Here is a 144179-nt window from a genome sequence, read left to right on the forward strand (position 1 = left end):
ATTGGAGAGAGTAGAAGCAGTCCTTGTCACAGATTCATATAATATTTGTTTGTTTTTTTTGTTGTTTGTTTGTTTGTTTTTGTGGGTCTATTGTAAGATTTTTGGAAACTCCAGCCATTGTTTTGCCAAGTCTTTCTTGCTGAAGTGATTTTATTTTCAATGAGATGTATAGAAACCTGTAGCCTGTGGACTGATAAGAAAGACTAAACTGGGAACACAGTCAGCCTGTGACCACACCAATGTCTGGAAAGGCCCTTAAACAAATTGATCTTAAAAAACCTGTTTTGAGTACAGTTTTTACAGAGAATCTAATCTGTGCAAGGTTGAATAGGTTACTTAACACCTAAGGCATGTTTTTACCAACCAAACTGTTTGAGGGAATTAAAGTTGACATAAACATGCACTATCTGGTACATGTCACTTTTCTGTGGAAAAATGGCCCACTAACAAGTGGAAAATGCAGTTTTGACCCAAAGTCTAGGTGAGGTAAGGTAACTGTGTGTGAGTGTGAACAATTGCTTTAATGACTCAATTAAGTGCACAGAAAGAAGGAGAACCAGTAGAATCTATGGCCCAGAGCCACAGTTGGTCAGTTTCAGTTTTGTGTTCCAGGGTAAACCGAAACATTTGTGTGAACAATTACATCTGTTCTGCTGGATCAATGAGTTTAGCTCCTTTGTGAGCCAGATATTTGTATTGCTCTTGGGGTGTTATACCCCATTGGGGTGATACCCTCGCCCAGAACAGTGATGGAAAACAGATGTGAAAAGTGCCCTAAGGCAGGGACATGACAAGGATTCAATTGACAGGAGCCCAGATCCAGGCTCTGACAACTACAGGCCTGGACATTGAGAATTTGAATAGATTTTGAATGTGAAATTCAAAGTTTAGTTCCCTGCCTTCAAAATGGCCAATACTGGTCTTATCTCTTAGTTTTTGTTTGTGCCTTAAAAGCAGTTTTGACTCAAATAGGTGAGGTTAGGTACCTGTGTGTGAACAACTGCTTTAATGAATCAAATAAGTGCTCAGAAGAAAAGGAGAATCAGTAGAATCTGTGGTCCAGAGCCACAGTTGGTCAGTTTTGGGTTCCAGGGTAAACCAAAACACAAGAATCTCATTGGATTATTGCTTATTCAGTTCTTTCCCAGCCAGGGTTCCACAGAAAATATTTTAAACACAAAATGAAAAATGCACAGCATCCGTTTTCACACGGTACCAGGGATGTGGACTCTCAGGTGGTTCATTGGTTTGATAACAGCCAGATTTTTTCTGTGGAGCAGCCTTTTCCAGAATGTGCATCTCTTTCTTTGTCTTTTTGCAGAATACATATCCTGATACTGTATGTAGCAGAGGGCCTTTTTGGTGAAATATTTAAATCTTTATGACCCATGATGGCTCCATTGTATGCTCCATAAGTACAGACCTTCACAGTCTGGTTATATAGGATTTTTGATACTGCACCTGATAAAATTTACAAGTACACTATTTTCACCACAATATTGTAGAATATATAAGTAAATTCTGGTCGCTCTAGATAAGAGTGTCTGCTAAATTACTGTAATGTAATGTAATGCTCTCTGCCCACACAGAGGGGTTGACATTGATAGCTGTAGAATTCACATTGTGTGAAACCAATGCACCTAATTTTTCCGTGACAACAATCTACAGCTATTCTGATACGAAATATAAGGAACAGCAAAAAAGCCAGTTTTTCTATTCAGCTACCAACACTTCATTGTTATTTCATCATATAGGGGTCACCATGGGTTCCACCAGTTTATCTCCATTTGTTTTCTTCCATGTATTCCAGTCCTCTGCCAAATAGAGGTCTATAGTTTTTTTCATGTCATATAATTATCCAAATGGCAAGGCCATCACAATTATTTGATTAAGAAGCAATCAGTTGTAGTAGTCTATTATTGTGATTAGTTATTTAATTTAGGTGTTATGCAAAACAAAGTCTGTGGTGCATACTTCTGTCAAAACTGTCTATATTGGCCAAAAAAAATTAAATACAAAAGACAACAATATGAATCTTGCATTTGGACTGAATTTTTATTTTTATATATATATATATTTTTACTTTGTTTTGCCAAATAAGACAAAAGATTGCCAATGAGATGGGACAGTTTAACTCATTTCAAGATTTTCCAATGGGCAAATTCACTTTCATTGTCAAGCAAAAAGTAACCCAAAACAAACTAATATTTTATATTTGAAAGAAGAAAATAGTATTTTAGCAGTGTAGCTAATGCAATTGCTCCACCGATTATTACATGCTTGTTTAAGAATGCATATAATTTGGGATTTTCCACTTTTACAGTGGAACATTTATACTTATGAATGTATATGTGAAATATAACTGACATCTAGCCTTTTCCTCACTAACAGACAAGTCTCTCTTGGCATTGATGCAACCTTTATTTATGTTTGCTACTTTACTTGTATGTATATAATTGTCAGTCTTACATTTATCTGTGTGCAGTGTATTATGTGGATACGGTTACACAAGTTCACTCAAAGATATGGTTTTCCCTAGACAGGGAAAGCAACATTCCATCACTTTCCCTTTCCTTCCATTCAGTCTCCCATATTAGGTAAACTAATTGCTTTTATAAATGTCACAATTTGCATTTGTTTAAATAATCCATTGACAGTGCCATCCAAGTGTCTACAGGGACCCCTAGAGAACAACAATTTAAGTACAAGTTTAAATCCCTGCCAATCACATGATAGGGACAAACTGCTGGCCCAAGTTACTAAGCGTTTGCTGTACAGAAGAGCAAGTTAATGGATGATAGTTGTGGATGCCCTTAGAAAGGAAATTTCAATCTCAATGGGGTTTTTTCATGGTTAAATAATGTTTCAATACATATATATATATTTTAAATTCAATATTTGCCCTTGACTTTGAACAGTCAATTAATAGCCGGATTTGTTTCAACAAGTTGCACAGTCACCAAACCAAACTCACCAAACTCTGAAGAAGAAAAAACAAGAATACTGGTTTTAATTGTGAGTCATAATTAAGGATGTGGACTGAATCCACAGATCTTTTGTGACTGAGCAAAAGCATCCCTGCTAGACAGAGTCCATGTTCAGAACTGACTGGGGCAAAATTGGCCAGTAGCAGAAGCAGCCTGGTTTTGGCTTGACAAAAAAGAAAAGAAAAAGAAAGAAAGCATTTTTTCTTGCTCAGCTGAAGCTGTTTCAGTGCTTCTGTCGGGGATCTGGTATTTTTTGCAGAGTGAGGGAGGGGGAGGGGGTGAGCTGAATCTTCCATACTGCACTTCCGGTACGACCAACACTCTATCAAAGCCTCCATTCACGCAGAAAGGGGGATAGGAAGTAAGAGGGAGAGAATGATGGCGAACCTCATTGCTAAATCGCCTGGGAGTCTACCAAATAAGGTTCCATTTGTCTTGTGGGGTTTTCTTTTTTCTTTTACAACTTCGGTGACACACGGGACAGTAAATCATGAGAAAACAAGAGGGTTCTCTTACATTAGGCCGAGCTCCCCCCAGTGACACAAAGGTGTCTTTGTTCCAGTAAACAGGTATGTGGAAACACTCTCATGACACAGCAGATCCCCAGCTTGGGAAGCCAGCAACACAGCTGCCTGACACTCCCCCTTAACTACTCCCCCAAAGTTTTACATATGAATGTGCCATGCTGGGTGTGTACATTGACAGTGATTGCGAAAAAATACAGTTGCTTGAGCCAACATGAAGCACGTTTCTAAAGACAAAAACAGCGCAAGCTAGGTTTTTAAAAAACTGGTAGCTGGTTGACGAGTTAGACCAGCTCCATACTCAACATGGTTTGGCCAGCTCCAGCTATGTTTTGAAACAGCCGGTAGCTGGTATTTCAAGCTGGTCATAGTTGGATTTTACACCAGGGAGGTGTGTTGGATGATTTGGTGTTAAATATTGAGCCACATTTACAAAGTCAGTTTGAATGTGCATGACCCCTCCCTTCAATTTTACAATACTTGATATTATTTCAAATGGAAATGTGTTTATTTATTTCAAACACAGTCTCTGAGTTCTCCCTGGGGTTGCATGCATGTTGATTGATCATGACAAAATAAACCACTGTTAGGAGAAGAAACAGATGCCCTCAATGAAGGACAAGTCTGGAAGGGCAGTGGGTGCTGCATCATAAGGGCTGCAATGCTGTAATAGAATCAGGGCATTGCATTGATTATAAAAGCATACACACACAGCCATATTATGAATATTCTCTATTGATAGTATTCAGATTTGACATGACATTATCTATGACCCGATTTTATCTCAGCTTCTGCTGTGTTTTTTTCTTCTTTTTTCACCAGAAAATTACATGGTAGTGATTTAATTGGGCATTTATTACTTTATCATACCTCACATTTACAATAGCATTCACAATAGATCAACTAGTGCCACCTAGTGGCTCAGTAGTATCACTTACTTTGCCTGTCACACAGAGCCCAGTCTTCATTCCGATCCAGTGTTCAAGACTTTTAGGCTCTTACAGTGCACTACCCAAATAGGTTAGTGCACTTAATATCCCCGGATGATATACATATTTCCAGGGTTTCACTGAATTTGGCCATGCCTGAAACTAATGTGCCCTCAAAATATGTACTGTCTACTAAACACTGAGCTCATTCCAAACACTTCATTTTCTCCTCTTTTATCTTTTACTTGCTCCTGACCCAAAATTGGATGAGGTGCATCACATTTAAGGACATTCTAACCTGTTAAATCTTCCTCTAAACGGGTAGAAGTTAAAACTCCCGAACGTTTTTTTCTTGTGAGGAAACAGGAGCACATCCTTTGTGGAGGTATTTTTTCCTAAAGCATGACGTATAAATGATCGGCTAATGTCATGGACTAACTACAAGCCAGTTTTATTATAATCTTGTTATCATTGGCAAAATGCAATATTTAATCCACATTTGTGTCTTAAATACTGTTGGTACACATGACTAGACTTATCATGGTCAATTACCACCTGTTTCTTCTGAATTGGCAGTTGTTTGGCTTTTCCCATGCTGATGGATGACAAAGGGATTTTGCATGCTTGTTACCTCATTTTTATACTCTTGTGAAACCAGAAGTGATAGAATTACTTCCTTTAGACTGAAATTAACTAAATTAAGTAACAATGTATTGACAATTTAACTTTGATTTTATTTACAATAATTGTTAGGGATGCCAATGGTTTGACATATATGGTTTTTAGAAAAATAAATAAATTACTTCATAAAAAAACAGTGAAATATGATTGTAAATGTGTTGAAATAAAAGTATATAATTTTCTCATTATATAAAGTATATAATGTCTGAACATAACATCTAGATTATTATCTGTGTTGTATATTATATGCAGCCTTTTTTCTTTATTTTCATGAAGGGTGCCAATAATTCTGGAGCCCACTGTATGTATACTATCATTCAGCATACCCGAGGCAGCTTTAGCAAAAAGTATAATGGTTTCTCGGATATACTACGTTGTCATAGTGTTTGAAAGCATAGTGAAATGTAATAATAATTTTCCAACTCAGTCACTGCTTTGGCTTTAACCTCCATTATTCTTTGCAGACAGGTTGCTTGGGTCCTGAACTATTGCACTATAACGTAGTGTCCAGTGTTTGCATACTGCAATATTTCACCGAATATGGCATCTGGGTATTTTTGCATACTATTTGATGCATACTATGGTTTTGGACATACTAAACTTTTACATACTATTTTGGCAAACTAACTAGTATGTTAGTATATGATTTTCGACACAGCCTATGGTATACTTTCTGAAAAGTGTTCTCCAGAATACACTCAGCAAAACTCTGGGATTATGTATATAATCTGGGAATTTAAGTACACTACATTGAGACAAAACTTATCCAGTGCATTCACGGTCTGCATTTGGGTGTTCATCACATACTAATATAAGTAGGCAGTATGTTTAGTAGACAGTACATATTGAGGACACAGCAGTTAGCAGCCTGATACCAGAATATTGTATCCGTCATCTCAAACCTGCTCCATGATAATTTACTTTAAATTAACTGTCTGTGAGCCTGTATAAAATTAATCATGCCTAATAAAATCACAGTTGACACACTCCAAAATGGCTGCACCCTTCCTGGCTGATCACACAGATCAAGGATCAGTAGAACAGTAAGACAAGCTTTTTGTCCAGGACGTTTTGAAAGATCATTAAGATCCTCAGAATCATTCCAACAATTATTTAACAATTATCACAGGTTTGGTTGGAAAGGTATGATTTACCAAGTAAACTAGTTAGAGCCATACATGAACAATGGTTTAGAGTGCTATACAGCTCATTATTTTTCTTAGTTAACAAGTCAGCAATTTATATTCTCATTTTATAATTTCCTCCTTATTTACACTATGGAAATCTCTTTGTTAAAAATATCAGGACATTTACATCAAGAAATAATTGATTCAGTGATTAGCCCGCAAATAGAAAGAAAACTGCACTAATACGCAGCTAGACTGGGTGACCTCTAAATTGTACACTTATAGCCAGCTGATTATCTCATGACTGTTAATCACTTCTACTGGTTGCATACCTGTAGAGTGATTGAACATTCGTCTTAAGTAACTTAAATAGCAGTGGAATTTATCAGTAGATTAGCTTTGATTTGGTATTGCTTGTGAGCAATTGTAGGCCATTTAAATAGGCGTCAGAGCGACGCTAGCGTCACTCCGTCCCCGTTTGTGATGTTATGTTTCACCCCATCCCAGTCTGCTCTCTCCCTCGAAGACCCCCCCTGCGACGTGGGCCTCCACGGCGTCAGAACCCCTCAAACCTCAGCTATCCCCCGCTGACCCCCTGTGAGGACTTTGCTGTCACAGGGGGACTATGGAACTGCCAGTCTGCCACTCGGAAGGCTGACTTCATCCCTGCGTATGCCTCCCTCCAGTCCCTACAATTCCTTGCCCTAACTGAGACCTGGATCACACCTGACAACACCGCCACTCCCGCTGCCCTCTCATCCTCCTTCTCCTTCTCGCACACTCCCCGGCCTTCCGGCCGTGGCGGTGGTACTGGTCTTTTCATTTCCCCCTCGTGGAAATTTTCTGTTCTCCCCCTCTCTGACCTGTCCATATCCACTTTGAATTCCATTCTGTTGCAGTATCCTACCCTACTAACCTTTTCATTGCAGTTATCTACCGTGCTCCAGGGCCCCTGGGAAACTTCCTTGATGAGCTAGACACCCTTCTCAGCTCCTTCCCTGAGGATGGCACCCCACTGATTCTCCTTGGAGACTTCAACATCCACCTAGAAGCCTCCCAGTCTGCTGCCTTCCTACCGCTAATCCACTCCTTCGGCCTCTCCCTGCAACACTCTCCTCCAACCCACAAGGCGGGCAATGTCCTAGACCTTGTCTTTGTAAGGAACTGCTCATGCTCCGATTTCACGGTTACCCCTCTGCATACATCTGATCACCACTTCATCTCATTCTCCCTCCCTCTTCCTCCCCATCCTCCTCCCCCTCCTCCCACCCACACTTCCTCAGCCCGCCGTAACCTCCGCTCCCTCTCACCCTCTTCCTTTGCCAGCACCGTCACCGCCTCACTCCCCCCTCTCGAATCCTTCTCCAAACTCCCCGCTGACTCTGCATCTGCCACCCTCCTTTCATCTCTCTCCTCCGCCTTTGACTCTCTCTGTCCCCCTGTCTCAAAACCACCTCGCACATCCCCTCCCAGTCCTTGGATATCTGACACCCTCCGTACCTCCAGGGCCAGCCTCCGCGCAGCGGAGAGGAAGTGGGGGAAATCCAGAGACGCTTCCGACCTCATGACTTACCAGTCTCTCCTGGCGGCATTCTCTTCCGATGTCACTGCCGCCAAAGCAAAATACTATCAAAAGCAAATTCAGAACTCTGCTTCTAACCCCCGGAAACTTTTCTCCATTTTCTCCTCTCTCCTCAACGCACCGCCTCCTCCTCCTCAGTCCTCCTTCGCTGCTGATGACTTTGCTGATTTCTTCGATGAGAAGGTCACAGTCATCCGCAGATCCTTTACAACCACCGCCCCCCTCACTGTGCCCTTCCCCCCCTCTAGGCCCATCCCTTCCTTTTCCACTTTCTCCCCCCTTACGGACTCTGATGTTTCTCAACTCCTGCTCTGCCACCGCCCTACAACCTGTGCCCTTGACCCTATCCCCTCTTCTCTTCTCCAAACTATCACACCCGACATTCTCCCATTTGTCACCTCCCTTGTCAACTCCTCCCTGTCTTCCGGCTGTTTTCCGGCATCCTCCAAGAGGGCCCACATCACTCCGCTGCTAAAAAAGCCTACCCTGGATCCCTCCATCATCCAGAACTACCGCCCGGTATCTCTTCTTCCTTTCCTTTCTAAAACTATAGAACAAGCCGCTTCTACTCAACTTTCTTCCTTCTTTTCTAACAACAACCTGCTAGACCCCCATCAGTCTGGCTTCAGATCGGGCCACTCGACAGAGACTGCGCTCCTCTCCGTCAGTGAGTCACTTCATGCCGCACGAGCAGCCTCCCTCTCCTCTATCCTCATTCTTCTAGATCTCTCTGCTGCCTTCGACACTGTGGATCACTCCATCCTCCTGTCTGCCCTGTCAGCAACGGGCATCTGTGGCACAGCCCTGGACTGGATTGAGTCCTACCTCTCTGGTCGCTCCTTCCAGGTTGCCTGGGCTGGTTCGGTATCGACACCTCGGCCCCTCGCCACAGGAGTTCCCCAGGGCTCAGTCCTTGGCCCACTTCTTTTTTCTCTCTACACTCGCTCCCTTGGCCCTGTGATCACTGCACATGGGCTATCCTACCACTGCTATGCGGACGATACCCAACTCTTCGTCTCGTTCCCGCCGTCTGATACGCAGGTTTCAGCCCGTATCTCTGCTTGCCTGAGGGACATCCAGAGCTGGATGGACAACCACCATCTAAAGCTCAACCCAGGTAAAACTGAAATGATATTCATCCCTGCTAATACCTCTCCCCATCTGGATCTCTCCATTTCTCTCGGGGATACCACACTAACGCCGTCACCCAGTGCAAGGAACCTCGGCGTGGTGATGGACAGCAGACTGTCCCTTTCCGAGAACATTGCGGCGGTGACCCGGTCTTGCAGGTTCTTCCTCTACAACATACGGAGAATCCGCCCCTTTCTCACCCCCTACTCGACCCAGCTCCTGGTCCAAGCGATGGTTCTGTCCCGCCTGGACTACTGCAATTCCCTCTTGGCTGGCCTCCCAGCGTCCGCCATCAGACCCCTCCAACTTATCCAGAATGCAGCAGCTCGTCTGGTCTTCAACCTTCCCAAATACTCACACGTCACCCCCCTGCTTACTTCCCTCCACTGGCTGCCTGTCATGGCTCGCATCAAATTCAAAACATTGGTGCTAGCCTTCCAAGCAGTTAAAGGGTCTTCCCCAGCTTATCTGCAAAAAATCATCAGACCCTACACCCCTGCCAGACCTCTTCGTTCAGCCTCCACAGGCCGCTTGGCACCTCCCCCTCTCAGAACCTCCACCTCACGCTCACGACTACTGTCTGTTCTGGCTCCACGGTGGTGGAACGAACTCCCTGTTGAGGTCAGAACTATAGAATCTCTCCCCACCTTCAAGCGCAAGCTGAAGACGCACCTCTTCAAGCAGCACCTCTCCCCATCCCTACCTCCCTGTGAACCTTAATTGTTGTCTCTGTGACTTGCTTTGTGTATCGGTATTTTTAGTTGGCTAGGTAAGCAGTGTTTGGATAGTTAACTTTGGTGACTTTTGCTCTGTTTGTTCAAAAATAAAAAAATAAAAATAAAAATAAAAAATAAAAAATGGCCCTTGTCCTTATCTTTGTTGTACAGGTAGCAGTTGAAATTGTACTTACCTCTAGGGTCTTTCAGCGAACTTATCCCTGGTTATGGGTATGCACTTTGTTGTACGTCGCTCTGGATAAGAGCGTCTGCCAAATGCCAATAATGTAATGTAATGTAATGACTGAATCTCCTTTTCTGGTTTTTACTTTTCATGTCCAGTCCATAGGCCATCTCACACTGACTGTTCTACATGTCATGGTGAAGGTACTATGAAGGTCATTATATCTTCCTCTATTCTTTTATGAAAGAGAGCATTCATATACATTGTCATCATCAGTTCAGTCTTAATCCTCCTTACTACAGTGCAGTACTTGTTTGGATGATTACCTTTCCACCCCTTGCTCCAAAGTTTTTGTGGGCAAAAATATAAGAATTTCAGCATTATGCATAATTCAAGGAGGAAATAATAATGGTTTTTCCTTCACAAGCAGCATTTAACTATTCCTGCTGCGAGCACACTGAAATAGTGTATTTGACAACAGCCTAAAGGGACATTACGATTAACTGGATTAATTGGGGCAAAGTAAAAGTTAACAGTAACAGGCACATAGTGTACAAAGAATCACTTCATTATGGAGATAAACTCACAGCAGAGGACTCCTTAATGGTGTGGTTTGTGGCAGCAGTGAGTGAAAATCACAAATGACTGTACCTTCTCTACCAATATTTTTCAGGCCTTAAAGAATGCACCTTCCACTGATGAAGTGAAAGTACCCCCTCCCCCCTCTAGTCTTCCTGATCTCTGCCTTCTTCCATCCATTGCAATGGACTAGGCCAGTGGTTCCCAAACTCGATATGAATATGAACTTGGGAATGTTATACTTCATGGCATGCATAGCTATTCTTGACATAATGTGTCTTACACAATCCCTCGAATGAAGCACCTAATTAAGCCAAATTAACTGCTTGTTCAAATTCTGAGATTGCAATTATGGTTGGATCAAAAACCAGCATACTTAGGGGCCCGCAGGACCGAGTTTGGGAACCACTAGACTAGGTTACTTACCACTTTGAAGGATGTCTTTGTGCTTCGCTTCCTGCTGAAAGGTGAAGTGCCATCTAATGAGTTTTGAGGCATTTGGTTGAGTCAGAGATTAATCAAATGTGTTTCACAGATTCCAGCATGTTTCACAGTTCACTGATCATAAGCAATTCCTTCTTCAGACTTCCTATCGCTTTGGTACAGATAAGAAATCTGGCCCGCCATTCTGCTCTTGAGGCTTACCAGTGGTTTACATATTGTGGCAAACTATGAGGTTATGCTGGTGGCCATGTCTTTATACATCTGCACATAGTGAGCACCATCATTCATTGGACATTTATTATTTTGGTTCTGTACTTAGAGTTTGAAAGGATGCAATGACCATCATGCTGAATTGCAGACTGTCCACTTTAATTTGAGGATATTTTCATCCATATTGGATTAAATGTTTAGAAATTCCGTTGCATGCAATGGCTGCTTAAATCTGGACGCATAGACACCACCAGATGCTGGGCATCTTCCCAGGTGATGGTCTGCCAGGCCTGTACTGCAGCCATCTTTAGTTCCTACTTGTTTCGGGGACTTTTTGCCTTCAGCCTTCAGTAAGCATGCAAAATGCATGTTTACTTGGATTCAGATTTGGTGATTGACTCGGCCAGTCAAGGATTTTCCACTTTTTGGCTGTCAAAAAAGTCGTTGTTCTTGCAGTATGTTTCAGGCTATTGTCTTGTTGCATGATGAAGTGCCGTCCAATAAGTTTAGAGACATTTGGTTTTATCTGAGCAAATAACTATTTTTTTGATAGACTTCGGAATTAATTGTTCTACTTCTGTCTGCTGTCACATCATTGACAGTTGAGCCCATTCGACTGGCAGCCATATAAGCCCAAGCAAGTACTTTAGTGTGCTTTGGATCATGGACATTTCCTTTTTTCTCCACTTTCCTCTTTCCCTCACTCTGGTACATGTTAATCTTTATCTCTGACCACAAGACTTTGTTTCAGAACTCTTTTAGGTGCTTATTACCAAACTGTAATTTCACCTTTCTGTTTTTCAGGCTTATCATTGGCACATCCAATGCTTTCCCGTCACTGATCAGCCTCATGTTGCTGAGATTTAATGGCATTGACACTTCTTTGGTTCTCATGTTGAGACCACAACAGACTCCTGGGGCTTATTCTAATCCTTTTTTTAAATCCTCCTTTTCCTTTTCTGGCCCCAAGCTTCACTCATCTGGAGAGGCTAGGAAAAGATGGGAAATTCATTAAAAAAAAAAAAAAAAAGAATTTGACAAATGGAATGCCCTTACACCTTCAAACGTCAGTTTGAAGCCACGTCAGTTATAGACAAATGGGGAGAGGTGGATCCACAGGCTGATCATTTATACGTCAGGCTTTTCAGCAAAAAATAAAAATAAAATGCACTTGCATTTTCTTGCTCAAAGGAAAGATTGAGAGTACCCAACTTCTAGCTCCTAGAAATAACATTTAATGGGTTAGAACATCCGTAAAGATGGCGGACCTCAAATAATTTCCAGGCCAAGAGCAAGGAGAAAAATTTTGAAATGAACCCCAAATGCAAATACCACACCTAGAATCAACTCTTGACCTTTTTGCTTTATTGTATGCAAAACAATGATGCAGACACACAGCTGACCAGGCAATTGTCCAATAACATAGTCCTCTAGAATGGGGGGGAACTATGTACAAGGTCTGCAATTCCTATATACCTGTAGTTCACCCGATTCAGAAGTAAATGCCCTCAAATTAGTCTGCACATTGTTTTTCCAAATTCATAATTTGTGCCACTGTCCAAAGACTGCTTGCATGCACTCTCACTCAGTTATAAAATCCAACAAGACATGCAGTATATCGCTTTGCACCATATATTTCAAAGTATTAAAATGCCAATTTCCCCTGAATTCTCAACAATGGGATACTTGGACAGTTTCGAAGACGTTCCAGGATTAAAACCGTTCCAAAGACCACAGAAAGCCTTGCATTTCCATATTGGAAAATCAGATGAAGGTAGATAGTTGCCCAGTCAGTTACAAGTTTAGGGCAGAACTCTTGGCTCGTCAAATGACAACCTGTACTTCATAAGCCGCCTTCAACTCTACTCGAAATGAACCACAGGCCTGTTAACATGCATTACTGGATTCAACGTTGGTCAAATGAAGTCCTACACAAATCCACTGCCGTTTGGTGGACATGCATGGTGCAATACAACTACTAATCAGTTTGAGGCATTGTAAACACTACATGCAAAAGCCCCTGAAAAGCCATTTTGAAGAAACCTGGTACTACCTATGGTGTTACAACATTGCCATACAAACTTATGGTATCACTCAATTTAGAGATGCAGTCTCCATATCAAAAACCAAAAAGAAACACTACCATTAATGGCAAAAAACATACTTTAATGATTCAAAAAAAAATAAAAATAATAATAATACAGCAAAACAATATCAAGAGCAGCTTGCGCCAGATAGGAAGGTTAAATCCAGAGTCAAGAGAATTTTATATATTATACCTAGAGAAATGGATGGAACAACAGCGCATAGAATTCATGGTAATCTAATGATTTGGTCAGCGAAGCACTATATATTAATCAAACAAGTCACAGCAGCAGGGGAAGATGGGTTTGCTGGGGAGGAAAAGCTGAAATGTAGACCCAGCCCAATATGAAGACTCAGATGGCATCAATGTCAATGTCGTCCTCGTCCTTGTGGTCAGACTTTTCCGGTTTCACAGTCTCCACGGTCAGCTCGCGGGCGGAGGGAGAGTACACCACCTGCGCAAGAGAGATGTCAGGAGAATGGTGACACTATACAGCCCTCTTACTGGTCTATGGACAACAAAAAGCTAGCAATTTTATCAATGGGCATCTCCTTATGGTAGGACAAGGCGAGCATTGCTGGGCTGAAAGGCTTGCTCTTGCCCTTATGTCATGTTATTGAAATTGTACCACTTCGAACATCTCATACCCATCTCAATACACTCATGAATAAATTGAGAATTTTCCCTAGCCTCGATGGGAAAGTTAATGGGCCCCAATTCACACCTCAACATTTTCATCATCTTCTTCCTCTTCCTCGCTGCCTTCGCTCTCCTCCTCTGCCTCTTTCAGCCACTTAACAAAGGGAGCGGCCTTGGCGTGCATTTCTTTGGCAAGCTCCTTGGAAACGTACTTCTTGGACACCTACAACATTTCAATTTCAATGAGTTAACATGAATTTAAAGCCATACATATATACATACACATACATTTAGTTCTTGTATCATAAAGGGAGAAAACTGAATACCCATTAGGCTTTCCAGAAAGGGCTTCAGAACCCCCAAAAAATAATTTAATGTTTTAATTCCCTCACGTATGACCCAATACTTCAGATGCTGCATTTAAATGTCCATTACATTTTATTTGATTTTATTAAAATGGAGAAAAGAAAAAAGACACCATTGTTAGCAAACAAGGGGACAGTGTTCATTTCCCACCCCTACACTTTTGAGACCTAGTTTGAGACACAATTCCAATCCAAAAGACTTGCTCTACAACATGGGTTATGTTTGATTCAATTATCTGCATTAAGAATTAAAATGAATCCAATTCTCAAAACCTATAAAATTTTGCTCGATTATTATTATTAGGCGGCACGGATGGTGCAGTGGGTAGCACTGCCGCCTCACAGCAAGGAGGTCCTGGGCTCGAATCCCCATCGGCCGGGGCCTCTCTGTGCAGAGTTTGCATGTTCTCCCCGTGTCTGCGTGGGTTTCCTCCGGGAACTCCGGTTTCCTCCCACAGTCCAAAGACATGCAGGTTAGGCTGATTGGAGAGTCTAAATTGCCCATAGGTGTGAGTGTGTGAGTGAATGGTGTGTGTGCCCTGCGATGGACTGGCGACCTGTCCAGGGTGTATTCCTGCCTTTCGCCCAATGTATGCTGGGATAGGCTCCAGCCCCCCTGCGACCCTGTTCAGGATAAGCAGGTTAAGATAATGGCTGGATGGATTATTATTATTTTTTTTTTTTATTTGTCCTACACAGACCTACAGTCCAGAAAGATCAGAGGCCAAGGGTCCATTTTTCCCCGGAACGACCCGAGAGCAAGGGGATTGGACAGGTTAACAGTGTAGAGAATTCTAAGGTGGCTACCTTGCTCAAATATGCGCCACGTCCACAAAATTCTGACCGGTGTCAGCATGAAAAGAACATTACACTTCACGTTGTGCAAGGTGGATTTCGATCTTTTGTAAGAGCAGTGGCAGAATTAGACCAGTACAACATTGCACTGCACCAGGAAAGGAGCTAGCAAAGAATACAAAGCTACAGCAGCTGTAAGCATGGAGTGCATGATCAGGTTCTCTTCTGCACCTAAGCATGTCCAATATTTCCAAAAAGGTTTCCAAAATTACAGCCCATCAGTTAAACATTTTCAGATACAGCCCATAGAATAACCAATGATTTTTAGGAACTGAGTGTGCAAGGAGGTGACCAGACAATACAGAAATCTGATCATTACTGGCAATTAAAGTATGACTTTTAGAAGTATAAAAGTATGTGTGCCCTGTGGGAGTGAGCTCACCTTCTCAGCCCAGGACAAGATGACATCCTCCTCCAGCAGGTCGGCGTCGTACAGGTCCTTCAGCACGACTGCCACACGGGGGAGGAGCTGGGCCTGGTGCAGCTTCACCAGGCACTCAAACCCACCCAGCAGGTACTTCTGTGCCTTCTTGTTGTTGTGGCAAAACTACAAAAATAAAATGAATAAATTACCACGGCAGCAGGAAAACGAGTCAAGTAAGAACGCGAATAAACCGTGTACGCATTTCAAAAGGAGCAGCCATGGACGTGTGTGGAGGAGGCGGTGGCTTTGCAACTCACACGCAGGAAGTGGCGCTTGTACTTCTTGATCTGGTCCCGGATGTTCTCGTCGAACAGCAGCTCGCTCAGGATCAGGGGCCCCATCGCCTTCACGTCCAGCCGCTCAGCCTCAGCCAGGATCTCTTTGTCCGCCGCATCGATGGCCCCTTCCTCCTTTTTATCCTGTCAACACGGACATGTCTGCATTTCAGCTTTCCATTTGGAGACCACTTTAAACCGACCATTTAATTGGTTCACTTACTGCCGATTATGTAAAGACCATTTGCAGTCAGAATCATCTTTTTGGATATACATTTTTAAAACACAAAGATGGCTATTTTATTCACTGGAGACTAAATTTCTCTTTTCCTTAAAGTAAAAGTTATTTCTAAACTGGAGTAGTCGTATGACACCAAGAAATGATTACTTTCCATTTTATGAACTTGTAAAAAATTTATAAATCCTTACGTACTGGCTTAATGAATGCTAAAGGCAAGTATAAGTAACTGCCAACTAAACATTACAATATCCTCCTTATTTACCCTGTCAGAAATCTGGTAATAGCCCAAACACGATGACTGAGTATTATACAATTTCTGGCAATTCGTTTTTCCCTAGCAGCTTACTGCCCCACACTCACATGCACTAGTAAGTTACAGCCTTCAGTAGTACAAGCCAGTAAGCCAGTTAAGACAGAACAACCTGTTCTTGCAGGGGAAGGGGAGTGCTGCGTAATGGAGGAAAAGGGTGCAGGCTGACTGAAGCTCACCTTGACAAAATTGTAGAACAAGTTGACCCTCTCCTCCAGGGTTTTCTCCAGGTCTTCGCTGAGGGTCAGGTTCTTGGCGTGCTCGCTGATCTCCCCCATCCTGCGCCTCTGGGCCTCCTCGGTGGTCTCCACCGACCAGTCCTCATCCTCGTCATCGCGGTCCTGGACACGACACGGGGCTGAGCGTCAGCCGGCCCATTCCCAACAGATGTGAGGAGGAGTGGGACCCCACGGCCGGCTAAGTACTCACCACGGCGTCCGGCGCATCAAATTCTCCGTGGCTCCCTGCGTCGCTGCCATTGGAGCCGTTCTCCTTGTCCTTCTTGCGGTTTTTCTTCTCCTTCTCCTTCTTAACTGATCCACTCTCATTCTCTTTGGTTCAAAAAGACAAAAAAGAAAAAAACTCATTTAGACTGGATTTTGCCCGTCCAAAGGAAGAAGAAATGGCAGTTTCATGAAAACCCAGCAAATAAAGATTCAGGGATTAAACGAGCAAAACGTGCAGCTTCAGCTGCTGCTTTTCAGATATTGCAGGATCACCAGCCAACTAACTGCTGGAGGCTGGCCATGACACGCCATCGTAAACCATTCCATTGATCCGGTGGCATTTTTATCCTCAGAGACAGGTGAGGAGGACCCTGCTCACCTGGCGGGTTTTTAAGGATGAAAGTACAGAGCTTGTGCCGTGTGTCCAGCATGCCGCGGTACCCGCAGGCCTTGCAGGAGTTGCCTATGGTTTGCTTCTTGGGGTTGATGTGCTGTAAGGGGAGAGGAGGAAACATAATTGAAAGAAAAGAACATGCATGACACACAAAGCACCGCAGCGCTAGACCAGCTCGTTTTTCTTCAAGCCGGGGGAATGACGACCACATTGGGTTTCATGCACCCTGCTGACAGAAACGTCAGCCTCCACTGTTAGAACAGGGAAGTGAGTCAATTAGTTAAGAGGGTAAGTGAGAACCTAGAGTTACAGCAACGCTCTAGGCCACGAACGGGAACTCGTTCTGAATTGGTGGAAATCCAGACACCCGTATAGTCTTCAGAAGGCTGGGGAATGTCTGGCTAATATGCCTAGATGCATTTCACCCAATCAGCAGGAAAGCATCCACTACAACACTTTGCTGTCCGCACTGAAAGACTCAATGGTAGAGCCGCATCTGCAGACCGCCCCCCCCAGAAAAAAAAAAGAAAGAAAATAAAAGAGGGACGTGCTCACCAGGTCGGTTTCTGGATTATCGCATTCAGGACACAGCACAAATTTCCGGATGAATCCATCCAGCATGTCCTGCAGCTTGTTGGCCTCGTGCGATCCGTTGACGATGTAGCGGTCATTCTTGGAATCAAACTGAGTTTGGGCACCCAGCTCACAGCCAAAGAACTTGGTGGGATCTGCAGAAAGAATCCCAGTTGTAACTGACAAGGGATAGAAACTGCAAACCTGTTTGAGTCATTCTTCAAAATGGAGGATTATCCCCAAGGTTAGCCACTCCATATGCTAGCCTGCATGTGCTAAGATTTGGAACGGCTTGCATTGCAATGCTACAGGAGTGCTGTTGGTGCAGACAAATCAAGGCCATGTCCAGTTCCTTAGATCACGATCCCCATTAGAGAATGAAAATGAAAACATTTAATGGAAAACTTACATGTAGGAGGCCTATTCAGAGCCTTTGCAACGTCGACCATGTTGACAATAACGGTCTTGATTCCATTTCCCTTGCCTTCCACCTGGTAAAGCGACACAGACATTGGAAACGATTACGTTGGGAACATGGACATCAAGGATAAGTATCATCCATTTATAATATTTTATCAATGCCAGGCTCAATCCAGGCTGAACTACAAGATTTTCCTAAAGAAAAGTTCAGACAGGTTAACAACGCAGACAAGCACAAACACCTGTAAGGCCTGCCACCGCTTCTTATCCCAATTTGGACTAGCACAGACATTAGTCAGACCAAGACTGCTTATAAGCAGCTCAGCAGGTGAGCTTGCTAGCAACCAACAGAACAGCAGAGGTTGCGGGTGTAATCATTCCTTCCAACTAAAACCCTCATAGTGCACAACAGATAAGTAGCTACTCGATGACCGATCAAGCAGGAAATTCAGTGACCTCCACCCACCTTGGCGACCAGACGGGGCATCTTGTAGCGATAGAACTGGTCTGACACGCTGCGATTGACGTTGACAGACATTTTGGCCCACTGTACGCTTTATCAGTAAGACAAAAAGATTTTGGATTGCAGTTTTTTGTTATCTTCTGCGTGGAGAAGAGTGGATGACATAAACGACTGCAGAGGTATTCGGTCTCTGACATGAAAAAGATTGTGCCGCAGAGGCTGTGTGCTACTTGCTTGTAGGCTAAGTGTCCCCCACGCAGGTTCCAACAGCTGCACAACAGCTCTGCAACAGACAAGCATTTTAACATTAAATGTACGCATAGTTATTCAGCAAATTTAGTTGCACTCCACCCACAAATACAGTACTCTTATCTCAAGGAAACACCATCATTTTAGACTGCCTTACCCAATATTTAGCAAAAGGACATAAAATGTGGCTTTTGTGATCAGCATGGTTCAACTTATTCAGCATGATTGTTATAAATAGCTATGAATGCCATGAAGAATAAAAGCCCAATATTCACATTGTGCTACATTTCAAAATATTAGAAAAATTAGGTACATTTACACTGATCAAATTAGACCGAGGTGAACCAAACAAATGTCAGTTATCAACATTCAGTCTTCAATTTGATCAGTTAACATTTTGTGTTGCCACTTTTTTCTCCAATGTAGCACAATGTGAACTTGGGATGGCATGTAGACATTTGTGACAATTACAGTTTAAGAGGATAAATAATCCCTCTAAACATTAAAAGTAACCGTTTGTTAACATTGCGATTGTGGTTGGAAGAAAATAATCACTGTACCAAGTGAACGACCAACATTATGACAGTAAAGAAGGAGGTTTCCCAGTTGTTACACCCGTTACTACAATATAGTCAAGTGGAGTCAATGTAAGAACCACGTTCTTGGTTATTCCAGTATGGGACTGGCTGTGTTCAACCAGGTTTTCGATTTTGTGTTCCGACATGCGACAGAACAAATTGCCAAATTACTATACAAATAGTATAACTAACTACCCGTAGACCAATACTAAAACTTGTAAACATTGCTATACCTAAAAATACGCAATTTGCTATGCACATTAGCGTTATCTACTGGTTGACTACTTGCCGCTACGTTATGATTCCAATGGCTGACATACCGTAACGTTGGTTAAAAATAAACCGACTTAAAGTGAAACATTCCAGCTAAAACGGTGTTAAACGGGCCATCCAACAGGAACATATCGGTCCGAGCTGAGAAACTGGTAAAGCTAGCTAGTTGTAACGTATTAATACTAGCTAGCCACCAATCATCTTAAGATACACGCAAGGTCAAAGACCAATGCAAGCTATCCATCCATAATTAACGACTAATTTTGTCCAAATAGTCAATGGATTAGTCATCGTTGAACAGAAGAAAAAAAAACAACGGCAACGTGAACTAACCCAGGAAAGCAACGCATTTCTAAGAAAAATCAACTTAACATGACCTAACTCAAGTTATAATCAGTTAATTACCTTTCTTTTTTAAAACATGTTTTAAAAAATGTGGCAAAGAAGAATGGTTATGCATGAAGTAGTTACGAACTATAGCCACATATAAAAACGCGTGTCTTGACGCGATTCCTGTAGTGACTTGAGGTGTAGTCAGAGACCACCAGGCCCAGGTTGTGCAATGTGGTGCAGAGTGCGTCATTAATGTAGCTTCAGCACGGAGTCCGCGCGAGGAGAGACGCCATTTTGACTCACACTTCACCATGACATACGGGGTTCAATTGGCACATCTGGGCAACCACTTAGGTACACATGCTGTGAAATGACAAAAGACACTTAAAATAAAAGGATAAAGGTGTCCAAATACCTTTCCCATCCGTCGCTCCTGTCGTCCTGGTACTCACCGTGTTCGTAAAACAAAGACATAAACACACCGCTCGTCGCCCCTAGACGCTAGTGTGCAACTTTACTTTTATTATTATTATTATTATTATTATTATTGGTTACCTAGCTAGCTAATAAGCTAGTTTAGCCAAAAGCAAGTTTTATTGTGAAGTTGGACGGCACACGGCTGTGGACCGAATGTGTTGACAGGATTCAACGTGCTGAAAAAGCAGTGAGCAGATACAATCACCCTGAAACACGAGACTCCCTCTGAAATTATGGATCTGAAAGAAGCGTGGAAAAAAAACAAATCAGCAACTTATTCTAAATTTAAAATGTAAAATTACATATTGACAACATATTACCAGCTAGCAAGTGTTATGTTCGTGAACGATGTAGCAAACCAACAGTATTTAGCCAAGTTCGTATCGTTACGTTGTTCCAGGTCAATTAACATTAGCAAGCTATAGCCAATACCGTTGCCTATATATGGACCATTTATCCTCAACTTTTGTGGTGTGATATTATAAATTTATGTATTAACCATTCAACCATAAATCACTTGCAAACCTGCGTTTACGGTCAACTTACCTCTGTCAAGCACTCATTCAGTCGATACAAAGCTGTAATGAATACGTGCTAACGTTGCCAATATGGATGTCTTTACGGACTTCGCTAACTTACTGCTTCCGCCCCGTACCGTTACCCATTGGCTATATCAACTCCCCCGTGAGAAGACCAACCTTCTATTTGCTCATTTCGGTGGCAATCATTAGCTTAAGGATGATTCATGTGAAGCCTGTTCCATAGTATGCTTGCGTCAGTGTGATAGCTGAGATCACGAGTGAGGCGTTCCATTTAAGTAAACACACTGTATATTTATGAGTTTTTAAACTTCACAATTGTACCTTGAAACAGCAATATTAGCTAAACAAACATACTACACTGTTAATATTATCATTAGTATTATACTATTACTATTAAGAGGTTGTTTGCAACACCGTCACACAGGAATGAAATAATCATAACTATATATATGTTATATATACTATATATACTATATATGTATATATAGTAAAATAGATTAAAAACGTATTCATGTTTTGTAGTCCACCACTGTCATTCTGAAAATGCAAGGTCTTTTTTTATTAATGTATTTTATAAGCAATAATACAACAATGTTATGTCAAGAAAAGTAATCAAGGCTAGGGTGGGGGTAAACAAGCACGTGCACTTCTCAGTGGACACAGAACTTTGCCTTGCTAATTTTCACTACCGATAGGTTCTGTTAAACTAGTTCTAAAATGTGCGTATTTCTTAATCCACGATAAAGAAACTTGTGATACAATCATATGCCATAAAATCTTTCATCTAATTCATATAGTGTGTTAAGGAATCTATAAGCACCATATCCCTGTTCAGTATTGTGTTCACTGCACTTAAAAGCTCATTTATGGGACTTGGTAGCTGGGGAAAATGCTTCTGTCCCCAGTAATACAAGAGGGCAATCTCAATGACTGTTAGACTTTCAGTTTGTCTCTGATGATCCCCACATTTAAATCATACCCCCTGCTATGCCACAGAATCTGTGTTCAACAGAAGAAGCTATTATGTTGTTTGAAAGCTCTAGGCTAGCTTTCAGCTCCCATAGAACAATGGCAATCGAGAACATAGCAGTGTGAGATGCATTTGTAGGGTGGGAGGCTCCCAGCTAACACAAAGCATTCTCACAATGTTGCAGCAATGTAGTGGCAAAACATTCCAGTAACACTGTGAGAATGTTTTGTGTTAGCTGGGCTGATAGGCCATTCTGCTACATTATGCATGGCGTAGAGGGATGATTGTGTGGAGGGTGTGCCACAAGCAAACTCCTCCCCCCATCCATCATCAATAACTCTGGGAAATACATTCCCAAAAAACAGCACATTGCTTCTCATTGCTTTGTCAGTTAGGAGAGAAAACTGGAAATGGAAAAGTAAAATGATTAATATATGAATATTTTGCTTGTCTTTTTGCAGTCTTTTTTTTTTTCATTTTACATCAACTCACATTTTACATCAATTGACAAACTGTTTGTGGTGAATCGTATTGAAACAAATAAATGAAAATATTAACCTCCTAAGGTATTCTGTAAATAAGTAAAAGAGTGGGATGGACTGAGATCCTGCGTTGCTGAAATAGATGGTAGACCTACTTCCAGTTGTTATAAATACATATAACATGAAGGGGATTGAAACTGTTAAAAATGATGAAAACTTAATGTGTTTGGGGATACAGCCCAATGGTGTAAAATTTTAGCCCATTTTGTGGTGTTATGGTGTAAAATCTATGCTGCTTTAATTTTAACCAAGAAAACTTTAATGTGGGGAAAACGTCTGATATGAACAAATAAACTAATAATATTGAATAATAATATTGAACATAAATGAACTGATAAATATTCTACAATTTTGGAGACAAAACTTAATTTACAAATTAGTCAATTACAATCACAGATTTATCATAGCAGCTGAGCCTCTCACACATAAATTTGAGTAAAAAACAAGAAGTAACTTTTCCACCAGCAAGTTTAAGTGATGACAAACTACAAACCAGTAATGCAATGAACGTAATCATTTGTGATTGAATATAGCAATATTCAGCAGGGGGCAGCAGAGCATTATGTGTTTGATCAATCTGACTTACACTCAGTGAGCTCTTTATTAGGTATTTATTTCACTTATTTTTTTAAATTATTGGTGCATTCTGCTGCTGTAGCCTATGCACTTAGAGGTTTGACGTGTTGTGTGTTCAGAGACAGAGACTCCAGAGATGAGCAGTTCAGCAGTTTCTGAGATACTCAAACCACCGTCTGGCACAAACAATCAATCCAAAGTCAAAGTCACTTAGATCACATTTCTTCCCTATTCTGACATTTGGTCTGAAAAACAGCTGAACCTCTTGACCATGTCTGCATGCTTTTATGCATTTAATTGCTGTCACATGATTGACTGATTAAATATTTGCATTAACAAGCTGGTGCTTATTCGGGGCCAAAAAAATCCCCTCAAGTAACAGGCTTTATTACCTACTCCTTCCCACCATCTGTCAGCCTACAATTCTGCTTGCCTGAGAGACATCCAGAGCTGGATGCACAACCACCATCTAAAGCTCGACCCAGGTAAGACTGAAATAATCTTCCTTCCTGCTCTATCATCTCCCCTTCTTGATTTCTCCATTTCCCTAGGAAACACCCCGTTGATGCCAACGCCCTGTGCAAGGAACCTGGCAGTTGTGATGGACAACAGACTGCCTCTCTCCGAGAACATTGCGGCAGTGACCCGGACATGTAGATTCTTCCTATACAACATCCAGAGAATCTGCCCATTTCTCACCCCCTACTTGACCCATAAATAATATGATTTTTCTAAAAGAGATGATCCAACCTCCTGATTTCAGTAATATCTGAACTGGCACTTCATAAAATGTTACAAGTGTGGTGAAATTTGTGGAGCTCGTTCAATCACTGTTGTAAGAAACCCCCCAAATACACCAAAAGGCGGAAGTATCCGAGAGGTGAAGGAAACGCGTGTAGTCTTACCAATGCTACTGGAACAGGATTAATTTTATTTTGTTCTCGTTCAACTGCTCCTCTGTTCTACCAGTTCAACAAAAGGAACTGCAAATGTCCGCCAATAGTGTGGCTCTACATGATCACTATCTGTTTGAATAGACGCGGACGTGTCTGTGGCCTGTACAGCCTACAATGATACACTTAGTATGTATCTTGTGATGGCACTGTTGTATAGGCGAATGACTACGGGGTGCAAGTATCCTAGGTTGTCTATGTCTAGTAGGACTCTAAACTGCTAAGTGTGCAGTGGTGCGAGTCAAGAGGATGTAGGTTCAAATTAATACAATTTATTCAACAATGTGCATTGTTACAAGAATTACAAGGTATAATATGAATGGCTTTACGCAAATAGTGTGCAGGAGATTGTATTAGCGAGTCTCCTCGAACCATTCCACTGTATACCCAGGGTTTTCAGGAAAAGCAACAAATTATCAAATAAAGATGGCGGTAACAACAATGGTCCTGCTGATGTTATCTCTTCATTCAATGTTCAACAAACCTGGTTAACCTTTGTATCACAGCTGGATGCTGATTCACAGGTAACTTGCATTACCTGTGGTTTATTCCGACAAGATGACACCAATGACACCAAACTATTTCCCACAACAGGAGTTATCTAAAGACACCAAACACTGTATGTGGAAAGCCCATGATCTATGCAGTACTATTTCACCTCAACAGTTCTGGGAGCGTTCCACTGAGGTAGCAGAATTGTGCAGAGGCAGCATAATGATGGGAGCAATAGTCCTGTATTGACGAGCACTGTCTTTTCATCAAAGCTTGCTGACCCTGTGACATGGTCAACACAGTCTGTTTCATTTTAGGGGTCTGCAGAGAGGCACACTTATGTAAAATGCCCTACACTGTCAAACTGGCATCAGGATCAAAATACAAGGCATTATCTCTTTCTTGCCAATGTCACAAATGTACTATTTATCAAGTTCTGTTTTCTGTTTTTGTCTAAGTTGTCAGCTTTTTCATTCATTTTTGCCCTCTGTGACCACCTAGTGTTTCCTGCTCCATCCACCCTCATGCATTTGTTTCAGCTGTGTCCCATTTTGTGTTTCCGCCTCCCCACTCCTTATATGTACTTCCTTCCTGTCTCCTGACATTGATTCCACCTGTTTCTCATTTTGTGCTTGTTTAGTGGTGTATTTAAACCCCTTTGTTTTCTGTCTTTTGTGGTCAGATTGTTATGTGTCCTGGCCATATGGGCCAGTGGTGTTTTCCGAGTGATGTCTGGTTTTACCCTTTTGTTCTGATTTGACCCATTGTGTTTGGACTGTTTGGCTATTTGGTTTTTTATTTTGGATTCTGCTTTTGTTTAGACTGCCTGTGTGTTATCAACCCTTTGCTTGTGACATTGACCACACTGGTTTATCCCTGCTGAACCTGTTTGCTTGTGTATCGACCCTTTGCCTGGACTTGTTTTCGAACTGCCTGATCCGTCACAAACGATTGCCACAAGATTGTGTTTGCGTCCAGTAAACATGGAAATAAAGAGAATGTCTGGTTCCTAGTATCATATGACAGGGACACTTAAAAGCTATTCAGTAAAGCAGGAAATTTCCCATAATCTTATATTAGCCTATATCTATTGAATTTTAGCCCACTCTCCTGTCAACCTCTGTCAGTAGTTAAAACAACTGAGAGTAGAGACCTCAGCCAACAGTGACATTCATTTCAAAATATTAAGACTTTCATTGAATTAAGATTCATATTATGGGACAGAATTGTTGGACAAAATGATAGGTAAAACCAAATTTAGGTGCTCTTTGTCTTACGAAACGTTCTTCAATGAGCTCTAGTAAGTACAAAAAATGATATTTCCATCTTTATTAGACTTAATAATTCCCCCAGGATTCTAGGGCTCTGGTATCAATCCCTTTCTGCCATCATATAATCAATGCATCTGCATTATATGTCAAGCAAACACTGTAGTATGCCTATGGCTTCATAGCAATATGCCAGCTTGACTGAAGATAACAATTGAGCAAGGGTTGAACAAGGAATTTGGATTCAAATGCGGACAGACATTGATGCCACTGGGAAGTGAAGTCCATAATTAGAAGTAGTAGAATAGCCTACTTTACACCAGAGAACATCTGTGCAACATTCAAGTTTCCATATTGAACTTGCCAAAAGATGAAATGCTCTCCAACTGTCCTGTGGGGGGAGCTATAAATATGTTTCTCCCTCTGCCTTCTCTGATAGAGAGCTGGCCTCTCTTTGACATTCTCCTTCACACATGCACTTACACATCAGGTACTCATTATAAACATTTGCTTCAAAGTAAGGAATGAGTATGATATGAGGCTTTCAGCATTCTTGTTCAGACACACTCCCACAGAGGCCAATGGTGGTAAGTCATAAAGATAACCTTTCAACAGTGAATAACAATTCAGCTGCACTGGGCTCGAAGGCTAAAAGGCTTGAAAAACTACACCATACCAAAAAAAGGTTATATAAGTTTGAATGGTCGGTTATTTACTCAGTATGGCCATGCTATTATACTCACCTCACCTACTTCTTCTCATAATATCCTTTGGCAAGGGCTATATTTTCAAAGCCCACTGATTCTGGTGTTATTGTTCCACAACATTGTGTTTGCGTCCAGTAAACATAGAAATAAAGAGAATGTCTGGCTCCTAGTACACATGACAAGGGCAATTAAAAGCCTAAGTTGGGCTTCCTCTGTATTCATCAAGGCCAAGAGGACAAAATGGTGCTTGATAATCAGGGAAAGATGCAAGGAGACTGGTTTCATTCGTTTTAATGCACAGCATGCTGAGGGTGACAATTGTCAGTTGTATAGCTCTATTATAAGAGGCAGTTTTAATGAACAATTGAGTGTATGCACCTTTACACAACTTTGAACTTTTAGTATCAATTTGGGTTTCACAGAATACATGTTCAACTTCAAAAACTGCTTGACAGAATAATTGTAAGCAAACATATGATATTGTATGATACGGTTAGGTCCTGTTTGTAGCAGTTTAGGAAGATCACTTTAAAATCCTGCTTATGAATGTATGGTTCATGTGAAGAAAACAAGCATTGTGACTGTGAGTCTTGTCTCCTTTTCATCTTTTCTTTGGTGACTAGGCCTAATCTCAGTGTTACCTTCACATACAATAACCCTTTTATCAAAATGAATTTATTCTCTCTTTTCCCTAAACATGAAACATATTTGCAAACTCGTCTCATTACTGCAACATCTTTGGTAAATTTGAGGGATCACTGCACGCAAGCACACATCCTCTTCTATATTGCAAGCTGAAAACTGCTACTCTTCCACCCACTGCATACAGGCATGTGTATTGTTTAGATTTTGTTGATACTGATGCGAAGACAATACTTTTAAAACAGTAATGGTGCCTAAACAGTGCTGGAACTGATCGCCTCTTTTAAAATAATGAGCAAATAGAAGATCTTTTTCTTTGCAAAGACAAAGAAATTGAACAATTTGATTGTTTAAATTATACTAAATTAGTTTGTCTCCCCTTGTTTTCTCACATTGTACTTTAGAGGTTATGATAGCTCATTTGTCAATCCCCTTAATTTAAGTTGATAAAGTAATTTCATGACGTTACATGGCATTTAGCAGACGCTCTTATCCAGAGCGACGTACAACAAAGAGCAGATCAAACACAAGTACCAAGAGGACCTGAGAGGACAGTACAGTTCCGAATCCTAGTGTAATACACTGCTTTTGAAATGAAACAATGTTTAAAATGTTAAAGTTCAGACTGTTCCCTGCATATTGAGTGATATGTGTAGGAATCACATCCCTTTTTATACATAGCCCCCCCCCCCGCCCCCAATTCTATAGAACCAAAATGAATTGGACAGTTGGCTTGTCAGCTGTTTCTGAGTAGTCAGGTCTATTCAATTGCTTCCTTAGTGCAAGTATGAGAAAGCTTTCAGGATCTAGACTTGATTCTAGGTATTTGATTCCCTTTGGAGTCTGTTCTTGGCGAAGAGTTCTGCCAATGACAGTCAAGGAAGCCATTATGAGGGTGAGAAATGAGAAAAGACATAGACATGGGCTAAACAACAGACTTTCTAAAATAAACCGCTTGGAACAACATTAAGAAGAAAGTGCACAGGTGTATTTTTGGGATCATTGTCTTGCTGTGGGATGTAGCAGTGTCCAAGTCTAATGACTTTGGAGACATTTGATTGAACTGAGCAAATAAGATGCTTCTGTAGACTTCATTCTGTTGCTATCAGTGTTCACTTCCCTTCCTGACTGTCCCCATTTTAGATAAACTAATTGGTTTTATGTCTCAATTAGAAACTCAATTGTACATTTAGTAGCTTGACTGAGTCACATAGTGGATACAAACAGGTGGCCCGATTTATACCTATTATTTATAACATTTCTCTTTTGGCAGAGATTAAAGTTATTTAGTTTGCTAATGGTACCTGCTGTCACTAACTGAGTAGACAAAGTGAGTGCAACATTTTCTAGCGATGCATTGTGGCAGCGAAATGAGGCACTGAAATCTGTGTTGCGATTCAGACCGGCAGGTAGCAGTCATACGGGAACTGGTGCCATATTGGTACCGGGTTTCCATATCCCAACTCTCCTCTCTGCACCACGCGCCACTCACTGTCCCCACTGGCATGGTCAGGATCCAGCACCAGACCAGACCATGGGACGGGTCGGTTCACTGAACCAGTGCTCTGGCAGGACATGGCACCTGGCAGCCCATTTCAACCTGGTCCTAACCTCAACAATGATGTGAAAAAAAAAAAGCAGATCCCTCAGGTGGAGGTTAGAGGTTACTAGATCTTGGTGGGCCACTTGGGAAGTTTCACCCTAGAGAAGAAAGAGTGGGTGTTTCCGGGTGTGCCCGAGGACCGGTTCACTGCCAGGCTCTCTTTGATCCTTTTTATGTCGACGTTGGGGAGGCTTTTGAGGCGCAACAGGGTGGAGATATGCTTGTCACTGCAAAAGGGGCAAGTGGGGGGGGGGGGAGAGGGGAGAACAACAGGGTCTTGTCACATCACATACCCAATGAACCTGTAAGGTGACAGTAATCAGGACAATGTTGGGAAACGGCATCCGAATGATCCTTATATTTATCTATGAAACACCTCTTTTCAGTGATATGCTTACACTGCAAAAAGTCTTCACAAGCATTTTAGTCTTGTAATAAGACTTGTAAAAAGACTAAAATGCCAAGACTATACTCGCGGAGACGAGTATGTACGTTTTTACCGAATGTGTTTTTTTTCAGTCACGGACGAGTAAACACGTCTAAAACATAACCTTCAAAAAACAGCTACAGACGAGTTTATCTGTCGATTCTGGGCGTTGTCGAGCCTTTCTAAGCATGAATCGAGTCTACTCGTCGACTCATATGACTGGCAGAGGTGTTAGCTATCGCTCAGGCATTTCAAGGGGTGCCTGTTTTGTAGTTTTCCTACAGTAGTCAATGCTCTCAGCGGCATTTCTTTTGATTTGCGCCATTCAGTCGTCGTTTATTATTTTTTTCAACAAATTACACCCCAAATGTTTAGTTCAGGGGAAGATGGTGAATATGAACCTTCGCTAAGAAGCTTGGATACGTCTGATGACAGATAATACCTTTCATAAATTTGCTGACTGAATATTTGCAAATAAAGGTAATTTGTGCTATAAAATAATTCCAAATAATTTCATTCATAAGTCATTTCATTCATTTATATTTGCAAATCATTTTAATTTCTGCTAGATTTTTTGCTAGTATATGTAATAAAAAACAAAAAAATAATATGAAAAAACTATGGCCAAAAAATACGGTTTATGGGAAGACAAGTTAACACGTTTTTGCCGAAAAGGTTATTTTCAGAATAAAATTTCAACCACAAAAATGGGGAAAAAATGAAATACAAGTTATTTTTATAATCAGCATAAAAAATACTATATTAAATATAACTTAAAAAATTTGGCTGAAAATGACAGGTTCCTTCCAAAATAATTGGGGTCAAGATCTTTTTTTCTTTCAAGTAGAAAATAATGTTAATGTTTGCTTGACAAGTAAAATTTTCAATTAAGTAAAATGTTGTTATTACATTGGCAAACTGTCTTACCTCATTGGTAATATTTGTCTTTTTGAGCAAAAGTAAAAAAATAAGATTTTATCCCTATCCACTTTGCCCCCTTGTGGCTGAGTCATCGACATCTCAAATATTTGTGGGAAACTGGGGCTTCAGTAATTCCATAATGGGTGGACAATTTCCTCACAATCATTGACTGATAAAATCCGCACAGCCCTTGAGCAAGGCCCTTAACCCTGCATTGCTCCAGGGGAAGATTGTCTCCCGTTTAGTCTAATCAACTGTACGTCGCTCTGGATAAGAGCGTCTGCCAAATGCCAATAATGTAATATGTCTCATCGACATCTCAAATAAACGGATATGCGTTAGTTTTTATATCATAACTAAAATTATGATGTCATAAAACTGCATTTTTATTGTGATACAGGTTAGTTAAAAAGCATTAGGGTGAGTAATCCTTTTTGGAGAGCTTTTTGGACACTTTTTATTTGGACATGCTTTATCAAACATACTCTCATATATAATAAAACACACGTGAAGGTTAATTTTCTTTTAATTTTCTATCCAAAAATCTGCGTTAATAGAAAAATAAGCTTTTCTGATCATTCATGTGTCTGGACAAAAAGATATTCAGATGTTTTGTATTTGGAAAGATTTGGGGACACTTGAGGACATCCGTTTTGGGAAAGCTGATGTGGAATTTGAATGCCTGTCAATATCTTTACCATAAACACAGGTTGACATTTTGTGCACAAATAGAAAGTAGATCTGGGTTGGTCCTTGACTTAGACATTGAGATATTCAATGCTAAACTATAAAAACACAGTATTTACATGCTCTAACATGAATTTCTTCTTTAATTTAAGTCTCCAGCCATGTGGGTGCAGTAAACAGTTTGAGATATTGACACATTTATAGGACCAGTACAAAATAGGTGGAAATTTCCCTCTAGAGGGGCAAAGTGGAAAGGGTTAAGTCTCAATATAAGACAAAAAAGCTTGTTAGGGCCGAAGCACCGTAGGGTGCGAAGGACCCTATTGTTATTGGAAGGATTATTATTATTATTATTATTATTATTATTATTATTAGGGCCCAAGCACCGTAGGGTGCGAAGGACCCTATTGTTATTGGAAGGATTATTATTATTATTATTATTATTATTATTATTAGGGCCCAAGCACCGTAGGGTGCGAAGGACCCTATTGTTATTGGAAGGATTATTATTATTATTATTATTATTATTATTAGGGCCCAAGCACCGTAGGGTGCGAAGGACCCTATTGTTATTGTAAAGATTATTATTAGGGCCCAAGCACCGTAGGGTGCGAAGGACCCTATTGTTATTGTAAGGATTATTATTATTATTATTATTATTAGGGCCCAAGCACCGTAGGGTGCGAAGGACCCTATTGTTATTGGAAGGATTATTATTATTATTATTATTAGGGCCCAAGCACCGTAGGGTGCGAAGGACCCTATTGTTATTGGAAGGATTATTATTATTATTATTATTATTATTATTAGGGCCCAAGCACCGTAGGGTGCGAAGGACCCTATTGTTATTGTAAAGATTATTATTAGGGCCCAAGCACCGTAGGGTGCGAAGGACCCTATTGTTATTGGAAGGATTATTAGGGCCCAAGCACCGTAGGGTGCGAAGGACCCTATTGTTATTGTAAAGATTATTATTATTATTATTATTATGGCCCAAGCACCGTAGGGTGCGAAGGACCCTATTGTTATTGGAAGGATTATTATTATTAGGGCCCAAGCACCGTAGGGTGCGAAGGACCCTATTGTTATTGTAAAGATTATTATTATTATTATTATTAGGGCCCAAGCACCGTAGGGTGCAAAGGACCCTATTGTTATTGTAAAGATTATTATTATTATTATTAGGGCCCAAGCACCGTAGGGTGCGAAGGACCCTATTGTTATTGTAAAGATTATTATTATTATTATTAGGGCCCAAGCACCGTAGGGTGCCAAGGACCCTATTGTTATTGGAAGGATTATTATTATTATTATTAGGGCCCAAGCACCGTAGGGTGCCAAGGACCCTATTGTTATTGGAAGGATTATTATTATTATTATTATTATTATTATTATTATTAGGGCCCAAGCACCGTAGGGTGCGAAGGACCCTATTGTTATTGGAAGGATTATTATTATTATTATTATTATTATTATTATTATTAGGGCCCAAGCACCGTAGGGTGCGAAGGACCCTATTGTTATTGGAAGGATTATTATTATTATTAGGGCCCAAGCACCGTAGGGTGCCAAGGACCCTATTGTTATTGGAAGGATTATTATTATTATTATTATTATTATTAGGGCCCAAGCACCGTAGGGTGCGAAGGACCCTATTGTTATTGTAAAGATTATTATTATTATTATTATTATTATTATTATTAGAGCCCAAGCACCGTAGGGTGCGAAGGACCCTATTGTTATTGGAAGGATTATTATTATTATTATTATTATTAGGGCCCAAGCACCGTAGGGTGCGAAGGACCCTATTGTTATTGTAAGGATTATTATTATTATTATTATTATTAGGGCCCAAGCACCGTAGGGTGCGAAGGACCCTATTGTTATTGGAAGGATTATTATTATTATTATTATTAGGGCCCAAGCACCGTAGGGTGCGAAGGACCCTATTGTTATTGTAAAGATTATTATTATTATTATTATTATTATTATTATTAGAGCCCAAGCACCGTAGGGTGCGAAGGACCCTATTGTTATTGGAAGGATTATTATTATTATTATTATTATTATTATTATTATTAGGGCCCAAGCACCGTAGGGTGCCAAGGACCCTATTGTTATTGGAAGGATTATTATTATTATTATTATTATTATTAGGGCCCAAGCACCGTAGGGTGCGAAGGACCCTATTGTTATTGTAAAGATTATTATTATTATTATTATTATTATTATTATTAGAGCCCAAGCACCGTAGGGTGCGAAGGACCCTATTGTTATTGGAAGGATTATTATTATTATTATTATTATTAGGGCCCAAGCACCGTAGGGTGCGAAGGACCCTATTGTTATTGTAAGGATTATTATTATTATTATTATTATTAGGGCCCAAGCACCGTAGGGTGCGAAGGACCCTATTGTTATTGGAAGGATTATTATTATTATTATTATTAGGGCCCAAGCACCGTAGGGTGCGAAGGACCCTATTGTTATTGGAAGGATTATTATTATTATTATTATTATTAGGGCCCAAGCACCGTATGGTGTGCGAAGGACCCTATTGTTATTGTAAAGATTATTATTATTATTAGGGCCCAAGCACCGTAGGGTGCGAAGGACCCTATTGTTATTGTAAAGATTATTATTAGGGCCCAAGCACCGTAGGGTGCGAAGGACCCTATTGTTATTGGAAGGATTATTATTATTATTATTATTAGTATTATTATTATTATTATTATTATTATTCTTTCTCTTCCGTCAAATGGGCATTTTTGAGGGCCTTGCCCTCGCTAAAAAGTTTTGCAGACACATCAGAAGTGGTGGCCGTCAGGATGTATCAGATGCTCAGACCTGGGTTTGGCCGAGGGACTCCACAGCGCCCCCTATTGCACTGCCCCCCCCCCCCCCCGCATTGTTGTCTATTGTGGGCAGGCACTTTGAGCTACATGAACCTAATTTGGTATGCATGTGTGGCTCCTCAATTGAAACACATTTCTCATTCGCATTGATGCAAATATGCGAACAAGAAGTCAGCCATTTTGAATTTTGTGCGTTTTCACATGTACTACACTTTTAAGTACTCCTCCCAGGCGGTTCATCGCATTCACACCAAATGGGGTAAGAATGCTCTCAAGATAATCATGATTCTAAATTGCCAGGATATTTTTGATATCTCAAACGGTATGGTCATGGCGAGGTGTACAATTTTTATGTCACGCCGCGCCAAAAGGAAGTGTCCATAATTTTGTGATTTACATCGTCTGATCTGGCTGATATTTTACAAATATGTTCATTGTGTGAGTATACTCACATCCATGTCCCAAGAAGAAGTCAATGTTATAGCGCCACCATCTGGCAACAGGAAGTGAGGTTTTTGCTAGGGTATTCATCACATTCACACCAAATGAAGTCAGCATGATCTTAGGATAGTCCTGACCCTAAAAGCCAAACGGATTTTTAATATCTCAAATGGTTTGGCAATGGCGAGGCGTACAATACACACGTTACGAGCGAAAACAGGAAGTGGGCTTAATTCCGTTCTCCATCGTCTGATTGGGCTGAAATTTTACAGATATATTCACTGTTGGAGTGCAATCACATCCATATCCACATACATCTGGGCGTGGCTACACAGCGCCCCCTATGGTTCTTTTCTAATATTGTGGACATATACTTTCACGTAAATTCACCGAATATGGTATGCATATGGGTCTCCTCAAGACACACACATTTCTCATTTGCATCCCTTAACTTTTCCAAACAGGAAGTGAGCTATTCTGGATTTTGTGTGTTTTTAAATGTTTTTACACATACCAAACTCTGAAATCCTCCTCCTAGGGAGTTCATCACATTCACACCAAATGTGGTGAGAATGGTCTCAGGATAATCCTGATGCTAAATTGAAAGGATATTTCTGATATGTGAAACGGTACGGCTATGGCGAGGCGTACAATTTGAGGTCTCGCCACGGCAACAGGAAGTGGTCGTAATTTCATTCTAGATGGTCTGATCTGGTTGATATTACACAGATATGTTTGTTGTGGGAGTGTAATCACATCCATATCCCAAAAACGACTCAATGTTATAGCGCCACCATCTGGCAACAGGAAGTGGCTTTAATTTTACTCGACATTTTCCGATGTGGCCGAAAATTTAGAAATATGTATATTGTTGGAGTGTAATTAAATCCATATTCCAAAAACGACTCAATGTTATAGCGCCACCATCTGGCAACAGGAAGTGGCTTTAATTTTACTCGACATCTTCCAATTTGGCTGAAAATGTACAAATATGTTAATTTTTGGAGTGAAATCAAATACATAAACCATACCCGGCTCAATATTATAGCGCCACCATCTGGAAATAGGAAGTGAGGCTTATATCATTGATGCATTCCAATAGCAAAACCAACATCTTCATTGATCAAAGGGGAATTCCTGTGCACACTATACGTTGTCCAGGAAGGTGATTATTTCCAAAGTGTGTTCATATTGTGAAACATGTCATTGGCACAACTATGCCACCAAGGCGGTTGCGCCCATGGTGCTTGGGCCCGTTCATTGCTGCTTGCAGCTATATTTAGGGCCCAAGCACCGTAGGGTGCGAAGGACCCTATTGTTATTGGAAGGATTATTATTATTATTATTATTAGGGCCCAAGCACCGTAGGGTGCGAAGGACCCTATTGTTATTGGAAGGATTATTATTATTATTATTATTATTATTATTATTATTCTTTCTCTTCCGTCAAATGGGCATTTTTGAGGGCCTTGCCATGGCTAAAAAGTCTTGAAATTTTGCACACACATCAGAAGTGGTGGCCGTCAGGATCTATCAGATGCTCAGACCTGGGTGTGGCCGAGGGACTCCACAGCGCCCCCGATTGCGCTGCCCCCCCCCCCCCCCCCCTGCATTGTTGTCTATTGTGGGCAGGCACTTTGAGCTACATGAACCTAATTTGGTATGCATGTGTGGCTCCTCAATTGAAACACATTTCTCATTCGCATTGATGCAAATATGCGAACAGGAAGTCAGCCATTTTGAATTTTGTGCGTTTTCACATGTACTACACTTTTAAGTACTCCTCCTAGGCGGTTCATCGCATTCACACCAAATGGGGTAAGAATGGTCTCAAGATAGTCATGATTCTAAATTGCCAGGATATTTTTGATATCTCAAACGGTATGGTCATGGCGAGGCGTACAATTTTTATGTCACGCCGCGCCAAAAGGAAGTGGCCATAATTTTGTGGTTTACATCGTCTGATCTGGCTGATATTTTACAAATTTGTTCATTATGTGAGTATACTCACATCCATATCCCAAAAACAAGTCAATGTTATAGCGCCACCATCTGGCAACAGGAAGTGAGGTTTTTATCATATTTGTATGCGTTCCTGCTAGGGTATTCATCACATTCACACCAAATGTAGTCAGCATGATCTTAGCATAGTCCTGACTCTAACCGCCAAAGGGATTTTTGATATCTCAAACGGTTTGGCAATGGCGAGGCGTACAATACACACGTTACGAGCGAAAACAGGAAGTGGGCTTAATTCCGTTCTACATCGTCTGATTGGGCTGATATTTTACAGATACATTCAATGTTAGAGTGTAATCACATCCATATCCACATACATCTGGGCGTGGCTACGCAGCGCCCCCTATGGTTCTTTTCTAATATTGTGGACATATACTTTCACGTAAATTCACCGAATATGGTATGCATATGGGTCTCCTCAAGACACACACATTTCTCATTTGCATCCCTTAACTTTTCCAAACAGGAAGTGAGCTATTCTGGATTTTGTGTGTTTTTAAGTGTTTTTACACGTACCAAACTCTGAAATACTCCTCCTAGGGGGTTCATCACATTCACACCAAATGTGGTGAGAATGGTCTCAGGATAATCCTGATGCTAAATTGAAAGGATATTTCTGATATGTCAAACGGTACGGCTATAGCGAGGCGTACAATTTGAGGTCTCGCTGCGGGAACAGGAAGTGGTCTTAATTTCATTCCAGATGGTCTGATCTGGTTGATATTACACAGATATGTTCGTTGTGGGAGTGTAATCACATCCATATCCCAAAAATGACTCAATGTTATAGCGCCACCATCTGGCAACAGGAAGTGGCCTTAATTTTACTCGACATCTTCCGATGTTGCCGAAAATGTAGAAATATGTATATTGTTGGAGTGTAATTAAATCCATATTCCAAAAACGACTCAATGTTATAGCGCCACCATCTGGAAACTAGAACATTGAATTGACCTTAATTTCACTCAACATCTTCCGATGTGGCTGAAAATTTAGAAATAGGTTTATTATTGGAGTGTAATCAAATTCAAAAACCATACATGGCTCAATAATATAGCGCCACCATCTGGCAACAGGAAGTGAGTCTCATATCATTGATGTATTCCAATAGCAACACCAACATCTTCATTGATCAAAGGGGAATTCCTGTGCACACTATACGTTGCCAAGGAAGGTGATTATTTCCAAAGTGTGTACATATTGTTAAACATGTCATTGGCACAACTGTGCCACCAAGGCGGTTGCGCCCATGGTGCTTGGGCCCGTTCATTGCTGCTTGCAGCTATATTTATTATTATTATTCTTTCTCTTCCGTCAAATGGGCATTTTTGAGGGCCTTGCCCTGGCTAAAAAGTCTTGATATTTTGCAGACACATCAGAAGTGGTGGCCGTCAGGATGTATCAGATGCTCAGACCTGGGTTTGGCCGAGGGACTCCACAGCGCCCCCTATTGCGCTGACCCCCCCCCCCCCCCCCCCCGCATTGTTGTCTATTGTGGGCAGGCACTTTGAGCTACCTTCACCAAATTTAGTACGCATATAGCACTCCTCGGACCAAACACATTTCTAATTCGCATTGATGCAAATATGCGAACAGGAAGTCAGCCATTTTGAATTTCGTGCGTTTTCACATGTACTACACTTTTAAGTACTCCTCCTAGGCGGTTCATCGCATTCACACCAAATGGGGTAAGAATAGTCTCAACATAGTCATGATTCTAAATTGCCAGGATATTTTTGATATCTCAAACGGTATGGTCATGGCGAGGCGTACAATTTTTATGTCACGCCGCGCCAAAAGGAAGTGGCCATAATTTTGTGGTTTACATCGTCTGATCTGGCTGATATTTTACAAATATGTTCATTGTGTGAGTATACTCACATCCATGTCCCAAGAAGAAGTCAATGTTATAGCGCCACCATCTGGCAACAGGAAGTGAGGTTTTTATCATATTTGTATGTGTTCCTGCTAGGGTATTCATCACATTCACACCAAATGAAGTCAGCATGATCTTAGGATAGTCCTGACCCTAAAAGCCAAACGGATTTTTGATATCTCAAATGGTTTGGCAATGGCGAGGCGTACAATACACACGTTACGAGCGAAAACAGGAAGTGGGCTTAATTCCGTTCTACATTGTCTGATTGGGCTGAAATTTTACAGATATATTCACTGTTGGAGTGCAATCACATCCATATCCACATACATCTGGGCGTGGCTACGCAGCGCCCCCTATGGTTCTTTTCTAATATTGTGGACATATACTTTCACGTAAATTCACCGAATATGGTATGCATATGGGTCTCCTCAAGACACACACATTTCTCATTTGCATCCCTTAACGTTTCTAAACAGGAAGTGAGCTATTCTGGATTTTGTGTGTTTTTAAGTGTTTTTACACGTACCAAACTCTGAAATACTCCTCCTAGGGAGTTCATCACATTCACACCAAATGTGGTGAGAATGGTCTCAGGATAATCCTGATGCTAAATTGAAAGGATATTTCTGATATGTCAAACGGTACGGCTATGGCGAGGCGTACAATTTGAGGTCTCGCCGCGGCAACAGGAAGTGTTCGTAATTTCATTCTAGATGGTCTGATCTGGTTGATATTACACAGATATGTTCGTTGTGGGAGTATAATCTAATCCATATCCCAAAAATGACTCAATGTTATAGCGCCACCATCTGGCAACAGGAAGTGGCTTTAATTTCACTCGACATCTTCCGATGTGGCCGAAAATTTAGAAATATGTATATTGTTGGAGTGTAATTAAATCCATATTCCAAAAATGACTCAATGTTATAGCGCCACCATCTGGAAACTAGAACATTGAATTGACCTTAATTTCACTCAACATCTTCCGATGTGGCTGAAGATTTTGAAATAGATTTATTATTGGAGTGTAATCAAATTCAAAAACCATACACGGCTCAATATTATAGCGCCACCATCTGGCAACAGGAAGTGAGTCTTATGTCATTGATGCATTCCAATAGCAACACCAACATCTTCATTGATAAAAGGGGAATTCCTGTGCACACTATACATTGCCAAGGAAGGTGATTATTTCCAAAGTGTGTACATATTGTTAAACATGTCATTGGCACAACTATGCCACCAAGGCGGTTGCGCCCATGGTGCTTGGGCCCGTTCATTGCTGCTTGCAGCTATATTTAATATTTATTATTATTCTTTCTCTTCCTTCAAATGGGCATTTTTGAGGGCCTTGCCATGGCTAAAAAGTCTTGAAATTTTGCACACACATCAGAAGTGGTGGCCGTCAGGATCTATCAGATGCTCAGACCTGGGTGTGGCCGAGGGACTCCACAGCGCCCCCTATTGCGCTGCCCTCCCCCCCCCCATTGCATTGTTGTCTATTGTGGGCAGGCACTTTGAGCTACATGAACCTAATTTGGTAACCATGTGTGGCTCCTCAATTCAAACACATTTCTCATTCGCATTGATGCAAATATGCAAACAGGAAGTCAGCCATTTTTAATTTTGTGCATTTCCACATGTACTACACTTTTAAGTACTCCTCCTAGGCGGTTCATCGGATTCACACCAAATGTGGTAAGAATGGTCTCAAGATAGTCATGATTCTAAATTGCCAGGATATTTTTGATATCTCAAACGGTATGGTCATGGCGAGGCGTACAATTTTTATGTCACGCCGCGCCAACAGGAAGTAGCCATAAATTCATGGTCTACATTGTCTGATCTGGCTGATATTTTACAAATATGTTCAATGTTAGAGTGTAATCACATGCATATACCAAGAAGAAGTCAATGTTATAGCGCCACCATCTGGAAACAGGAATTGACCTTAATCTCGCTGAACATTTTCCGATGTGACTGAATATGTACAAATATGTTTATTTTTGGAGTTTAATCAAATTCAAAAACCATACACGGCTCAATATTATAGCGCAACCATCTGGCAATAGGAAGTGAGGCTTCTATCATTGATGCATTCCAATAGCAGCACCAACGTCTTCATTGATCAAAGGGGAATTCCTGTGCACAGTATACGTTGCCCAGGAATTAATGCAATATTATCCGACACTTCAGAGAGAAATTATTTAACCAAGATAAAAGGAAACATACAACTTTTGGCCAATAGATAGCGTACGTGTATAAGAGGGCAGTATAGCTTAATGGTTCAGGCAGTGGATTAAGACATGCAAGGTCCACGGTTCCATCCCCGGTGCGGCCACAATAAAGTTGAAGAGTTTCTTTAAGCCAATGGTTTTATTTTGAGTGCATATTTATAACCGAATGACTTCTCAAGCATAAATTGTGCCTCCCGCTGTAAAATCTATGGAAATTAATTCATCTCTGCTCTCCATACAGGACTGGAGCATGTTATCACAATGTGCAAGCAAGAAGTTATTTTTGTTTCATTCTACATTGTCTGATGTGGCTGAAACTTCACACATGTTCATTTTTGGAGTGTAATCTCATCCATATACCAATAAAGGCTCAATGGCATAGCGCCACCATCTGGCAACAGGAAGTGGCCTTAATTTCACTCGACATCTTCCGATGTGGCTGAAAATGTAGAAATATTTTTATTATTGGAGTGTAATTAAATCCATATTCCAAAAATGGCTCAATGTTATAGCGCCACCATCTGGCAACAGGAAGTGACTTTAATTTTACTCGACATCTTCCAATTTGGCTGAAAATGTACAAATATGTTAATTATTGGAGTGTAATCAAATCCATAAACCATACATGGCTCAATATTATAGCGCCACCATCTGGCAATAGGAAGTGAGGCTTATATCATTGATGCATTCCAATAGCAGCAGCAACATCTTCATTGATCAAAGGGGAATTCCTGTGCACCCTATACGTTGTCCAGGAAGGTGATTATTTCCAAAGTGTGTACATATTGTGAAACATGTCATTGGCACAACTATGCCACCAAGGCGGTTGCGCCCATGGTGCTTGGGCCCGTTCATTGCTGCTTGCAGCTATATTTTTCTTTGTTTTTGCAGTGTACACTTGTGCTGATATGTTTGGAAAGTGAGGCTTGATCAACCCCGAAATGGTGAAGAAGTTACCACAAATAATTATAAAACAATATTACAATTGAATACTATGACTTTATATAGCATATGAAACAAAATTAGATGCTTTGCCAAGGAAAGCAAATGCTTCTCATTAGTTTCATATGAGTCAATGATTGTCAGGAAGTTGTCCTCCCATTATGGAATTAATGAAGCCCCAGTTTCCCCACAACAAGCCATGTGTTGACTCACTGTACACGTAAGGATTCAGTCTGGAGTTAATCTGCAAGTTAAATATAGATGCTCTCTTGCACAAGAAGATTCCTGGCTACACCATTGTTCCAGGTTCAATGCTAAATATACACTCCTTACAGTAGGATTGTGAATGTAAACCCTTGTCCTCTGCCAACTATAGACAAAGCTACTTGTTGGTATTTATGATTTATCACGTATAGGTGTACATACAACAGCAGAAAAGTAAAACTGGATTCTGTATTTTTCCACAGAAGCTGAGGGGAGAAGGTGTCCTATTACAATGGAGGAGCAAGAGTTTGTGTAATAAGAGACACCAGATAGGATAAATGGCAGATCTCTCCCCCAGGCCTCCTCTGAGACCAACCTCACCTCATCTGTGAAAGAACACCCTATTTGCAGCATCTGCAGTCCAAAAGGAGGAAAGCTTTAACAAAGCCTGGCCCAATTTTGAAGCATTCCATTTGGGTAATGCATTCTTGTGGTGGGATTCATACACTGTAGTGAGAGTATGGATAAAAAACAAAAACAAAGATGGTTTACTGAATACATGAGCTGACCATCTAGTTATGACAGAGAATCTGTATCAGGGTGCTGTATTGTGAGGCTGTGTCTTAAGGTAAAGTGATCAGGGACACACACACACTTTGTGTGTGCGTGTGAGGGTATGTGTTTATGTGTGAGGGCGTTGATCTCACCTGAGGTCAGGGTAGTGCTGGGTCAGTGTGATGACCTCCAGCTGGATGGATCCAGGGTCCTGTAGCCTGAGCACTTCTGCAATGTTAGGGAGGATATCCTGCAGCCACGTCTCTTTAGACCCCTGCGTGCACACAGACGGCGTATACTGTAAAACCTCACAGCTTTCTGTGAGTGCACACTGAAAGTTCTCTATTCCCTCTTGCAGGCCGCTGAAAAGAGAAAGCAGTATGAAAGACAGTATTCATTGCACTGCTCTTCAATGACATCAGAAATGGCCCATTATCTGTCTGTTTTATATAACGCATGCCATGGCAAGTCAAAAAGAGCCACAAAAAACGGAAACTGAAAGCAAGAATCAAATACTTTTTATCTGCCTTATGGTCCACACATTTCCAGAATAAATTTGTTGGAAAAGTTTCCCACATGGGAGAAACAGAGACAGTTGCATTCCTTTTCCCCTGCGTACAAAACACACCCCCTCACTGAATCTGCCGTACTACAATTCGTCAAAGATAGTGAACACATAATTTTTTTTCCATCTTTTTGTACTGGAGGGATATTAAGGGGCTTATCTAAATATCTATATACAGTGGGCTCCAGAATTATTTGCATCCTTAATAAAAAAGGCTGCATGTAATAAAAAAACATTGATAATGACCTATATGTGAAAATCTATATTATTTTATTTCAATATTTTTTTACTCGAATAAATTGAATAATTTACTCTCATGTTTCAATGTTTCTTATTTAGTAATCTATTTTTTTTTCAGAAAACCACAGCTGCCAAAATGATTCGCACCCCTATCAAGTATTGTAAATAAAATCAAGCAAAGTGACATTGGCATTATAATTTTACACACAGATGGGGATTAACCATCACAAGTTGGATAATGGGTACAAAAAAATACGGTTAATGGATGGTTAAACGTACCACTAGGCACTATAAGGGCAATTATAAAAAGACGTAAGACATATGAAATGGTTGCAAACTTGCCAGGAATGCAAGTGCATATTATACCCACATATGGTTAGGAAGATGGTTTGGGAGGCCATAAGTAACCAAAGATTGCAGAGTGCAGTTGTGTCTTGGGGTCACCAAGTCTAGAAAAACATTAAATGGCACCTCAATACCAACAAACTCTTTGGAATGGTGGCACAAAGGCTGCCCTTACTGAGCATACTCATGGCTGCCATCTTTGCCAGAGGTGTTTGCACAAAGTATTCAACCAGGGGTGCCAATAATTGTGGAACCTGTTTATTTTTATTTATTTATTTGGCATATAAAAATACACATCATACAATTTGGAGAAGGCTACACATTTCTGTGACTTACATATAAAGAGGCATAATAAAAAATAAAAACAAAAATTTAATTTAAAAAGGGGGGAAAAAAACCCAACAACAACAGGTGTAATTTAAATGAAGTTAACTTATTTTCAATGTATAAAGAAGTGCTTAGAGATCTGATATCATCTGCATTATTGTTAACCATCTTTTAGCAAACAAATTTGTTTTCAACTGTAATTTAGCTGTGATTTTCTCCATTATAAAACACTTCTTACCCTGCCTCTCCATTGCATTATGTTGGGGGGTTGCGGCTTCAACCAGGAAACAGTTTACATCGTTTTTCACTATTAAAAGCAGGGTTCTCAGGAGATAAATTAAATCCTTATCAGTCACGCTACCAGGAGGTATGCCCAATATGAAAAGTGCCGGATCGAGTGTGAAGTCAATACCCAGAACCTGTTTGATCTCCTCTTGAACACAGTTCAGATGTATTGCTATATTTTCAGATTACAAAAGGAGTGTTAAAGTATCGCATTTTCACCTTCCAATCAAATTCCCTCCAAGTTGGGCTACTGGTTAATTTATGTCCTGCTTTCAATGTTTCCTCCCATTTTTCTTTGACATCCATATTGTTATCATTAGATTCCTGTTTTGATATAATCCCCTTTTTGTCTTTTCCCCGGCAAATGATATTAACAGTTCCTCTAGTTTTGTTGGTGTTTTACAAATATACACCCATTCCTGATGTCTCTGGAGGTAATGCCTGAGTTGGAGGTATTTATAAAAATCATGAGTTGGTAGATTGAACTCCTGTGAAAGTTGTTTGAATGTCTTCATAGTTTGTCCCTTCAATACTTGTGCTATATATCAATCAAAATCAATATATACCCCTTATTGGCCCATTTGCTATATGCCTCCGCTATCTCTGTTTGCTTTACCAAAATTTGTTTGGGCCTTATGAAGTTGGAAGGCTAATAAACAGCTTGCCCTATTACCCATCTCATAGTATCTTTGACCTGTGAAACGCAGTGCTCCTTCTGCTTTATACAGTGGTGTGAAAAAGTGTTTGCCCCCTTCCTGATTTCTTATTTTTTTTGCATGTTGGTCACACTTAAATGTTTCAGATCATCAAACAAATTTAAATATTAGTCAAAGACAACACAAGTAAACACAAAATGCAGTTTTTAAATGAAGGTTTTTATTATTAAGGGAGAAAAAAATCCAAACCTACATGGCCCTGTGTGAAAAGGTGATTGCCCCCTAAACCTAATAACTGGTTGGGCCACCCTTAGCAGCAACAACTGCAATCAAGCATTTGCGATAACTTGCAATGAGTCTCTTACAGCGCTGTGGAGGAATTTTGGCCCACTCATCTTTGCAGAATTGTTGTAATTCAGCCACATTGGAGGGTTTTTGAGCATGAACCGCCTTTTTAAGGTCATGCCACAGCATCTCAATAGGATTCAGGTCAGGACTTTGACTAGGCCACTCCAAAGTCTTCATTTTGTTTTTCTTCAGCCATTCAGAGGTGGACTTGCTGGTGTGTTTTCAATCATTGTCCTGCTGCAGAACCGGCCGGACATTCTCCTTCAGGATTTTTTGGTAGACAGCAGAATTCATGGTTCCATTTATCACAGCAAGTCTTCCAGGTCCTGAAGCAGCAAAACAGCCCCAGACCATCACACTACCACCACCATATTTTACTGTTGGTATGATGTTCTTTTTCTGAAATGCGGTGTTACTTTTACGCCAGATGTAATGGGACACGCACCTTCCAAAAAGTTCAACTTTTGTCTCGTCAGACCTCGTCAGTATTTTCCCAAAAGTCTTGGGGATCATCAAGATGTTTTCTGGCAAAATTGAGACGAGCCTTAATGTTCTTTTTGCTCAACAGTGGTTTTCGTCTTGGAACTCTGCCATGCAGGCCATTTTTGGCCAGTCTCTTTCTTATGGTGGAGTCATGAACACTGACCTTAACTGAGGCAAGTGAGGCCTGCAGTTCTTTGGATGTTGTTGTGTGGTCTTTTGTGACCTCTTGGATGAGTCGTCACTGCGCTCTTGGGGTAATTTTGGTCGGCCGGCCACTCCTGGGAAGGTTCACCACTGTTTTTGTGGATAATGGCTCTCACTGTGGTTCGCTGGAGTCCCAAAGCTTTAGAAATGGCTTCATAACCTTTTCCAGACTGATAGATCTCAATTACTTTCTTTCTCATTTGTTCCTGAATTTCTTTAGATCTCGATATGATGTCTAGCTTTTGAGGATCATTTGGTCTACTTCACTCAGGCAGGTCCTATTTAAGTGATTACTTGATTGAGAACAGGTATGGCAGTAATCAGGCCTGGGTGTGGCTAGAGAAATTGAACTCAGGTTTGATAAACCACAGTTATGTTTTAACAGGGGGGGCAATCACTTTTTCACACAGGGCCATGTAGGTTTGGATTTTTTTTCTACCTTAACAATAAAAACCTTCATTTAAAAACTGCATTTTGTGTTTACTTGTGTTGTCTTTGACTAATATTTAAATTGGTTTGATCTGAAACATTTAAGTGTGACAAACATGCAAAAAAAATAAAAATAAAAATAAAAAAAAAGAAATCAGGAAGGGGGCAAACACTTTTTCACACCACTGTATGTTAAAAGTTCATTTAACCTATGCCTGATTTTTTCCAGTTCACAGAGTGTGAAGCTGTCTGCCCTTCTTTTATGTTCCAGCTGTAGTTCTTTGATTTTATTCTCTAACACTCTTTGCTGTTCTAGGCGTGCTTTTCTTAACCTGGATGTTATTTCTATTATTTTCCCTCTTATAACTGCTTTTCCCCCCTCCCATAAAATCGATGGTGACACCTCGCCATTGTCATTCATTTGAAAGTATTCCTTTAAATTTTGTTTTATTTCTTTTACCACCCTCTCATCTGATAGGATTGACACATTAAGTCTCCAGTACTTAAAGGAAGATTCATTACCTATATCTATAGTTGTGTAATAGAGTGTAATAGGGGCATGATCACTTATAGTTATACATAAAATCCGGAACTGTAAAATTGAGAGTATATGTTGTTGTGATAAGTAAAATAAATCTATCCTTGAAAAACTGCCATGTGGATTGGAATAAAAAGTTAAATCCTTCCCTCTAGGATTATTATTTATCCATGGATCAGCAAGACCTAATTCCTTAATAATATTACTTAATACTCTGGTTTTTATTGTAATTGGTCCCTGTTCCAGTGGCAATCTGTCTAATTTACCATTCTGTACTGTATTAAAATCCTCAGCCATTAATATCATCCCCTTTCCATTACTGGTTATCACATCAGCTATGTTTAAAAAAAATGTCTCATTCTCCTCATTTGGTGCAAATATATTTAGTATAGATAATCACCTCTCCGACAATCATTACATATCTTCCCTTGTTATCTTTTATCACTTTCTCTGCAGAGAATGGTAGATTTATTCATTAATATGGCTACCCCCCTTTTCTTGCCATATGAGGCATAGAATACTTGGTTTACCCATTCCCTTTTCAGTTTTGAGTTTCTTGTAATAAAGCAATTGAACATTGTAATTTCTTCAGTTGACTCAGTATTTTTTTTCTTTTGATGGGGTGATTTAGACCGTGGACATTATAAGAAATAAGATTTAACCGAGTCATATTAGTTTAGGTTGAAAACCCTTCTCTCTGCACCTCATATAAACCAAAACTATTTTACTCCTTGTAGAAACCAAAACAACATTGCAGCACATCACAGAGTAAGAAAAGAAAATAAACATCTCTTTCAGAACTATAATACAATAACAAAACAAAGACAAACTCAAAAGTATGACTTCCATAAGTAATCAAGAGAGATGTGGCAAATTCTCTCTGGGGAAATAGCACTGCGTGCAACTACTGTCTACTGTTATTTACATGTATTTATTCAAGTCCTTTCTCTGGTCCTTACCGTAGTTATCATGTTATCAGCTCACGACAGGGGCTCACATAATGAAGGCTTATGTGTCTTCTTCTGTGATGTGTGGCTGATTCTTCTTTTCCTTCCGTGCAGTCACTTTAGTCCAGCTGCCAAGTTGCTTCATTTCCTCTGCAATTTATCAGTCTCATCTTCGTCCACGTGAATCTTCAACATTGGCGCCGCTTCCATTAGTGTCGTGAAAGTCTTTGACACTTTCAGTTGCGCAGGATAAGGGGATTGTGCCTTCACGTTCTTCTCCTTTAGTTCTTATCACATCTTGCACCAATTTTAGCTTTTTTGTGTGTCAGCGGTGTATGAATGAATTGTTCGCCCCTCGTATCCAGTCTTGCATTTCCAAGCTTGCTGTATTACATGGTCTTTTACACGGGAGTATAAGAAACGGACAATGATCGCTCTCGGGGGTGCGTTCTTTTCTTTTGGTTTAGCTACCAGCGAATGGTGGGCTCTTTCAATGCGAAAGTCGATGTTGTCTGGAATTTGCAATGTTGCTCAAATAAAATTAGTCACAAAACCTATGGTGCCGTCTTTTTCAGAGCACTCCGCGATACCATGAATCCGTATATTATTGCGTCTCGACCTAGATTCTAAGTCGTCACACTTCGCCACCAACCTTGCTTCTTGCTGAAGTAGAAATGTGACCGATCTTTCCAATCGTGTTGTTCTGTCTTCCGTGCCCCCCATCCTATCCTCCATGTTTACAGTCCGTTGCTCTAACGAGGCTGTTCTTTGCACAAGTTCTTTCACATTAGCCTCTAGTCTTGTCATCGCTGTTTTATTGCCATCGACTGCTTCTGTGTACTGCTGTGTCAGTTTACGAATCTCCGTCAGTATCAATGAGTTCTGTTCCTCACCATCAGGTATGGTCCCCGGCGTTATTCCCTTTGCCGTGTCGCTGCATTCAGCATTTGCATTTCCCTTTTTGTTGTCTCGCTTTTTTCTTCATCTCGTTTTGATAACTTTCTTTATCGAGTTTTTGTAAGTCTGACTCACTTTCTGCCATGGCGCTGGACAGAAGCAGATCAAAAATATTCTTCAGGAATCAGGTGTGGATTTGTCAATGACCACAGCACACCGATAACTTTCTTTATCGAGTTTTTGTAAGTCTGATTCACTTTCTGCCATTAATATCGTTTTAAAGAGCTAGTTTTCGCGCTGCATCCTACCACATGGCGCCACCGGAAATCCGTGGAACCTGTTTTTTGGATAAATATTTTTCTAAATAATGAATAATAATAGACTCGTTCTAATGATGATAGATTTTGACCAATCATAGCAGGGTAGATTCAGCTAGCGGCATTTTGGACAGAAGCAGGAGAATAAGTCACACATTACCTTAGTCCTTAGGGTAACAGGGGTTTCAAACTATGTACTGTTTTTTATTTGAGCCTCAGATTTTGATTATAGAATTCGGGCTGTAAGTTTGCATATAGTGCATATAAAGTGAAATGTGTGATTTGTGTTGTCTAATAACAAATGTTGCTTATATTCTGTGCTTTAATGCAGTTAAATGAATTTGGCTGATTGAGTAATTGGAATCAATTAAGGCAGCAATAATTGGTTAAAAAGACAACCTGCATACACACGGCCTTCCCTGGCAACAAATTTTAGAGCACTGCCTGATATAGACATTCAAAAGAATAAAACCCATTCATATTTAAAAGTGTGTGGTTCAATAGGGGCGGCACGGATGGTGCAGTGGGTAGCACTGCCGCCTCACAGCAAGGAGGTCCTGGGTTCGAATCCCCGTCGGCCGGGGCCTCTCTGTGCGGAGTTTGCATGTTCTCCCCGTGTCTGCGTGGGTTTCCTCCGGGTACTCCGGTTTCCTCCCACAGTCCAAAGACATGCACGTTAGGCTGATTGGAGAGTCTAAATTGCCCGTAGGTATGAGTGTGTGAGTGAATGGTGTGTGTGCCCTGCGATAGACTGGCGACCTGTCCAGGGTGTTTTCCTGCCTTTCGCCCAATGTATGCTGGGATAGGCTCCAGCCCCCCTGCGACCCTGATCAGGATAAGCGGGTTCAGATAATGGATGGTTCAATAGGTGGGAATTCCAATGTTGTAATACAATGTGTTTTGTTAAAGGAAAGTACTCACTGCTTCAATAAAGACTATATTGATTTTCTTGCTGTCTTCACACAGCAGTGATGCAGCCACATCCTGTTGCTCCTTGTCCTTCAACTTCACCTTCCCCTTCATCATCCGCGTTACGTACTCCACTATCACCTGCACATGCAGCCGGCTGGCCAGCTCCTGCACACACACACACACACACACACACACACACACATACACACAGATCTTAATCTATCTTATAGTGCAGTGCCAGCTTACACTCTAAGTGTTAGGTTCCACCAAGCAACCCTATCTTGTTCAAGGGTTGTTTGTTGCTTCCATTTTTCACACCATAAAGTTCCATAATTAACTAAAAAAGGTTCCTCTATGAAGACAAGCCAAACAATCCTTTTTTTCTGAGATTGTAGAACTGAACCCCAGCGCCCCCCGCCCCTTTTAGCACTAATATTACCTCACCCTATTGCTCTTCCTAACCAATTATATGAATGCAACAATGACTAAGCACTATTGTAAAATAATAATTTATAATAATTATTTCTTAATTGTTTTCTCTGATGCTGTCGGCCCCATGCATCATCAGCAGTTGAGTGTTAGGGTTCCTTACTTGGCGGCAGGTGGGCTTCAGGTCACCGTAGTCCCAAATGTGGCTCTCAAGCAGTTCCACCAGCTGCCAGCTACCCTCCTCAAGCCAGGCCTGTGTCCACAGTTGCTTGTATTGTACCTGTAGATGAGTGTAGATGAGTGTCAATTAAGCCCTGAACCCAGAAGCCAGACTTCTACCACTTGCCCTCTAAACGAGAAGAAAACAAGCAAGACAAGCTAATTTTGCTCATATATGTTCACAGTAGGGGTGTGAACAGTTAAATGTATAACGGTGTTGTAAACATTAACAAACCTTTACAAACCGATACAAAATGCACAAATGGGTCGGACAATTGAAAAAAATATTCTGGCTGCGTAATAACTTCCAGTCCATTAGTTTACATTCTAGCACTCGACAAGTGCATCCTAGCAAGTAATCTAGCAATTTCAGGGGGGTAAGAATGTAAACACCACAGGGAATTGAATGCTGCAGTATTATAGTTAATAAATAATTTATGTGTTTTAAATCTGTAGGCATGGATCACTTATGGCTTATTGTATGGCGTTTCTTAAGGTTCAGAGGACATAGACTTTCCACTATGCTGTATACAGTCCCCTCCAAAAATATTGGAACAGCAAGGCCAATTCCTTTGTTTTTGCAATACACTGAATATATTTGGGGTTGAGATAAAAAGATGAACACGAGACCCTGAGTTCAGAATTTCAGCTTTCATTTCCTGGTATTCACACATAGATATGTTAAACTACTTAGGACCTTTGGTATCAGACCACCCAATTTTTAGGTGAGCAAAAGTACGGGAACAGAGAGTATTTAAGTCGATGAACATAAAAAAACAACTTAATATTTGGTAGTATATCCCTTGCTTGCAATAATTGCATTAAGCCTGAGACCCACTGACGTCACCAAACTGTTGCATTCTTCTTTTATGATGCTTTTCCAGGCTTTTACTGCAGCCTCTTTCATTTGCTGATCGTTCCCTTCAATCTCTTCAGGAGGTGAAATGCATGCTCAATCTTGGCCAGTCTAAACCCTCCATTTTTCTCCCAAATGAAGTCCTTTGTTGTTTTGACAGTGTGTTTTGAGTCATTGTCTTGCTGCATGATGAAGTTTCTCCCAAGTAGTTTTTTCGTAATTTGGCACAGATTGTTTTTGTAGACGTCTGAATTCATCCTGTTGCTACCATCATGAGTTACATCAATACATCAATAAAGATTAGTGAGCCCATTCCAGAAGCAGCCATGCAAGCCCAAGCCATGACACTTCCTCCACCGTGCTTCCCAGGTAAGCTCATATGTTTTGGATCATGAGCAGATCCCTTCTTTCTCCACACATTGGCCTATCCATTACTTTGGTAAAGGTTAATCTTGGTCTCATCAGTCCATAAAAATGCTTTCCAGAACTTTTTTGCCTCATCTCCATACTTTGATAATTGTAATTTCACCTTCGGATTCTTACTACTGATGCGTGGTTTGCATCTTGGGACATAGCCCCTATATTGCAGATCTCTAAGTCTTCTTCGAACGGTTGATTGAGATACCTTTTCCCCTGCCCTGTGGAGATTGTTTATGATATCACTGACTGATGTTTTGGGCTTTTTCTTCACAGCTCTCACAATGTTCAACGACTGTCGTTTTCCTTGGATGACCAGTTTGACGTCTGTTGCTCAGTAACCCAGTGGTTTCTTTCTTTTTCAGGACATTCCAAGTTACCAGCATGAGGACCAAAGTTGTGCCAGTGAAAGTCAAATAAGCCATTATGAGACTGAGAAAGAAGAATAAAATGGCAAGAGACATCAGCAAAGCCTTAGGCTTACCAAAATCTAATTATGTTTGGAACATAATTAAGAAGAAAAAGAACACTTCCTAATCGCAAAGAGACTGACAGACCAAGGAAGACCTCCACAGCTGATGACAGATGAATTATCTCCATAACACCAAAAAAAAACCCAAACAACTGTCAGACAGATCAAAAATATTCTTCAGGAATCAGATGTGGATTTGACAATGACCGCAGTCCACAGAAATACAGAGGCTACGCTGCAAGATGCAAACCAGTGATTAGCTGCAAAAACAGGATGGCCAGGTTAGTTTGCTGTAAGAAGTAAGAAGTACTTAAAAGAGCAACCACGGTCTTGTGGACAGATGAGATGAACATCAGAGTTATTGGAAAGAGCAAAGTATGGAAGAGAGAAAGAACTGCCTAAGATCAAAAGCATACCACCTCTTCGGTGAAACACGGTGGTGGGGATGTTATGGCCTGGGAATGTATGGCTGTAAGGTACTGGCTCGCTTATCTTCATTGATTATATAACTACTGATGGTACTAGCAAAATTAATTCTGAAGTGTATAGACACATTATATCTGCTCAAGTTCAAGTGAATGCCTCAAAACTCATTGGCCAGTGATTCATCCTACAGCAAGACAATGATCCTAAACATACTGATAAAGCAACAAAGGAGTTCTTCAAAGCTAAGGAATTGTCAATTCTTGAGTGGTCAAGTCAATCACTCGATCTGAACAGCTTTCATATGCTGAAGAGAAAACTTAAGGGGACTACCCCCCGAAACAATGATGAGCTAAAGATGGCTGCAATATAGGCCTGGCAGGGCATCACCAGAGAAGGCATCCAGCAATAGGTGATGAATCGATGAATTGCAGACTTCAAGCAGTCATTACATGCAAAACATATGCAACAAAATACTAAACATGACTACATTCAATTACATAACATTGCTGTGTCCCAAACATTACCGTGCCTTGAAATGGGGGAGGTATAAACACTGCTGTAATTTCTAAATGGTGAAACCAAAATGTATAGAAATGCCTTTTATTAAAATCTGACAATGTGTACTTTACCCATATGTGATTTTTTTAAATTGTGGAGTACAGAGGTAAATTATGATGTAAATTAGTATGGGGGCACTGTATATATTGTTATATTATTTTGTATATTACAATTTTCTTTTTATTTTGATACCCTGTATTACTTACTGCTATCTTTTGTTCTCAGAGCGAACATGTAAAAGAGAACATGGCTTCATTGTCAAACGCTGTTTAAATAAAGATATTGCATTGAACTGTTACACACCATTGGTTCACCATTGTGTTTCCACCTCTTTTTTTTCCACTATCTGTGCTTTGTCTGGTGCTCTGTCCCCTGGATTGTGCCAGACTTGATGTTTTCCAACATACAAATAATTAACCAAAGTCAAGGTAGACATAAACACAACCTTTATTGGACATGGTTCCAGAACGCAGGATACAGTTTATAATTGATAATTCTGCTTTTGGGGAATTCACCTTTTGGACCAGAAAGGGTAAATTATTAACATCCATGCACAAAATAATACCAGTAAGGAAATGAACAGGAAAATAAATTCCACTCCTCTGATTATCCCCTTCTTTCTCCAGCGACACACCAATAAATATTTGTATTTGTATTTGTAAGTGTCTCATGAAAGCTTCCAAGAGACACTTTTTCTATGTAAACGATGCAAATTTGTTGTCTTTTTTGTACATTTTTTTTTTGTGTGTATATTTTCTCGGATGGCACAGAACAGAATCATGCACAAGAATGTCAAAGATTGCACTAGAATTTTCACTGGTATTGACTGAAAAGGGACAAAGCCATACTATGTATTGTGAGAAAGCCCTGCATTCACTTTCATTATGCAACATCATGAATCACCCTGACATTGTCGTAATGATACACACATGAAAATGTGCAAACAGCATGTAGGCCAAAAAAATACTCTGCATCCTGTGTCTACATGCCAGTAGTAAACTAGAACCTTACCAAACAAGGGTTTCCATGTACTGACCCTATACCAACACATTCCTCCATCCCGAAACGGCGAGCAATCGTGCTAGGACTGCATCCTTCTGGCATCAGGAGTTGACTATACAACTATGTGGATTACATTGATCTCGGCACTTGTCTATCTTTTGACAAGCTTCCACATCCACAAGGATTTATTCCTCCATTCTCCAGCTACTACTGTGAACCTGATGGTAGCCACTCTGTGCCCCAAACCTGCCGTGATCATGGTTCTCAGGTACTCTGCTTCTGATCTCTGAGTTTAAGATCTACAGGCACTACACTGAGCTGAATTCCGTAACTGCTGCTGGAATCAACTTCCCGGGGCCCTGCTCCACAATTTACTGTAGACTGTCAAGGAGGACCTCCTATTGGTAGCAAAAGGATCCAACCTGCTTGCGGCATGAATTGGACAACATTGCAAACAACTTCATTAATCTGTTGGATTGTTTTAATTCGAAAGGACATGTTGATGTCCCGACAGACAACCATGACCACACTCTTGACCTTGTGATTACTGCCGATGTTACGGTCTCAGATCTGGATGCAGTGGAAGTTTGTGTGTGATCATAGAGCAGTGATAATGAAATTCGTTTGCTCTGACTTTCCATTTACTGCCATTCACAGAACATTAGTCTACCTACATCTCTGCAGTTAAATCCGCCAAGGCCGCCTATTTTTGCTGATAGCTAGCAACCCTGGAAACCCATAATTCCCTTTCAGAACCATAAATCACAATTGAAACACTATTAGCTGAGAAATGCAGCCAGTTCAAAGCCATCTTTAACTCCAAGATAATCACCATCAGGGAGCATATTCAGTCCTCTAGTGCCAATCAGTCCACTCTTCCATCCAAGTATATTCAGGTGCTCACTGGATGTTTTTTGTTTTTTGCACCATTCTCTGCAGACTGCAACCCTAGAGACTGTTATGCATAAAAATCCATGGAGATCAGCAGTTTCTGAGATACTCAAACCACCCTGTCTGGTACTAACGATCATTCTGCGGTTAAAGATCACATTTTCCCCCCATTCTGATGGTTGATGTGAACATTAACTGAAACTCCTGACCCATATCTGCATGATTGTATGCTTTGCACAGGTGGCACACAATTGGCTGAATAGATAATTGCATGAATAAATGGAGTACTAATAAAGTGCCCAGAGAGGTTACCTGAAGAACTATGCATCAAAAGGAAAGTCACAGTGATCCAATCTCCAGAAATGACATCCTAATAGCGACTTTGACCCATTATGACCGTTTAGTAAACCATTTAGTAGACATTGCGAACTTGTAGCGACTGCTTTTACGCAGCAAAATCAGTTGCAATCCTTCCGTAAATCTGGCCCTGAATGAAGTAAATTAAGCAGAAAAGAGGTTGGGTATTTCACCAATATAATGATCCACAACATACCTCAAAATGGATGTGAAATATGTGGTTGGTTTTGAGGTATGTTTGAATCGTTGCATTATCCAAACTCTCTTCAGCTTCAATTTCGTCAATGACTGGGACTTAGCTTTTAGGATTTGTAGATATTAAGTTGAATCCATTCTTCCTCCCACCTGCACATAATTCACTGTGCCACTGGCTGCCACACAAAGGAACAATTAAGACGAATTGTTTGGAATGGCTAGATTCCAAACGATTTAAATATAATTGAACATGTATGGGGAGATCTCAAACATGCTGTACAGGCAGGAAGACCTAAATTATCTCTGAACTAGAAGAGTTTGGCAAAAAAGAGTAGGAAAAAGTTCCTAAAGCGAGGACAGAAAGACAGTCAGTGGACTGGAAGTAACATTTCAAAGCTGTGATTTCTGCCAAAGGAGTTGTTACTAAGTCCTGACAGACAGGGTGCCCAAACATTTGCACATGCCACATTTACTTAATAATTTTTTCAACTGTTAAATTCAGCAAATAAATATCACATTACCCTTGTGCAGGGAGGATTTGTTGAGAAAACCACATACCTTAAGTTTGGCGTGTATAATATGTAAGAAGTGTCCGTAGGCACCGTTCTCCATGTCTTCTAGAATTGTTAGGCATGTTTTGTATGTCTCCACTGGTAGTAGATCCTTGCTTTTTTCTAAATATTCCCTGGGGGAAAAGAAGTCATTGCCTATTCACCTTACTAAAAGTACAGTGCTGCGAAAAAGTATTTGCTTCCTTCCTTGATTTTCTCTATGAATGTTTATTTGTCATAACTGTAAACATCATGGCATAGAAGTGGCATGGCATGTGGCAAACTCATTTGTTCATGAGTTGCATGAGTTTTTTTTTTGCCTCACGTATAATGTAAACTGTTTTTCCTAGTCGAAATGTGGTAATTTTTTAAACTAAAAAAACAGAAGGCGTTTTGTAATTATTTTATATACAAGCCTCTTCTTTAATGTGAGTCTTCAATTATGTGCGCAGTAAATCGGTTTTTACTTTTATAGGACTAGTAAAAAATAGGCTGAAATTGCCTTCTTGGGGGCCAAAGTGGAAAGGCTGAAGTAAAGGAACTAAACCGTGTAAAAATTGTGTGAAATGATTATGCATTTAGAGTATTATTTGAGTAAACATGACTGTTTCAGTCGCAAATTATATATGAATTACACTTACTGTAATGCATCACAATGTACACTGTAAATGCCAACAAATGTCCTTACTTAAATTAAATGGTAAATTTAACTGAATTACATTAACCTTTTGATTGTACTTGCTTAGATTCATTGTCAGTTTCAAGAAACTTTAACATTGTTGAAAATACAATGATAAATTAATCAATGTCTATATAAAGTTAATGTGACTGTAGTTATGTAGTTTAAATAGTTGCCTTCACCTGTTCCACATTAAGGCATGGTATTATATGTTTTTACCATCGGCATGCAAATGCTGCATAATTCGTTAATTCATTCATTATCCTAACGTGCTTATCCTGAACAGGGTCACAAGGGGGCTGGAGCCTATCCCAGCATACATTGGGCGAAAGGCAGGAATACACCCTGGACAGGTAAAATCCACACAGAGAGGCTCCAGCCGACCGGGATTTGAACCCAGGACCTCCTTGCTGTGAAGCAGCAGTGCACCATCTGCGCCGCCCCGAATGCTGCAGAAGTCATACTAAAATGGAAACATTGCCTTTATTCCACCATTGCTGTATTTTCAACAATGTAAAAGAATCTTGAAACTCACCTAAAATTATGTTAAGATCAACAAGCCAAATATTCTTTGTCAGAGATGTTTTCTTGGGGCACTAGTGCATGTGCACAACTCCCTTGTTTTATTCCCTTGTTTAAAACTCTGAAGATTCAAGTACAGGTTACTGATTGAAATACGTGTACATGCAAAAATGACAGAAACTTAAATATAAGCAAGGAAAATCAACTGGTTAATATGAATTATCTATTAATTCACTATTTAATTCAAGTAAGGACTTGTGTTGGCATTTCTTTAATTCTGACAAATTGGTATATTTTTTAGGTAATTCGGGCAAATCTAGATTCAACCAAAATAACAGTCCAACATTTTAGCCTGCTTACATGTAATTTCACACATGCAAACATATGCAGTGTATGAAATGTACGAATGAATGAAAACTTACTTGAATTGTTCAATGCTAGGTAAATTAGCCTTTATTACTGCATTGGTGTTCACATGCTTTACTTCCAAGAATTCTTCTAATGATTTCTTGTATCTGTGGGTCCATGGCCAATAAAACAAAACACTGTCAATCACATAGTCTTATAAATGCATCTCATAGTGAAAAGCCAAAAAATAAAATAATAATAATAATAATAATAATTCTGCACATTGCTTTCTTAACAGACACAAATTAATTTATTTCCATCACTGCTACCTTGCCTATGTTAAAACTGTAGGTTAGAACTGAGGATAAATAGATAAAACATTTAACAGTTCTGCGCTCCTATCCAAATGTGCATATTGCCCAGGTGCCCTGTTACCTGATCAAGAAGATCTCCAACTGACACATGATCCTCTGGGCCCTGCTCAAATCACCAAAAATAGTTTTGGTTTCCTTCACAGCCGCATCCACCACCTGCCAAACAGGAAATAAACATAAGTAACACCATGAGCTCAGCTCATCCAGAAAGCCTTCATCACAGTACAGGTAACCTGAGCTAGAACACAGGTAACCTGACCGAAGGGTTCACTTGCCACTGATGTTACCTCAGCTTGAAAGAGCTGGTCGCATGAGACCCATTGAGGCTACTGGGATTTTATCTGCACTCCGGTACATAATGGCTCAACAAGCAAATAGCCCTTTGTTTCATACAGGTTAACCACACTGTTCACTGCATGGTAATAGAATCAAAGTACTAAATCCCAAGTAATACAATCTACAAGATTATATGTGTGCCATAAGTACTGGCAATTTGTGGCAGATTGGCAATTGTCTTTTACAATAATTGGTACTGCAGTATTTTTGGTGAAGCAAAATATTTAGACAAAGTCTGAGAAATGAGTCACCTGTATGACATCGATGGCAATGGGGGAGAAGTAATATGAGTCTAATATGAGTTCGGTTAATAAGCTGCTGCGCCAGCTGTCCTCCTCCTTCTTCAGGGCACTGGACACCCACATCCCCACCTGACTCTGAAACACCCCCAAAAAATACACTCATTTATGAGCAAGTGTACAATATGCAGCAAATGGGAAGTCTGAAAGGTCTGGAAGCTTTAATTGTGGGACATTTTTTAACTCTGCTGAAACAAACAGTTCAAGCTCGGTTTTGAAACAGCTGGTAGTTGGTAAACAAGTTCAGACCAGCTCCCAGCTTGACATGGTTTAGCTGGTTGACCAGTTCAGACCAGCTCCCAGCTTCACATGGTTTGACCAGCTCAAGCTTTGTTTTGAAACAGCTGGTAGCGAGCTGACCAACACTAGCAGGTTGACCAGCTCATACCCAGCTCAATTTTCAGGCTGGTCAAGCTGGCATAGTTGGATTTTACAGCAGGGAACAGTGTTCACATGCTCACATGCACAAAGTCACATGCTCCAAAATCAGTCAGGACACAACTTTCACAGAACTTCTTTGCAATTTCTGGAGAATTTAACGCCTGATATTAAAGAGGCAGTTCACCTAAAAATAACTATCTGTCCATTCAGATAGTTCAGCTGAGATTTGAGATTTCTAGCTCACACGATACAATGGACCTAAATGGGATGCAAAGCTTTGTTAATGGCTAAGGCTTTGTAAAAACGATTTAAAACAACATTGATACTACACCCTAGAACACTGCTGTGCTTTGGTTGAGATTTTGCACGGATATCCACACTATGGTAGAAAGCAGTTTTCGAGGAAAGCTTACACAGCAAGGTCTGTGGATGTACCTGAACCGTAGCATTATATTTGGAACAAGACATTGCAGTTTTTTTTTGTTTTTTGATCAAAAACTTGATCTGGTTGCGGCCCTTATTGGCGTGAGCTGCAGTGGATATCTAGAAAACTTCACTGAGCTATCTGGATGGATAGATAGCACTCCGGGTAAGTGGAAACAGAGCTTGATTTTATTTTAGGGTGAAATGCCCCTTTAATTTACAGTCCAGCATGGTCTCCTATACTTGCCACCTTGTGTTGTCAAAGTGTATTGGCTTTATCCGATCTGCTTCTTTTGGTGTTGACCAATTTTGTGGAAGAAGAATGTACCTCTTTTTTGGAGAGATATTTATCCTCCAGTGGTCTGGCCACTGCTTCAGGGAGCAGGGGCCCAAGTGCTTCACAGTCAATGTCCTTTTCCAGCTCTTTGTGCTTCAAAACATCACTGAAACAAATGCAAGGAGGAATCATGATTGCAGTAATGACACTTTGATGAAGCATTAAACCATTAGATATGCAGTACCTTGTTTATGCACTAACTTTACACTGATAATTGTTCATATCACTAGAGGTGACATGCTGATCCATGTTTTAGTGATAAGAAAAGGTTAATTTTTGTCTCAATGAAGTTCTCTCAAATTAAGTCATTTATTTGAGCCAGGCAGTCAGTGGAAATGAAAGAGCTTCATATTGATATTCATATCCTGAAATGCAAAGCAATGAATTTGACCAATATTGTTTAGAAATTTGAATATTAAGTTCCTATCCTGGGGCTCGTTTAACAAAATTTGCTACATGTGAGCAGAGATCTGTGAGATGCGATAGAGATGAGATGCACTTTTTGGAGTGCTTCACGTACAAAAAACGCAATTGCAAGCCAAGAACGCACATCCATGTTGGCAAACAGTAAATGGGCTATCATTCTCAGCCGCCTGCCTCATTTTGGCTTTGTATCATACTTCTGTGCTTAGCAGCTCTCTCTACTCTCAACTAAGCTCTATGTAGGCTGTCCATGCATGTCATTCATCTTGCAGTTAAATTCAAATTGTAATGTAATGTAAATTTAATTATAGATTTTATTTGAACTATTATGTTTCCCTGGTACACCTAATTAGCCTACACTAATTTGCAACATTCAAATTAAACCTAACCGCCACCTAGAAGCCATCCATCAGTAATGTCACCTTTGACAAAGCGGTGACACAAATCACAGTACTCCAAATGTAGCCTGCTCCCTGATTAACCACAGATAATAGCCTAGCCTACTCTGTAACTGCCATCACATAGAACTTGTTGGGTGATGTTAGTGTGGAAGCCTACCCATTTCTACAGAAAGGACTTTTGGGAGACGAAGTAGTATGTACGCATAGGCTACACATATGTATTCCATTACATTTTTTTCCATGAAACTTTAATGTAAGTAGCCAATACAGAAAATGGGCTGAATTAGTTTTGTGAATTAGCCTAACTAAACATTAGAAATGTCCTACTTTAAAAATAAACTTGACATATAGCATATACTTCAAAAAAATTTTTTAGGGGAAGGGGACATGAGATATGGTCATGCACCTGTTAGTGACAGACCAAGGATTTCTGTCAAGAAGGCTGCATAAACATAATATTTCAGGCCGTTGCCTTGTGTCAACAGTCCTGGTGGTGGTGGTGTAATGGTGTGGGGAATGGTACACTTTGGGCCTCTTAATACCAATCAATTATTGCTTGAATGCCACAGCCTATTTGAGCATGTGCATCCCTTCATGGCTACAATGTTCCCATCTCCGAATGGCTACGTCTAGCATGACAATGCTCCATGTCACAAAGTAAAAGTCATCTCATGAAAATGACAATGAGTTCAATGTTCTTTACTGGCCTTCCCAGTCACTGGAGTCCAATGGGATGTGGTAGAATGGGAGATTCGCAGCATGAATGTGCAGCTGACAAATCTGCAGAAATGTGATGCAATCATGTCGACATAGAATAGAATCTCAAAGGAATGTTTTCAACATCTTGTGGAATCCATGACACAAAGAATTGAGGCTGTTTTGAGAGCAAAGGGAGGCTCTCAAAATAATAATAAAATTCTCAGTGAGAGTATATACAGACTACATAGACTCCGCATATACTGTCCACAAATACTTGTGCTTATTCCCTGCAAAGATGGACTACAAGGAAGAGGGCTGGCACTTTCTTGTACCATTGACACCTCTACACTATCCAGTCTACCCTGTGACATCCTGTCTAGAGACAATTATAGACAGGATTATAGACTATAGACAGGATAGAGAGAGAGAGTAGCAGCAGCAGCAAAATGAGCTCCTAATCTAAATATTTGTTTTTAGTGAAGTACAATGAAAATAAAGCTATTATATTGAATGGGGAAAAAAGTGGAGAACAAGAGCCCTGCCCAGTGCCTTCTACAGCTGTCCCCACCAGTGGAGCATCACATGGTGGAGCTGAATTCATGCCTCTCACACAGCACCAGCTCACCTATGCAGAAATGGTGCACTGCAAAAACTATTCAAAAACTATCCCAGACTATTCAGACATGGGAGCAGCCATGAATGGTCATTGAAGACATCATTGTGCTGACCGAAACATGGTGTCATGCAGAAGTGGATACCTACTGTCCCTCCGGATATGGGGAAATTTTACTTCATTTTACTTTCATTTTAGAGACTTGGGTCGAGTTATTATTTGGTACAGAGAAGGCTTAGCATCCCAACTAACCCAAATTAAAAAGGACCAACACACATTTGGTTCAAGCTAAAAAAAAAGAGGCAATATTCATTGTGAGAACGACCTGTACGTTTGTACAGCATACACGCCCTGCTTAGAGTCAATATATTATGACCATCAATTCCTTAGCAATCTTGACACAGAGACCAGCCATTTCCAGGCTCAGGGGAATGTGCTGCTGTGTGGACATTTCAATGCCAGGAAAGGTTGAGAGCCAGACTGCATTGAGACGCAGGGAAATAACCACATATTCAGGAAACCCTCTCTGTACCTTATCCCCACCACTGTTTTTCGGGAATAAGTTAGTGCACCTCTGTCGAGCCACAGGCCTGTACATACTTAATGGTAGGATTAGAAAGGACTGTTTGGGGCCGGTTCACTTATTACTCAGCTCTTGGGACTAATATAGTCGACTGTGCCATCAGTGATATGGACTTCATCAGTCATTCACAGACCACAGACCCCATTATCAGAAAACTGCCAGATAAATGTGTTCTTAAAAAGAATTGGACAACCAAGGACTGTCAATGCCTTGAGAACTCATTCATTCATTAATTTATTCATTATCCTGAACAGGGTCGCAGGGGGGCTGGAGCCTATCCCAGCATACATTGGGCGAAAGGCAGGAATACACCCTGGACACGTCGCCAGTCCATTGCAGGGCACACACACCATTCACTCACACACTCATACCCACGGGCAATTTAGACACTCCAATCAGCCTAACATGCATGTCTTTGGACTGTGGGAGGAAACTGGAGTACCCAGAGGAAACCCACGCGCACAAGGGGAGAACAGGCAAACTCCACACAGAGAGGCCCCAGCCGACGGGGATTCGAACCCAGGACCTCCTTGCTGTGAGGCGGCCTTGAGAACTGGGGCGGCCTGTAGCGTAGTGGTTAAGGTAAATGACTGGGACACGCAAGGTTGGTGGTTTTAATCCCGGTGTAGCCACAATAAGATCCGCACAGCCGTTGGGCCCTTGAGCAAGGCCCTTAACCCTGCATTGCTCCAGGGGAGGATTGTCTCCTGCGTAGTCTAATCCATCGTTTTTCAATCTATGGGCCGCGGACCGGTGCCGGTCCGTGGAGAGGTCGCTGCAGGTTCCCTGAATCCTGCCCTTCCTCCACTCAAAATTCAATTTCTTTTACTGTCTATGATCGCAACTCTGCTCGGCATCCGACATTCTCTAACGTGAAGCTTTCCCGCCCGCGAGAGGTTACGTGCTCTGTTCTATCTCTGTCACTGTCACTCTGAACGTTCAATCGCAGGCATACACACACTACGTCTACGAGCTCAATATGGCATGCTCAAAGCAAGTTAGCATCAAGGCAATCAGACACCTACTAATGCCACACCTGATGTACCCAATGAACCACCGGCAAAAAAACATCACCCATTTACTCGAAAGTATGACCTAAATTACATCAAATTCGGCTTTGTGTCCAACAATTCTTCTCCCCCCCAACCCATCTGTGTTATTTGCCAGACAATGCTAAGCAACGAGGCAAGGAAGCCATCGAAATTGCGCCGGCATTTAGAAACTCAACATCCCCACTTAAAAGACAAACCAGAAGATTTTTTTAAAAGAAAGAGAGATGAAGTGGCCAACCAAGCAACTGTGCTTAAAACAAATTTCACTGCAAATGAAAAGTTAGCAAAAGCGTCTTACTTACTTTCACACCACATCTCAAAATGTCAGGCACCGTTTACGATGGGGGAGAAGCTAGTTATGCCATCCTTAGTCAGTGCTTGTGCTGAGGTCTTAGGTCCAGCTGCTGCAGTCAAAGTCAAAGTGATCCCCCTCTCAAATGACACTGTCTCGCGGAGAATTGGTGACATGGCAGAGGACCTTGAAGCCCAGATTGTCGAGAGGGTTAGATTGTCGGACCGGTTCGCTCTGCAGCTAGACGAGAGCACCGACATCTCCAATCTGGCTATGCTTCTGGTGTACATCAGATATGCTCATGGGGGGCGCTTCCACAAAGATTTTCTGTGTTGTAAAGAGTTACCATTAAATACAACTGCTGGGGAAATCTTCCGTGTGTTGGATGAGTATATCAGAGGCCATAGGTTGCTGTGGGATCATTGTGTCGGGGTATGCACTGACGGGGCTGCAGCTATGACAGGGAGGCACAACGGCGTTGTTACTCGGGTGAAAGCAGTAGCACCTTCGGTCCAGGCAATGCACTGCATAATACACCGAGAGGTGCTTGCCTCAAAGCGTCTATCCCCAGAGCTGCATGAGGTCTTGGATCAAGTGGTCCGATGCGTGAACTACATTAGAGCCCATGCATCTAACTCCAGGATGTTCACATCTTTATGTGAAGAGATGGGCACCGAACACACGCACCTCCTCCTGCACGCCGAGGTCCGCTGGCTGTCTTGGGGTAAGGTGGTAAGCCGAGTGTTCGAGTTGAGGCATGAGATCGGGGCATTCTTGGATAGTAAAAAATCTAGTCTGGCTGAGCATCTGCGTAATGAGTCCTGGGTAGTTAAGTTAGCTTACCTCTCTGACATTTTGCAGCATTTAAATGCCCTCAACTTGTCTATCCAAGGGAAATCATGCAATGCCTTCCAGGCCAATGATAAAATCATGGCCTTTAAAAAAAACTGTCAGTCTGGAGCGACAGGGTCAACCGGGGTGTTTACGACATGTTCGACTGCCTATCATCCCTAGCTGATGTTGAAGGTGTCTGTCTGGGGCCGGTGACAGCTATCATCGTTCAACACCTTACCAAAACTCTGCGTGATTTCGAGAAGTACTTTCCTTCAAAATCGCATCTCTCAGAGAAACAATGGGTCCGAGGTCCAATCCCGAGAATAGTGATCTGCCACCTGTGATGCAGGATAAACTTTTGGAACTGTCTTGTGATTCTGGTCTACAGTCGCGTTTCGGCCGATTTTCATTATTGAATTCTGGCTGTCATGTGCTGCTGAATACCCGCAGCTCAGCGAAGTGGCAGTGAAGGTATTGTTGCCTTTCCACTCCACGTATCTGTGCGAGACTGCCTTTTCTCACATGACTGCCACCAAGACAAAGTATAGAAATAGGCTTCAGTCAGAAAACACTCTTTGGGTGGCTTTGTCATCTTGTCTTCCTCAATTTGATCAATTAGTGGCGAGAAAGCAGGCACACCCGTCGCATAAGTGCCTTCAAATCAATTCAAAGCCTTCAATTAAGGTTAAGCATCTGTGTTTACCCAAACATTTAACCAAAATAAAGCATTAAAAAGACAAAAAAAATACAAAAAGAAATTCCATCTATCCATCCATTATCTTAACCTGCTTATCCTGAACAAGGTCGCAGGGGGACCGGAGCCTATCCCAGCATACATTGGGCGAAAGGCAGGAATACAACCTGGACAGGTCGCCAGTCCATCGAAGGGCACACACACCATTCACTCACACACTCATACCTATGGGCAATTTAGACTCTCCGGAGTACCCGGAGGAAACCCACACAGACACAGGGAGAACATGCACACTCCACACAGAGAGGCCCCGGCCGACGGGGATTCGAACCCAGGACCTCCTTGCTGTGAGGCGGCAGTGCTACCCACTGCACCGTGCCACACAAAAAGAAATTAAATAATAATAATAAAAATATTGTTTGGGGTTTTATGCTCATTCAAAATACTGGACTGGGCCCCAGCACAAAAAAGTTTGAGAAAGGCTGGTCTAATCAACTGTACGTCACTCTGGATAAGAGCGTCTGCCAAATGCCAATAATGTAATGTAATGTAACTGTTCAAATTAAACCCAATGTACAAATGGACTCCAAACAACGTGGCTGAACTTGATAATGCAATTAGTTCTACTGAGATCACTAACCTCATTAACACATTTCTTCTAACACCATTTTTACCAAACTCAGATGATGTAAACCTGGCAGTTAAACAAATGAATGAAATATTTCATAAATTAGCTATCAAAGCTAACCCGTTAGGCTGTTTCCCATTGATAATAAATATCCAAAAAGATCACTTAAATTCTGGATGCACGTTAAATCAAGTACCCATGACACATTGCAATTTAAAGCATTCCAAGCCCAAAAAGAGTTCCCACGGTCAGCTGGTTCTGAAACTAACTAACCGCGTAACCACTAATATAGATGAGTTTCAGACTAGCAATGCTAACCAACCACAGAATAGAGTGAATCCAAATGATCAAACAATGAAAAAACTCATATTTGGAACATTGGGACATAGAAACCAAATGACAGCACAAATTAGAATGTTATCGGGCTCTAAAATGAGAATACAAATTGTTTTATTATTAATATATTTTATTGTTTTTTATTGTTCTTGTTAAATACCTTAATATTAAGTTAATTAAGTTCACTGCTGTGGCAATATTGTGATGATTAGAATCATGCCAATAAAGCATTCTTGAATTTAATTGAATTTAATTGACAAACCACACAATCTTTCCTGTTTTGAGTGACTGTTCCCTTTTGTGGACAGCTAAGAAGTCACATAATTGTAAATAAAAGTGCCATATGGCTGACCGCTCTCTTGGTTGTGTTGCTGCATCTGTGCCTATCTCTGTTATCAATAATATGACAGCTTTACTATATATTCTGATTCAGAATGTTTACTCACTTTGGGTAGTAATTATGAACCCAGCACAGGAGATAAATAAGGTCTTCAACGTCAAGGTCAAACTCTGCCATCTTGACCAGCCGACTGGAGAAAGCTTGGTGGTAAAGCCGGGCATAAGTGTTGCACACATTGAATTCGGTAGGGTAGCAGACCTTCACATCCTGCGCCACCTTCAATAGGTCAGCATGCAGCTGTTTTCCCATCTTGCAGATCTCTTTCTTTAGGGAACTGGACAGCCTCTCTGCAATGGCCATGTCCTCCATGCAATCCATCCGCTTCTCTGTCATCACCTTCAGTATGGTATCGTGAGTGTGCCGGCACTGCCGGGGCCTCCACTCGGGGGCTTCCACCCCGGCCTCCTCCTGCCACCTCTGGTCCTGCTTCTCCTCCTGCATGATTGCACTCACTGCTGATCTCAGAGCCTCCAGCTCGCCAGGCTTGGCACTAAATGATTTATGGATGGCCAACCACACCTCGACCAGGAGGCTCTCGTAGTCCTTCTGTAGTTCATCCTCCTCTTTCTCCCTGCCCTCCACTGCCTCCTGCCATGCACCCGGCTGGAACAGAGACTCCTCTCGTGTGATCAGTTGGTGGCCAGCCTCCTTGAGACATCCCTCCTTTATGTTCTCCTCGAAAGAGAGCTCTAAACAGAAACACATTTTTGTGTTAAAAAGGCAAATGAATTCAGGTAATTTACCTGAATTCACCCTAATGTCATTTTTTTCTGAAAACCAAAGCTGTCAAAATCAGCAATACAATTTAGCTTAATTTAGTAAATCTCAGTCTAAAGGAACTTTATTGTGTTAGTCCATCACTTCCTGTTTCACTCCGGAGCCGCATGTGGCCCTTTTGCTCATTACTTTTACATTTTAATTTTCATGTATCACTGTTGTACGTGATTCATACATTCTCCAAAAATGTGTAGCCTGTCCAAAATAATAAAACACATTTTTTTTAATTAATAAAATAAATATATATATTTAGTCAACTAAAAAGTTTGTCATAGCCTACGTCTACCACCCGGCGTGTTTTCCTCTTAAATTTGCCGTACCTCAATAGCGGTGGTTAGCATGGACGTATACACATAAATGGCTAGTCTTGAGTCCCCCTAGCTATGGATTCCAAATCCCCCCCAAAAAAGTTGGAAAATAGAGAATTTAATAGTGTGTGGACAGATTTGTTTGCTTTGACCGGCAACACTGCTGGATTACCAGTATGCTTGATCTGTGGCAAGAAATTAGCAAACAAAAAAGGTAATATTGAAGAACAAGCACACTGTATTTGCAGAAAAGTATCCAGCTGAGGATGAGAGAAAGAGCGATTTCAGAACTGCTGCGGAAAGCAGAGAAGAGCAAATTTACTTTACATCACTTAAGAATTTGATCCAATTTCCAAACTCCACTACTGCTGCTAGTTTAGTGGCAGCTCAGGAAATAGTAAGGCACGGAAAGCCATTCACCGATGGTGAATACATGAAAGTGTCGTTCATTAAAATATCAGAGCATATTTTCTCAGACTTCAAAAACAAAAGATAGATAGATTAAAGATATGCCTCTCGATATGCCATGAAATTGGCAACAAACATCGGCAATCAACAAATTAAGAACATCAATTCAGCTCCAGCATACTGAATTGCCTGCGATGAGTGAAGCGATGTGAACAATATTGAGCAGACAGCGCTGCTATGCAGGTATGTGAACTCTGATGGGGCGCAGGAAGAAATAATTGAGTTAATACCACTGGAAGGCAAAATAAAACATGGTATTATTGTAATGGAAACACAAAGTTAAGGAACCAAATAATCATAAATACCCCACTGCATGTAGTAGTCACATGTGGGAAAACATTTTAATGAATGCTCATTTCCACCTATTAGTAATGTTGATAGGCTAATTTAGACTAGGCTGTATTACCTTTATTATAAGGCTCAAATATGTTTTGTGGCTCCAGACAGATTTTTTTGGCCAAAAATGGCTCTTTTGATAGTAAAAGTTGTCGACCCCTGCACTAGAGTAGAAGAATGAGGTAATAAATGAGGTAACAAGCTTGCAAAATCCCTTTTGTCATCCATCAGTATGGGAAAAGCCAAAGAACTGTCAATTGATGAAGAGAAATATGGTAATTGACGCTCACAAGTAATGGTTACAAAAAAAAAAGAATGGTTAAACATAGCACTGTAAGGGCACTATAAATGTGTCCACAAATTATCGGAAAAGACTCATGGCTGTCACCTTTGCACAAAGCATTATACCAGGGGTGCACAATTATTAAACCTATAATAAATGAAACCATTGAATCATTAATAAAGTTAATGAACTACCTTTTGGTGAAGGGCACTCCACTGTGTCGATGGCAGCTTTGGTAGTCCTGGGTCCTTTTTTGAATTTTGGAAGCTTGATCTTATACTTTCCATGTTTATGATTCTCAGCATCTGGTGCCACAGATGGCTGCTCTAATGCAGCTTCTCCACTGCCATTGTCATCTTTAAGTGTCATCACCTCTCCTGCAGAATGATCTGCAAGGGAAACAACAACAAATGTGCCAATTATATTTTTGTTTTCACTTCTATCCATGATTGTTTTTTTATACTGACATCACCTTAGACATCACATGTTTGCTGAGGGAATTTCAGCTCCCACCATCAAATGCCTATTTCTGTCACTGAGGTAAGGGGATAGGTTTACTTTGAACATTGGGAGAGAAACAGTTTGAAGCCGGGCCTCGGATAATAGCCGGGGGCGTGGTCGATTCGGACAAATAAAGGCCGGCCCCCAAATACAAGCCGGGGTAATATTGCCTACCAGTAGGGCTATCAGTCCATGAGCACTAGAAAACATTGTTTCGATTTAACTCAATGAAATAAAAGAGCTCTTCTTAATATTTTATATTGTTGGTTGGTTTAATACTGTTGCCAATGAAAAGTCGTTGTCCTACACCATGGGTCTCCAACACGTTGCTCTCAAGCTACCAGTCGCTTGCGGCCCCCTTCTAAGTAGCTTGCCAAAGGCTGAAGCAGTATAGATTTAAACACAATTGTTGCCGCGAGGCATTCCAGCCTACGAATTTAATAAAAAGTATATCAGGCAAAATTAAAAATTAACTCAATTTAGGCTACTTGGCTACACAATAAGGTTTCCATGTATTTACAGCACAGCGCACGTTCAATGAATGAATGAAAGCGGCTGCCTTGGCTCGCAATAAACAGACGGGTGAAAATCCCGACACTCTTTCAACTACATAAAACTTAACAGTGAACCATCAAATACCCCCCAGATTTCAGTGCCCATCAGTCCCAACATTTAGCAATAGAATCAAACAGTCCAAAAGTAAACTAAATCCCAAACCAAAGCGAAAATCTTTTGATAGCCTACCGATATGCTGCTCCAAACGAAACGCATGTCTCACAATAAAACGCACTTTAGGAAAAAAAGATCCTTAACTTGCTGTTATCTACGCTAATTTGTTATTGTTCATGAAGGCGTGTCTGGCAAGTTGTTATTTTATGGATTCTGGACTTGCATGTGATTTATTGTGTTTGAGAATATTTGCAATAAACTAAGTCTGTTAAGACTGACACTATGACTTACCAAACGGTGTTTCCTGATTAGCCTACACTAATTGATTTCTGAACGGTTACAGGAAGTGTTGAACAGTGTTGGCCCACTTTAAGTGTAGCCTTTTACTTTATTTCTAAGAATAAAATTCTACAACAGAAGCCAAATAAGAAATAAAGTCCTTCCTCGAATACAAGCCTGCCCCAAATAAAGGCCTGCTTTGTGCAGCCTCAGTAAATAAAAGACCCTGGACACAATTTGAGGATTGCACTAGGTATGCAAGTATTGACTTTCTAGTGGTTAAATCCATAAAGACACAAAGTTATTTTAATAAATTATAGTTAAATGAGAATATTAGTTGTTGCTGATTGTAGTGTTAACTAAATAGCATTCACATCGATTGCTAACCAGCTTACATTAACTACAAAGATGTGCTACAGAGATAGACATACTGAAAATATTGCAAAACAAAGTTGCAAGTTGTAGGGCTTTTGTATTGTAACTCGAAATCAGTATTCATATGAATTTTAAAGACTCTACAAATTCAGATGACAGTTTGGACAAGGTGCACCGTTAAGGGTAGGGATTCACCGATGTATCGGTAGAAAGCGGAAAGCGGCTGATTTCAGTTTTAAAATGATTGATAGTATTTTGAATGTGAATAGCATACAGAAAATATTTTAATTGGTTATTTTATTCTTTAAAGAATTTTTTGAAAAATGTATGACTTTATTTGATTCTATTGAATCATAATTATGATAATAGTAAAAAAGCTTTTTTTTAGTTTACAGAATTTTCTGCACATTTATCAAGGGTGCCAATAATACTGGAGCACAGTGTACATACAGAAGGTAGATTGAATGAAGATCACTACCTATTGGTGAAGGGCTCTCCACTGTTTCGATGGCAGCTTTGGGAGTCCGGAGTCCTTTTTTAAATTTTGGAAGCTTGATCTTATACTTTCCCTGTTTATGATTCTCAGCACCTGGTGTCACAGATGGCTGCTCTAATGCAGCTTCTCCATTGCCATTGTCATCTTTAAGTGTCATCACCTCTTCTGCAGGATGATCTGCAAGGGAAACATATCAACAAAAGTAGTATTGCATATTGCTAGGGATTTAGAGCCCCATGGCCTATGAAAAGATACCACACTAGACCTAACCACCCCAGAAAATTCTGTCAGTCAGGGCCCTTAGCTTTGCCCTAAATCCTATACCCCCTCCCTAGCCCCCAACCACTTTTATTGCACTACACAGCATATCATACATACAGAGCAGTTTGTAAGTATTTGGACAGTGGTACAATTTATGTCCTTCTGGCTCTGTACCTCAGCATATTGGATTTGAAATGAAGCAACGATGATGTCAAAATGCAGACTGTTGTGGGAAAAATTTTATTGCCTCACGAAATACAGCTCATATGGCATTAACTGTGTAATTTGTGCAAAGCATTAATATGTGCCCACTTCTACTAACGTGCAGAGAGAAGCAGTCTACCAGTGGAAATTTCCACTGAACTGTAGCAACATGAGCAAATATGTGTCATTGACCCCAGAGCTTAGAATTGTTTCTCTTGATGCATGTGTAGGCTGTTGACAAGGACTGCCCCACTCTCCCCAGCAACAGAATGTTGCAGAATGCAGAAGCTGTAACGAAGTATAAGGCTTGGTTCTCCACTTTGGAAGCGCTGGACCCGATATGCATATTGAATAAAGCTGTTCTCAATTTACTTTCACTTGCGCAGAGCTGTTATTGTCTTGCAGATTTTTATTCAACACTGTCACCTTTCATTTGAGGGTATTTACATCCATATCAAGTAGGAATTACATCCCTTTTTAATTTATTTTAATTCCAATTGGTTCCCAGCTATTTCTCATTGGTCAGGTGTATTAAATTGCTTCCTTAGTGCTGGTGTAATAAAGATTTCAGTATCTAGTTTTGATTATAGGCTTTTGATTGCCTTTGGAGTCTGTTATTGGTGATTGCCAAAATGACGACCAGAGTCTTGCTGATAAAAATTTCAGCCAGATACACTATTTGCTGAAGCTCCCACCACCAAATTCCTATTTCTGTCGCTGAGGTAAGGGGATAGGTTTACTTTGAACATTGAGAGAGAAACAGTTTGCATATGCAAGTATTGACTTTTATGGTTAAAGCCATAAAGACACAAAGTTATTTTTATAAATGATGGTTAAGTGAGAATATTATTTGCTGCTCATTGTAGTGTAAATTAATTAGCATTCACACTTAACTACAAGGATATGCAAGATAGGCATACTGAAAATATTGGAAAACAAAGTTGTAAATTGCAGCACTTTTGTATTGTAACTGTAAATGAGTATTCAGAAACTGAAATATAAATTACATTACATTATTGGCATTTGGCAGACGCTCTTATCCAGAGCGACGTACAACAAAGTGCATACCCATAACCAGGGATAAGTTCGCTGAAAGACCCTAGAGGGAAGTACAATTTCAACTGCTACCTGTACAACAAAGATAAGGACGAGGGCCCATTTTTTTTTTTTTTTTTTTTTTTGAACAAAGAAACAAACAAACAGAGCAAAAGTGACCAAAGTTAACTATCCAAACACTGCTTACCTAGCCAACTAAAAATACCGATACACAAAGCAAGTCACAGAGACAACAATTAAGGTTCACAGGGAGGTAGGGAGGGATGGGGAGAGGTGCTGCTCGAAGGGGTGTGTCTTCAGCTTGCGCTTGAAGGTGGGGAGAGATTCTACAGTTCTGACCTCAATGGGGAGTTTGTTCCACCACCGTGGAGCCAGAACAGACAGTAGTCGTGAGCGTGAGGTGGAGGTTCGGAGAGGGGGAGGTGCCAAGCGGCCTGTGGAGGCTGAACGAAGAGGCTGAACGAAGACAAACTATACATTTTTAAAACTGTAAAAATTCAGATTTGCATTTTAGCAATGTTGCATTGTCAGCTTGTTGTCCATGAATGACTGTACAGCAGCTAATTGTAGTTTGATTTAATGATGTCAGCAGTCCTGTGAAATCATCCCATCATTTTAAACTAAAAGTCGTGTTCTACCTAGTTAGCCTATTAATTCACACAACACTGGCACTAGAGATTTAGAGCCCTATGGCCTATGAAAAGATCTCACACTAGGCCTAACCACCTGGTAGGTTGTGTATTTTTGAGAATAATTAGCTAGGTTTAGCTCCTGTATTAAATATAATTCCGTCGTTGTCTAGGCTATCCGTGACAACAAACGTGCTATGAGGCTATTACCTAAAACCAAACAGAATGTTACGTAAGGTGAGTTACAGTATGAGCTAGGTTCGCTGTAAAGTACTTTTAAGGCATATTGATCTCGAGTGGCCTGCACAGAGCCCTGACCTCAACCCCATTGAACACCTTTGGGATGAATTGGAATGCCGGGAGCCAGGCCTTCTCGTCCAACATCGGTGCCTCACAAATGCTTTTCCTTCCCAGAAGAGTGGCGGCTGTTATAGCCTCAAAGAGGGGGCCAACTCCATGTTAATGCCCATGGTGTCCACAGACTTTTGGCCATGTAGTGCACATCATTTTCGTCACCACTTAATTTGCAAAGCTACAGCTGATGTACCAGCAAAGAAGAATGTGGAGGACCAACAGGAAATGCTTTATATTTTGACAATTTATTTTCTAATTGTGACACATAATGGATTTATAGCTTTTACATTTGAAGATTCCAAATCTGTGCTTATCTCATTTTTGACCGAAATCGATGCAGAAACTGAGAAATGTGCAATGTTGGTCATGTGGCGTCACATACGTCCTGGAAAAGATATATGCTACTTTCCATTGCAAAAGCCTTTGATTCAGAATCACCTGTCAACAATAAAATATTATATCATTACCAGCAAGGACTAGAATGCTAAACCTAGTGTAATTTAAGAGAACATAAGCCTTTGTATTTAGAAACAAATAAATAGATGAATAAATAAAAATAATTGACAGTTGCAGAGAAAAGTGATCTCCTAAGAAAGGTTTGCAGACATTGGCTTGAATAGGCTGTACCTACCTTAAAACAAGAATGTGCTCTTTCCATTCAGCTGGCAAATTTGAGTAAAAGATTCATTATGTGCGACACTCCTGTGCCTGTGTGTCTGTTAATGAGTGTGTTGGCAACCATAACTATCTATAAATTAACGCTCCAGATGACATGGAATGGCGGCAAAACGCCTCAGCTTCCAGTGGGGGTTCCCCTCCGGACCTCCCCCATTTGTGTGCCGCCTATCAATGTCAAAATCAAACCTACGCCCGTAGCTGGTCAGTTTGAAAACGTTATTTTGTTCAGAAGGTCAAGCGTCTCTATTCAAAATGAAAATGTGCGCACTGATTGCCTAATTAATTAATGCCTTCATCCGTTAGGAAATTATTTATGGACACAAATGTCTCCTCATTCTTGCTTGATCGTTATATAGAATGGTACGCCTACGCTTAATTATTCGACCGTTATTATCGAAGTCAGACGTCATATGATCGCGTCTAACTTTTTATTGTGTTTATCTACAACAATAACAATAACAATAATAATAATAATAATAATAATAATACAAACAAGATACAAGACAAATGCGAGCCGGCTCCCAACATTCACCTACAAGAGACTGCGGACAAGCCATCCGCGCATTTCAGGAAACACCAATGTAGACGCTCTGACCAGTACAAACACTTTCATGCGTTTTAAAGTGTTACATTGAGTAAATAAACACTGTGGCGTCTTATTTTTCCAATATTACACGGCATATGCTTTTTTTCCAAACAATTTGTTAACGTTTAATTTTCGTGTAGGCTTCAACATTTTTTGTTAAAAAACGACATAGTTCTGTGCCAGACTATATGACAAAACAAGACCGTTACGACATACACGTTGATCGTTTCAAATAGGCTATTTGACGCTGTTAAAATCGTTGTTTACCGAAATAATTCAGTATAGAAACTACAATTCGATGTGAGATTATCAGTTATCATTGGCGAAAATACGTTGCGCAATCGACACGTTCCAGCATAGACTGTGTGCAGGCTGTTCGTTTATTACACTATTATTTTACATTTCCAGTTCAAGGATAGCCTAGCCCTAGATTATAGCTATGCACATAGCCTAGACTGTTTTTGTGAAATGTTCAGGCTATAGACTTGGCTATTCGACTTCAAGCCATGCGAGAACCGTAGCCTACGGACTACGGTTAGGTTATTTTGTTCCATTTTAAATTATTTAAATTATTTTTTTATTTTTCAAAACGTTTAATTCACTCACCATTCATAGTATAATCTCATCCAAAGCAGAAAATGTATTCTGTGACCAGAAACAGCAAAAGTGTAGGCTACTTTATAGGCTAGCCTAGCCTACGCAACGGTACCCTCTTGCTCCGGGCAGAACTGAAACATTAGAATAGGGTGGGGCGGAGAGGAGGGAAGTTTAATGAAGGTACTATTCTCCTACATCGCACGACTGTAGCCTATATCTAAGATACGTATGTGCTTATTTGTATTTTTCTTCAATCAACTGAGCTAATAGATCTATTTCGATTTTGGCAAGACAACAGTACAGTCAGTAGCGAAACGATGCGCAATAACTGTTTCGGTAGTTTTAGGCTATTGTACCGTATTCTGAACGTCTACTAGTGCGAGATTGCAAGTGATGCTCCTGGGCACATGGTCATCTTAGACACACTGAACCACTTTCACCAGAAGAGCAGTAGGTTGATCACAAGTAGCCTTCAATTCATTCATAATAATTAGTCTATCCGATGCTGAACATTATTCTAGTGTTTCCTACATTGATAGTTGAAATTTTCCAGAATCCGAAAGTTGGCACAAGCCCTCATGCTTCAAAAGCAAGAACACTCAAAAAAGTCATAAAAACCTGATGATTAATTTTACCTCTCGTATTCCTCTGCCCACAGGAGAAAAATCCACGACGGAAGTCCTTCATGATAGTTTGATGACTGTTCTCTCTGCAGTGCGCTTGGAGTTCTACAAGCACTTATTGGCTGGGACTGATTATATGACGAGGGATCTGCGGAAATCCCCCATCCCTCCCAGATAGGCTATATTACATCCATTCCGGTCTCGGGTTGAGTAGTTACTGTGACATCCTTTGCCATGCCATTTTTAAAGGCACTGTATGCACTCAACACGTAGTGATGAGGCAAGCAGTTTCCTTTCCTGTGCTGGCATGAGGTTGGGGGATTCCATTGTTTTTGAGTGGAGATGAAATATATAAACCTGTCATCTGTATTTCCTGTACAAGCAAAAATGAGAAGAAAATAAGATGAGGACACACCCTCATTGGACATATCTCACATGATCTGCTAACACCTCAGACTGTCATATGTAGATTTTTTTTCAAACAAAAAATCCACTGAGCAGCAGTTCTGCAGACAGAAATGCCTTGTTAATGAGTGACGTCAGAGGAGAATAGCCAGACTGGTCAAAGCAGACAGGAAGGTGACAGTAACGCAAATAACCACAAATTACAACAGTGGTATGCAGAAGAGTATCTCTGAACACACAACGCATCATAACTCTAAGTAGATACAGCAATAGAAGTCTAAAAATAGGTCTAATAAATACCTAATAAAGTGCTCACTGTGTGTATGTGTATACAGTACCATTCTTCAGAATATGTCCCAGCCAGAGGTTGATCCCTCAGAAAGTACCTTCTTGTAGGTCAATTATCCCATTTCACTTTTTCAGATGAATTTACAATAAATAGAGAATAGAAAACCCAATGCTGTCACATGCTGCATTCAGTGCACAGAACCACAGGCATGCCTTTGACATTTTTGTTTATATAAGTATATGAAAAGTGAAATTACTTGCATGTACAAAAATTGGTAAACAAGACCATAACAGTGAAATAGCTTGCAGTGATTAATTGTGTCCTAGTAAAAATGAACGGCGACACAAATGAAATGAAAATGCTTTTAACTTTGCGATTATATTTGATCCGGGTCTGTTGTCTATCACTCCCCTCTGTCGTTCTTTAGCTCTGCTTACTTGGAAAATGTAAATCCCATCGCCACACTTTTATTTTCACAGCAAATTGTTACTGTGTTAAAAGAGAGAATAGTTCATTTTATAGATATTCACTGCGTGTAATCAGTCCTGCCTGCTGCTGAATACCTCCCCCTTTAGGCTGGCAGCTAATTCAGGGTTTTGACTCTTCTATGCTTAGTCACTGCTTCACAGAAAACACGTGGTTTCTCTCCTCCTGTCATCAATCAGGGGAGTGCTACCGCATACCGCATACCACTGCTATGCGGACGATACCCAACTCTTCGTCTCGTTCCCGCCGTCTGATACGCAGGTTTCAGCCCGTATCTCTGCTTGCCTGAGGGACATCCAGAGCTGGATGGACAACCACCATCTAAAGCTCAACCCAGGTAAAACTGAAATGATATTCATCCCTGCTAATACCTCTCCCCATCTGGATCTCTCCATTTCCCTCGGGGATACCACACTCACGCCGTCACCCAGTGCAAGGAACCTCGGCGTGGTGATGGACAGCAGACTGTCCCTTTCCGAGAACATTGCGGCGGTGACCCGGTCTTGCAGGTTCTTCCTATACAACATACGGAGAATCCGCCCCTTTCTCACCCCCTACTCGACCCAGCTCCTGGTCCAAGCGATGGTTCTGTCCCGCCTGGACTACTGCAATTCCCTCTTGGCTGGCCTCCCAGCGTCTGCCATCAGACCCCTCCAACTCATCCAGAATGCAGCAGCTCGTCTGGTCTTCAACCTTCCCAAATACTCACACGTCACCCCCCTGCTTACTTCCCTCCACTGGCTGCCTGTCATGGCTCGCATCAAATTCAAAACATTGGTGCTAGCCTTCCAAGCAGTTAAAGGGTCTTCCCCAGCTTATCTGCAAAAAATCATCAGACCCTACACCCCTGCCAGACCTCTTCGTTCAGCCTCCACAGGCCGCTTGGCACCTCCCCCTCTCAGAACCTCCACCTCACGCTCACGACTACTGTCTGTTCTGGCTCCACGGTGGTGGAACGAACTCCCCGTTGAGGTCAGAACTATAGAATCCCTCCCCACCTTCAAGCGCAAGCTGAAGACACACCTCTTCAAACAGCACCTCTCCCCATCCCTCCCTACCTCCCTGTGAACCTTAATTGTTGTCTCTGTGACTTGTGTATCAGTATTTTAGTTGGCTAGGTAAGCAGTGTTTGGATAGTTAACTTTGGTGACTTTTGCTCTGTTTGTTTGTTCAAAAAAAAAAAAAAAAAAATGGCCCTTGTCCTTATCTTTGTTGTACAGGTAGCAGTTGAAATTGTACTTACCTCTAGGGTCTTTCAGCGAACTTATCCCTGGTTATGGGTATGCACTTTGTTGTACGTCGCTCTGGATAAGAGCGTCTGCCAAATGCCAATAATGTAATGTAATGTAATGAGTGTAGACCGGCTGCAGCCCGGGAAAGGAAGTGGATATGTGGTGGTCTGCTGTGCAATCTTTCACTGACAAGTGGCAATAACGGTTATGTGCTGCCTCTCATTTCTCACTGACAAGCATCAGCAAACTCAGCACTGAACAGAATTTATTTGTGAATAAGAATACTTCCTAAATACTTCCCAAATCTAAAAAAAAGATATGTTAATTAGTTAAAATGGAAATCTATTTTGTTAATGATTGGGGCGATTCTAGAATTCTACGTCAAGGGGGGCTGAGCCCTGAATTGAAAAATGTAACGTAATGTAGATATGTAAAGATTTTTTTTTTTTAAATAACCCTTTAAAGACCACTTCTGATGGCATTTTACACACATCTTAAACACTAGACTGGAGTCTATATAGCCTTACTTATTTTACCATCAGAGATCATGTATTTCTCATTAATTAATTAATTAATTATCCTAACCCGCTTATCCTGAACAGGGTCGCAGGGGGGCTGGAGCCTATCCCAGCATACATTGGGCGAAAGGCAGGAATACACCCTGGACAGGTCGCCAGTCTATCGCAGGGCACACACCTTTCACTCACACCTATGGGCAATTTAGACTCTCCAATCAGCCTAACCTGCATGTCTTTGGACTGTGGGAGGAAACCGGAGTACCTGGAGGAAACCCACGCAAACACGGGGAGAACATGCAAACTCCTCACAAAGAGGCCCCAGCCGACGGGGATTCGAACCTAGGACCTCCTTGCTGTGAGGCGGCAGCGCTACCCACTGCACCATCCGTGCCGCCTCATGTATTTCTTTCTGAATTTATTTATTAGGCTTTTAAGGAAAATATCCACTCACTTGTTTCAACACCCCTTGTTTTAACCAGTCTACTGTAAGATGTCATTTGTAAGATATATCTGTCTGGGAGGTGGGCAAATACAAGAAAAATTGATCACCTGAAAAATAGACTCCTGTGCTGTCTTTCAGCGGCTCCTCCCCATCTCTCTCACGCTCTCATCTGTGCTCTCTCAACATTTCCTGTCTCCTGTTTGTACTCTTTACTTTGACTTTGAGTTTTTGTACTGCTTCTGTAAGAAATGAATAATTGCATTTTATAATATTTTTTCATTTTTTTGAGCGCCTAGAATGAAAACACCTATCCAACGCAGACAGCTTTGACCCCTACCAGTTTGCATACAGGGCAAATAGGTCTGTAGAGGATGTTGTGTCCCTCTGTTCTGCTGTTTTCTATCCTGCAGCACTTAGAGGCTCCTGCCACTTATGCAAGGGTTCTCTTTGTGGACTATAGCTCTGCTTTTAATATGATGTTACCTACAAAACCTTTTGATAAGTTATGGCTACTAGGAGTCAGGCAGTCTTTATGTCATTGGGTTTTTGACTTCCTAAAGAATAGAAAACAGGTAGTCAAAATTAACAGGTTCTCTAAACCATAGGGTTGTGTCCCTTGTGTATTCATTGGACACAAATGACTGCATTTCACATTTTGACTCTGCAACTTGGAGCTGAACGTCTCCAAAACTAAAGAGCTGGTGGTTGGCTGGGGTGGTGGGAAGGCCCTCCCACCACTGACCATCAATGGACCTGAGGTGGAAAGACTGGACAGCCTTACGTGCATCATCAAAAAAGCCCACCAAAGACTCTTTTTCCTATGCCAGCTCTCTAGAGGGGACTCTAGAGAGGGGATACAACAGTTCACCAGATCTGCCAAAGAAAGTGTTCTCAGTTTTTATATATCTGTGTGGTGTCGCAACTACACAGCTCAGCAGAGGAAGCAACTGGATAGAATTGGACACTCAAAAAACAACAACTGCAAACTCACCCCTATCTCTGACATTTATGAGACCCACATTCAACACAAACATCTAAAAATACTGCAGGACTCCATGCGCCCTGCCAATCCCATCTTAATGACTCTCCCCTCAGGAAAAGGATTATCAAAACAAGGACATCCTGCTTCCTCAACAGCACCAACCAGTGAATGGTTCCCCAATTCTGAATCAGCGCTTTATCTTCTACTGTATTCCAAAGAACCTGACACTTTTATTTTACACTGGACTTTCCTCTCAGACTTTCAAAATCTTTGGGTGTATGAAATGGTCTATGGGGTGAGATTATGTGTTATATGATTGTTTGCTGTTCTGTCATGAGCACACTGAGACAAATTCCTAACAACTAAGTCGGATGGCCATAAACTATTGAATCTTGAATCATTGTGCCTCCAGCCAAAGGACTTGCAACGTTGCCTAAATGTTGCCTTTGCAGCGCCTATTGGATTGGGGGAAGGAGTCGCCATACGTTTCCATTTCAAGAGCGATTCATTCACACTAAAATACTTATAGATATTTGCACCACACACACAAATTAGAACAGCTTAAATTGCACAACGAAAGGGAATTTCTTTTTTTAAGTTCATTACTTTGGATTTGTGCCTTGAAAAAACTAACTCGCATCACCAAGAAAAGTCACAGCCAGGAGCCCTGCTAAGTACTAACCAAATGTTTTGTCAGTTTTGGCATGCAGCCACAGAGATAATAAACAACAAACTGCAAAAGAGGAAGAGGAAGGACCAGCGTTGCTGAGTGGACAGGAGAGCTTATTATGATTCTTCACTGCCAAGTCAACCTCCAGGACAGATCACGCACAAACCATTTATGCATTTTTAAATAATACATACTTTTCCCATGTCCCAAGTGTAGCAGTGAGTCAGGTTGTGGGTGGAGCTAAAGCAAGCTGTCAGTCATTAGCATGGTTACAGCTACAGTATTAGCCAGAAAATATACAACCATTGTTATTTTTCTCAGATTTTATTTCAGATTTTTTTCCCATACAGGTGCCAAACCTTCACTCCCTGTACCCCAGGCTCTAAAATGAGATGTTTCTCACAGATCTTTAAAATTTAATATTTATGGATACAAGGCTTGTCATTTGGGAGACAATAAGAAGGCTACACACAAGTGTTAAAAAAGCTTAAATTTGACCCCAAAAAGTGACCCCAAAAAGTGGAAAAGTGGAGGTGGGAAAACCCCTCAATAAAGTGAAACAAAATTTCAAGAACACATTTTTATCATTGCATAATTTCCCTGCAATAGCTTAGCCTCATCATTTCCTGGAGACTGCTCTTGCTCCTCTGAGAAGGGAAACAAGCATCGTTCTGTGTTTTTTCTTAGCCCATAATAAATATTGATACAACTTTGAGCACCCTCGTAATTATTGCATGTGCACAATATTATGAACAGTATAACTTCTGGCCACAGGAAGCCTGTGAAACATTCATTTTCTGTGCTTCTGGTTTCTATTCCCCCCAAAAATATTCCAAGGTTTCCAAGGCTCAAATTCCAAAATTATTCCATCTCAAGGCTCTCTAAGACCCCCAGTATTTAACTGTAATATGACAGGGCAACTGCCTATTCAATAAAATAAACTAGTTCTACGTTTCTTTTCTTGAAGTTCTAAGTACTACCCTTAGTTTTACAAAAGGTAGTACTTAGAACATTAGAAACAGTCCCAATCTTGGATTTTGGTTAAGGAAAAAGGCATTGCATGTGATTCTTAAAAAAGTAGGCCTGGACCACAAAAAAGTTTGTCTGTTGTGGACCAAGCTATCAGGTTGCTAGGGTAACAGTGTTTTCTGTTTAGGTGTTTGGCATGCCAGATATTTTCACTTACTTTCAACAATCTGTTGACTTCTTGACCTGTCCATTAGCACCTACATGATGAATCGTGTTGACAATCCATAATCTCTCCCCAATAATTTTTCCAAACATAAATAGAGTGAAAAGCTGTGTTTTGAATGCAGGCATATTGTAGTCCATTAAAAATAGAATATATAACAATAATCACAATGAAATGATTCTTGGAAACATTTGAGGCCCAGAAGGCATTCAAAACCTGTTCGACACCTCTGCCAGAACCATCAAAATGTTTTAAGGGCATGAGGGCTGCAAGCCTTCAAAACTATCCAAAAACTGATGCATTTTCTTGCTAGAAAAAGCTGTGGGGCAGATTACATCTATCAAGAGATTTATGAAACGGCAGATTTCATATTCAGATTTCATCTTATTGTCCTTCCAAGAAGAGCTGTGATGCACAGTTCAATAACAGTAGCTTGACAGTAGCTTGGAAGTCTGAGTCAGATTTCCAAACCGCATTCAGGTAAAAGCATCTGAAGTTGTTAGATTACATTTATTTAGCAGAGGCTTTTCTCCAAAGCGGTGTAGAATAAGTGAACACCAAAAATCATTTGAGGAACTACAGAACAGATTGGATAATGCACAATTTACATAAAGCATTGGTTGTCCACAGCAATGAACATCAAGTGTAGTTCACCTGGTAAATATAGATCAAATCAGTAAGCTATGCAGCATTACAGTGTATTTTAGAAGTTGCTGTTTCTTTAGCGGCAGGGGGGCACGTCGAGGGGTAAATCAGTGGGAGTGGTGTGGTTAGACACTACTGATACAGTGACCTAATTATAGTGCCAGATTAGAATTTAACATAACAAATTAGTTAAGCATTAGTAAGTTATTATGAATTTTCCACTGCTTAAAATTAAACTCTCAGAAGACTGCAACCTCTTCAACCTCTGTCTTCTCCCTTTCTTTCTGTCTCTTTTTTACACCCTCCCCCTGTCTCTCTTTCTGTCTCTTGCTCCCTTTCACTCAACACAACATGCTGTTGACATGCATGTGCTCCAAATTAAGTACCCATGACCTTTTTTTTTACACTTTATTATGCCGCAATGTCCTGAGGTGAGGTAATTCATAAATATTCAACGAATGATTCTATCACTGTTCCCTGTCGCAGGCAGAGTGGAATTAATTACTTAAAATGGGATCTCCCCAGCTACAGCCATGGCCTCTTCATGTCATCTAGGCATAAGCTGTGTTCTAACCCATCACACCCATATTTTGCAGGCAACATTTTTTTCTAGATTTCTCACAGCAATAACAGACTATGGTGACTACATGGAGGCGCTACTTGGAGCCTTTAGTCTGATTTTATACTTTTTCAACACTGACAAGCCTGCAAGGCTGAGGCAGTATCACTAAGCAAGGCAGAACATTCGACCATTCTTTTCTCACCATTGGTACATTATCCATTTGTAGAGCTGGATGGCTACTGAATATACAGTGCAGTCCATAAGTATTCCCAGCACATTTGAATTAAAATGAAAGGATGAATATGAAGTTAAAGTGCAGACTTTCACCTTTAATTTGAGGGAATCTCCATCCATATCGGGTGATGCGTAGGAATTATTTACATACCTTTTTATACTTAGTCCCCCCATCTTAGAGGACCAAAATTAATTGGACAGATGCTTCTCAGCTGTTTCTGATTAGTCAGGTGTATTCAGTTGCTTCCTTAGTGCAGATATAAGAAAGCTTTCATCATCTAGTCTTGATTCTAGGCTTTTGATTTTGGTGTTTGTCAACATGAGCTATGCAAAAGACAGTCAAGGCACCAATTATGAGGCTGGGAAATAAAAAAAAACATATACCAAACAATAGACGTACCAAAATAAACAGTTTGGGATATCATTAAGAAGAAAGAGAGCACCGGTGAGCTCACTATTTTCAAAAGGGCCGGTAGGCAAAGGAGTACCTCTACAGTTCATGACTGAATAATTCTCGGCATAATGAATAAAAACCCCCAAACACCTGTCCAACAGAAAACAGTTAGAAACAGTCTTCAGGAGGCAAGCATGGATGTGACTTGTCTCTGCAGAAGACTTTACAAACAGATCTGCAGAAGCTGCACTGCAAGTTGCAAACCACTGGTTAGCTACAAAAACAGAATGGCCAGGTTAGGATTTTTGCTTTACATTACATTAGTCATTTAGCAGGTGCTGATAAGTGCAGATACTGAAAGCCTTCTTATACCTGCCCCAAGGAAGCGATTGAATATTCCTGACTAATCAGAAACAACTGAGAGCCAAATGTCGCGTGGCACCATGTAAGCCACTGCCTCTATATAAATCACTGCTGTATGCTTTGATTTGCTGTGCTCATCTACATACATGTACATATAATTATTTATTTTTACAGTCACTTATTTGGAAGGGGGGACCGGAGGGTGTGCTCCAATTATCGGGGTTTCACACTTCTCAGTCTCCCCAGGAAAGTTTACTCTTGGGTGCTGGAAAGGAGGCTCTGACCGATGGTCGAACCTCGGATTCAGGAGGAGCAATGTGGCTTCAGTTCTGCACCTCCAAGTCCGAGGCTATGGTTCTCTGCTGGAAAACAGTGGATTGCTCCCTCTGGGTTTGGAATGAGCCACTGCCCCAAGTGAAGGAGTTCAACATTTCTCGAGGTCAGGGTAAAATGAAGCGTGAGATCAACAGGCGGATTGGGGCAGCGTCAGCAGTAATGCGATCTATGTCCCAACCCTCACCTATGGTCACAAGCTCTGGGTAGCGACCGAAAGAACGAAATCACGGATACGAAATGAGCTTCCTCCGCAGGGTGGCTGGGCTCAGCCTTAGAGATAGGGTGAGGAGCTCGGACATCTGGAGGGAGTTCGGAGTAGAACCGCTGTTCCTTTGTGTCGAAAGGAGCCAATTGAGGTGGTTTGGGCATCTGATCAGGATGCCTCCCGGGCGCCTCCCTTTGGAGGTTTTCCAGGCACGTCCAACTGGGCGGAGACCCCAAAGTAGACCCAGAACCCGCTGGAGAGATTATATATCTCTCCTGGCCTGGGAATGCCCCGGGATCCACCCGGAGGAGCTGGAAAGCATCGCTGGGGAGAGGGACACCTGGAATACCCTGCTCAGCCTACTGCCACCGTGACCCGACTCCGGATAAGCGGATGAAAATGGATGGATGGATGGTCACTTATTTGGGGTAATTTAGATTTAAGCACATAACTAACTTACTAACATTATCTCCAGCTTCTATTCTGTTCTGTAACTCTGCCTTCCTATGCTATCACTGATTACTTGCTTAGTTTCTACTTGCGTAGTGGTTAAGGTCGGTGGTTCGATCCCCGCTGTAGCCACAATAAGATCCGCACAGCTGTTGGGCCCTTGAGCAAGGCCTTAACCCCGCATTGCTCCAGGGGAGGATTGTCTCCTGCTTAGTCTAATCAACTGTACGTCGCTCTGGATAAGAGCATCTGCCAAATGCCATTAATGTAATGTAATGTAATGTAATAAAAGGTTTCTACAACTAAGAGCTCACAGCTCACAGTTCATTATGTATACCCATTATATACATGTCTCTCATTCTCTGTCCCTTTATCTGTCTGTGTCTATTTGTCATGAGAGAAACAATGCTCTGGGCAGGTGCAAGGATGACATGACTCCATCTGCATGTTTCTTGAGATCAGCCTTTGCTGTGTCACTCATCTAGAATGACATGTGTCTGTCTCATCCTCCGCTGTGTGTGTCACACGGGGCTGAATAATTCATAGCTGAGTAGTTAATGCTCAAAGACCTATGTTTTTGAGTGAATTGAAGCAGTTCTGGATAAAATCCTCCACAGCAATGTGATAAACTGATATCAAATTATAGGTTTGATTGATGCAACAAGTGCTGCTAAAAGTGGTGCAACCAGGTGTTAAGTTTAAGGGGGCAATTACTAAATGGGTGTTTGATCATTTTGTCATTAAATACATTTTTGTGTTTACTCAGGATTCCTTTGTCTGATAATGCATTTTGTGTAAAGATCTGAAAGCATTCAGTGTGACAAAAAAAATGCAAAAAAAAATCAATAATAGAGGAAATCAGGAAGGGCTAAATACTTTTTCACTGCACTGTATCCTGAGTTCTATGTGCATGTTACGACCTTAAAACCACCAGATGTGTGGTGGTTTAGAGTCAAAAAGGTTAAAACGAATGCAAATCATTCCAAAGTGTGCTCAAAAATAGCAATATACTGTGGTGCAAAATGTGAGTAATGAAATGGCTATACACAAGTGACATGCAGGAGACTGTTGACATGTCTCCCCAAACCATTCCACTTTACCCCCTATATTGTCATGGTGGGTGGTAATTCTCACTGGTGCCACTAGTTGGCCGAGGATAATTGTTTCCACCTGTTCCTCGTTTACGCCAGGGGAATTACCTCCCGGGAGAGTATTTAAGACCAGCAGGGACTAGTTTCGGTGCTTTTGTGTTCAACCGTTCGCCCTTGGCACAAAGCCGGTAAAGCGCCCGGTAGACTCTAACCCTATACGAGTCAGGTACGGTGCTGGTGGATAATTCTCTCATTGCTAAAAAGGAGAAATATCTAAAAGGTAAGGAAGGCGTACAGCTGGAAGTGTTGTGTGTGCTGGCGCCTTCCTCAAGGGTTTTGTTTTCTTTTGGACTCGTGTGAGTCGATGGTAGAGGGACGTTGTCCCCGGTGTGTATTTTGGTTTGCATTTTTGTCCCGAGCTGCGCCTCGAGGTTTTTATTTTCGTGCCTAGCTTTTCTCGCTAGGTTGTATTTTCTTTTGGTTTTCACTCAGTGCCCAGCTATTTGGCACGGTACCAAAGTATTGGTTCGCCCTAGTTACTTAAGGGTTGTTTTACGTTCTCTAGCCGTTTTTGAGCTACTTCTCTGTTTACGATTTCTAAGTTTGGTTTGTTTAATTTCCTTTCCTCCCATTGTTCCGGGAGAAATCCTGTTCCTAGCTGGGTATCCCTATTTCGGTTCTCCCTGGGATTTAGTGACTGACACGTTCGCGTGTCGGTTAAAAAAAAGGTTCTACCTTTGGTCGCCCCAGGCTCTCCGCTTAGCTTCCAACGCTACATATATAGCCAAAGATCAAAGAAATTGTTAACATAATGCTATTTCAACTTTTATCCGCAGAGGTAGCAGAATAATGGGAATAGTGATAGTGCAATAGTCTCTTAATCAGACCTCAGCACAACAAACACAGTGGTTTCATCTGGGGGTCTGACTGTATAAGGGGCACACTAAACCACTCTACAAGTGATTCCCTTTTATGCAATGCTTTTCTTTTTGTATAAGAAAAAAAAAGAATGCACTGTATAAGAAGCTTGAAAATGCATAATTGCTTCTGCTACTTTGGAGTTCATACAGTGTTTGGTTGAGTGGTCACATCTGAGGTTTGTATCTCTGAGGTTCTAATGTAGCTTGAAAATAATGATTTCTGTCATTTTTGAGGCTAAAGATTATGCTATTAATGTGTGCAAAAATGGATGCTGAAGAAAGTATAAACACCAGCACCAAGCAAGCAAAAGTCACAAGCAAGCCTGACTCATATATGCTGAGCACGTCTGTGGCTTCAAGCACCCCAAGACCTGCGTGTTTCAACAGCACTCAAGAGTAGACTAAACTGGGACCTTAGATTCTCTAGCACCAGAGAAACAGCTCATCTAAGCAGAGTAAGACTCCTGGGGCTTAAGAATCCAACAGTCATCCATCTCATCCATCAGTACACATACAGGCTCTATACCAACCCACCATTTTCTTCTTCCATGGGGTGATCCAAGGTTAAAAGGCAGTCCACTCTTCACCCAGGATAAGGTGCTAAGCAATATATTTTGTTCATTTATATATTCAATACTTTCTTCAATATGCTTGTTTATTACACAATGTAAAACTCACCAATGAGAACACGCACAGCAATCACACCATGGAAATCAATTAGCATTTTTCTTGCTAATTTAGCACAAGCGTCGGCATTTATGCAGTAATATGAGGATACAGTAGTTTATGATAATGTGCTGACATCTGAAAGTTATGTACAAAATACAAATAAAATGACAACCTTTCAAAACACTTTCAGTTGTACACATAACCAGTGATGACAGAACAGAATATGTTCATAACAAAGTTATACATATCTTTTCAACATTACATTATATTTCTTCAGTCAGGTGAACGCATTGTTCATTTTTGTTGCAGATGTGACATACAGATGAAAAATAATATACCTGTCTATTTTATCAGCAACAGTACTGCAAATTGAATGCAAATCTACAGTGAATATTCTCATGGGTTCACCATGATGTTAAGGGGAACCATTTCTTATTATCACTTGCTTTTTCATTCACTGCCAATATTACCTGTGAATCTCACTATGCAGCGAGCCTCCCGCCCACCCACTAAATCTAATGTGCATATGACACATGATGTTTCACCCCAGATTCATGGCTATGGCTGTACAGTACATATAATATACTGTAGGACTAGATTGTCCTGCTCATTAAAAGTGAGTCAAATCCATGCACAGAACCTGTGCAGGGAATTAGATTTATAATGCAATTAGAACTGCTGTGTTTCTAAAATGTAGCCAGCATGCCACAAAAATGCAATTATTGCTAAGTTTTTGATTCTAGCAGGAATCTATGACCATACACATTAGATAAGATGAAATGTCCACAAATTAAATAATAATAATAATACTACGAGTGTAATGTACTACAAAAAATAGCCGCAATGCTTCAGTCAGGTGGGTGCAAAACATTGGGTGTAGTTCTGGGGCTGTTCCCTCATTTAACTGTAGTCCTGAAATCAATTATTCTAAGTGTTCATCCAGCTCAATCAGAGAATGGTTCTCAGCAGGTTCTTTAACATGAAACTGATCTAGCAACATTTACAACACAAAGCCAACTGCATTGAGACATATATCTGTGCAATTGTTGGCATCTATACAGTGAAAGAAGATGTGTTGAAGATGTTGTTATACAGTTGTCCCTTTTGTCCCAGTGAGGGATGTAAAAACAACATCTATTCTCTATTCAACATCAATACCTATGTGTAGTACAATACAGACTGCAATACACACACCAGCATTGCCAGAGGTACGATAATTATTGTATTTGTATGATAGTTTCGACATTTTTTTCATAATAGGAAAATGGTACGGAGCTGATTTGGATCCAGCCTGGTTATTCATCTTACATTTTCTAAGTCAGTAATGTATTTTACTTTAAACATTTACTGCCATAAATGATCCTATCACATCCTGTGAGACCCCTCCCCATTAAGAATATACTTTAGTTTTACACAATGTCCAGTTGTAAAATAAATAAATACAAAGAAAAATGATAAGTAAGGAGAAGTAGTGGGTGCGCTGCAGTCTGAATGTATGATAGTTTGCCCTGAAATACAATCATTCTGGAGTCTTTGTACGATTATCAGTTTTTTGGCATCTGGCAATGCTGACACACATGGCCACACCCTGCACTGTGAAACAAAAACAAACAAAAATAACAGACTTGTATTCTATATTGCAAATGACAATACTACACAGGTTACATATCATACAGTACATGCAAAAATTTCATTTTTAGACAATCCTCATCTTTTAAAAGTACCCATTTCCATACACACGCACATCAATTTTAAAATGAAATTCCAGAATATGTAGCCTAGGGTCCATCAAGAGGAAAGGGAGAGAAGCTTTCTCACAGGTGTGCAGGTTAAGTGTTAGCAGATCCTTTCTGTGTGTTCCTGGCTGTCGGAACACACTCACAGTGAAAGCTGGATCACTTCTGGCCTCAGGACTTAGTCGGAGTCTCCACCTACAGCACATTCTGCCAATCCGCTGTCCCACTGTTGCTCCTCTTCTGAGTAGAACAGGCAGATGGACAGACAGGTAAATAGGGAGACAGACAGATGTCCACACAAGCAGAAAAAAAGAGATACAGCGATACAGACAGATGGATGGAGAGAAATATTGATCAGGCATAGGTACATATGTATCTGTGATAGGGTGTGGACAGGACCATTTTCAAGGAGACAGATTTGGTTTGGACAGGGTCCTGATTTTTGTATTCTATCCAAATATTCCTAACCAGGTCCTTCTGCACATACCTCTCCACAGAGAGTGAGACCAGATTCCTGGGTGAAGGATCCCTCAAAGATGGGGGAGAAGGATATGCTTTTTTTGGAAAGGACATCCGCCAGTAGGGCAGCATCAGAATGGTGTTGGGAATGCAATAAGTAGTTCCTCCTTGCCCAGTCTTGTGGAAACACCCACAGAAGTGAAAGACTTATGTCTATCTGTATCCCTTTGGCAAAAGGTTGCTATGCCACTCTTCTTTGTGCGTATACTATATACTCACTCTTCCATCTTTGGAAGAGGCAAATCTCCAGCAAAGATGAGATCATCTTGCTAGGAGACTTCAATGGCAGGATGCGGCTAAGCAATATTATATGGAGTGGGGTGTTGAACAGGCATGTCATTGGAAGTCAATGAGAATGGCATGAGATTACTTATTCTCTGTGCAGAGCATAACTTGGCCATCAATAGCTCACTATTTCGGCTTAAGAACTTCTCGCTTCAAACATGGTCACCTGCTAGACTATATTATAGTGAGGCACTCTGATATCTCAGGTACTTTTATCACTCATGCCATGTAGGACACAGACCACCGCATGTTTTTGTCCAAAATCTGAGTGACAGTACAGTCTCATTTCCACCTCTGCATGTCATGCAAGATATGACTGAACTGCTGACTGATGATCCTGTCATGTTTCCATTGCTCCACTGCAGAGCAGCTACAAGACAGTGATTTGCTTATGAAATCAGAGAGCTGTTGATTCCAAATGCACCTGTTTCAGCTAAAAGGTTTATGAGGTAGTAGCCTAATTCATTGGTCATAGTCAGAGGAAGCACCAGGAGATCTTGAGGAAGGATGGCTACTTCCACACTAGCTTTATATTGCCTCATCACTGATATATGGGAACGTGAAGCTGTAAACCAGCAATAGCAGGACAATAATATTATAACCATTAATAAATGCAACGGATAAGTCCAACTGCAGCAACAGCAGGGGGATATCTCTCATGTCCATTACTGGAAAAGTCTTAGCCAAGCTGATACTGCACAGACAAATACAGAGTCTGACTGAAAACCTGGTACCAGAATCACAATGTGGCTTCAGGAAAGACGGAAGCACAGTGGACATGGTATTCACCAACTTCAAGAGTGCCAGGAACAGCTTCAATATCTCTTCATGGCATTTGTTGACCTGTCGAAAGCCTTTGACACAGTCAAGACAGAACTTCTGTGGGATGTCCTACTCAAGTTTGGCTGCCTGGAGAAGTTCCATAAAGACACATGGTGGCCACATGGAGCTTTTCAGAATCTGCACTGGTGTCAGGCAGGGATGTGTGCACCTGTTCTTTTTAGATTTTTTGTGTGACCCAGCTGTTTCACAATGGAAGGCAAAAATTGAGCGGCTGTGGATTTTAGACCAGATGGGACCCTGTTCAACATCTGCAGACTTCAGGCTGCCACAAGGTCTGTGCACACCTTGGAACTACAATATGCAGTTGACTCTGCAATTGTGGCACATACTCCAGAAGTAGAATGCAAATGTGAAAGCAGTCCTACAGCAGGATGAGACTCAACATCTCTAAGACAGAGGTCCTATGCTCGTGGAGATCTACTATACCCACCTTCTTCATCAAGGACAAACCCCTAGCAATTCTGCAATTCAGCATGTACGGAAATAATTGCAAAAATTAGCTGCAAGCGGATGGAGGATATGATATTGCAGGATCAGTTATGCTGAGTTAGCCACATAATTTGAATGCCTGAGGACCACCTGCCAGGTCCCATATGGGCAGCAACATCAAGGTCAGGGCTCTGCTGGGGGGAAAAGGCGATATGATATGGAATGCCACATTCAAACCTTAAATGTTGTGCCATAGACCAATCTGGCTAGAGACAGTGCTGCCATGAAGCGGTATATCACAATGAAAAAGAAAAGACTGAGGCCAGACAAAGGAGGTCCTAGAGGAGAAACACAGCTGCTTCACAAACTACACGTCCTAATTGCAACAAACTATGTGGTTTCCATAGACCCTATAGTAACACAAAAACTCACTGAACACGATGGACAACCGAAGCAAGCAAAACGACTGACTGTGTACAGTTTCACTGTGGTCTCGATGATAGAAGTAAAAACCATGCGTGAGTCTTAAACCTTTCCAGTTTTGGTCTGCACCCTGCTGTAATCTGCCCCCACAGGCCATGCCCTCTCTGTTCTCATGCACAGGTGAGACTCACCTGCTGCCTGGGGCTCAGCAGCAGACAGGGCATTTCTGGGGTTGTCGGTTGCACTCTGGTCTTTTGGGGGCCACCGTAGTTCTCCGCTCTCTACCTTGCTGTCATCAGTGGGCTCCACCACGATGGACGGCAGCCGTTTAGACAACTTGGGGTACCTCTCATGGGAATCTGGGTAGATCTGGACACATAGAAGGATGTCGCTCACAGCACTCAGCAGGGATCCGCAATGATGAAAAACAAAGGCTCATGGGACAAAGCCTCCCAAAGCTGCACATGATAGATACCAAGATTAAAGTGACTGTAAAGGTGAATGACTGTGACTGTGAATGACTGAAACTACATTTAATGACGTGATGTATTAAGCATAATCAAAATTAGAGTAATAAAATGGATTGCGATATCAAGTATCAGTCTAAACATATCTGTAGAACCTGCACAGCTAGACCAATGAGGGAATAGCTGGAGGTGAAGGGACGACGTGTTCTTTCCTGGCTGTTTAGAAGTGAATGAAAAAATTTTAATTATCAAACTCAGCACACGAACAGAGCACAATTATGTTTAGGAATATACTGGGTCTGTTGCCACGGGTCGGATATGGATTGACCTGCCCCATATCCCGCTTACAACTGGCCTGAAACAGATCAGTAATATTCCTAATATTCTCCGTTCGTAAACGGGGCCGTTTTGAAAGCTTAGTGGTTACTCTCGTTCCACTCGTTTATCTGACTCCATTTAAGATATATAATTTAGAAATTTGGGTTTGGAATTTACGCGAACCTCGGGAGTGATTACACTCGACTCGTACCTGCGCCACTATTACTCAATATATGTTCTTGCGATTTAACATTATTGCTGAATATCTCAGTTCGGTGTAGAACTCAGAGGCTGAGGGTCCAGTCAACACAATACATGCAACACTGTCATGATAGTTGCGAGCCCAGGTCGGCGTAGCATTAACTGGGCTCCTTAGAGATAATTTGACAGGAACCGGCGCCGTAACGCCCAGGAGTTCCCTTCACGTCAAACCATAAGAGCCGTGCATAGCCGACCCTTTACGTTGGCAGAAACTTGCTGGCCTCACAGCTTAGAACTATCACCTGTACCAAGGGACTGCCGATCGGTCAGTACTTGGTCCCCATTGTCTCCCTCAATATTCAGTTGTAATTTAGGCTGAAAAGGTACAAGATGAATTAGAGTCATGGAGATCACGCAAGTTACAAACAAAATAATTTATTTCCAGACGGGTAGGCAGTTAGCGTAGAATAAAACAGTCAATTACAGTCAATAGACAAATTAAAGATAAATAGAATAGAGTGAAATCTTACCCAGCCTGCTTTTGCTACACACATATACAAAGTATGCACAGTGTGGGAAATCGAGTGCGATCTCCCTGATACTTACATACCCGTACAATATGCTGTGTGGGAAGTCGAATACGATCTTCCACTGCTACACATACATACATACATACATACTGTCGAGGACCCGGCCCTAGGCCCTCCTGATGATCAGAAGATGGGTTAAGCAGGAATGCATTGTTAACCCCTCGCACACGCCAATGGGGTAGGAGTAAAAGCTCCCGTAAGAGGAAAAGTATATGGTATAAAATAAATGTACAACCGTATATGGATACTGAGGAGTCTGAAGTCAGAGGACTTAGATTCAGGGTTTTAGAGAGCAAGGCTAAAGGCCTGACTGAGGCCATGCGTAGAATGTGTTCTAGCATGACCATGGAAGGGGCTGAACACGCAGAATGGAAAATTGGGGACCCAGGGAGTTTTGCATTCAAGGAGACGATAGATGTGATAACATACTTGGTTGACACGTGTGGGCTGGCTCCTACAGGGGAGGAGCACGAGGCCTGGTTAAAAAAAACAGGATGAGAAAGACAATGAAAATAATTGGGAAATCAAAGAGCAGGAGGAGATTGAAAAATGTAAAAGAGATAAGGAAAATGGCATGGACGTCAATACCGAGAGAAAATTAAGAGGCTTCACGGGCCTCTCTGAGGATAACACAAATAATTTATCGAATAGATTTAAAGGACTGACTATAGAGGAGTTGAATGATGAATTACACTCAGCTATTAGCTGGATGACCTTTGTAGACCCCTTAAGGCGCCACAAAAAGGGGCACCTAAAGAGGGTGTTGGGATGGTGGCAGGCTTTAACGTCTGGCTTACATGAAATCAAAGTTTGGAGGAAGTCAAGGAGAGATTATGAAACTGACACAGACACCAGTGATGAATAGGTTCATTAAAAACAACATAAGGGCTAGTGTTTTTCCACTCATATATTAAGATGGGGGAAATTCCCAAACCAGAGGGGCCCATGAAATAAAATATTGGAGACGGTTCTTTGGAGGTATGAGAAAATGACAATTGGAAAAACAGAAATAATTAATATGGTCATTGAAAAACAGGTTATATAAAAGATAAATGTCTTCCCGCTTGACATAATGGGGGCATTTCTTATCAAAAAAGGTACACTTTTGTATGCAAAAAAGATATATAAGGGATAAGTTTTTAGACCTTAGAGCAGGATCCCAGAATTTGGCTTCAGAAGATATCTACGAGCTGGTGAAGAAAGATCCACGCAGAACAATTATAACCAAGCTGGAGTGGTATTATTTGTAGAAGTAGGAAAAGTAACATATTATAAGTTTACTTTTATATATCTTTTATTTTTTATTAGGGTACTATATAAAGTAGAAAAATGTAGAGAAATTATCATATTTAGATAAATATAATATTATAGGAATAGTTTCTTTTTAAACGTCAAGAAGGGGGAGCTATAGGATAAGGCTAAGGCCAAAGAGGATGGATATAGGAAGGGTGTACCTTGATTTTTAAACATCGTGGTGGAAAGGTAATTTAGAAAGAGCTAAGAGGGGTATATTTATTTTACATTTACATTTTATTCATTTGGCAGACGCTTTTAATCCAAAGCGACTTACAAGTGCATAGGTTCTACCACAAGTCAAAGCATCACATCCAGAACTAGAAAAATACACCTGGACTGCTGTTCTAAACATATAGTCGTCATATAAGTGCAATATTTTTTTTTTTTTTTTTTTTTTTTTTTTTTTTGGGGGGGGGGTTAGACAGGGATAGGGGTATCAGAAGGGGGGGGCGGGGTAAATCAGGAGGGGGGACTAAGGTAGAGTTTGAAGAGGTGTGTTTTGAGTCTGCGTCGAAATAGGGGGAGGGATTCTGCTGTCCTGACAGTGGTAGGCAAGTCATTCCACCACTGAGGAACCAGAACGGAAAACAGGCGTGAACGTGCAGCTCGACCGCCAGGTGCCCGTAGAGAGGGAATCGTAAGGCGACCAGAGCTGGCAGACCGGAGTGGTCTAGCTGGGGAGTAGGGAGTGATCAGGGATTGTATGTAATGTGGGGCAGTCCCCTTAGCAGCCTGAAATGCCAACACTAGGGCCTTGAATCGGATGCGTGCGGCAATAGGAAGCCAGTGGAGGCCAATGAGAAGCGGGGTGACATGAGCCGACCTGGGCTGACTGGTGATCAAGCGGGCTGCAGCATTCTGGACCAGCTGGAGGGGCTTGATGGCGCACGCTGGGAGACCGGCTAGGAGGGAGATGTATATGTAACTTGCATGTGATTAGCAAACTGCAAAAGATGATATGTACACTGTAATCTGTACAACTCTATTCTTTTGATTGATTATAATAAAATATATCTTACTATAATCATATGTGACAAAGAGTCTTTAGAGGAAATACATTGAATACAGGACATCGATTACCAGATTTGCATCACACCCTTCACTTCGAGACTGGGCTGGAAGTTCAGTAGAACTTACCAGGGCTCCAGGACGTTCGGAGTACTTGATTTCGTCCCCGAGACACCTCATGGTGAGGTACTGCTCGTGGGAACGTGAGGTCTGAGCTCGGCAAGGGGTCCGTGGCTCACGACAATTTTGGCGCCCAACGTGGGGCACGAGCAGCAGAGAATTGCTCACGGCCTATTGAGGCATTGTCCGAGTGGATTCCTACTCGAGGGTCTCGAGTTGATTACTGGCACTGAAGAGAAAGGTGCTGGACACCTAAGTAGTGAAACCGTAAATACTCGAACTCAAAAGGAATCGAAGTAATTTAGAATAAGTTACAATATTAGAAAACTGTATAGGACAGTAGATTCTAATAAAGTAATAGTATAAATATCAATTTATAAATAGGTGGGAAAATGGCTGTCAGTGATATGCCAGACCCCCATATAGAAATATATTTCGGAGCGGTGGAATCACTGTTCCATGAAGTGCAGAGGCCTTTTCCTTGGCCGCTGCACTTAGCAGATCCATGCAACCTTGGCCAGAGTGCTGGAGCAGGTGTGTCATGGGCAATTAGTAGAATATTAGATGGGCATGATCAAAGGGGAGGATGGTATGAACGTAGATTACTGTTGGCTCAACAGGATACGGCGCGTAAGGTAATAATCTCCCAAGCAGCAGATGTACATCCCGTTCAATTAGGTCCAAATATAACTGCAATTTTGAGTCATGTGCCCCCTTATGGGCAACACCCTACTAGATCGAAGGCACTGTTGTACAGTTACTATATGAGATTAATACGGGCTTCAGAGACAATTGGAGATGGGGGAATAGTAGCCACAACCTTAGCAGGAAGTGGGAATTTCGGTGGCAGTATTAAAGACAGCTTAGAGGCATTAATGGGAGTGGCTCAGGCTATCAATGTCAATTCCATCGGTTCTCCGGTGTTCCTGATAATATGGAATCGCGCTGAGGATGAAATGGGGAGGTTGTATCGAGGCTGTAAACCATATCGTATGCCTTCTCAATATGCAATGCAAGCTGAGTACTTTGAAAAAGGCACTGAACCGACAGATAAAATAGAAAGAAAACTGTTAAATGAAATCTGGGATATGGCCTATCCAGGCCTAGGAGGGCCAGGCGATTCTAGAAGGGCTGGAGGCCGGAGGAGGGACTCCTTGATTTCTATGACAGGGCTCATAGAAAACCTTGAAGACTGGGATGGAATAGCCCCTTCGGCGCCTCTTCCTGATTGGTCAGGACACCCCCCTGGTTGGGAGGGGATTCCTTGGCATTCACTCATACAAGAAAGGAGGAGCCACATAAATCCTACCAGCACCGTAGTAGGAGCACAAGAATTTGACCCCGTTGGAGATGAGTGGGAGGAGGATCCTCAGCTAGGCCCCAGCAGATTGCAGCCTGGGGCCTTGGTAAGGCCAGGGACTCCATATCCAGGGCTGCTACCAGCGGCATTAGGGCCTACAGGGCGACCTCACCCTAAACCTCCAATACTACCTAAACCTAGAGTAATACCCGTACTACCACCACCCCCACCACCCCCTCCATCTAATCCTCCCCCTGCTGATCCAAACGACGGATTAACATATCCACAACCTTTACCTGACACAGTGAATAGGCAATTAGAATCCCTACTACCCTTCACACCCTTAAATCCGAACACAAGAGGCCCTGAATCAATACAAAGACCAAACCCCCTAGGCCCAACCCCTAGAAGAGGTGATGAGGAGGTAAGGCCTACACCTCCAACAACACCACTTGCAATACATACACAAGACATGTTGTGTGGGAAGTCGAATACGATCTTCCCAGATTGGTCTGTCTCCCTTGCTTTTATGCCAAATCATACGTTTGAAACCAGGCGGCAGTGCCATAAATCAACCTGGAGGGGTGGTCAAATCTGGAATTTAGACCCCCACCGTTGGGGGTTGTTGAGTAAGGAAAATGAGATGATTACCAAGAGAGGACGTGTAGGTTTTCCCTTGGGATACTGAAACTATAGTTTATTAAATTCCATTTGGTATGAAATGTATCTCATCCGATTCCTTGATTTTATCAGATCACATCCATACCAAACAGATTACCCTTATGTTTTATTATGTTGCAGTTATCATGAAACTTCCCTCCTGATTATCCATTTTACATGCAATTCCTGTTACCATTACATAAGACTTAATGCAATAATACAAGGATCACATGAGCAATGTTTTCAAGGTGTTACCGGGTCTATTTACTATCTTAATAGCAGTTTTGAATATTTAATCCAAGAGAGCAGTCACCGTAATGACAGCAGTGCCCAAATGAGGGCACTGTGGCATTGTCCGGAGTCTTCCCCCTTGGAAGTGACCAGGTATGGGGTCACAGGGAGGTCACCAATGTTCGGGAGGCTTCTTTTCCCATGACCCAACTGGCCTTGGACCACTCATACATCTTAACTCCCCAACAGGTAGTCTAAACAACATTGAAACCCCAGCTCTCAGGCCCCTCACAAATGGCAGCCCTTCCTGACCTTAACCACTAGGCTACAGGCCGCCCCATCCTATTTATGAATGCTGTAGTTGGGAGTTTTCATGATAACTGCATTATGCTGTAAATATGTCTTTGTGCCTCTCATGGTAATATACCTTTGGGATAAACCTGATTTGGGTGAATGAAAGGAAAGGAGACATCCCAGACTGTTTGGTTTCTTCTCCTTATCTCCGAAATCCAGGCCTTAGTTCTTGACCCTAAAAGTGAGTCACCCATCTATAATTTACAGCCAGGCCCACCAGACAGGGGGCTAAAACACATGGCTTCTACAGAGACAGCTTTTGCCCAGTTTCCCCTCAGCTCCTGAATGGTTATGATATCAATGGTAGACTGTTACAAAAACTAGACCATTACACCAGTCGCACTGAACCAATCAGAATAACACCAAACATCACTATATTCTGACCTGGGATTATCATGAAACATCTTTATACCATCTCCAATATTCCTGTTCTGGAATGTGAGAAAAGGGGGCCCCCAGGGCCCAAGAAGGCGCCTCTAAGAATCCTTCTCTAGCTCTCCCCCACAGGCATGTGTGCCAACGGTGGGGGCTAACAATGTATGCTCCAGGAGGGGGAAGTCAGCAAGCTGACCAGCGCATGAGACCAAATGTTACTTATGACTGGCTTACATATCCATCTATTCCAAAGTGGGGATTGAATGGCTGGAGTTCAATTTATTACCAGACTCTGAGCTACTGGGGCATCGTCCTTGATGACATCAAGAATTCCCTGACCTAATAGCCAATAAATGTTTTAGTCTCATTGTACACTCACTGAGCACTTTATTAGGAACACCTGTACACCTACTTATTCATGTGATTATCTAATCAGCCACTGCAATGCATGAAATCATGTCGATCTGGGTCATGAACTTCAGTTAATGTTCACATGAACTATAAGAATGAGGAAAAATCGTGATATTGTGACTTTGACCGGGGAATGATTGTTGGTACCAGACACCAGGGTGGTTTGAGTATCTCAGAAACTGCAGATCTTTTATGCACAACAGTTTCTAGTGCTTACAGAGAACAGTGCAAAAAACAAAAAACATCAGGTCAGCAGAAGTTCTGTGGGCAAAAACACCTTGTTAATGAGAGAGGTCAGAGGAGAGGGGCCAGATTGGTCGAAGCTGAGCTATCTGGCAGCACGGTGGTTCAGTGGATATCACTGTTGCCTCACAACAATGGTGTCCCAGGTTTGAATCCTGATCGGGGTCCCTTTCTGTGTGCTGTTTGCATCTTGTTATTTTTCAACTCTTAATTCCCCAACTGACCTTATCCTTCTCCCAATCTCCCTCCATGTCCAAAACAATTTATTGTGGGTGGTACATTTTGGGAGGAGTTGAGGAGGGAGGGAGGGAGGCAGTCCAGACCACACCCATTCAATCCTGACATTGTTTACAGTATACAGAATTTATGTCTTTGAAATGTGAGTTATTATAGTTATTGACATTACTTTGAATAGATATTTTATGGATGTGTAGTGGATATTTCCCTCTGAGATAATGTGTGGTTATTTAACAATTTCCCAGCCATTACAGACCCACAGTCTCCCCTATATGCCTGAATAACATTGACATTGAAATTGTTGAAGAGTACAAGTATCTTGGCACCATTATTGATAACAAGTTAACATGGAAATCTAACACCAGTGCCAGATACTCTAAAGCAGAGGTGGCCAACCCTGGTCCTGGAGCCGCAGGGTCTGCTGGTTTTTGTTTTCACCTGAACAACAAAAAACACTTTAGCCCCAAGAAACCAGATGAGCCGAGTTAACTGTGCAATGGACTGCTTTAATGGATCGATTAGTCCTGGGAAACAACAAAAACAGTAGTCCCTGTGGCTCACCAGGACCAGGTTGGCCACCCCTGCTCTAAAGTAAAACAAAGTCTGTATTTTTAAGGCAACAGCAATGTGATTCTTTTCTTTTAGAACCTTCATTAAAAGTATCTGCACATTCTGTATATAGTGCTGGGGGGGTGGCCCCTCTCTCCAAAACAAAAATCTAATGAACAAAATCATGACAATGGGTCATAAGATCACTGGAGGATCTTCCCTAGAAAGCATAACCGCATTGTCTGATGAGTACATTCTTAACCTTGCCCATAAAATTATTGACAACTCCTTGCATCCATTATTTGATCATTACACACTGTTACCATGAGGACAAAGATACAAGAAGCCACAAACAAAAACAAAAAGAGCACTTACCTAGTTCATTCCTAAGAGTGTAAACAAATATCTCTTAGTGCAATGTCCAAATGTGAATGCTGGTTCTACCTTTGAGCATTTTCAGTTTGCATCTTTTTTCCCCTAGTATGTTTTCACAAATGACTTGTTTGTGCTTATTGTCTGAATATGTTGTTATATGTTTATTGCATTGCTCAATTTCAATTTCAGTCACTTAATAGGGCAATAGGGATCTATTATGACTGAAGCCCATTCTGGTTGGTTTGGAGTTCTTTTTTCCCTCCAGTTCTTTGCCCATTTCTCTTATCTCGCAAAATGGAATACCTAATTATATCAGCAGATCCATCCCATGCTAGTTGAGTAGAGTGTATAAAGTTGCACACTCCCTTCCAAGTCCAACTAACTCTAACTTTGCAGTCCACCAGCTGGACTGTGCAGTCACTACTCACTCCACACAACATTTTTTCTGTTTTTGAACCACAGAAGTGATGGCATGCTTGGTTCAATGTATGTGAACACTATATAGAGTTTTAGTAATTGTGTGCTGCGCATTGCAATACAAAGCAGAGCTTTGTAGTGCAAAAGCACACACCTTATTATTCTCAGCCATACTTCAGAATTTTAATTGTGTGCTGCGCATTGCAATACAAAGCAGAGCTTTGTAGTGCAAAAGCACACACCTTATTATTCTCAGCCATACTTCATCATTTTAATTGTGTGCTGCGCATTGCAATACAAAGCTCTGTAGAGCTTTGTAGTGCAAAAGCACACACCTTATTATTCTCAGCCATACTTCATAATTTTATTTAATTGTGTGCTGCGCATTGCAATACAAAGCTCTGTAGAGCTTTGTAGTGCAAAAGCACACACCTTATTATTCTCAGCCATACTTCATAATTTTATTTAATTGTGTGCTGCGCATTGCAATACAAAGCTCTGTAGAGCTTTGTAGTGCAAAAGCACACACCTTATTATTCTCAGCCATACTTCATAATTTTATTTAATTGTGTGCTGCGCATTACAATACAAAGCAGAGCTTTGTAGTGCAAAAGCACACACCTTAATATTCTCAGCCATACTTCATAATTTTATTTAATTTTATTTAATTGTGTGCTGCGCATTGCAATACAAAGCTCTGTAGAGCTTTGTAGTGCAAAAGCACACACCTTATTATTCTCAGCCATACTTCATAATTTTATTTAATTGTGTGCTGCGCATTGCAATACAAAGCTCTGTAGAGCTTTGTAGTGCAAAAGCACACACCTTATTATTCTCAGCCATACTTCATAATTGTGTGCTGCGCATTGCAATACAAAGCTCTGTAGAGCTTTGTAGTGCAAAAGCACACACCTTATTATTCTCAGCCATACTTCATAATTTTATTTAATTTTATTTAATTTTCTTCCTTCAAAAGTTCGGCATGCTACTCCTCCCACAGCTTTGAGAAATCCCAGGCAAGATATATATCAAAACGACCGGAATAGACGGGAATCGATGGGAAAGACTTTTCTCAAGTCTGCGACATCTCGTTTTCTTCCAAAATCCGAAAAACCGACCGATTTTTGCCCATAGGAATGAATGAGAATTCGTAAAAAAAAATCTCACAAATTGATCAAACCCACCCCTCTTTGGAGCCACACCACGTCGTTATACTTTGTCGCAGAAACGTGATTAAAGGTTTAAACGGGTCACAAGACTTTGAACTGTGTTGGTCTAAAGACACTTTTTGATATCTTCTACGGTTTTTACAAAATCACAGTTTATGTTTTATGAAATTTTTGAGATTTTCAGATTTTATAATGGGTGTGTATTGCGTGGCTTTAGAGTGCGGTGACATCACCCACTCTGTGACATCACCCACTCTAGCATTCAGCCCTTCTAAATTTTATCAAAAATATTCAAGACATTCTCATCTTACTCCCACAGCTTCTACTCTACAACAACAATTTATACATCAAAATGTAGAGAAACTTGTCCTCTCTCATTCAATGTTACTTCCATTGAGATAGGACTCACGGTTTTTTAATAAATCGCCCAAAAGTGCAGAGAGTGCCGGATCCAGCTCTCATTGACTCCAATGTTATCTGAAGCGTCAACTGCCGCGTAAAGTAGGCACAATATGGTGATTTATAAACTGTCACCGCTCCTGCATTTTAAATCCTACAGACACATCTCATAGATCGGAATCGCCATTGAAGTCTTGGGTCGCTCAAAATACAAAAATAAATTAGATCTGACTTATACTTTTGAAGATACATGGATTTGTTCGGCACGCAGTTAAACATTTACACAAAGTTGTACACACAAACTGCCGCTACTCCTTCAATTTTCTCAGTACCTTGACATATTATAGATAAAACTGTTCATATTCATGTTCATCATATGAAGTCTCGGTTCACTCAAAATGATTTTTTTTTTAATGTGAGGCATAGTTTTCAAGATACAGCGATTTGTTTGACGTTAGCTTCGGTGCTAGCTTTCGTTAGCTTCGTTGCGCTAGCTTGCGTTAGCTTCGTCGCGCTAGTTAGCGTTAGCTTCGGCGCTAGCTAGCTTAACTAACTAACTGACGGTCTGACTAACTGATTAACTAAGTGACTGTTACTAACTGATTAACGAACTAACAAGTTAGCTGACTGACTGACTAACTAACTAGCTAGCTTACTGGCTAACTAGTTAGCTGACTGACTAACTAACTAACTAGCTAGCTAGCTAGCTGACTGGCTAACTAAGCTCAGCTGATTAGTGAACTGTCACTGTAATTTATATTTACCCAAACTAATGCAGTGTAATATTCTATAAAGTTTTTATTATTTTAGAGAGGTGTTGATTTGGTTGTTTATTAATTTTATCCTCAGAAGGTGCTTGCTCTTAGTGCTGCATTGCCAGGGTTATCTATGGAAAAGAATGCTATGGTGCAGTGTGTCTGGACTGCATGCCAACTTCCATAACAATTTTACCATTTTATGATATTTTGGCTCCATTTTGTGATAAGCTCAGGAATGACAGTCAAAGACCGTTCTTATGCCAGTATATGAAAATTATACTGTGGTCAAATCTACATGTGAACCAGAGTTGGTGTATACAGTCAATTAGCTGCATTTATTTAACTGGTGGTTATGTGTTAGTAAACTCACCTGAAAGTGGATGTCCTGGTCCCCAGGGTTGAAGTCCTCCATGTCAGCTTCAGGACTGTTCATCACTCCTGTCATCCTGAGGAAACAGACAGCCTCAGGCCTACATCAGTCACTATAGGGCTACACCCCAAGTCCAGCTTCTGGGAAATGGAGGCAAGTGGTAGTGGCACCATGACCATTCCAAAATAAATGCGCAGAAGTTCTCAAAACTTAACTTAAAAGAATAATGATATATAATAGTTGAAAAAGGAAAACATGCAAGCTGACTATGGTCCTGTAGTCTCGTCGGATCTCGTGGATCGTTCTTAATCACATGACAATTTCCTTGACAAGGTGATTCTCGGCTGTGTTGGAGGACAAGAGGCTGTAGCAACCGATAGCAACCCTGTTCAAACACAGGTCAAACCTCGATTAAATGGCATCCATTAAAAGTTATTATGATGGTGCCCAGTCAATATCAGTTTTCATATTAAGGTGGGATGGTTGACCACTAACAGAAGAAAAAAAAGATCTAAGGGGGGAACTTCACTGCTGCAGCAACCCCCTATTGTGTTGCAGTTTTTGGGATTGTGTAAATATAAACGCAACAATAATTTGGTACACCGAGGACTCAACCACACGGGGGCAAAGTTGGTAGGGTAAAATTGTCCATGTAGGATAAATAAAGTTCTGTTGTATTATATTGCATTGTTGCTTGGGAGAGAGACAAGTAATTCTTTTTTACATTACATTATATGTAATTTGGCTGACGCTTTTATCCAAAGCTTTTATCCTACTCTGGAGCAATGCAGGGTTATGGACCTTTTCAGGTTTTTTCTATTCTTGCAGCTAATTCAGCGACAGTTAACTAGCTTTCAGAGGGAACACTTGTTTAAAAGGCAGTTGCTAGCAAATGGCTATATGAAACTGGAACGGTTGTCGCACAGCACCTGAGCTACATGAGTCTTTGTGGTAAATGCGACGGTTTATAGTAGTTCCGTTTAGCATGACGTGAGCTTTTTACTATTATCTACTGCATTTATGCTTCAAAAGTTTTATACGTGGCTCTCATTTTTGAAGATTATCTTTTGAAACAATCATTGTTGATATTGTCCAAGTTGGCCTACAAAAATACGTCATTGTAGAGTCCCAATCAATTTTCTCCATTGAGAAAAAAGTTTAGATCCAGAAATACAGAATTGGGCATGGCTTAAAAAAGAAGCAATTTCAGTACTTTTATTCCCTTTAATATTACCTCTGTATGGATTTTTGTTAAGCTCTATCAAGTGAATATAACACATTTGTCCACAATTATAATCAGATTAGTTAAAGATTAGACAATTTTACATACAGTATAAACAACAATATTAAATGATAACCACTAAACAGTGTGTTAGTGTGTTACAACACCACAATGTGCATTTAGCACACAGGTTCATTTGGGCTAGCTAATAAGCTCTCAATGAGGTTTTTATTCCCACAGCCACAGCATCCCATGTTTTGAACTAATAGTAGTTTTGAACTAATAGTTAGCTAGCCAGTCATTTTGGTTTAAGCATCATGACTATGACATGCTGTTTTAACATTTATTCAACCTACTGTAGCTAGCTACCCCTTTATCTTATACCCCTTTCACACAGACGACCCGCAAATAAATGCCACCTAACTAACTAGTTAAATTGTGTGCCTTCTAACTACATTACATTACATTACATTATTGGCATTTGGCAGACGCTCTTATCTAGAGCGACGTACAACAAAGTGCATACCCATAACCAGGGATAAGTTCGCTGAAAGACCCTAGAGGTAAGTACAATTTCAACTGCTACCTGTACAACAAAGATAAGGACAAGGGCCATTTTTTTTGAACAAACAAACAAACAGAGCAAAAGTCACCAAAGTTAACTATCCAAACACTGCTTACCTAGCCAACTAAAATACCGATACACAAGTCACAGAGACAACAATTAAGGTTCACAGGGAGGTAGGGAGGGATGCGGAGAGGTGCTGTTTGAAGAGGTGTGTCTTCAGCTTGCGCTTGAAGGTGGGGAGAGATTCTATAGTTCTGACCTCAACGGGGAGTTCGTTCCACCACCGTGGAGCCAGAACAGACAGTAGTCGTGAGCGTGAGGTGGAGGTTCTGAGAGGGGGAGGTGCCAAGCGGCCTGTGGAGGCTGAACGAAGAGGTCTGGCAGGGGTGTAGGGTCTGATGATTTTTTGCAGATAAGCTGGGGAAGACCCCTTAACTGCTTGGAAGGCTAGCACCAATGTTTTGAATTTGATGCGAGCCATGACAGGCAGCCAGTGGAGGGAAGTAAGCAGGGGGGTGACGTGTGAGTACACTGCTACACTGCTACACTGCTCAAAAAAATTAAGGGAACACTTAATCATCATAGTGTAACACAAAGTCAGTTGAACTTCAGGGATATCAATCTGTCCATTTAGGAAGCACAACTGATTTTGAATCAATTTCACCTGCTTTTGTGCAAATGAAAGTGACAACAGGTGCAATGGAGATGCAAAAGCAAGACAACCTCAAAATGGTTTTGCATATGGTGGCCACAGACAATTGCTCTCTCCTTATCCTTCCTGACTGATTCTTCTCTAGTTTTATGTTCTGTTAGTTTCCCTGTCACTACTGGTAGCATGAGCCAGTACCTGCAGTCCAATCAGGTTGCACAGGTAGTCCAGCTCCTCCAGGATGGCACATCCATACATGCAGTCGCAAGAAGGTTTGCTGTGTCTCCCAGCACAGTCTCAAGAGCATGGAGGAGATACCAGGAGACCGGCCGTTACACAAGGACAGCTGGACAGGGCTGTAGAAGGGCATCAACCCAGCAGCAGGACCGGTATCTGCTCCTTTGTGTGAGAAGGAACAGGAGGAGCACTGCCAGAGTCCTACAAAATGACCTCCAGCAGGCTACTGGTGTGCATGTTTCTGACCAAACTGCCAGAAACAGACTCCATGAGGGTGGCATGAGGGCCCGACGTCCTCTAGTGGGACCTGTGCTCACAGCCCAGCACCGTGCAGCTCAACTGGCATTCACGAGAGACCACCAGAATTGGCAGGTCCGCCATTGGCGCCCTGTTCTCTTCACAGATGAGAGCAGGTTCACACTGAGCACGTGACAGGTGTGAAAGAGTCTGGAGACGCCATGGTGAATGTTTTGCTGCTTGTAACATCATCCAGCATGACCAGTTTGGCGGTGGGTCAGCGATGGTCTGGGGAGGCATATCCTTGGACGGTCGCACAAACCTCCATGTCATAGCCAACGGTACCCTGACTACTGTTAGGTACCGGGATGAAATGACTGGTTGTCAGACCTTACGCTGGTGCAGTTGACCCTGGGTTCCTCCTAGTGCAGGACAATGCCTGGCCTCATGTGGCCAGAGTGTGTAGGCTGTTTCTGGATGAGGAAGGCATTGATGCCATTGACTGGCCCTCACGTTCCCCTGACCTAAATCCAATTCAGCACCTATGGGACGTTATGTATCGGTGCGTCCGGCGCTGCCAAGTACCACCACAGACTGTCCAGGTGCTCACTGATGTCCTGATCCAGGCCTGGGAGGAGATCCCCCAGGACACCATCCGCTGACTCATCAGGAGCATGCCCAGACATTGTCGGGAGTGCGTACAGGCACGTGGGAGCCATACACACTACTGAGTCACATTATGAGTTGCCGTGATAAAGTTGGATTTACATTTTTTACTTTGATTTTTGGTGTGATTTTGAATCCAGCCCTCAGTGGGTTGATGATTTTGGTTTCCTTTCCTTTCCTAGACAGCTGAGTTTTAGGCCGATAGCTAGTTAACTAGCTGGCTTTTTAGTGCAACTAATTTGGTTGTAGGGTAGCTAGCTAAGTAATTTATGTTAACAAGTTGAATCATATGGGCAGCTAGCTAGGGAAAATGGGCAGCTAGGAAAAGGGGATAAATGGATAACTAGTTACGGTAAGTCAAATAACGAACGGCTTGGCATGTGCTCAGTGTGAATGGCTTCAAACTGCAGAATGAGCTGACTTGTTGGTGAATATTGTGTCATGTCACAGCATATTGTAGTGTGCCAACCAGTGGCTCATTTGTACAGAAGCACTGTACTCTCAGAGACGCTCTCGTTTTAAGCATGCGCTGTATGTACCAAGGGACCCAGGTGTTACACAATTAGCATAGCTTAGATATATGTCAGAAGCCAAATGTGTCCTTAAATAAACAGTTTTATTTGGCCAGTGTAGGGACATGCTTTGCAATGTAAACCTATGGCAATCTTGCCTTTGTGGCATGAACTGCAGTACTGCAACCGGCCAGTGGGTACAAACGAGCGTCAGAGCTCATTTCGAACACTGGGGGCCTGGGTTTTCCCACTGACAGATTGGGGTGGGGCAGCGCCCGATGTGGCCCTATTGAGTGGCTGCCAATGAATTCAACAAAGTACAAGCAAATTTTGCCAGAAAATCTCTGTCTCTGCTAGGATGCGGAGACTTAGTCGTAGGTAGATTGTCCAGCAGCAAATATAAATCAAAATCCACAAAACAACAACCATGTTCTGCAATGCTCATCTCAGTCTCCAGACTTAAATCCCTTCAAAAAACTGGTTTGAACTGAGGACTAGCAAACCCAATGTTAATGATTCTGAAAAGTTCTGCATGGAAGAATGGTCAAGATTCCCTCTAACCTCATGACAAATAACAGGAAAAGTCTCATAGTATTAAACCACGGGTGCCAATAATTATGAAACCTGTTTTTTGGGGAAATACATTTCTATCTCAAAAATGAACTTTGGAGGATTCCATCATCACGAAAGCACAGTACATTGCACAAGTTGAAAAATAAAGTGTATGTCAATAACTTTTATTTTTCGTTTACAGTATTTTTGTGCAGATGTATCAAGGGTGCCAACAAACCTGAACCTGACTGTAGATACAGTATCTTACAGGCAGAATTTTATATTTATGTATTGATAGGCTACCATAACACTATAATAATATAACAATTTACGGTGCAAAATCACACAAACACTCCGAGACAGCTTAATAAAAGAAAGTTAAAAGAAATAAGGGCTACTACTAACTTGAGCTTCAATAGGCTATCATAACATTTATATTATATTATTATAAATGCATCAAAACAGTTTTACCACAATACTGGATTAAATTATACCTGACGAAAGCAAATACAAACGCGTCCCTTGTGGATTGAAATTTCGCCATACCTATGAAAATAAAATAAAAACAATCGCTACAGTAGGCTGGTGCTGGTGTGTAGACCATACTTTTTTTTATTGTCGTGTAGGAGTATGGGAACAAAAAGGTGCAAAGGAGGCTTTTTGTGGACGGAGAAAATAAACGTGTTGTTTATTGCACTCTCTCATTCAAAACTGACAACTCACGCACACTCTCTCGCAACACTTCCTGAACGTGATTACCGCTAAGGAACATGGGTAATGTAGTTGCATAGTAACATTAACAAGGGCTAGATCGCAGTGAAGTCTAAACCACTGAAACACACTGTCCTGCTAGTGAGTGGCCACTACACATGTCCCCCCAGAGTTCACAAGCACTGGCCCCAAAAAACGACCCGGGACCCTAACGACCCGTCCGAAACGACTCCGGGGCTCCCCAGCAGGCACAGGGGGGCGGGGCAGGAGAGGAACAGCAGGCAAGTGACGAACTGGTACCCGAGGGCAGGGCGAGGGGTCCGCAGGAGCCAGGCTCGGTGACGGGGACGACCTACCAGGGGGCCGACCGCGACGAGGAGGCTGGGCCACCACAACGGGGCGGTCCAAGTCCAGGTGAGCAGGTTTGAGGCGGTCCACCGAGATGCGTTCAGCCCCACCACCCACATCAATGACAAAGCTTTTGTCGCCAGGCTCCAGAACCCGGTACGGTCCATCATAGGGCGGTCGCAGCGGCCCCCGATGGGCGTCGTGACGGACAAACACATACTCCGACGCCTGCAGATCAGGCGGGACACGCACCTGGGGAACTCCATGGTATGCAGTAGGGACTGGCAGCAAAGACTTGGCCCTGTCCAGTAGAGCGCCCCGCTGCTCTGGTGCTGACCAAGGGGCTGTAGTGCAGGGAAAGAAATCCCCCGGGACTCGGAGAGGCTGGCTGTATACCAGCTCGGCAGAGGACGAGAGAAGGTCTTCTTTGGGTGCGGTGCGGAGTCCAAGCATCACCCAAGGGAGTCTGTTGACCCAGCCATCGTCCTGGAGGCTAGCCTTAAGGGCCGCCTTCATAGACCGGTGAAAGTGTTCACATAGGCTGTTGTCTTGCGGGTGATAAGCCGTGGTGCGGTGGAGAGAGACCCCCAACTGCTGGGTGACGGAAGTCCACTGGGAAGTGAACTGGGCCCCCCGATCAGAGGAAAGGTCGGAGGGGACCCCGAAACGGGCGACCCAGGTGCCGACAAAGGCACGAGCTACCTCAGCAGCAGTAGTTGCGGACAGCGGAACGGCCTCCGGCCACCAGGTCATTCGATCCACCATCGTCAGGAGGTGAGTGTAGCCCCTGGAGGAGGGCAGGGGGCCCACCAGATCCACGTTGACGTGGTCGAAACGCCGTTCAGGTACGGTGAACCGCTCCAGCAGGGCCTTCACGTGATGATGGACCTTGGCCCGCTGGCATGCCACACAGGTCCTCACCCAACTCCCCACGTCCGACTTCATCCCGTGCCAGACGAACCTCGCTGCCATGAGGCGCTGCAACGGTTTCCTGCCCGGATGCGACAGGCCATGCACGGCATCGAAAACCAGTCTTTGCCACGCCTGCGGAACCACTGGGCGCGGTTGCGCCATGGAAACATCACAAAGCAGCGTTGTGCCACCGTCGTCGAAGGGGACATCTGCCAACTTGAGGCCAGAAACCGCCGTCCTGTATGCTTGGATGCCAGGGTCCGAGGCTTGATCTGCAGCCATGCGAGTGTAGTCGATGCCAAGGTGGACTGTTCCGATGGCGGCACGAGAGAGGCAGTCAGCCACGGGGTTGTCTTTACCAGCCACATGTCGAATATCCGTGGTGAATTCCGAAATGAAAGCCAGATGGTGCTGCTGCCTGGCAGACCACGGCTCTGACACCTTGGCCATGGCAAAAACGAGCGGTTTGTGGTCCACAAAAACGGTGAACGGGCGAGCCTCGAGCAGGAAACGGAAATGCCTGACCGCTAAGTACAGGCCGAGCAGCTCAAGGTCGAAAGTGCTGTATTTACGCTCACTGGGAAGGAGCTGTCGGCTGAAAAATGCCAGGGGCTGCCAGACCCCCTCAATCAGCTGCTCAAAAACGGCACCGACGGCATAGTCTGAGGCATCAGTCGTCAAGGCCACGGAAGCACCAGGCACAGGGTGAGCCAGCATAGTTGCACCGGCGAGGGTTGCCTTGGTATCCGCGAATGCCTTTAGCATGTCATCAGACCAGGCGATGGTATGTTTGGGGGTCTTCGCCTTGAGGGCCTCGTGCAGGGGGTGCATCAGATGAGCAGCCTGGGGGACAAAGCGGTGGTAAAAATTTACCATCCCCAGGAACTCCTGTAGAGCCTTGACTGTGGTAGGGCGTGCAAGCTGTTGGACGGCCTCTACTTTGGACGGCAGTGGGATCGCCCCGGCGGGGGTGATGTGGTGGCCAAGGAAGTCCAAGGAAGGCAGCCCAAACTGGCACTTGGATTGATGATCAAAGAGGAGACGGAGGTGTGATAGGTGCTCTGCCTGGGATTTGCTGGCGACCAGGATGTCGTCTAGGTAAACAAAGACGAACGACAAGTCGCGCAGCACCACGTCCATCAACCGCTGGAAGGTCTGTGCGGCATTCTTGAGGCCAAACGACATCCGTAAAAACTCAAAAAGCCCCAATGGAGTTATGACCACCGTTTTGGGGATGTCCTGTGGGCTGACTGGCACCTGGTGATAGCCCCTTACAAGATCCACTTTAGAAAAAATGGCTGCTCCAGCCAGGTGGGCTGAAAAGTCTTGAATGTGGGGGACGGGGTAGCGGTCAGGTGTGGTAGCGCCATTAAGGCACCGGTAGTCGCCGCAGGGACGCCAGCCACCATTGGACTTGGGAACGAGATGGAGGGGCGAGGCCCAAGGACTGTCGGAACGCCGGATGATGCCGAGCTTCTCCATGGAGGCGAACTCATCCTTCGCGATGGCGAGCTTGTGTGGGTCGAGGCGGCGGGCCCTGGCATGCACAGACGGGCCATCCGTGGAGATGTGATGCTCTACACTGCGTTTCGTGGCAGTGGACGAAAACGTAGGTGTCGTGATGTCCGAGAACTCCAACAGGAGGGGGGAGAAGACATCAGCAGGTGAGACGGCGCTGGACAGCTTCATCGCGGCCGCATCACTGCGCTCACACGGTAGCGAGCCGAACGTCTCAGCGTTGATGAGCCGACGGTTCCCCACATCCACTAGGAGACTGTTGGCACATAGAAAGTCAGCACCTAGGAGGGGAGTAGACACCTTGGCCAGAACAAAATCCCAGGTGAAACGCTGGTCAGCAAAACACAACGTCACAGTGCGGGTACCAAAAGTAGGGATAGCGCTGCCATTGGCAGCCTCGAGGGCGGGGCTTTGTTTCGCCAGACGTAAGTCCACAACTGATGCAGGAAGCACGCTCACCTGGGCGCCTGTATCGCACAGAAACCTGCGACCGGAGAGGGAGTCGGTGACGTACAGCAAGCCTGCAGGATGGCCGACACTCACAGCTGCAAGCGAGTGCCGGCCAGTGCGTTTCCCGACACACTGAAGTTGCATGGAGGCAGGCATTTCTTGGCTTTGGTACCGAATTTGGCGTGGCAAAAACACAACCCTGATGTCTTCACCCGGCGGGCCACAGCAGTGGCGGAGACGGAGAGAGGTTGGGGCACGCATTCATCAACAGCGGCGGTGGTGATGGTGGTGGACGTCACTGCAAAACATTTCTTCCCGGCCGAGAAAAATGTATCCGCCTCCCTGGCCAACTGGCGATAGTCAGTCTTGACAGAATTGGTCACGGCTAAACGAATGTGGCCAGGGAGCTGTTGCAGGAAAAGCTCCTTAAAAAGGAAACATGGCTGGTGGTCACCGAGCAGAGCCAGCATGTGGTCCATTAGTTCAGAGGGCTTGGAGTCACCGAGCCCAGGGAGGGAAAGGAGCTGGCGAGCATGCTCAGACTCGGACAGTCCAAACATCTCTTTAAGGTGGGCTTTCAAGGCACCATATTTGTCATCTGCTGGTGGATTTTCAATAAGACTCACCACCCTCCCCGCAGTTGAGTTGGAAAGAGCCGCCACCACATAGTAGTACTTGGTGCTGTCCGTCGTAATCCCCCTCAATGCAAACTGCGCTTCAGCCTGAGCAAACCAAGCGTTAGCATTCTGCTCCCAAAACTCAGGTAATTTGAGAGAAACTGCGTTTGTAGCCATGTTGCTGCCTGTTCAGTAAACTCTGGAAATGTCCAAAGAAAATCGGGGTCACCAATGTAGTCTGGGAACAAAAAGGTGCAAAGGAGGCTTTTTGTGGACGGAGAAAATAAACGTCTCATTCAACGTCTCATTCAAAACTGACAACTCACGCACACTCTCTCGCAACACTTCCTGAACTTGATTACCGCTAAGGAACATGGGTAATGTAGTTGCATAGTAACGTTAACAAGGGCTAGATCGCAGTGAAGTCTAAACCACTGAAACACACTGTCCTGCTAGTGAGTGGCCACTACAGTGGTACCTTTTTACCGCCAGAATGCGCAAATAATTATGTAGATCATAAATTACCACAAGCTTTGCTTTGGCTAATAAAAGGATTTTTTTAAGTAACATATATCATTTTATATGATAACAAGTGTTGGAGTAATTCCACTTCTACATGATTTTTTTCGCTAGAATTTCACATTTCTTGTTTTGATCAATGAATTACTTGCTTTAACAACACTGCTGATCAAAAGCCTACCCTTATTTCACCTCGTACAGTGGCTATGACTTGCACGTCCAACACATTTGTAATAGTACTTTTTGCTCTCATTCAATTTCAATTCTGCCGCAAAAAACATTCCGCACTCACCTTCCTAAAGCGTTAGTTCTCCGGTTATTGCAGGGTGTATTGCTGTTGAATGTGCAGGCTGTGGTTTCTTACTGTTGCACAATGCTCCAGCGCTTTAAGAATATGCAAAACTAAGACCTATTGTCTTTACAAGGCAGAGTGAGGGAGTAGGACAATGCGTGATTTAATAAAAACACAAACAGGGAGGCGCGGACAGATGGAGGGCTTGGTGTTTTTTTCCTCCTACCCACCTGATTCGTGACCAGAGAACGCACACAGCTGTCAATCCGGAACTTGTCCTTAAGCATAAGAACTACTGGCTGCGTTTAGACCAGACATTTAGAAAGTAACTAGTGATTGGGGAGGAAGGTATGTACTTAAATTATTATTATTATTATTATTATTATTATTATTATTATTATTATTATTATTATTATTACTATATGGACTTCAGTCAGACCAGCCCACCAAAACCCACCCGGCAATAGGCATCACCACCACCCATACAACCAATCCCACACTTTACACTAAGACAACATGATCAAATAATTGCTTACTAGGCTTTTGATAACTGAAAGTATCTAAAAGCTTATGATGCATGAGTGAAATATTTGTATAACAGCATGAACTAGCAAAGTGAGCATGTTTTCAGGGGGAAGCAGGTTTTAAAACTGGCAGCCTGCAAATCTTCAACCTGCATGATTCATTAGTATTCATGAGTAGGCATTAGCAGCCACGATCATGGCATAATGTAAGTATATAATGTTAGCATTTATATATTAATTTATTCTCGTATATTCAGGCAAAGTTACATAACAAGCGATGCTGTAAGCCAATCGTAGTATAATTCCAAAAGGACAACAGCTGTCTATGAAATACATGAATTTTTCCAGAACATATTCAAATGGAAAATTTTCAGGTTTACTGAAAAAATGGTAGGCTGCTTTGTAATACGTTATCTTGTCACATATACAGTGCAGTCTGTAAGTATTTGGACAGTGACACATTTTTGTTGTTTTCACTCTGTACTCCAGCAAATAAACAGTTGAAACAAAGCAATCATGTGGTTAAAGTGCTGACTGTCAGCTTTAATTTGTGGGTGTACATCCATATTGGCTCAAGCATTGTCCTGCTGCATGATGAAGCATCATCCTATCAGTTTTGATGCATTTGCTTGGACCTGAGTAGACAAGATGTCTTTGTATACTTTGGCATTCATCCTGCTGCTGCCGTCAGCAGTGACATCATCAATGATGTAACGACTAGGAATTACACCCACTGACATTCCTTGTTTTATTTTAGCTTTCCGCTTTATTTTGTTTTGGCACTTGCTGCTGTGACGTCAGGCAGTGGGACACACCTGATTTAAGGTTACACAGGTAACGTAAGTTGGCCTCCTAAGTGATGTGGGGAGGAAGTGAATGCAAACAGAGTTTGGGTTTTGGTAAAGACAGGTCGCTTTACTGCTTAGGGAAAACAGTTTAGTGTTGCCGCACATAGGATCCTACGGTCATCATCTGCGCCCGAGGATTTTGTTTTGCTTGGTTCTTCATTTGTTTCATTTATATCCACTAATAACTTCCTGCGAAAGCAGGAAGAGAGCACGCCACTGCAGAAGGGTGAACGATTGGGCTGGCCTGGCGAGGTCACCAGTTCATTAGGCCCACAGCACACACCTAAGGTTAGGAATCTCTCGATAATTAAGTCCAATTAGGGGTATGAAAACTATAGGCTTCATTTGAGTGTTTTTGAAAACCTACACCTACAGACAATGGCTTTGAAATGGCTGAGATATTGAGGTTGAAAATGAGCTGTTTAGAATTGAAGTGCCAACTAATGCAAACATATACTCACCAAGCACTTTATTAGGAACATTTTTACTTTATTACACCTGATAGACATGTGATTATCAGGGGCGGTCTGTAGTGTAGTGGTTAAGGTAAATGACTGGGACACACAAGGTCGGTGGTGGGTCAATGGCGAATAAAGCTTCTAAACAGTTTTTTTTTTTAAAGTTTGTTCAAAATGGATGTAATGCATATTTTTGAATCTGGAACAATGTGTCTAAACAAGTCTCACTTGTTGTATAACATTTCAAAATGTTTAAATAATTTTTTTAACTGTATTTTTGACTTCACCGTCCAAAAAATGTCAGGTGGCGCAACCAAATATTTGTCAATATATTTTCCCACTATTTATTTTAAGTAAAACTTTGGCAAGTATCCTTTAGAGTGTCTACAGTGCCAAACACATCATTCTTTTGTGGTTGTGTTTTGTATTTATAATAATTTAAGACTATTGCATTCTAGTAGCCAGGTATTTGGTATCTTTAGCATCCTATTTTACATTTAAAGACAGAAAAATAATTTCTAAAATGTACGAATGAATGCATTAAATATAATAGCTATTCACATCATAGTTATCCATTTGTTCATGTTAACCTATTATTTATTGGTTTAAATATATATTTTACCTGGTCGCACCACCTGACGATTATCAGTTGTGCCACCTGACAACATTAGTAATGACAGGAACTATCTTTAACTTAAAACTAATAAACATTTGTTAGTAATGTAATAGATAACCTTAGAGCTTTTAATAACATTATTTATTTCATATAATGAGATTCCCGGCAGTTGCGCCACCTGACTTATTGGTTGCGCCACCTGACTTTTGCAACTATTTTCAAATTAAACAGGCTTCTACTTGGACGCCTGTATTAGGTTTTGCCATTGCTATCAAATTCATACATATAATTTAAAAATGTAATAAAGAGTTTTGTGATGAAATAACATTTTCCTAGTTTTACACTGGTTGTACCACCTGACATGGAAAGTGTTGCCAGCCTACCTACGTATTAAAACTAGCTATTTTTATCAATATTTGAGATCTACAAACCTTTTCACTCAGGTATAACTGTCACTTGGGGTCTTCTTGATGATGCAATATCCTGTTTACTGTTATTACCTCCTCATTTCATAATAAAAGCCCCGTATTGACGGTTGTGCCACCCTGACATTTGAGAACATACAAATGCTGGACAAAAGTTTTAGGATTTTTTTTTTTGTCTGCTTTGCCCACTCATTACCAAAACTTTGCCTGTGACTACGACTTTGCTTTTGATTACCCTTGATATATTTGTTTGCTGGATTATTAACCCATTGCCTGGACACTTGATAACAAACTGCCTATTCCCTGCTATTCCTGTTTGCTGGCTACCGAAGCCTGCCTGTCTGACCTGCCTTTATTTTAATAAAGATTCTGAACTGAACCTTGCCTGCTGGATTTCTGCGACATGTTGTTCTAAATAGCTGATATCTTCAGTAATAATAACAATCAAATACCTCTTCACTAATAATAATGAACAAATGCCTCTTCAATAATAATGATAAACACATGCCTCTTCAGTAATAATAAGGAGCAAATGCCTCTTCAAGGGAAACTGAAATATTTCCCCTTTCTCAAAAAAAAGAATATGAATATTGGGTTCTGGTGCTTACACACTAAATAAACTAAAAAAAAAACAATGCAATGTGGGCCCTAAATCCCTGACGCGAAATATTGACAGCAAGAGGGAGTTGCACTAGTCCAGGCGGGACAGAACCATTGCTTGGACCAGGAGCTGGGTCGAGTAAGGGGTGAGAAAGGGGAGGATTCTTTGTATATTGTATAGGAAGAACCTGCATGACCGGGTCTCCGCCGCAATGGTCTCGGAGAGGGACAGTCTGCTGTCCATCACCAGGCCAAGGTTCCTTGGACAGGGTGATGTCGTCAGTGTGGTATCCCATAGGGAAATGGAGAGATCCAGATGGGGAGAGGTAATCGCAGGGATGAATATCATTTCAGTCTTACCTGGGTTGAGCTTTAGATGGTGGTTGTCCATCCAGCTCTGGATGTCAGAAAGTTGACTTGAAGCGGCTCATTCTATTGTTTTAGATAGAAAAGGAATAAGAGATGGGATATGAGCGGTAGATGGCGGTAGTTCTGGATGATGGAGGGATCCAGGGTAGGCTTTTTTAGTAGCAGGGTGATGTGGGCCCGCTTGGAGAATGATGGAAAACAGCCGGAAGGCAAGGAGGAGTTCAGAAGGGAGGTGACAAATGGGAGAATGTCAGGTATGATAGTCTAGAGGAGAGAAGAGAGGATAGGGTCAAGGGCACAGGTTGTAGGGCGGTGGGAGAGCAGGAGTTGAGAAACATCAGAGTCTGTAAGGGGAGAGAAAGTGAAAAGGAAGGGAAGAGGGGGAAGGGCACGGAGAGGGGGGCGGTGGTTGCAAAGGATCTGCGGATGTCTGTGACCTTCTCATTGAAAAAATCAGCAAAGTCATCAGCAGCGAAGGAGGACTGAGGTGGAGGAGGCGGTGAGCTGAGGAGAGAGAACAGTTTCTGGGGGTTAGAAGTGGAGTTCTGAATTTTTGTTTGATAGTATTTTACCTTGGCGGCCGTGACAGCGGAATAGAATGCCGCCAGGAGAGACTGGTAGGTTGTGAGGTCTGATTGGTCTCTGGATTTTCCCCACTTCCTCTCCGCTGCATGGAGGCTGGCTCTGGAGGTACAGAGGGTGTCAGATATCCAAGGACTGGGAGGAGATGTGCAAGGTGGTTTTGAGACAAGGGGACAGAGAGAGTCCAAAGGCGGAGGAGAGAGATGAAAGGAGGGTGGCAGATGCAGAGTCAGTGGGGAGTTTGGAGAAGAATTTGAGAGGGGGAGTGAGGCGGTGGAAGACAGTGGTGGAAGAGGGTGAGAGGGAGTGGAGGTTACGGCAGGCTGAGGAAGTGTGGGTGGGAGGAGGGGGCGGGAGGATGGGGAGGAAGAGGGAGGGAGAATGACAGTGATGCTGGTGATCAGATGTATGCAGAGGGGTAATCTCTCACACTCCCTGGGATGGCCGGGGAGTGTGAGAGAAGGAGAAGGACGATGAGAGGGCAGCGGGAGTGGCGGTGTTGTCAGGTGTGATCCAGGATAAGCAGTTTGTAAGTAACTGTCCAGGCAGAGGGCCAATAAACCAGCAAACAGAGATATCAAGGATAATCCAAAACAGTCGTAGTGACAGGCGAAGTGTCGATAATGAGCGGGCAAAACAAACAAAAACAGAATCCAAACAAGTCAAAACAGTCAAAAACATAACCGGTCGTAACAGGTATCAATCAGAATATAATACTGGAGAGTATAGTCGGGACACATAACATAAGTGGGGAGGTGACATAGGGTTTCACCTGTGAAACATCAAGAACTGGATGGATGAGGGGTGAGTACACGGGTGATGATGAAGGGGCCAATGAATCTGGGGGTTAGCTTGTGGCAGGTGGAGTGGAGGGGAATGTCCTTGGAGGACAGCCAGATTTTCTGGCTAACAACGTAACAGGGGGCAGGGGGGCGGCGGTTAGCAAACCTTTTCATTTCCTTAACATTCCTTAATGGAGCGGCTCGGGCCTTCTTCCAGGTCTGACGGGTGCGCCGAACAAGGAGCTGGGCCGCAGGTACCTCCACATCTTTCTCCTCTTCTGAGAACATCGATGGCTGATATCCCAGGCAGCATGCGAATGGAGACAGACCAGTGGAGGAGATGGGTAGTGAGTTGTGTGCATACTCAATCCACGAGAGGTAATCCACCTAGCAGCTGTGGTTTGGTGCAGACTAGCATGCAGAAAGCCTTCCAGAACTGACTGGAGAACCTGGCTCCGGCTGGAGAAGATGAGGCATGGATCAGGCCGGCAGCCAGGGAGTCCCCAATGTACTTATCCATGGAGAGGGTGTCCGGGGCAGACAGGGAGAAGAGACAACCTATAGGAGGAGTGGTGCCAGGGTGCAGCTCGATGGCACAGTCATAGGAATGGTGAGGAGGCAGGGAGCAGGCTTGGGACTTATTGAAGACCTGTCCTACATTGTGGTAGACAGGTGGAATGGAGGCACAGAGTCTCAGGAATCATGCTGGCTGGAGGCATACTGGAGACAGGACTGGTGGCAGTTGGATGGTTCCCCGGACCCAATCCACTTGGGGATTGTGCTGGAGAAGCTAGGGTCTGCCCAAAACCACAGGAACGAGAGGCGACTTCATGATGTAGAAGGCGATCTCCTCCTGGAGGTTGCTGGAGATCTGCAGCCGAACTGGAGAGGTGATGGTGTCGACTGCGGCCAAGGGGGTGCCAGTGAGTGCATTGGTGCAGTGGGCTTGGGAGAGCGTGGAGGTGGGAACTCCCAGCCAACGGAGAGTTGGGCAGATCAGGTTGGCGTTGGCTCCGGAGTCCATCAGAACTCGCTACTTGGTGGCAAGCCCCCTCCCAGGAGATGTAAGCCATAATGGTGGATCTTGAGGTTGAGGAGGATTGATCCATGGTGGCGCCCATCAGGACCCCCTCCTTCACTGACAAACATTGTCTTTTACCAGGCAATTGCTGACGCAGTGGCCAGCTCCACAGAGCTGCTCCAGCACCTGCCTCTCCTTCTCCAGTGCTGAGAGACGGGTTCGCCCCACCTGCATGGGCTCCGGTTCAGGTTCAGGAGGGTCTCTGGGGATTGGGCACCTGGCACGGGAAACCAGAGGAGGCTGGATATGATCATCTTCCCTGATCTGCCTGGTAGCTTGTCATTCCCTCTGCCAAGTGTCCACTTAGATGGCCAGGTCGATGAGGGCGTCGAGGGAGGCTGGCAGCTCGCAGTTGGTCAAGGATTTGCCCAGAAAGACCATTCTGGAAAGCTCCGTGGAGCTCAGTGTGACCCCAACATGAACGTTTTTGTGTTTTTGAGTGAGATTATCAAAATAAATCCTCACTAAAGGCTCCAATGACAGTATTTTATCTGACCATCTGATGTATTTCTATTATTCAAGACAAGCTCATGAGGTCACTTCTGATTTCCATTTTAATTTATATTATTATGGGATCATTCATGCTTCCATTAATGGGCACTTCTAGAAAAACACTGCGCCATGTTTCCAGTGAGCTGATTCGTCTGGGGACAGTTCCTTTATATGGGGTTTAACACAGCCCGAACAAAAACTGCAGCATAACAATAATTTCCTCTGGGCAACCAGGGGGGGGGGGGAAAGGGGAGTCCCCCATGACCGTTAGGCTTCAAATAGTCCATCCATCCAAAGCCAGCCCCTAACCACCAATCAGAGGTAGCGTTCACTTTTGTCAATAGAGTCCCATCATATGCAAATATGTACTGTACTGGAAAAAGGTATAAAGCTGATTCACTCAGTATTACCTGTAAAATATTCTTGAGCATCTTTGTTGTTGTTCCGTCACATTACGGTGAAAGCCAATCATCTTCATACAGTGTTTCAGTACTTTTCCATCACGCGTTGTACTCCTGGGCCCACATCTGCTCCATATAACATTTGGTTTGCAATTAACACACTGCTACAATGTAACCCAGTGAAGTATTTGGGTTTACAGAATGAATGGTTAAACAAGATAATATATTAACCATAATCTTTATTTAATATATTTTCATATGGTTTATGAGTGATTTAATTTTATATTATGCCAGTTGCAGTATAGCTGAGCTACTCAGACATTTTTACCTTCATAGATAATGAAGGACTTTTATTTTTAAAAAGCAGGAAGTAGGTTTCTAGCTAGACATGCATTAACCAGTTTGAGCCGATTGAACCACAGTGTTGCTTGTTGGTGAAAAAACGTGAATACAGAGTTGAGCAGAACGATCGAGAAACTATTTGAAAAGTGTTGTATTGAATAGTTAAGTGGTTCAAGAGATGCAAGAGCCAGCTAATTGCTTAAGTTAAAATACTGCTTGTAAACATTTTCGCAGAATATGACGGTTTCTCTTTTATAGCTTAAGACTGCGTAATTGGCTGTTGTTGTGTGATTCATAGTCACCCTATTAACCAACTTAAAAGTTAGAACATAGGCTAACCAACTTAAAAGTTAGAACATAGGCTAAAATAGGTCAATTCATTCCAAAGGCATTTTATAGGAAATTCATAGAATGTTGATTAGCTTACTCTCTATACTGTCGCCATACATGGTTATGGTCACCATTTAGCAGTATGTTGAATATAATTTGATAATATGTATTTGAATTGGTATTTACATAAATGTATTGTGCTCAGCAGTACATTGTTGAATTTAGAGTGAGTGATTATGTTGTACAACAAACAGAATGAAGAACAGCTGAACCTGTTTCTGTATAGGTCAGGTCTTTTGACCATGTCTTTTGATTCTGTCGAGGATCATGTCATTTGATTCCGTCCAGAACCACATCTTTTGATTCCATCAAGAACTACCACAAGGACGATCCCGATCTCAATAGATGGCGAGCCACCCAACTTGGATTTCCAGGATTGCGGATCAACCTACTAGAACAGGAGTTTGACCACCATCGGCCTTGTGGTAGGACAACATTTTATTATTTTGGGCCGTTTATTATTTTCTGTATATTGTACATGTGTATATGTTGTTGCATAATTTACATACAAGGTTGCAAAGTAAAAGTGGTAACCTTGAAATCACGTGTGGTCATGGTTATTGTACTTACTTCATACCTTACTCCTTACGAACCTAGCTTATATCTAGAGCATCAACGTCATCCAGGGGTGGGTTACAGTAACTACAAAGCTTACATTTATCATCCGTCTTTCCTCCTTTCCTGGTTAAGGAGGAACCGCCCTTGGGTGCGCTTCCTCCTCATTCTTTTCTATCATAACAAGCACCTGAGCGCACCCCACAATGGGAGAGTGTTCTGCCTTATCTCCTGAAGCTGTGGCCGAGCACTCACCCCTCCCTTACATTTTTGCTGGTTACCTGTCACAAGCACAATTTATTATTTTAAGCAGTTTTCGAACTATATGCATTGCATATATCTGGATACATATATCCTTGGTTACATTACATTACATTACTACCTTATATTTTTCTCCCACAATCCCTCCTTTTATCATATAAATGATAACATGTTCAAAGAGAAAAAATAAAAAATAAAAATGTGTCTGCTTTGCTCATCCGCTCTTGGCTCCTGCGTCGTCGTAGGGTGTGTGGGGCAGTTGCTCAAACACCTCTCGCAGCTCTTGATACTCTTGTTCCTTGATCCATTTTCCTATAACCTTCTGCAGGAGTGGAACACAGCAACAAAACACCAATGCCAATATAACAAAAATTACCACACAAGTCATTCCAATTTGAACAAAAACACCGTACCAGGAATCGAGAAGCCATGACCAATTCCCCCATGGACTGACTCCTGAGTTCTCACTAAGTTCTTTTCGTAGGTTTTTAATTTTAAGCATAGCATCAGTAAAGGAACCTTCCGGGCTAGTATTGTACATGCAACATTGGTCTCCAAACATTTGACATACACCTCCTTTTTCTGCTAATAGCCAATCTAAGGCCTGGCGGTTTTGCTAGGCCATTTTACTTTGTTCGCCCAGGGCAGTCAAAGTCTCATCGGTGGAATTAATAAATCGCTGTTGATTATAGTATATATAATTTATCCACTCTACATTTTTATTAGATTGTATCCATATAAATATAGATGTGAAGCCTGCTTATACCTCATCCATGGCCCTATGTTCTTATGGGATGCCCCTCGGTTGGCCAATAGCATCTAAGTACACTCTACTGTCCTCTTGATACGCTCTCCGGCACATACTTTGAGCGCTCTGGTCATGCAAGGTACCTACATCCATCCTAAGCACCTTCATAACCCGAGCACAAGTTCCAGTCCAATTGGTGGGCAATGTCTGGGTTAAGGGTCGGGAGAGACCAGAGGCCCACCATAAATCGGCCAGTGGTGTCCCTGTCCCCTGGAGAGCCCACTGTGGAGGTAGAGTACTCCTGTTTGTTGACTGTGTATTTCCCAATTCACTTACGTTCCACGTTTTACTACAATTGCTGGCTGGGAATGTTCCTACATTTACTACCCCATTTGTACGTTTATAACATTCTATTTTAGATTCACCCACTCCCCATTTTGTAATATTTTCCTCCCTCTTAGTTTCGGGCCACATGGTCACATTTGTACAGTGGGCAGAAGCATTGTAGTGTCTCGATCCTTGCATCATTAAACACAAATATGGGCAGGTCCCTACCCCTTCAGTACAATTTTGTACACATGAACAGTTTTTTGTTCTAGTCATATTCAACAATATAGTTTCTCTACCAGTTTGGTTTGCTGCTACACATTCATCATTTATATGTACAACCCCACACATTGCCTCACAAGTCTCTCGGTGCTCCATCAGCCATCTTGCACATGTGGAGGTGTTGTAGGGTGTCGGAACGACCCAATGGTCTGGTGTGTGTTCAGCGCAAACCACACAGTCCCCTCGCCCTTCAGTTTCTTTCATTGCTGTGTGATTAGCCCATTTCCACCATACGTTGTGGGTGGAGAGAGACTGGTACACCTCGTTGTGTCCTATTTTCTTGGGTGTCTTCCGAGCCCTTTCTGTCCTGGTCATAGGCAGTGAGAGCACATGAGGCTATGATGATTGCCATAACCCCAAGCCATACCAGTCACCATTTGTCCCCATTGCTGATCAAAGACCACCTATGGCTCGTCACAGGCATCCCCCTCATTTGTATAGCTTGCAGTGACTGGCGTGTATCCAGGAAGTGCGCTCAGCTACTCGAACAGTCGTCGGAGTCGTGAGCAGGATCTGGAACAGTCAACGCCACCTGGGTTTGCACCACCTCTTCCTCTGGAAGTCCTTCACCACCACCCAGTTGCCTGGTTTCAGCTGATGGCCAGGTTCTTCACGTACAGCTGGTTGTGCTGCTTTCACCTGCTTTGAGACAAATCGCAGTGCCTTATTCAGTTCCACACAATATTGAACCATTTGATCGTCTACTAGGGCTAGGTCTGTCCTGGCAATTGGGGCACCCACGGGCGTTCTCATGGGTCTCCCCGTGATGACCTCGTGGGGCGACAATCCTGTCGTCTTACTTACTGCTGTCCTCATGGACAACATGACTATGGGCAGAGCTGTTATCCAATCCAGCCCTGTCTCCGCCATTGTTTTTGTCAATTTGTTTTTGACCACTCCATTTGCTCTTTCCACTGCTCCTGCACTGGCCGGGTGATAAGCGCAGTGGAACCGCATGTCAATGGAGAAAAATGTAGTCAATGCTTTCAGCAAATTGTTGTAGAAATGTGAACCTCGATCCGAGGACATTCGTTTCGGTATTCCCCACCTGAGAATGATTTCCCGAATAAGTGCTTTCGCCACTGTTGTTGCATCTCCATGTCTGCAAGGAAAAACTTCAATCCATTTTGAAAACATATCAATGATCACCAAACAATACTTTTGGCCTCTGCAAGGGGTTAGTTCAATGAAATCCATCATTAAGTACTCAAACGGATCTTGTGCTGGTGGTTCAGCGCCTGGTTCTGTTTTTACTGCTACTCCGATGTTGTGTGTTGCACACACGATGCATCTGGAACAAAAATTTTGTGAGTGACTTTTGAATGCACTGAGGTCCCAATATTGTTCCATTTCTGCCACCATCCCTCCTTTTGACACATGGGTCTTTCCATGTGTCAATTTCAGGTAGTATGGAACCAAACATTGGGGTAGAAAAGGTTTACCTGAGGCTGTCCCCACCCACAGACCATCGACCTTTGACCCTTCGTTTTTCCATTTTGCCTTCTCTGTGGGGGTAGCCATTTCCAGACTCTCTTGTATTGTAAGCTGTGGGTCTTTTTGTTCATTCTACATTTGGAGGGTCGTTTTCATAGGGGCATGTGCTGCTGCCTTAGCAGCCGCATCAGCTGCTGCATTTCCCCTAGCCACGGGTGTATTGTCCCCAGTGTGTGCGGTGCACTTGCAAACTGCCACAGATCTGGGAAGCATGATGGCGTCCAGAAGATTTCTGACCAGGGGTCCATTCTGAATGGTTTTTCCTGCACTGGTGAGAAATCCTCTGTGTTTCCAAATTGTACCGAAATCATGTACCACTCCAAATGCATATGTGCTGTCTGTGTAAATTGTTACAGCTTTACCTTTTGCCAAATGACACGCTTGGGTAAGAGCGAACAATTCTGCAGCTTGGGCAGAAAGGTGACCCGGTAGCCGGGCGGACTCTTGTACTGCATGTTCGGTTACTATTGCATAGCCCACATGATTTTCACCGGTTGTGGGATCCTTTGAGGCGGATCCGTCTACGAAAAATTCAATATCCGTAGTCGGTATGGGTTCTGTTTTTAGGTCTGGTCTGGGGTGAGGACTTCCTCCAAAATGGCGACACTGTCATGTGCTTCTCCATCTGCTTCTGTGGGAAGAAGAGTAACAACATTAGGTAGGTTTGTTAATACATGTTGGTAGTGGAGCATGCGCGAAGCTGAAAGGTGAGTTTTTTTGTTTCAACAGTATTTCTGCCACATCATGCGGAACCAGGACAGTAAGCAGTCGATAAGCCACTAAAGCACAGGTGGCTTCTACAGCCGCAGCAGCCGCTGCAACTGCTCGCATGCAGGCGGGAAGTCCCCGGATTACTGAGTCCAGTCTTGTTGAGTAATACCCGACAGGTCGTTGTTTACCTCCATGCTCCTGGAGCAGGACAGCGGACATATATCCGGCCTTCTCTTGTACCGTCAGAGTAAAGTCTTTGTCCATATTTGGTGTTCCTAATGTAGGGGCTAGTTGTAATTGCCCTTTTCGATCTAAAAATGTGGCTTCTGCCGCCTCAGTCCATTCTAAGGGGTCATGTGACCCTTCCATGTATTATATCCTGCAAAGGTTGCGTTCTTTGCGCATAATCCATGATCCAGGATCTGCAGTATCCTGTCATGCCTAGAAAAGACATCATCTGAGTTTTAGTCTGGGGTATTTTGAGAATCGCTTCAATTCTCTCTAAGCCCAACGAATGGCCGTCTTTAGAAATGTCATGACCTAGGTTTCTTGTACCAATTGTAATTTTGCCCTTTTCACTTTATTCCCAGTTTCTGCTAGGAATGTGAGAAGCACCGCAGTATCTGCAGTGCAATCTTATTCTGTTTCTGAACAGATCAATAAATCATCAACATATTGACTGAAATTATATTCATCCCTGCTAATACCTCTCCTCATCTGGATCTCTCCATTTCCCTCGGGGATACCACACTCACGCCGTCACCCAGTGCAAGGAACCTCGGCGTGGTGATGGACAGCAGACTGTCCCTTTCCGAGAACATTGCGGCGGTGACCCGGTCTTGCAGGTTCTTCCTATACAACATACGGAGAATCCGCCCCTTTCTCACCCCCTACTTGACCCAGCTCCTGGTCCAAGCGATGGTTCTGTCCCGCCTGGACTACTGCAATTCCCTCTTGGCTGGCCTCCCAGCCTCCGCCATCAGACCCCTCCAACTTATCCAGAATGCAGCAGCTTGTCTGGTCTTCAACCTTCCCAAAAACTCACACGTCACCCCCCTGCTTACTTCCCTCCACTGGCTGCCTGTCATGGCTTGCATCAAATTCATTGGTGCTAGCCTTCCAAGCAGTTAAGGGGTCTTCCCCAGCTTATCTACAAAAAATCATCAGACCCTACACCGCTGCCAGACCTCTTTGTTCAGCCTCCACAGGCCGCTTGGCACCTCCCCCTCTCCGAACCTCCACCTCTACCTCAGACTACTGTCTGTTCTGGCTCCACGGTGGTGGAACGAACTCCCCGTTGAGGTCAGAACTGTAGAATCTCTCCCCACCTTCAAGCGCAAGCTGAAGACCTCTCCCCATCCCTCCCTACCTCCCTGTGAACCTTAATTGTTGTATCTGTGACTTGCTTTGTGTATCGGTATTTTTAGTTGGCTAGGTAAGCAGTGTTTGGATAGTTAACTTTGGTCACTCTTGCTCTGTTGTTTGGCCCTCGTCCTTATCTTTGTTGTACAGGTAGCAGTTGAAATTGTACTTCCCTCTGGGTCTTTCAGCGAACTTATCCCTGGTTATGGGTATGCACTTTGTTGTACGTCGCTCTGGATAAGAGCGTCTGCCAAATGCCATTAATGTAATGTAATGTAATGTATTGCACCAATGTGCTTCCTTGGGGAAAAGTGAATCCTTCCAAACATTCACTTAGTGCGGCAGAGTAAACAGCAGGGCTTTCAACGTAGCCCTGTGGCATTCGAGTCCACGTACAGTGGGGCAAAAAAGTATTTAGTCAGCCACCAATTGTGCAAGTTCTCCCACTTAAAAAGATGAGGCCTGTAATTTTCATCATAGGTATACCTCAACTATGAGAGACAAAATGAGAAAAAAAAAAAAATCCAGAAAATCACATTGTCTGATTTTTAAAGAATTTATTTGCAAATTATGGTGGAAAAAAAGTATTTGGTCAATAACAAAAGTTCATCTCAATACTTTGTTATATACCCTTTGTTGGCAATGACAGAGGTCAAACGTTTTCTCTAAGTCTTCACAAGGTTTTCACACACTGTTGCTGGTATTTTGGCCCATTCCTCCATGCAGATCTCCTCTAGAGCAGTGATTTTTTGGGGCTGTCGCTGGGCAACACAGACTTTCAACTCCCCTTTTTTTTTTCCCTATGGGGTTGAGATCTGGAGACTGGCTAGGCCACTCCAGGACCTTGAAATGCTTCTTACGAAGCCACTCCTTCGTTGCCCGGGCGGTGTGTTTGGGATCATTGTCATGCTGAAAGACCCAGCCACGTTTCATCTTCAATGCCCTTGCTGATGGAAGGAGGTTTTCACTCAAAATCTCACGATACATGGCCCCATTCATTCTTTCCTTTACACGGATCAGTCGTCCTGGTCCCTTTGCAGAAAAACAGCCCCAAAGCATGATGTTTCCACCCCCATGCTTCACAGTAGGTATGGTGTTCTTTGGATGCAACTCAGCATTCTTTCTCCTCCAAACACGACAAGTTGAGTTTTTACCAAAAAGTTATATTTTGGTTTCATCTGACCATATGACATTCTCCCAATCCTCTTCTGGATCATCCAAATGCTCTCTAGCAAACTTCAGACGGGCCTGGACATGTACTGGCTTAAGCAGAGGGACACGTCTGGCACTGCAGGATTTGAGTCCCTGGCGGCTTGGTGTGTTACTGATGGTAGCCTTTGTTACTTTGGTCCCAGCTCTCTGCAGATCATTCACTAGGTCCCCCCGTGTGGTTCTGGGATTTTTGCTCACCGTTCTTGTGATCATTTTGACCCCACGGGGTGAGATCTTGCGTGGAGCCCCAGATCGAGGGAGATTATCAGTGGTCTTGTATGTCTTCCATTTTCTAATAATTGCTCCCACAGTTGATTTCTTCACACCAAGCTGCTTACCTATTGCAGATTCAGGCTTCCCAGTCTGGTGCAGGTCTACAATTTTGTTTCTGGTGTCCTTTGACAGCTCTTTGGTCTTGGCCATAGTGGAGTTTGGAGTGTGACTGTTTGAGGTTGTGGACAGGTGTCTTTTATACTGATGAAACAGGTGCCATTAATACAGGTAACGAGTGGAGGACAGAGGAGCCTCTTTAAGAAGAAGTTACAGGTCTGTGAGAGCCAGAAATCTTGCTTGTTTGTAGGTGACCAAATACTTATTTTACCGAGGAATTTACCAATTCATTCATTAAAAATCCTACAATGTGATTTCCTGGATTCTTTCCCCCCATTCTGTCTCTCATAGTTGAAGTGTACCTACGATGAAAATTACAGGCCTCTCTCATCTTTTTAAGTGGGAGAACTTGCACAATTGGTGGCTGACTAAATACTTTTTTGCCCCACTGTATATTGTTTCCCTCGAAACGTTAATGCAAACCATGGTTGCGATTCCTGAGCTACAGGAATACTGAAAAATGCATTTGCTAGATTGATCACAGTAAACCAGCATGCTTCACCCGGGATCTGGGACAGAATAGTAGCGGGGTTAGGCACCACAGGGGCCATTTAAAGGAAACCCATGTTCCTGCCAAATTTTTAAACCTTCCACGGCTGGTGGTCCCTGTTGGTTCCACATTATATTTAGGGGTCCTGTAAATTTATCACAGCCCACATTTAGCTCCTTCCCGCAACTATTCCCCATTTTAACAATAACAGAAAGGTACCAACCTGAAATGAGTCTTTAAGGCCTTACGAGATCTCCGGTCCCGGACCAGTGCACCCGTCAACGCATAGGCACGCCCTACACCCGGTGTAGTCTGCCCAAGTCTCGTTCTCGTTGCTGTGGGGTTGCCGCTCAGTCTTTCTCCTTCCTCAGTCCTCGGATCTCGTATCGCTTTCTCCCCCCGAAGGCGGTCTTCATTTTAGGGATTATCCCTTTCCAGTCCCGGACTGGTGAGACTCAGCCCCTTCTGAGACAGAAACGAGTTAGAGATCCTGCCGGCTACGCCAAGTTACTGTAGGGGAAATTCCCTGGAGAGGCGACGTCTTGCAAACAACCTTTCCCGTTTAAAAGAACCCAGTTCTTTCACAGCAAGAAGAGCTACAATAATACAAACTTTATTACTACTGCAGCAAAACAAAGCACGGAGAATGCATCACATCAATGTGGGAATACACTCTAGATTTTAGCAGACAGAGTGTCTATTCTTATACCATTACACATCCTAAGTTATCACATGAATACATTACGGTGAAAGCCAATCATCTTCATACAGTGTTTCAGTACTTTTCCATCACGCGTTGTACTCCTGGGCCTATATCTGCTCCTTAAGTCATATAACATTTGGTTTGGAATTAACACACTGCAACAGTAACTACAAAGCTTACATTTATCATCCGTCTTTCCTCCTTAGGCTGGTTAAGGAGGAACCGACCTTGGGTGCGCTTCCTCCTCATTCTTTTCTATCATAACAAGCACCTGAACGCACCCCACAATGGGAGAGTGTTCTGACTTATCTCCTGAAGCTGTGGCCGAGCATTCACCCCTCCCTTACATTTTTGCTGGTTACCTGTCACAAGCACAATTTATTCTTTTAAGCAGTTTTCTAGGCGGCACGGATGGTGCAGTGGGTAGCACTGCCGCTTCACAGCCAGGAGGTCCTGGGTTCGAATCCCCGTCGGCCTGGGCCTCTCTGTGCGGAGTTTGCATGTTCTCCCCGTGTCTGTGTGGGTTTCCTCCGGGTACATCCGGTTTCCTCCCACAGTCCAAAGACATGCAGGTTAGGCTGATTGGAGAGTCCAAATTGCCCGTAGGTATGAGTGTGTGAGTGAATGGTGTGTGCGCCCTGCGATGGACTGGCGACCTGTCCAGGGTGTATTCCTGCCTTTCGCCCAATGTATGCTGGGATAGGCTCCAGCCCCCTGCGACCCTGATCAGGATAAGCAGGTTCAGATAATGGATGGATGGAAGCAGTTGTCTAACGATATGCATTGTACATATCTGGATACATACATCCTAGGTTACGTTGTACTACATTAGATTTTTCTCCCACATCACAGAGAATTGGCCCAGAAATGGAAGGACCATGGTTCAGAGCCTGCATGAACCAAGTAAACACCGCTTCATCCAACTCCTTTTTCTGTGCGCCTCTCAATTTTGGCTTCATGAGCGCAATTACTGCCTCTCTTAAGCCCAGAAGATGGGGTGTCATCACTCACTGATTGGCTCAGAGGGGAATGCACCAGGCTGCTCTCAACTGCCAATTAAGAGCTAGTTCTCACACCCTGAGTTGCAGGTGAATCACCCTCCAATCAACCCAGTGGAAGTTTGCTCTGCTGCAAGCCAAAATGGAAATGGAGGAAAAATAAACAAAGCACCCAAAAATGGTTGGGTTACAATCCTTCCTGGTGCAATTGAGCCAACCAAGAGGACCAGAAGGTGGGATTTGACTATTTCATAGGTTCCATTACACCAGGCAAGTAAAGTGTTTAAAAATATTTGAATTCAAAACATTTATGCATTTGACCCAAGTCAAGTGATTATGACTTGAATATCCCCACTACTTCACTCACTTCAAGAGATCAGAACATTTATGAGGACTGACGGCAACACAATGCAAGAGTAGCACATGATGCAGGTCCTGGAGGTGAAGGGAACTTCCAACCTAGCCAAAACCATCAGGCTAAATGCATCTTCCCTTTTTATCAGAAGTTGATACGGACATGATCAACTGTGCCATCTAGGGGACAAATGAAAATACATACAAAGTGTATTTTAGGGGGCTGCATGTGCATTTACAACCACATCCATAATGATATAATATGTACGACCATTCGTTTTAGAGTAAAATATTAATGTAATCGTGTTAGAACATAGCCAAAATTGATTTCTATTACAAAGACGGTAATGTATTCAGATGGTGGCATTAAAATAGTGAGGTTGTAAACATCGAGGTTTTAAATTGAATTTGAAGCATCTGAAATACAGAGGATACATTTCACATGCCTATTTCAATTAACTGTCCAATCATGAAGAATATGTGCACAATAGATTTGTGAGATAAACTTATGAAAAATCTAAAATCAATAAAAAGATGTTAGTAAAGACCAGTTTTGGTGTAAATATACAAGTAACTGCACTGGTGCCATTTCAGCACCCACAAAAAATATGGTCCTTGGTTGAGGTTTTGCAGAATGGCCAGCTGACACATGGATTAGGGAAATAAATAGATAAATAAAACAAAATATGTAGCATAGATTGAACATCAGTATATCAGTGAAAATATTTTTCATTTGCTGTCAAACATGAATGTTCCATGAATGCCCAATGGAAAAATATTGGTATCACTAGGCGACAACTGCATATCAATTGACAAAACTAATAGGTCGAAAGCTGGCCCCTTGACGGTATGCCCTGTTCAGAGCACAAATCATTCCCACTCAGTTTAAAACTTAGAATTCATCACTGACTGTATCAAATGTTTCAGCCTCACCTCATTTAAGCCCCACTTGTATATTTATCTTTTGAAATTAAAAATCACAAAATTTTACATAGAGTAATTGTCTGTGCCATTGAATATGTATGTGTTCATTCTCTCTCACAGCAACACTTCCATCCATAGAGGAGTGCAATCTGACATCTATGTACCCACCTCTGGTGGATTCTACCACACGGCTAATCAGAATCCATAACTGACAGCATTAAGCCCCGCCTCTTCAGTTGAAGACATAAAGGCAAAATCTATGATAGACTTCTTCTATTCAATAAGGGCTGACTGAGTGAGTCAGGCCATAGTCTGTATATTGGTATATTGTATCTTCAACTATATGCTTTGAGCAAAAAAGGAATATGCAGATGCATGGTGGGAAACTTAAGTTTTACTTTTCTACTAAATGAGGTGGTTGTCCTTGCCCAGTATTGCCTAAAGTATTGGAACAACAAGGCCAATTCCTTTGTTTATGCAATACACTGAATACATTTGGAGTTGAGATAAAAAGATGAACCCCAGACAAGTTCAGAATTTCAGCTTTTATTTCCTGATATTTACACCTTGATGTGTTAAACTACTTTTTTGTTCATTAGACTAAGCAGGAGACCATCCCTTCCTGGAGCAGTGCAGGGTTAAGGGCCTTGCTCAAGGGCCCAATCGCTGTGCGGATCTTCACCGGGATTAGAACCACCAACCTCACATGTCCCAGTCATTTACCTTAACCACTACGCTACAGGCCGCCCCACATAGAACATAGCACCTTTGGTATCAGACCCAATCAGATCACCCAATTTTTAGGTTATAAGAAGTATTGGAACAGAGAGTATTTAAGTCAATTAAAGTAAATAACACTTAATATTTGGTAGCATAACCCATGCTTGCAATAACTGTATCATGCCTACAACCCATTGACATTGACATCACTGTTCTTTTTTTGTGATACGTTTTTTGTTTTGGGGGGTTTTTTTAGGGGGGGGGGGGGTTCCCTTCAATCTCCTCTTCAGGAGGTGAAATGCATGGGTTAATTGGATTAAGGTCTGGTGACTGGACCACTGCTTCACTGATGAGCTTGTATGTTTTGGATCATGAGCAGATCCCTTCTTTCTCCTCACTTTGGCCTTTCCATCACTTCAGTAGAGGTTAATCTTGGTCTCATCAGTCCATAAAACTTTGTTTTTGGCTTATCTGTACTTCTCTGAAAATTGTAATCTTGCCTTCCGATTCGTATTACTGATGAGTGATTTGCATCTTGTGGTACAGCCTATATTGCTGCTCTCTAAGTCATCTTTGAACATTCAACTGAGATACCCTCACCCCTGCTCTGTGGAGATTGTTTGTGATGTCACTGACTGATGTTTTGGGGGTTTTCTTTACAGCTCTCACAATGTTTCTGTCATCAACTGCTGTTTTTCCTTGGTTTACCTGTACACCAGTGGTTTATTTCTTTTTCAGAACATTCCAAGTTTTTGTACAAGCTATCCCCAATGCTTGTGTAATGGCTCTGATTGATTTCCCCTCTTTTATAAGTCTGGCTTGCTTTTCTCCCAAAGACAGTTCTCTGGTCTTCATGTTTGTGGTTTGTCGTTTCTAACACAAATGCAGCCTTCTCAGACAAAACCCAAGGCTAAAACCAAGAGTGGACATTCAGACCTATTTATTAAAAAGTAATGTTACAGACAGCAAAAAGGTTGGATTTAATCTAACAATTCCATGGGATCAAGAAACCCTTTATTTATCTCAACAAAATTCAGAGTGACATGCTGTGCAATATTTGTCATGATGGTTTTGTTGCACATTATATCACATAGTTGTTGAACCTAAATTCGATGCAACATATTTACACTGAAGTTTTTAGAGATTATCCTCTTCAAAATGTTGCTTTCCATAGCCTACTCCGCTACGTTTTGGAGTCGGTGGTGCTTCAATCATGTTAATTTGGCTACTCTGAAATTCTATGACCCCACTGCTGTATGCTACTCACAACTCTTAGCTTCTGCTATAATGCAGGATTTAATTTAAAATAAAAATGTTAACACAAAGTAACAACATCTTGGTTCCAGACAAAAAGGATTGAGATAATGGAGTGGCCAGCTCAATCCCCCGACCTCAACCCCATTGAATACTTGTGGGGTGACATTAAAAATGCAAAACCCAAAAATTCACAGGAACTGTGGACAGTTTGTTCATCCTGGGCTGAAATACCTATTTCTAGGTGCCAGAAGTTGGTTGACTTGATGCAACGCAGATGCGCAGCAGTTATCAAAAACAATGGTAATGCAACTAAATATTTGTTCAGTACATTTTACATTTACATTTTAGTCATTTGGCAGACGCTTTTAATCCAAAGCGACTTACAAGTGCATAGGTTCTACCACAAGTCAAAGCATCACATCCAGAACTAGAAAAATACACCTGGACTGCTGTTCTAAACATATAGTCGTCATCATAAGTGCAATTTTTTTATTTTTTTATTTTTATTTTTTTTATTTTTTTGGGGGGGGGGGTTAGACAGGGATAGGGGTATCAGAAGGGGGGGGCGGGGTAAATCAGGAGGGGGGACTAAGGTAGAGTTTGAAGAGGTGTGTTTTGAGTCTGCGTCGAAATAGGGGGAGGGATTCTGCTGTCCTGACAGTGGTAGGCAAGTCATTCCACCACTGAGGAACCAGAACGGAAAACAGGCGTGAACGTGCAGCTCGACCGCCAGGTGCCCGTAGAGAGGGAATCGTAAGGCGACCAGAGCTGGCAGACCGGAGTGGTCTAGCTGGGGAGTAGGGAGTGATCAGGGATTGTATGTAATGTGGGGCAGTCCCCTTAGCAGCCTGAAATGCCAACACTAGGGCCTTGAATCGGATGCGTGCGGCAATAGGAAGCCAGTGGAGGCCAATGAGAAGCGGGGTGACATGAGCCGACCTGGGCTGACTGGTGATCAAGCGGGCTGCAGCATTCTGGACCAGCTGGAGGGGCTTCATGGCGCACGCTGGGAGACCGGCTAGGAGGGAGTTGCAGTAATCCAGGCGGGAAATGACGAGCGCCTGGACTAGGAGCTGGGTGGCTTTCTCCGTCAGGAGATGACGGATGCGGCGTATATTAAACAGAAAGAACCTGCAGGTTCTGGCAGTGGAGGATACTTGTGGAGCCAGGGAGAGGCAGTTATCAAGAGTCACCCCAAGATTCTTTGCCGTACGGGAGGAGGAAACTACAAAGTCCTCCACAGTCAGTGAGGTCGATTGACGGAGAGGACTTAGCAGGGATGTAGAGAAGCTCAGTTTTGGCAAGGTTGAGCTTCAGGTGATGGGAAGTCATCCATGCAGAGATATCAGCCAAGCAGGCAGAGATCTGTGTGGTGATTTGGGTGTCAGGGGGGAAGGAAATGAAGAGTTGGGTGTCATCAGCGTAGGAGTGATAAGAGAAGCCGTGGGAAGAGATAACAGAACCAAGAGACATGGTGTATAGCGAGAAGAGGAGAGGCCCAAGAACCGAGCCCTGCGGGACTCCAGTTCGTAGGGGTTGAGGGTCGGAGAGTGCGCCCCTCCAAGTCACCTGGTAGGAGCGACCAGAGAGGTAGGAGGAAAACCAAGCGAATTTTAATTTAAAGTGATGTTAAATCTTGAAAGATTTATCAAGAAGAATCAGAATTCACTTTATACGCCATGTAGTTTTTACGTACAAGGAATTTGCTGTGGTATGTGGGTGCATGCAGACAACATAAATAATACAAAAAATAGAAACATACATATAAAAATGAGGTGGAATGTAATGTAGAATATAAATAAAAAATAAATAAATAAATTTACAATACAACATGATGCTGAAGCGGGGTGTGAGAAGTATTATTAAAGTGCAAAATATAAAATATAAAGTCTATGGGGGCGGGATAAGAGTCTGTGACAATGGGGGGTCCCAGGCCTAGTTGACATTAATCACAGGGAGACAGTGCGTTGATGTAACGTGTCTGTAACGGTTGTAACGGTTCTGTGACAGTGGGCGGTCCCCCGGGCCTTGTTGATGAGGCCAGCTGCAGATGGGTAGAAACTGTTTCTGTGGCGAGAGGTTTTGGTCCTGATGGACCGCAGCCTCCTGCCAGAGGGAAGTGTTGAGTATACAGTGTTTGAGTTTGAAGAGAAAAATTTTGACACTGCCTTTTTTCAATCAACAGATCAATATTCATTTTCTTTGCTTCCTGTAAAAAAATAACTCAGACTTGATAAAATTTGTTCATGCTTTGATTTGGAATTGAATGTGTAACGTTTCCACTACATTTGAAATATGGAACTAAAAGCTATTAAAATATATTTGTACTTTATTCACTTTTTTTGATGCACTGCTATTTATTTTTTTTACATTTTTTACGTTTTGTGGACATGTTTTCCTCCAGCCAGTACAGTGAAGATATCCTCCAATCTGGGCAGGGGATACCGATGCACTTGCAACTTGACAGTGAACTTGACTTGATTGACAGTGACCTTAAAATTCCACACTTTCTTTCCAACCCATCCTTCTTTAAAATTGGTTCTATAGGGGTGGTCTATTCACTTCTTTCAACCTTTGACAGGATTCCTGCATCCAGCAAATAATATATTTCAGTTCCTACTTTTTGCCGTAAGGAAAAATGCTCCGGGTCTGTCTTTACAGAAATTGCGTTGTGTCTTTAGTACAAGTTTGGCTTCATAATCCTTAACTGTTCACATCTGATCTTGGAAAATACCATCATATTTCTTCAGTAAGTGCTCAATTGTTGTAGTTACATTGTTGTTCATATTCCACACATTGTATGGAATATAACCTAGGCCGCTTTGACACAGGGGGCCATGGAAAAATTAGGCTGTGCCATCCACTGCTAAGCTCTAAAGCAGGGCTGCTAATGTAATTGCCATCAGCAGAGGCTGGACCAGCTGTGCACAGGTGTGCAGCGTATCTCCAGTCACTGAAGCCAGCAGCAGGCTCTACTAATCCCTTGCAAGTCTTGGGAGGTGGTCACACTGCCTACATGGGATTTGGCTCATCCGCATTTGCATTCCACCTCAATGGCAGAGGGGTTAGCGATAATGTCACCTCAGGCATGTGCTACTTAAGAGGAAGTAAAAAGCAGAGGGCTGGGGGTACAGCTGGGGGTACAGACCAGTCACAAGGTTTTAACAGGGCTCACTATCGCTTGCACTGGCATATTATCGATGCCAGTTTAAGCCAGTTGGAATGGCACTCTGGACACTCAAAGCTGCCAATGAACCTTGCTGACTCTTTAATGTGAATAGCCTTGCAGTCCGCAAATAACCAGTTCTAGGATGAGTTCTTTCCTTGTGGAATTAATTCATCAAGACTGAATCTTAATAAATTAGATTGACTCTTTCCCTCTGAAGATGCCTAGTAGTAGTTCATTCAAGATGATGCTAAAGGTATTCAGTGTAAGCTTTGGTAAGGTGATGTTTTTTGCTGACTGAAGGGCTTATATTCCCAACTCTTAAGACATTACCACAAGCACATATGTGTACACTTTGAATCTTTTACATAACAGAAATGTCTTTTGCAACTGAATTATGTGAATTTATTTCTACATTACTCCCAAGTAGCAGTAGTTGACAGAGATCAAGAGGAAGGGATCTTTGAGGTCACACATCTACAGAAAGAGAAAAAATTTGTTGTATGCACCAGGATCTGCATTCTGTTCATTTCATTATCTGGCAGAATTATTTTATTTATTTATTTATTTATTTATTTTTGCTTTTTGCGTGACAGATTAAATTATTACCCCACTGACAAATCTTGAAATGTCTCATCTCATTGGAAATCTTTTTTTACCAAAAAGGTAATTGAAACAAGCTTTTAAGTCAAAATATGAGACTAAAATACTTGTTAGGATATCCCTTCACCTCAGTGACAAACCTGCCCATAAGAAAGAAACTAATTCAGTGGAAGTCCAGCAGCTTCATTGTAGATTGCTGTTGAATGGGTTGTCACTGTTAGTGTAAGGGAGATGCCTCAAGCTTTTGGACTGCAGACCCAGTTAACCAGCAGCTGATGACTAAAAAAAACTTCAGGAATCTCCCAATGATAGTGTGTGTGGGTGTGTGTTGCTGAATGCAAAGAAGACTGAGTGCCGGAATTAACGGGTATGTTCCCATTAAGTGCGGAGCAGGTAGGGGTGCTACAATTCTGCAAGGGGGCTCAACCAGGCATTTTGTGCAGATTTCCAGATAATCTGCTTGGGTGCAGACTTCACTAGTGGGATTATAAAGAAATCATACCAATAAGCATGTAACAATGTTACCCCCTTCAGTCTCACTGGCCCATGGCTGAGCCAGTGTGGGTTTTTTGCATTCATTCCTTTTTCAGTGTGCAATTTTCAATCACTATGGTAGCAGGATATACGGTTTGAAAGTGTTAACTCGGTTCTATCTCTATAACCTATTTTAAGATGCCATTGCTTTAGCGACAACAGTTCCTTGTTTTTTAACATGTGGGTGGTAAAACAAGCATGGGGGGACCTCACCATCTCAGCATTTAGAAAATCCACAGACTGCACAAATTAAGGTAATGTCAGTGTCCTTTTCACAGCAAGGGTCCAGCGAACCAAACGCATTATAGTTTCTAATTCTAAAAGGCCACTGTACCCAATCTGTATCCACTCAACCTCCCCTGTGTTTGATCTTCTGTTACTTTGTAAGATTTAGAGTAATTTTGACCCTTGGTGATGCCGAAAGGGTTGCCATTCGGAAGAGACCAAGATTATGCCTGTCGGGTGTCTTGGTGGCGCAGCCTGTAGAGTACTGACTGCATGCTCATTGCGAGCCGCGACGTCGGCGGTTCGATTCCGACCGTCTGACATTTGTTGCATGTCTTTCCCTCTCTCTCGCTGTCTCTCTATACTATACTGTCCAATAAAAAGTTGAAAAAGGCCTAAAAAATATCAACAAAAAAAAAAAAGATTATGCCTGGAGTCAAAATGGTTCAAGAATAGTAACCATTTTATTTTGGGCATGTCATTCTCAAGCTTGTATTAAGAAAAGGGGCTGATACTTAAGGGGTTAAAGATGATGCAATGGCAAAAAAAACAAGAAAATAATTTTGAAAGTATGCCAGAAAACCCAAAGAAGGTTTTCCAATGCAAGTAATATGGCTGTATGAATGGCAAGTGAGGTCTAAAGTCTTGTATCATTAGCACATTTACCCTTTCAGCCTTGTATACTAGCCTGGAGTGCTGAAATAGCCTGTGTGTGCGTGTGGTAGCCTTGACGAGCTGAAAGAGGGCAGCATTGCTCCATAATTGTGCTTCCTTCTGCTCGGGGTCTCACTGGGAATCTCGATAGGAAGTGTTGCGTTTTTTAGGGTGAAGAGACCCTTCTTTTTGGGACTGAAAATATCCACCCAGGCAGGTTTCTAAATTCCTAAAAACGGCCACATGTGTATATGACCATTTTTTTGGTCATATATAAACAAACAAATTCCCTAGTATTAAGTTCTTAATGGCCGCTCATCCCTGTTCTATTTCTTTTTTTAAATCCAATACATGGTCACCCTAGCCCTTTTAGCCCCATATGCTCAAATCAATGATTGGCAAGCATTATTTATTTATTTATGAGTTTCGATAACTTTTGGTGCCTTCAAATTCAGATCCTTTCCTCTCATACTTTTTTTTATAATGTAGCAATTTAGAGCCATCACCGCATAGGAGAGTAACTATTATATTAGATAGAACTATGCGAAAGCTTGTTAATGCAAATATTGAATCAACCAGTCATGTGGCAGCAACTAAATGCATAAAAGCATTTCATGGTTTTTCGGACCAAATGTCAGAATGGGGAAGAAATTAGATGTAAGTGACTTTGACCTTGGAATTGTTGTTGGTGCCTGACAAGGTGGTTTGAGTATCTCAGAAACTGCTGATCTCCTGGGATTTCCACACACACACTAGTCTCTAGAGTTTGCAGAGATTAGTGAGGAAAAAACAAAAAACATCCAGTGAGCAGCAGTTCTGCAAGCAAGAACAGAAAAACATGCTGTCACTCAGGGGAGGGGGGAAGGGCCAGACAAGTCAAAGCTGACAGGAAGGAGACCGGAAAGCAAATAACCATGCATTAAAACAGTCATGTGCAGAAGAGCATCTCTGAACACACAGCATGTCAAACCTCTAAGTGGATAGGCTACAGCAGCAGAAGAAAAAATAAATAAGTCTAATACCTAATAAAGTGCTCACTGAGTGTATGAGGGTGAATGACAGGACCAGTCGGGGGATGAGCAGCTACAAGCGTGCACACACACATATACACTCGTTCACGCGCGTACACGCACACAGACACACTCTCACACACACACACACACATATACACAATAAGCATTATTTACTTTCTGTATACCATGTAAAACTATTAATTTTTTCCATCTTCTCTTATATGGTTTCATGGATTTCTGTATTTTTTTTAATGGGGGCCAAGAAATAGAATTTTTTACACACTCTTAGAAAAAACAAAGCTAAAATGTACAGAAATATATACAAATATATGTAATACAGTATAGATAGTATAACATATTTTGAATATTGAAAACACCAGTTTAAGACCAGAGCTTTAATTGAATCCCTGTATCTTGATTTAGTTATTACAAAAGAGCGGAAGGAAAAACACATACTGCTACTTTGAGCTCTTGAACTTGATCCAGTTAACAGGATTTTCTTAAATTACTTATAAAAGACCATCTTTAAACTTTTTTCCCTCTTTTTCTCAGTCCATTAATTAGCCTGTTAGCCCAAAGGCCTGAGCACAAACTATCAATCAAATGCACTGAATATAGAAGTTCCATCATCTCACCCTGAGGGGCAGCGTGCTACGTTGTGCGTGTGTGTGTGTGTGTGTGTGTGTGTGTGTGTGTGTGCGCGCGTCAGTAAGAGTTTTTGTGTGCGCAAGAGTTTGTGTGTGTCTGTGTTCGGGTGGGGTGTGGGTAGATGTACATTACTGGAGTGGTGGGTGGGGGAGAGTGGGTTATAATGAATAATTTCTGAAATATTAAAAAGAATAAAGAAATAAAAGATTAAGGGTGCTGGAGCTCTATTATCCTAAACTGCTTGCCCCAGGGACTCAAACACCACGGTGGAGGACATCACGGTAATTAAAACCTCTCTCTAGCCCCCCGCTTCCCTTTGCCACCTCTCTCCCATAATCCTCCTCTATGTCAGAGCCACAGTCGGGCTCCATGGAGCAAGAGCCCAGGCAGCTGTCCTTTGGATAGTGAGACCTGGCACCTGTCACCCCAACTCTTTCATCCACCCATCCATCCATTCTCATTCACCTAACCCATTCACTTTGTTAGGTGAAGTAATGAGGGGACCAATTTATATGGATGTCCCCTCATTAATGTAATTTTTTAAAATCAGACCAGGGTTCAAATAGAATTTGGTTTGGATTCAAATACTTTTCTGCATTTGTCTAAGCTTGGCTGGTGTGTTGGAACAAATGAAATGATCCCGAGAGTGTAAAACCAATCCATCAGCTTAACCTTGCAGGCTCAATCAATAGAGTACAGAAACGTATTTGAATCTCAAACAAATACAAATACCTTTTTTCAGTTATGCATATGTCTATTTATTTATTTATTTATTTATTTATTTATTTATTTATTTATTTATTTCACTTACTGTGTGTAGGCATATGTAGATTATATTTAGTATATTAAAATTCTTTATTAAAACATTATAAGAGTTTATGAGGAGACCGAGAAGGCAGGAGACAGAAGCTGGTTTAACACTGTTGAGCCTCGGCCGCAGGGCAATATTGAGGAGATGAGACAGGATTGATGTAAGCAAATATTGGATTTGTGTTAATAGTTTTCCCTGCCGAGCTCATTGCACGGCAGAAGCAGATCGAGTGTCGAGTGTCAGATAATTGGCAGCAATGCAGTGATTCCCTTTGCACACCCCAACCCCCCCCGTTCCACACACACACACACACACACACACACACACACACACACCACGCCTCTTTCAGATCTGAAAAAGGCAAACATGTCACAGATTTGTCAGTCTGATGGCTGACAAGATGAGGCTGTGATCTGCCTGTGCAAGCATCACCAGGAAACACTGCTGTCTCAATCTCTTCCCCTACTTCCTCATCTTTTTTCTCCACTCTTTCTTCCCTTTGTCTATGCTGATACTATGCTTTTTAATGCATTTGTGATAAATATTGTGACTGTAACTATGTTAAATGCTTATTCATATAACGGAGACAAAGAGATTGTTTTCTTCAAATCAGTAACATGGTGGTTCAATGTCACACTTTCCAGTTGTCTTTAGGCACCAAAAAAACAGAAAAGAAAAAATTCTAGGCTTAATTTCCCACTGTAAAAGTTCACTAAAACTGTCTGTGCATGGTATTGACAACTGTCTTTGTTATCAGAGCTCCATGCTACACGCTCATCTTGGGAGACTTAATTTTCAACTATCGATAACTAAGGTAAGGTGACTTTTCCAATGATAATTTTTGCTCGGTAGCTACCCAAGTTAAGATAAAAGCACAACTATAACATCCTTATGAAAGCAAACTAGCTAGCTAATGTTATTGATAACATCACCTCATGAAAGCAAGCTAGCTAACTAACGTTTAGCATTGGGGATTTTTAAAATGGGTGGCTGAGGTGGAAAGAGAGATTTTGAGTATGGAAAGTGATTTAGGCCTGAATAACAATGCTCAGAGATTTGAAGGTGTGAGAGAAGAGATTATGGAGACATTTTGGGAGGAACACTACTCCCCCAGCCTCTAGTGGGGCAGGGTAGGCTTGGAGGTGATGGGTATGTTCCTAGGGACTAAGCTCCTGCTGCTATTGTCAGCAGTCACATCATCAATAAATACAAGGGAACCAGTTCCATTGGCAGCCATACATGCACACGCCATGGCACTACCACCACCATGCTTCACTGATGAGGTGGTATGTTTTGGATCATGAGCAGTTCCTTTCCTTCTCCATACTCTTCTCTTCCCATCATTCTGGTACAAGTCGATCTTTGTCTCATCTGTCCATAGGATGTTGTTCCAGAACTGTAAAGGTTTTTTTAGATGTTGTTTGGCAAACCCATCAAATCCATTGTGGTGCTGTATAGAGCCAAAAAGAGGAGAATTGTGTTGATGTCCCAATATTTATGGACCTGACTGTAGGTGGTCATATTGGTGGCCCGAAAGGGTCTCTCTCTGTATTTTTGTACCTGCATACACTACCCACTTCTCACATGCTGTGTTTGTATTGAATTTGTTGTTTTTGTTGTTGTCTTGGTACTGTAGTTCCTCTAGTTGTAGTAGTCTTGGTATGGTAGTTATAGACTTGGACTTTCTGTCTT

The 144179-nt window shown here is 42.1% G+C and overlaps 3 protein-coding genes across 11 annotated transcripts; all 3 read right to left on the reverse strand.

The window, feature by feature from the left end:
• Window positions 1-12439: 12439 nt before the first annotated feature.
• Window positions 12440-21195, reverse strand: LOC133128642 (eukaryotic translation initiation factor 5-like). 6 transcript variants are annotated; one of them, XM_061242335.1, is made up of 12 exons: window positions 21042-21195; window positions 20434-20734; window positions 18820-18868; window positions 18112-18193; window positions 17685-17857; window positions 17115-17226; window positions 16719-16840; window positions 16469-16630; window positions 15721-15882; window positions 15422-15586; window positions 13905-14042; window positions 12440-13634 (listed from the first exon to the last, which is right to left on the reverse strand). In XM_061242335.1, exons 2-12 carry the CDS (start codon window positions 20490-20492, stop codon window positions 13533-13535), a joined length of 1326 nt encoding a protein of 441 aa, XP_061098319.1. In that variant the 5' UTR covers window positions 20493-20734; window positions 21042-21195; the 3' UTR covers window positions 12440-13532. The 6 variants fall into 6 exon arrangements, with proteins under 6 accessions (XP_061098319.1, XP_061098320.1, XP_061098318.1 ...); XM_061242336.1 differs by having other exon boundaries at window positions 18589-18868; XM_061242334.1 differs by lacking the exons at window positions 20434-20734; window positions 21042-21195 and adding exons at window positions 18589-18676; window positions 20091-20370.
• A 6712-nt stretch (window positions 21196-27907) lies between these two features.
• Window positions 27908-76049, reverse strand: LOC133127947 (tumor necrosis factor alpha-induced protein 2-like). Of its 3 annotated transcripts, none has more exons than XM_061241089.1 (13): window positions 75970-76049; window positions 70952-71146; window positions 68844-69038; window positions 66524-67166; window positions 59514-59628; window positions 58334-58459; window positions 57808-57902; window positions 57447-57539; window positions 55831-55957; window positions 50043-50159; window positions 49460-49615; window positions 42110-42231; window positions 27908-29017 (listed from the first exon to the last, which is right to left on the reverse strand). In XM_061241089.1, the coding sequence occupies exons 1-13, from the start codon at window positions 76019-76021 to the stop codon at window positions 28855-28857; spliced, it is 2199 nt and encodes a 732-aa protein (XP_061097073.1). In that variant the 5' UTR covers window positions 76022-76049; the 3' UTR covers window positions 27908-28854. The 3 variants fall into 3 exon arrangements, with proteins under 3 accessions (XP_061097073.1, XP_061097074.1, XP_061097076.1); XM_061241090.1 differs by lacking the exon at window positions 75970-76049 and adding an exon at window positions 75344-75466; XM_061241092.1 differs by lacking the exon at window positions 70952-71146 and having other exon boundaries at window positions 75970-76048.
• A 13746-nt stretch (window positions 76050-89795) lies between these two features.
• Window positions 89796-114273, reverse strand: LOC133129599 (protein LBH-like). Of its 2 annotated transcripts, none has more exons than XM_061243792.1 (4): window positions 114136-114273; window positions 104126-104201; window positions 92469-92646; window positions 89796-90015 (listed from the first exon to the last, which is right to left on the reverse strand). In XM_061243792.1, the coding sequence occupies exons 2-4, from the start codon at window positions 104198-104200 to the stop codon at window positions 89957-89959; spliced, it is 312 nt and encodes a 103-aa protein (XP_061099776.1). In that variant the 5' UTR covers window position 104201; window positions 114136-114273; the 3' UTR covers window positions 89796-89956. The 2 variants fall into 2 exon arrangements, with proteins under 2 accessions (XP_061099776.1, XP_061099775.1); XM_061243791.1 differs by having other exon boundaries at window positions 89796-90018.
• Between the last annotated feature and the right edge of the window lie 29906 nt (window positions 114274-144179).

This window comes from Conger conger, chromosome 5, assembly GCF_963514075.1.
Source record: "Conger conger chromosome 5, fConCon1.1, whole genome shotgun sequence".
NCBI lineage: Eukaryota > Metazoa > Chordata > Actinopteri > Anguilliformes > Congridae > Conger > Conger conger.

Bases quoted from the DNA above. Each gene is read 5' to 3' on its own strand.
- LOC133128642 (XM_061242334.1), bottom strand. From the start codon at position 20,331: ATGGTGAAGTGTGAGTCAAAATGGCGTCTCTCCTCGCGCGGACTCCGT. The intron at 14,043-15,421 runs GTGAGCTCACTC...GAAATGTTGTAG, and splicing joins TCTTGTCCTGGGCTGAGAAG to GTGTCCAAGAAGTACGTTTC. The intron at 13,635-13,904 runs GTGTGAATTGGG...TCTCTTGCGCAG, and splicing joins AAGATGATGAAAATGTTGAG to GTGGTGTACTCTCCCTCCGC.
- LOC133129599 (XM_061243791.1), bottom strand. From the start codon at position 104,200: ATGACAGGAGTGATGAACAGTCCTGAAGCTGACATGGAGGACTTCAAC. The intron at 92,647-104,125 runs GTGAGTTTACTA...CTATGTGTCCAG, and splicing joins ACCAGGACATCCACTTTCAG to ATCTACCCAGATTCCCATGA. The intron at 90,019-92,468 runs GTGAGTCTCACC...TGTTCTACTCAG, and splicing joins TGCTGAGCCCCAGGCAGCAG to AAGAGGAGCAACAGTGGGAC.
- LOC133127947 (XM_061241089.1), bottom strand. From the start codon at position 76,021: ATGAAGGACTTCCGTCGTGGATTTTTCTCCTGTGGGCAGAGGAATACG. The intron at 67,167-68,843 runs GTAGTTCATTAA...GTTTCTGTTTAG, and splicing joins GGAGTGCCCTTCACCAAAAG to AGCTCTCTTTCGAGGAGAAC. The intron at 55,958-57,446 runs GTAAGTTTTCAT...CTTTTCCCCCAG, and splicing joins CCTAGCATTGAACAATTCAA to GGAATATTTAGAAAAAAGCA.